This window comes from Gopherus evgoodei, chromosome 22 (assembly GCF_007399415.2).
Source record: "Gopherus evgoodei ecotype Sinaloan lineage chromosome 22, rGopEvg1_v1.p, whole genome shotgun sequence".
NCBI lineage: Eukaryota > Metazoa > Chordata > Testudines > Testudinidae > Gopherus > Gopherus evgoodei.
The window spans coordinates 6,379,959-6,519,106 of NC_044343.1; the positions used below are offsets into that span (position 1 = coordinate 6,379,959).

Consider the following 139,148-nt stretch of genomic DNA (forward strand, 5'->3'; position numbering starts at 1 on the left):
GATTTACAGGGAAAGCAAATAGCCCCCATAGACAAAACCACAAAGGGATTGGAGGGGAAAACTAATATTCAGTGAAATTACTGTGCCTCCTTTGAAAGAAATAGTAGTTTTCATTCCAATCCACCCTCTTTCTATATTGATTTAAACACCTGAAATGTCCTTAGGACAGCCGGTGCAATCTCAGATTTCTTTATTTTGTCCTGCCTGCAGTGTGCAGAGGCTGAAATTGATAAAACTTTCTTTAAATATCTTATATATTTCATGAAGGCTATTCCAGTTGTCCTTCGTTCACCCCTGACTTTCCCTTCCTCTCCTCCCCTCTGCCCCCAGGCTCCTTCCCTGGCTGGCTGGCTGGCTGTGGTTTTTGCCTTGGGGCTGGCTGCTGGGGTCGCTGCTGGTTGGTGGCAGGCTGCAGCTGCATTGTTTGTGACACACTCATACACATACACATACATACTGTATGTACGTGTATGTATGAATGTGTGTGTCACAAACAATGCAGCTACAGCCTGCCGTCGATTGCCCCGACCCCAGCAACTGGCCCCTACTATTGTATTTTAGTAGTATTGGAGATCCCCTCATCCAGGGGGCAGAAAAGAACTGCCCCTGCCATGGTCACACACAGCTCCCCGCACCCAACAACTGGGAGTGGAATTAACAAAGATGCCAGAAACTTCTTTTAACCCTGGGGGCTGAACCATCAGGGAACAACTGAGTTTAAACTGTTCTTTTGCAGGAGGCAGTCTCCCTGCTGCAAGGTAGAGGGAAGCCTCTGCAGCAGCTGCTGAGTGCCAGGCAGGAAGAAAGCACAGAGCCTAGACTAGCCTGGCTGGAGGAGGAGGAGGGAAGACACAGAGAAAAATGTGACAGTGAGTTTTCACTTTTTCAGGCTTATTCCAATTGTAAAGTTTTATTACAGACAGTACTGGTAGTAGTAATAGTAGCTTTATTTTCTCAATTTATGTCATGCAATGGGAGGGATCCATGAAGTACGTAGGAGAGGTGGGTGGGTTGCTTGGGATTGGACCATATGGGTAAGAAATGTAAATTACTTTCACCCCTGCCCAAACCCCAGGGCTCCCAGCTGCCTCTGCAGCTGGTAGCTCCGGGTTAATTTAAAGGGCCTGGCTCCTAGCTTCAGCCGAATCCCTGAGCCCTTTAAATCCTGATTTAAAAGCCCCAGGATTTAAAGGCCCCACCTCTTCTGATAGAGGCCACGCCTCTTCTGGTTGAGGCCCCTCCCCCTGTAAGTTACTTTCACCCCAGCCTCTGACTCCTATGGCCGCTGGCGCCCATCCACTCACATGACACTAGCGCTCACAGCCTGATGCTATGTGACAGCGCTGCGGTGTGCACGGGATCGGGGCCTTCGGAGTGTTCTTCGCCCACCACTCCGAGCACCGGCAAAGGCAGCACGGACCAGCAAATACAGTGCTGAACAGGAGTCCAGGGTTTCATGTCAGATCTGCTGCTGACCTGCGAGGTGAGTCGTCTCCTCTCTCTGTGCCTTGTTTCCCCCATCCTCCCTCTCTTGTGTATAAGTCTAAGCCTGCTGGGACAGACCCCGCCTCTCACTAGGTCCTGTACATACACAGGAGAGCAGTGATCTCAGTTGTGTCAGCCATAAGATGAAGGCCCACTCCTTTTACAGATGGGGAAACTGAGGCACAGAACAGGGCCATACACTGCCACACAACCAGTCAGGTACAGAACGCAGGTCCTTTGCGTCTGCCCGAGGGGGTAGAACAGAACACTCCCTCTCCCCTTTTATTTACTGCGGGCCCAGAGAACAGCAGCTGAGTCACGGTTTTAACCAACCTTCTTATTTCTTTATTTGAAAGGCACAGCTAGTAACATCCTCAATACAGCATTTTCAGTTCCTCTTCGTATAGGTTGAGTGATTAAACACAAAAAGCCAAACAAGATTTCTCTCTAAAGGACTATATACAAACACGAGATTCTTTTTTTTTTTTAATTCCATTTTGTTTTTTGTGTGTTTTTTTTTTTTAAAGAAAGACACGCTAGCGCAGTGAAATAGAAACAGAGAAAGCTGCAGTATCCTTTTCCAAACGGTGGGGGGCAGGGAAGCGGAGGGAGGTTCTAAGCTGGTCTGATTTCTCCCCTCCCCCCCACTCCTCCCTTCCTCCCACCATCTTAGACAGCCAGGTCCAATGCTGAGGAGGGCCAGCGGGTGGGGGGGCTCCAGCTAGAAGCGGAGAAGCAGCAGGAAGCGAGACGCCTGGCGCCTGAGGGCACTGGACTAGTATTGTGCTCCCAGGACTGGTTTAACAGGGATACATGCAGGACAGCAAGGTGCAGAACTGGCACTAGTGCAGGTGGGGGTGCCGAGACCGAACAGAGCCCGAACCAGTGAGACGCAATCGAAACCTACAGAGGGTGGGGCGTGGAGGGGCAGGGATGATGGGGATGGAGAACAGCTTTGTATCTTTAAACACGCACCGGGGCCGGGGAGAGGGGGAGTGGTACCACTGGGCTTGCATGCAGTACCCAGAGTCCAGACACAGCTGGGCCCATCTGTGCACCCCGGGGTCAGATCAACGTCCTGCAGGCCAAGAGCGGCCGACAGCAGCACTCGGCCCAGGCCAAGGGAGCTGGGGTCTGGTGGAGAGTGGAATTTAACAGCCCCGTGTTCATAGCGGTGGCGTTCATTGCTGCCCCGTTTCTATTCCGTTCTCAAGGGAGATGGATGCTTGGACACCCCTCCCCCCCCCACACACATCGTGGGCATGGGTGTGTGTGTGTGTGTGTGTGTGCGCGCGCAACCACATGGGTTGTGTGCCTTGTGGGCTGCCACCGTACAGACTACTGCAGTTCTGCGGAGTGTTGACCAGAGCGATACTGCATCTTTTACAGAACCCCTCTTCCCCCCCACCCCCCAACCCCTCACTTTAATCTGACTTCTCCCCGTCGTCATCTTGGTGGGTGTCCCCATCGTGACCGTTCTTGTCCTCCTTGGAGAGGTGAGCTTGGGAGCCCAGGGCGGACAGTGAGAGGAGCCCGGTGCCGGCGCTGACAGCTGGGAGGGAAGGGGGCTGGAGGCCCACGGGCAGTGGAGTCAGAGGGAGTGCCAGAGCCTGGAGCTGCGAGAGCTGGTGGGCTTGAAGCTGCTGCTGTAGAGAACGATGGACGGACAGACAGACAATGGGAGAGGGTCATGTGTCGTTTGGAAAGCGTGTGGCCCTCACTCCCACTAAGGGCCCCTCTCCCCTGGAGAAGCCGCTGCCTCTGGGTAACCCAGCTACAACAGGGCTTCATCATAGAACCTCAGGGTTGGAAGGGACCTCAGGAGGTATCCAGTCCAACCCCCTGCTCAAAGCAGGGCCAAAGGGCCATCTTGGCCAACAGCTGGGACTGAACCCACGACCTCCAGAACTAAAAGCAGAGGCTGCTCCAGCTCTGTAGGGCCCTGTCACTGACTTGCACCCCTCTGTGGATCAGGCACAGAGGGGGACCTGTTACCCCTCCCCCCTTCTCTCCATGAGTTACACTCATGCCTGGGCCACGTCCAGATCAGGCTACAGCTTCAGGCTCTGCCACGTTCCAGGAGCCAAACCTGGCGCCGCGCTAGCCCTGCCTCTGCCTAACGCTTTGACCCTGTGCGGGAGCAAGGCCGCTGGGCTGCAGCCAGGCTCCAACCCTGTTCCTGCGCTGCGTGGATGGAGCCAAGCCAGATGCTCCCATCCCCGGTGCTCGAACACAGCTCCGCTGCTGATGGCTGAGGCAGCTTAGAACATGGCCTGGCCCAACACAGCCCAGGTTGGTCTTTTCTCAGCCCTGTTATTACATGCATTGGCTTGGTCATATCCGCCTGTTGCCACTCATACACCCCAGCCTGGCCAGGGCATAGCTGCAACCAGCAGGCTTCAGCAGCGGTGAAATGCGCTGCAGAGGGCACATGTGTGCATGGAGTCTGTGTATGATTTGGTGAGCGAGGCTGGGGGGACATCGGAGGCGTGCTGCTGGCAACAAGGGTGTGCAAAGACCCTGCATTGGTTCGGGTGGGGAGGGAGGCAAAGGCCAAGGGGACGGAGCTCAGAGCCCCACCAGTCCCCCCTGTAGAAGAGCTAAAACATTCTCCACTCTGGCCACACCCTGCGGCATGCCAGGGCCTGTTTGCTTTAAAGAATTCAGGTGGGTATCACTTGGTTCCTGCGCCACGTTTAGCCAAAGGGATCTGAGCCTGGCATTCACGCTCCCCCTCCACCCCTTCCCCACGCTGCTCCCCTCCTCCCCACAGCCGCTCCTAACCGCGCATCACGTACGCGGATGATGGAATTCAGCTCTGGGGCGGTCACTTGCTTGGCTCGTTCAATGGCTCCCAAGACCTGCTGTTGGTGCTGGGGAGGGAGAAGAGGGGAAAAACAAGACACCCTTTAACTCATTTAAAATCACTGGGGGTTACTCAGCATGGCTGGGTCCAGCCCAGGCCAGTGACCCCTAGGTTCCCCCAGCAGGTTGCACTGCCAGGCAGGTTAGACTCATCCCGACCTGGGTTAATTCTTGTCCCAGGAGAGGCTCAGGTGAGGAGGGAGATTGCAGAAGGGCCTGATCCTGCAATGCTCCCTGTGTATGAATGGCAGGAGAGATGCTCCCCCGAGCATGCGCTGCAGGATGCATCCCCACTTACCGACACCGTTGGGGGTAGCAAGCCAAGAGATTCTGCTTGCAGGAGCTGAGCCGATTTCCTACCGGATGCCCCTGCTCCTCTCTGAGTTTACTCGTAGCTGCACAGGTGAACTCTGAACCAAGAAAAGGTGCCAGCTCGCCAGCCCTGGCGACGTACAGCCTTCACGGGAGGGAGAGCTCAGTGGTTTGAGCATTGAGCTGCTAAATCCAGGGTTGTGGGTTCAATCCTTGAGGGGGCCACTTAGGGATCAGGGGCAAAAATCAGTATTTGGTCCTGCTAGTGAAGGCAGGGGGCTCGACTCAATGACCTTTCAGAGTCCGTTCCAGTTCTAGGAGATAGGTACATCTCCAGTTATTACGTACAGAACACACAGCACTGGCAGGGCACCATTCCCCCCTTCTGCCCCACCAGGATGACCCAGACACTGACTCCGTTCAGTCCTCTGCCTGGCTGCCAGCAAGCAGCCCTCCGCCATGTGACACCCCTCCTCGCCCCCAGCACCAGATGAACTGCCCAGGGGAGGTATACAGCCGGAGAATGGGCAAACCAGAGACAAGGGGGGGCACTAACTGGCACCTCAATGGCCGGAGAGTAGAGAGAGCAGGTGAGCCTCCAGCCCTAGACGTAACAGTCCCTCCAGATCAAGGGGGAAAGAGACTGGCAAAGCTGGGAGCAGTAGAGGGGCAAAGGGAGGCCACTGCCGGCGCCGCATAGATGGCAGGCGGCTTTTGGGTTATCACAATGTTCCCACGAGGCCTCAGGGAGAGAAGTTGCCGATCAGTGGGCCGCCTTCCCCTCCCCCACCTTGAAACAGCTCCCCTCCCCATCCCCAATCACTTCAGCTGCATTTCCAAGGAACGCATGCACCATTCTGCAAGACTTTCCACCCCTACCCCTGCCGGCCCATCTCAACACAAACAGATCCAGCAGTCACAGACCAAACCCGAGTCTGTTGTCCAGCCTCCTACAGACCCGGGAGTAAGAGGGGCCCGTTAAATGGCATAAACACAACACAAAGAGTTAAAAACCAGAGGATCACCCACATGCTACGGAAAGGGAATCCAAGGGCAAAATGCTGCCACGAGGCACAGGCTTGTACTGGATCAGAAAGCTGCAAATGTCCTGCTTCTTGGTGAGAGAGTTCCAGGTTCTTGCTCCAGTACCGATGCTGTCCCTGGCGGGAACGGAGGAGCGGAGGGAACGGGAAGCTTCCCCAAGCCTGAATGCTTTAGCATTGGTTTCCCCCACAGAGCTACAAACCCAGTCATTATTATGGCTATTATTCACACTATGGGAGCACCTACGCATCCCAGCCCAAACCAGGGCCCTAGGGAGATAGGTGTGAGAGAATCTCTGTCCTTAGAAGTTCACAAGCTAAACAGGCAGGTGTTATCCCCTCTTCACCGATGGGGAACCGAGGCACCGAGAGGGAAGGCCCAAGAAGTCTGTAGAAGAGACAAGAACTGAGCCATGAGCTCCTGGATCCCAGTCCAGGGCCTTCACCGCAGGGCATTCCTCTCCACAACACAGCCACGAGCCTACACTTTTCCAACAGAGTTCTGCCTAGGCCAACGAACAGACTCCTAGGTTATGTTTCATAGCCAATGCAGAGCACCCACTCAAAGGCCCATGGATTGTTTCAGGCCTGTTACTGCCTTCGGGGAAACATCTTCTGACTAGCATAGTTAGGGGCATGGGGCTCTCCATATCCTCACCTTCCCACCACACATGGTGCCAGAGGTTGCCTCGGACTACTCATAAAAATGGCCATATTGGGTCAGATCAATGGTCCATCAAGCCCAGTAGCGTCTCTTCCGACAGTGGCCGGTGCCAGGTGCCTCAGAGGGAACTAACAGAATAGCACAATTATCGAGTGACCCATCTCATCATCCAGTCCCAGCTTCTGGCAGTTGGGAGGTTTAGGGACACCCAAATCATGGAGTTGTGTCCATGACCATCTCGGCGTTGATGGACCCATCCTCCATGAACTCATCTAGCTCCTTTTTGAACCCAGTTATTCTTTTGACCTTCACAACGTCCCCTGGCAATGAGTTCCACAGGTTGACTCTGCGTTATATGAAGCAGTACTTCCTTATGTTTGTTTTAAACCTGCTGCCTAGTCATTTCATTGGGTGACCCCTGGTTCTAGTGTTATGTGAAGGAGTAAACAACACTTCCCCATTCACGATTTTACAGACCTCTATTTTATGCCTTCTTAGTTGTCTCCACCGCCCCGACCTCAAACTCCCCTACCAGCATGTGGCTCGGTGGGTGGATCAATTTAAACCAAAACACTTTAAAAATCATCAATTTTAATCATGATTTAGATCAGCAAGCAGCACTCTTGATTATAATAATCCATTTTAATCTTGTTTTCCATCTGTACCTTCCAGTTATTTTCCTAAAGAAAGTGGATTCTTATTGGCTGGTAACAAGTTGATCTGCAACTAAATATAGCCTAAATTAGGTGCTTCTCTTTGCCACCCAGGAGGATATACTGTACCTATTCATGTGTATTTAAGCAATTCTATTATGTTAGAAGATGGTGAATGACTCATTTCTTATTTACTAGATGACTAATTTTTTAATTGTGGTGTGTCAAGTTCTTCCACTTGGATGGAAATACAAAATTTAAAATGTACAAAAACATTTTAAAAATTATTAAATAAAAATACATTAAATGGGCAGGATATGTGAGAAAAAATTAAGTTTAATCAAACCATGTTTTGCATTTAAAACTAACGGATTTATTAAACAAATGAAGTATTACCTGCAGTTAGTGAACTGAACTGATTGTTTCTGATCACCATGTCATTCAAGATATTAGAACTAGCAGATCTCATCCTTTCAGACCTCTTTTTTAGACACAGATTGGAAAATGATGAAGGGGAAATATGCTAGAGGTCTATAAAATTATGAATGGTGCGGAGAAAGTAAAGTGTCATTTATCCTTTCACACAACAAAAGCCAGGGGCAACCAATGAAATTAATTAGGTAGCAGACTCAAAATTAAGAAAAGGAAGTATTTCTTCACACAACACAGTCAACCTATGGAACTCATTGCCAGGGGATATTGTGAAGGCCAAAAGAATAACTGGGCTCAAAAAGGAACTAGGTAAGTTCCTGGAGGACAGATCTATCAATGGCTATTAGCCAAGATGGTCGGGGATGTAAAGCCATGTTCTGGGTGTCCTTAAACCTCTGATTGCCAGACGACGGGGGATGGATCACTTGGTAATGTCTCTATTCTGTTCATTCCCTCTAAAGCATCTGGCACTGGCCACTGTCAGAAGACGGGACCCTGGGCTTATGGACCACTGGTCTGACAGCCTGGGACCATTCTTATGTTCTCAACAAACATTCCTGCTTTTTCCAATTCCCAGTTGCAATTCTCAGTTTTGAACGAGCTAGTCACCAAACTGAGTACGTTGAAGAAACTAAAATGAAGACAATGCTCCCCCCGAACCTGCAGAAGATGCTACAGCCGTTAAAAGCAGAGCTAGCACTTCAACAAACCCTGGTTAAAGGTACTTCGCTGGTGCCAGTTACCAGTTCAGTGGTTTGACTTTAAGACTTCAGGTGCACACATGTACTGCTTAATACAATTTAAATTATTTTAACAAGACTAGAGTAAATTTAGGCCTTAACCACTTTTGTCACAATGTCAAATTTATTTAAATTAATTTAAATTAAATTTTGAATAAATTGTATTGAAATTTAAAAAAACAATTTTTTTGATTAAAGAAATGATGGATTTTTATCCATCCTGGATCCCTACTACAGCTGGAATCTGCCACCTGGAGGCCCCGTGCACTCCCCCTAAATCCCATTTCCAATGCAAGAAAGCACCACGGAAAAGGGGTCAGGATTTGCTCCAACTGGACACAGGTCCCTGTGCAGCACCAGGGCGAGTTTTACCCTTTACTTGGACCATGCAGCAGACTCCAGGCTGCTGCCGGAAGCAAGGGGCTGCTTAGAGGCCTCAGAGCCCCCATGAAAAGCAACAAGGAAGAAATACTGGTTAGTTTAAGCACTCAAATATTTTCTCCAGAAATCAAACACTCTCTGCCCTAGAATGTGACCTGGGCACATATTCTGAGTGACAGGCGGCTTAGAGAGCCATTGGGAGGGCCGGCACCAATGCTAGAAAAATTCAGAACAGGAACAGTGGCAGCTCTATTCAGAAAAGGTACTATTATAATTGGTCCATGGAGGGGGCAAGAGGAAGAAAAACAACTCCAAATATAATCTCCAGCAAGTAGATTCTTCTCAAGCTTGGCATAGCGCCAGGGTGAGAGCCCTGCCATCAGACAGAGAACGTGTAGCTGGGCCTAAGTTACTACAGAGCTCTGATCTGCAAGTTCCTTAAATTCTCCCCCAAAGGAGAACAAAGTAACCCCCCCCTCGGACCATCCCAATGACTAATTCCAACCACAATTCCATTCATTGGTGCATCCGACGAAGTGGGTATTCACCCACAAAAGCTTATGCTGTTAGTCTATAAGGTGCCATAGGACTCTTTGCCGCTTTTTCAGATCTAGACTAACATGGCTACCCCCTCTGATACCTGACACAATTCCATTGCGTGTCGCATCATTTTATGAGACTTGTATTGCAAAGGTAAACACTCCAAGACTGCTAAGTCAGAATCAAATTGAGGTGCCAGCTTCTCTCCCAATGTCCTCCTCCCTCTCCAATTAATGTCTCTCTCTCTCTCTCTCTCTCTTTTTTTTTTTAAAGATAGCAAGTATATTAATTAATGAAGCAAAGGAGCTAAAATATTAAGGAACAGCCACATGGAGGCTTTTTTTTTTTTTTTAATACACACTCCATCCTCCTAATTAGCTGCCAGCGTGCCTCAACCATAGTTCAGAGAAACAGCAATCATGGGAAATGCACTGAGAAAGAACAGAGACCACCTTTGTCTGTGGCTGCTCCACAAAGGACAGGATATTTTAGCCTTAACATGTAGGAGGGAGGAGAACACTCAAGTGCTATTTTAAATGTTTCAGGCCAGAGTTTCAGAAGAGTCAGCTCTAGGGCTGTCAATTAATCGCAGTTAACTCACGCAATTAACTTAAAAAAAATTAATCATGATTAATCGCGATTAACCGCACTGTTAAACAATAGAATACCAATTTAAATTTATTAAATATTGTGGATGTGTTTCTACATTTTCATATATTGTATTTTGTGTTGTAATTGAAATCAAAGTGTATATTATTTTTTATTACAAATATTTACACTGTAAAGATGATAAAAAGAAATACTATTTTTCAGTTCACCTCATACAAGCAGCGTAGTGCAATCTGTCGTGAAAGCACAACTTACAAACGTAGATATTTTTTGTTACATAAGTGCATTCAAAAACAAAACACTGTAAAACTTCAGATCCTACCAGTCCACTCAGTCCTGCTTTTTGTTCAGCCAATCGCTCAGACAAACAAGTTTGTTTCCGTTTACAGGAGATACTGCTCCCCTCTTTTTATTTACAATGTCACTAGAAAGTGAGAACAAGGATTTACAGGGCACTTTTGTCGCTGGTTTTGCAAGGTATTTACGTGCCAGATATGCTAAACATTCATATGCCCTTTCATGCTTCGGCCACCCTTCCAGAGGACATGCTTCCATGCGGACGACGTTTGTTAAAAAAATTACGTGTTAATTATATTTGTGACTAAACTCCTTGGGGAAGAATTGTATGTCCCCTGCTCTGTTTTACCTGCATTCTGCCATATATTTCATGTTATAGCAGTCTCGGCTGATGACCCAGCACATGTTCATTTTAAGAACACTTCCACTGCAGATTTGACAAAATGCAAAGAAGGTACCAATGTGAGATTTCTACAGATAGCTACAGCAGTCGACTCACACAAAGTTTAAGAATCTAAAGTACCTTCCAAAAATCTGAGAGGGACGAGCTGTGGAGCTTGCTTTCAGAAGTCTTAAAAGAGCAACACTCCAATGTGGGGAAACGACAGAATCCGAACCACCAAAAAAACAAATCAACCTTCTGCTGGTGGCATCTGAATCAGATAATGAAAATAAACATGCGTCGGTCTGCACTGCTTTGGATTGTTATCAAGCAGAACTTGTCATCGACATGGACGCATGTCCCCTGGCATGATAGATGAGGTGGGATCTGAGTTACTACAGAGAACTCTTTCCTGGGTGCCGGCTGGTGAGTCTTGCCCACATACTCAGGGTTTAACTGATCGCCACATTTGGGGTCGGAAAGGAATTTTCCTCCAGGGCAGATTGGCAGAGGCCCTGGAGGTTTTTTGCCTTCCTCTGCAGCACGGGGCATAGGTCACTTGCTGGAAGAGTCTCTGCACCTTGAGGTCTTCAAACCACGATTTGAGGACTTCAATAACTCAGACATAGGTTAGGGGTTTGTTACAGGAGTGAGTGGGTGAGATTCTGTGGCCTGCGTTGTGCAGGAGGTCAGACTAGATGATCATAATGGTCCCTTCTGACCTTAAAGTCTATGAGTCTATGATAGCTGAAGCATGAAGTGACATATGAATCTTTAGCGCATCTGTCACGTAAATGTCTTGTGATGCCAGCTACAACAGTGCCATGCAAATGCCTATTCTCACTTCCAGGTGACAATGTAAACAAGCAGGCAGCTTCATCTCCTGCAATGTAAACAAACTTGTTTGTCTGAGCGATTGGCGGAACAAGAAGTAGGACTGAGTGGACTTGCAGGCTCTAAAATGTTACATTGTTTTATTTTGAATGCAGTTTTGTGTGTACATAGTTATACATTTGTAAGTTCAATTTTCATGATAAAGAGATTGCACTACAGTATCTGTATTAGAGGAATTGAAAAATACTATTTCTTTTGTTTTTTTTACAGTGCAAATAGTTGCAATCAAAAATAAATATCCAGTGAGCACTGTACACTTTGTATTCTGTGTTGTAATTGAAATCAATACATTTGAAAATGTAGAAAACATCCAAAAATATTTAAAAGCATGGTATTCTATTATTGTTTAATTGCGCGATTACTCTTTTTTAACCGCTTGACAGCCCTAGTCAGCTCCCATAGAGGCCATTAAAGCAAGTGATCACATCTCCCAGATTTGGTGCAGAGCTCTTTGGAAACAACCTGGGCCTGATCAGGAGGGCTGAGCGCTTGAAAATACCCGACCCCACCTGCCCAATTCTGTGGGTGGCCCTACACTGCTCACTGAACTCAAGAGAGATCTGAAGGCACTTGGCAACTGGCAGGATCGGGCTCTTTTAAGCGGTGGTTTTAAAGCCCTCATCGCTAACGATTCAGTGTCAAAAGAGATGGGGAGTGGGGAAAAGGTTACCTCTTGAGACAGGTAGGGCAAGACTTGAGCGCAAATGCCGTTTAACCGCTTGACAATTTCAGCCTGAAATTAAAAAAAAAAAAAGTCAGACGAGACTGGCCCATTCCCTGCAGATTATCTGCCCTGATCAATATCCATCCACCTGAGCATCCCCCCTCCATATCTCGCTGACTCCTAGCAGAAGCCACCCAGACTCATTTAGAAGAAAAAAAAAAAATCCGCTCCAGATCCTTGCAAAAATAAATCCTGCTGATCACACTGAGCGAGTTTTCAATATTCTCCCTTCCCTCTCAGGGACTCAGATATGCATTTAATAAAGAAAGCAGGGGCCTATAGGAAGGAAATTTATTAGAAACCAGGCTGGGAAGTGCTGAATTATGTACGATGCTCAGATCTAGACAGACATTTGTTTCACTGCTGCTCTCGCTTCCAAGCGGGAGAGGCCGTGATGGAATTAGTTGTAGGTCTCCTTGGAATCATCTCACAACCTCCCCCTCCTTATTTATTTATTTATTTTTAATTCTAGAAATCTTGAGAGTTTGCACCAGGAACACTAGCAAGTGGGAGATGGGCCCAGGGAGAGACAAGGGCCGATTCTTAATAAGAAAGGCAAAAGAAAAAAAAATGGTAGCAGAGATCAGGTAAAATAACAGTCAGCTGGTTCCCATGGGGTTTACGGAAGAGCCTCTAAATGTTTTTTTTAATGCTCTTCTCCTGGGAAATGAGCAAATCTGTTCATAAAAGAAAAAAATTAAAAAAATCAAGACTGGATTCCAACTGAAGGGAGAGGAATACGGGGCCAGGTTGATGATGCAGACAGGCACCTACTGGGCTTTACAGAAGCCATGAAGCAGGCTGGGGACTGAACGTGAAAAACTAGAGAGGATTCAGAGAAGAGCCAGGAGGGAGATTAAAGGATTGGGAAACATGCCTGGTAGCGACAGACTCGAGGAACGTATCAAAGAGAAGTTTAAGGGGTGACTTGATCACAGCCAAAGCACTTGCACGGGAAAGAGACGTTTGATAAACATCGAGGGCTCTTCACACGCACAGACAGAGGTCTGACAAAGTCCAATGGCTGGAAGTTGAAGCTAGACAAATTCAGACTAGAAACAAGGTGCAGACAGAACCCAGTTTTCGGTTTTATTTAAATAGCAGTGGAATGAGGGAATCCATGTGTAAAAATAGAGACCTATATTGTCCAACAGGATTGGTGATTTTTTGAGTGTCCAACGTGACACAACAGAAGGGGCTGGGTATTTCCTTGGGGGCGGGGGCTCATTGCTTTTTGAAAATCAGGCCTCCAGAAAGCCCTGAAAACAGCTGCAGTATACAAACTGTGCCTCATATCCCACACTTGGGCCTGCCAAATTCTGTGGCATCTTCCACCCAGAGCAGGGGCTTCCCTTTAACTAGAAACATTTAGTCTGGATTGGTGCTGGGGCAGCACGGGTTTGAAGTTACCCAGAGGCCCACAGAAGAGACCTAATTTTACCATCCCCCACCCCAAGAGAGAGATTTAAGAGGTGCATAAAATCCACAACCTCCTTGATTCTCCCCATCAAAGAGACTCCCTGTCCACCCACACCTCACCCATCCCTGTGGCTGCCATACGACAGCAGACCACAAGAATTTTCTACGGCCCGGAAACAGTTAAACAAAAAACCATACAGCACAAGCCCTCGTGAATCACAGGCTAATTGTTTTCAAAGAATCTTTACAAGATTCTTCCTGCTTCCCCAGCCTTTTCAGTGGAACATGTGACAGGGAGGAAGCAGCAGCTGCTAAGGAGATCAGCAAGTCCAAACAAGATTTCAGGGAGGTTATGAACCAGGCACAGTTCTGTGTCGTACCGAGCATTCCAACAGCTCTTTGAAGGGGAGGCCGCTCAGCCTGGCACCACACCCTGCAGGGCCCCTACCTTTTATCTTTGCCTGTCTATGGGCCCCTGTGCCTCCTCAATCCCACAGAGACGTCCACCTCATTCTGGTACCCCACACCTCCTGCACTGGAATCTAACATCTGACAGGAGATGCAGCACGTTGAGTGTCCCTCCCGCCTCCCCTCTCCATCTGGACTCTAACCTGCAAACCATGGGCATTTATCAGGGCCGCCAAGAGCCTCATTGAAAAATTTTTTTCAGGCCCCCCAGGCTGATGAGGCCAGCGAACCAGGGGCCTGGACCCCCTTCCGGACCACCGGGCCCCAGTAACTTGTACCGGCTTCCCCCCCTCTCATCGACCCTGTCTGCCATGAACAGCAAGCAACAAGGCAAGTGTGCATCCATGCAGGGGAGCAGAAGGAAATGAATCCACTATGAAATCAGCTCAAATCTTACAGACTAGAGAAGCTTCATGGCTTTTTGATGACTCCCACAATGAAATTAAGCCAGCAGGGGTAGGGTGGGTGGGACAGGTCAGAGAGGTTTGGAGAAGAAACTAACTAACTTCTTAGAAAGTCCAACCTCCTCCCACCCCGTCCTAGCAGCTGCGGAAAGCGCCCAGAGAAGCTTGTCTCACCTGTTTGTGCATTTCGATATTGAGCCCGTAGGACATCTCGTAATACTGCAGGGGGAGAGGAAAGAGAAACAGCAACAACTCAGATTCCACATGCAACCAGCATCACAAACTATCAAAGCTTTTATAGGGAGCAGAGCAGCACTTTGTCAAGTCACTGAACAGTAGTGTCAGAGGAAGGTGCAAGAAACCCTGCAGGAAGCAGTTCCCGGAGAACTGGTCAGGAGGGGATGTTATTTCCCCATTAGAGGCTGGCTTACGCCCCAGAGCATGAGGGTTTCACATCCCTTTCTGCACTCCTGCGATGAAATCCTGGTTCCACTGGAAAAAACTTCCATCTATTTCAATGAGGCCAGCGCTGCATCTCTGGGGTGTCCTCATATTCGCTGAGTAGCACCGTTTGGCTCCCCTTATTGCTTCCTTCCGATTCATGTCAATGTTCATGGTGAGGATTTTCTTCTCTCGTTTTTAAAGCCAACCAGGGAATGGGAGCCCTCCCTAATTGCAATTTGAAGTTTCATGGAAGCAGCAGCCAACAAATTCAAAAATAAAACCCTTCTGTTAGCTACAATGGACAGAGGGCAAACAGCTGACTACAGGGGCCACGTGGGATTAAATGTAATGATTTACTTAAGTGGTCAGCTTTTGGGGGGGCAGGGACTGGTTTTTTGTTCACCTGGCACAAGGGGAGTTCTGGTCTCAGATTGGGGCTCCCAAGTACAACCCATAAATGGCAGCAATTCTCTCCCTTCCAGCTCCACCAATTGGCAGAAGGTGAGAATTGCTGGTACTCACCCACTCCTGAAAAGAATCTCATCCTTCCACATTGTCCCAAGCCCCCCTCCTCTACCACCTCAGGGGCTGGCATACGAAATCAAAACTTCCCCATCTCTGTCCAGAAAACCAGCTCTCGACACCCTCACCTCTCCGCACCAGAAATAACAATTTAAAAGAAGATACTAGCACCCCTATATATAACCCCCCCCCCATTTCTTGTCATTGCTGCTCACCTGCACAGCTATAGCTCACGTCAAAGAACTAAATTTCAATCAATGGATATTTTTCTATCAGCCACCTCCCCTATTCAGGTAACAACCAAGGCCTTGGATTGAGGCGGGGGGGGGGGGGGGGGCTTTTAAATCCGTAACTCCTCCTAGAAGAAATTCTGCATTCAGTCCTGCCTCTTGTCTCTCCATTCCAGGGCAGGTGCAGCAGCTGTCTGCCTGGCTCTGGTTCCTCTTTATGGACAGCACTGAGAGCCTTCCATTAACTCCTTGAAACAAGCATGTCGGCCCAAGCTTCATCACCAGCTGCAGACTCTGCACTTCCTGCCCCACCCCACCTGTGGCCAGGAGTTAAAGGTGCATGTTTAATAATACACTAGGGCAAATCCTCATCCAAAGATGGCACTACCGAGGGCTGAGTTTTGACCACATCTGGGAGAAGAACAGCAGAATAGCGTTTCCCGAATGCATTAAAATGGCAACATTCCCTGCCTGAGTCTCTGCTGTCCTTGCACCTTCACTCCCGCACCTATCGCTCCATGAGCAGCATTTCACACCCACTCTGCATTGGCCTGGATGACTGTACAAGGTAATGAAGGAACAAGTCGGGGATCTAACTGACATCCAGCAGCTGCGCTACAAGTCAGCGTTGTCTGGCGTTTGCATTACAAAACCCTGTTCTACAGCATTTTCAAGCGTTGCTATTTTCCAATACTCCGAGCTGAGGATAACACCGTTTCGCCCTTGCCTTCCAGCCAAGAAGCTCACAGCCCTTCACCATCACTAGCAAATCAAAACCATTACTTCCTATCAGGCTGGGTTGGGTAAGTGTCATCCCATTTTACTGGCACACTGAGGTTCGTAGCAGAGCCAGGAATCAAACCCTTGGATCTTGATGCCCAGGTCTGAGCTGGAACTGCTCGGCTCTGCTTCCTCTCAGCAGCTTGTCAGCTGGGGTTTTCCCAGCCCGCCTGTGATTTCACTATACTTCCATCTTCCTTAGCACATAACACCTCTGTTTCTTCACGGGCTGGCTGTCACCAAGTTCTTTGCCTGTCGCTTACAGAACAAAGACATCTCTTTCCCAGGACTGGCAGCTCCCCGCCATGTTTGATGATTCCCCTGCCAACACTGGCCCAAGATCCCTCAGGTCTCCCCCAAAATACCTCTGGGTCAGTTTTTAAATGACCCTCCTCACTGTGGCATCCGAGTGCCTGGAGACCATGTTCGGCTCCCTGCTGGAAAACAGCACACCACATGTGCGTTTCCCTTACTCTGTTGTCTTGTCTATTTTCTTCGTAAGCTCTCTGGGACATGCACTGTCTGTACAGCACCTGGCATAAAACCTTCTACTCTCCGCTGGCCCCACAATAATCCAATATGAGTATTTCCTTACAAATCCAGCCTTTTAACTTCTCCTCGATTTGGGGCCCGTCAAGTCTGTATTCCTAGTTCACTGGTTCTCAACCATTCCTATAACACATCTGCCCTAAATCTCCCTTCCCACCTCGCCAGAGACACCACCCTTACATGGCAACACCACAGAGGCAGGAAGGCTGTGACACCTGCTGGTCACCCACCAAGTGGATAAGCCATGTTCCAATTACTGTGATTGGGGCAAGGAGAGGGGAGTCATATACTGGGTAGATCTGAGGGCTAGTGTTCTGTTTAACTGCATCCTCCCACACCCCACTGGGCACGCCCCTCGCCTCCGCCCCATGCCCTCTGCTATTGGAGCAGAGCCTTACCATGACATAGTGACGTTGCATCTCTGATTTCTCGCTGGCCAGCTTGTCACATTCCAACTTCAAGCTGAAAGAGGGAAAAGAGACAGGGGCTCAGAGCACTTGGCTAGAGATCACAACGGCTTTTGTGGTGCTACGATTCTCGGCTCACGAACAGTTGTTTCCTGTATGTTTGCACAGCACCTAACACCATGAGGCCCCCAAACACGACAGCAATCGAGCAGTTATAAGGACAATTGTAAGCTCTTTGGGATACCGAGTGTCTTCGTGTTGCGCCTTTGTACAGTCCCGAGCACAAGGGGGTCCTGAGTCACCACTGGGGCTACCACAATACAGATAATTAAAGAGATACTCGACCAGCAGTAAACTGCCCAGTGACGAGAAGGGCTTCCACCGCATTACCCATTAGTCAAGCCTTTATTTTTCCGCAGAAACGGAGAACACTGGAAGGAAAGCGAGTTCTCCAATTGGTCCTTGGGTCCGCTCCCGCAGCCCTTACTTAGGTGAGCCAAGTCACAGGAGGCAGGAAGGATTGAGGCATGGTCTGGTTTCCAGATCCTGTCAGGAATTATCACATGGGCTGTCGGGACAGTATTACACATACTCTCCTGAAAGATTCTGGGTGCATTATGGGAAAGCAACAGTTACCTGCCTAGTTAATGAAGGCATTCAAAAAACAAAGCCAAACCTGCATCTTCTATTATTTAAGGTATTTAAATGTAATAAAGCAGGTGATTTCCACTGCTAGAATTTCAGCAAACATGTGCCATGGTTTTATATTTCAAACAAGGAACAGCTTTACCTTCACCTTCCCAGAACCTGTTTCTTTTTCAGCAGATTAGATCTCGCCAATGTCTCCCACTGAAAGACCTAAAGTCTAATGCAGCTGTATTTCTGGCACTTGCACAAACCATATATGGCACTGCTAAAGGCAGAGGTGTTCTGGGAAATCAGCCATTTCTGAATAGCGACGTCTGACCACCACAGACTTCTGGTGTGATACTCCTGGCACGAAGCTGCACACCTATTGTCCAGCAGAAGCCCGACTGGGATGCAAGGCACGTGGGAAAGTCATAGCAGTGCTAAATGAACAAGCGAACAGCCATGGAAAATCATAGCCATAAGGGCACAAAATGGACAGATCCTAAGGGCGTAGTGGATAATTAAAGAGGATACCGTCAGGTTGATTTAGGCCCCACATTTTAGGTGTTGTTACAATAAAAGCCAAATCTTAAGAAACGTTTCTTTGAAAAATTTGAAATTCTTAGATTTAAACATTCCCCTGCCACCACAGGCTAGTGCACAGGAGCCAGAATGCAAAACTGACTAGCAACTCCCAACCAGAGTGTAACCGGCTAGTCCACCATCGTCGTCATAGCTGAGCAAAGGACAAACCAACAGCACTGCTGCTCAAGGGACAAATTTAAAGCATTCAGCTTTAATTATCTATGGGGTTATAACACTGCATGATTCCCTCCCCCAACTTCGGTGCCATTTTAGCCATGGCCAATCCTTGCTCTAATGCGCTCAATTACATTTCAAGACTGGCCATTGGGAAGGAAGTCCTCTTCCAAAGCACATTGCTAGGGTCTCTTTCTCCTTCCTCTGGGATCGCCTGTTAGGATCAGTTCTATTTCCCTGGCAACAGCAGTGGTATACAGGGGGGAAAGCTATGAGGAACTGCTCTCGTTCTTCCAACCGTCTATCACCACAGAGCTATCTAACAAATCAGCTCTGAACAACACTTCCCCTCCCGTGGAGCCATTTTTTTTGAATTTTAAAGCTTCACACCAGAAGAGAACAAGTGACAGGCCCTTGGGATCCACCTGTGAAAGCATCATTTATCACCGCCACCTCTGCTTAGCTATCGTTATGGCTCGCTGGGAGGAGGGACGTCACCGAGACAACACGCACTTCGGCCTGGGCATTGAAAACCATCCCCGCTGGCTCCCAGCTGTCCTTCGGCAGCGAGAGCCGGACAGGGCGCGGAGGAGAGGGAGAACACCGGGCTGCTCGCCAGGCTGCGGCTCACCTATGATACTGAGCCTGCAGGAGCTGGAATTCGTCCTTAATCCGGTCGCAGGAATCGGAGGTTGTGAACTTCAGCTGCTGCGGCAGGTGAGATGAGCCCTTTAACGACACAGAACAGAGGGCCTGGCAATGTGGCAGGAGGGAAAGCAATGCCCCGACGAGCCTTCCCCTCTAGCACAGCTGCCCCCACGCCCCATGGATGAGGGTCAGCCCTGGGCAGTCACCCACTGCTTCCAGGCCCCTAGCAATGACGGCAACAACAGCCCCCTTCCTTAGCACTTTTGCTCCAAGGAGCTGGAAATAAGAGAGACCCCTATTACCTCCATCTCTCAGATGGGGAACGCAGGCCCAGAAAGGTGAAATGATTTGCACTAGGTCACGTAGCCCTGGCACTGACCTGCTGTCTACGGCACTTAGCAGAGGGCCAGATATCTGACCGCCTCCCAATCTTTAAAGTGTTCATCCTCACAGCACCCCTGTGATGGAGGGCAGGGCTCTTATCTCCATTTTACAGATGGGAAACTGAGGCACACACAGGCTAAGTGACTGGCCTAAGGAATGGAACCCAGGTCTCCCCAGTCCCAGGCAAGCATCCTAACTACTGCGCTCCCCTTTCACCGATTTGATCACTGCTCCCAGGGCCTTCGCCACAACGCCTCCTTTAATACCAGGAACCTGGGTGCCTCTTCAACTAGGAAACACCCCACTCGAGAAATCTGACACTGAATTTTATAAGGAGAATTGACCAAGGCAGAGGTGGGTTTACAACATCCTCCTCCCCCATCCCCGAAGGCAACATAAGAATGGCCATACTGGGTCAGACCAAAGGTCCATCCAGTCCAATATCCTGTCTGCCGACAGTGGCCAATGCCAGGTGCCCAGAGGGAGTGAACCTAACAGGTAATGATCAAGTGATCTCTCTCCTGCCATCCATCTCCATCCTCTGACAAACAGAGGCTAGGGACACTATTCCTTACCCATCCTGGCTAATAGCCATTACTGGACTTAACCTCCATGAATTTATCTAGTTCTCTTTTAAACCCTGTTATAGTCCTGGCCTTCACAACTTCCTCAGGCAAGGAGTTCCACAGGTTGACTGTGCGCTGCGTGAAGAAGAACTTCCTTTTATTTGTTTTAAACCTGCTGCCCATTAATTTCATTTGGTGGCCCCTAGTTCTCATATTATGGGAACAAGTAAATAACTTTTCTTTATTCACTTTCTCCACATCACTCTTGATTTTATAGACCTGTCATATCCCCTTTAGTCTCCTCTTTTCCAAGCTGAAAAGTCCTCGCCTCTTTAATCTCTCCTCAGATGAGACCCGTTCCAAACCCCTAATCATTTTAGTTGCCCATCTCTGAACTTTTTCTAATGCCAGTAGATCTTTTTAGAGGTGAGGAGACCACATCTGTACACAGTATTCAAGTGTGGGCGTACCATGGATTCATATAAGGGTAATAAGATATTCTCCATCTTATTCTCTATCCCCTTTAATGATTCCTAACATCCTGTTTGCTTTTCTGACTGCTGCTGCACACTGCGTGGACGTCTTCAGAGAACTATCCACGATGATGCCAAAATCTTTTTCCTGATTAGATGTAGCTAAATTAGCCCCCCCGGTCATGTTGTATGTATAGTTGGGGTTATTTTTTCCAACACTCCTATCCTACATGGCTCTAACTAGACGTGGGTATTAAAAAGTGGAGGAAGAACAAACATTTATTCTTTTCTGTCAGGATCATCATGGGCTCAAGCCCTCACTGCAGAAAGCGGGGAGGGGAAGGGAAATATTCCAGTGAGCACATCCCCCACCCCAAAAAAACAGAAGGAGCAACGCAACCAGCTTTCTGGAAAGGAAAAGAGCTTCTCAGGTAAATGTGCTTATTTACAAACACACCTCCACACATCACACACCCCCAATACCGCCTGCACCCCTCCCACCATCCTGTCCCAGCCAGCACCCCCAGCTCCTGCATCCCACCAGCTTGCCCCATCTAGCACTGAACCCCTCAACTTGTCGCAGCCAGCACCCCAAACTATTTACCACCCTTTCCACCAGCCTGCCCCAGCCAGCACCCAACCCCTAGACTGCTCCAGCCAGCACCCCCACATTCCAACTGGCACCCCCAAGCATGCAATCCCACAGCTGACTACAGCCAGTACCCCCAGCATTCAACCCCCCAACCTGTCCCACCCAGCACCCCCATATCCCTCCCAGCTTGCCCCACCACCCCACTGCACCCCAAAATATGCCAAAACAGCCCCTCCCCACAGCAACACCCCCTTTCCCTGCTGTCAGGGGCTAGGCCCCTCATGCACAATAGGGACAGTAGTGGCAGGTTCTCCCAGCTGCACTTCCTGGGCCAAGGGTACCACCAGCCACCACTTCCTCCCAGTGCCTTGCTGACCCCCCATGCCACCCCCACACTTTCACTTCCTAAGCCCCCTTCCTACACCCCCCTCCCCCCAGGGCCTCTTAGCCCCTAAACACGTACCCCCAGCATACCCTTCACTTCCCGCTCCTATGCATACCCCAGAGCCCCCCCAACAAACCCCCCATGCACACACACCTGTGCTCCAAGTCCCCCAGACATCCCCCCCACACCAGTGCGCCCAGCCCCCCCGCATACTCGAGTGCACCCCCCACGCATTCCCCGCCCCCCCTCGGATGCACCTCCCCCGCATTCCCCGCCCCCCACGCACACTCGAGTGCGCCCCCCCACGCATTCCCCGCCCCCCCGGATGCACCTCCCCCCGCATTCCCTGCCCCCTCCACTCACACTCGGGTGCATCCCCCCGCATTCCCCGGCCCCCCCACGCATTCCCCTGCCCCTCCCCGCACAATCGAGTGCGCCCCCCCCACGCATTCCCCCGCCCTTCCCCAGTCGGATGCACCCCCCCCGCATTCCCCGTCCCCCCACTCACACTCGGGTACACCCCCCCACGGATTCCCCGCCCCCCCTCACACTCGGGTGCGCCCCCCCACTCGGATGCACCCCCCCGCATTCCCGTCCCCCCCACTCACACTCGGGTACGCCCCCCCGCATTCCCCGCCCCCCCCACTCGGATGCACCCCCCCGCATTCCCGTCCCCCCCCACTCACACTCGAGTGCGCCCCCCCCGCATTCCCCGCCCCCCACTCGGATGCATCCCCCCTCACACTCAGGTGCACCCCCCCGCCCCTCCTGCACACTCGGATGCACCCCCCCGCATTCCCCGCCCCCCCTCACCGAGTGCCGGCTTTGCGGAAACATCATGTCAGGCTCGGGCTCGGCTCCGATGCAGGCGGCTCCGGCTGCTGCTGCGGCGGCGGCGGCTGCCTGGGCCGGGCCCCGCCTGCTCCGCCCGGGCACTGGGCGACCCGCCGCGCCGCGCCTTTGTCCCCCCTCGGCGCAGCGCCCAGCCAAGGCCGCGTCCCCCCGCCGCGCTGCGCTGCCCCGGCCCGGGGCTGCACGTCCCCTTCGCTGCGCCGGCGGCGGCGGCTCCTATTGTCTAATGGCGGCTGCGGGCTCCTGTCCTGCGGCTGATCAGCACCACCTGCTGCTGCTGTTCCCGCTGCTGCCGCATCGCCCGGCTGTGTGCGCGCCGCGCCGAGCCGCTCCTGGAGCCGAGTCACTGCCGCAGCTCGCCGGGCTGCGCTGCCGCTGCCTCTGCCCGCCGCTCGCACGCCGCAGACACCCCCTTGCGTCCGCCTCTGACGCTGCCTCCGCCAGCCCTTTGGGGGGTCGGTCCAGCCTCGCCTGCGCCGGGGGAGTCCGCTCCCGCCCCGCTGCCCAGCCTGGGGAGCAGCTCCTGCACCCGGGTCACATTTCCGTGCCCCCCGATTGCATAGGGGCAGTCCCGATGTTTGGGGCTTTTTTTGTATATGGGCTCCTCTTACCCCCCACCCCCTGTCCCGGGTTTTCACGCTTGCTGTCTGGTCACCCTATTGGGCTGTGTTCAGTGCAGCTCCCTGCTCTAATGCATATCCCCCTCCGCCCCCCAGGACTCTGTTTAATGCAGGCTGTAATTTACCCCGGGCCCCACAGGGGCCCTGTGAGCTCTGTCCCAGCGGTGATCTGGGTCTTCAGCGGCAAGAGGCAAGATGCAGTGACCGAAGGGCCCCCCGCCACCGGCATGCCCCACGAGCCCTGGCCCAGCGGTGGTCTGGGTCTTCGGCAGCAAGGGGCAAGATGCAGAGTGACCGAAGGGCCCCTCACCACCGGCATGCCCCACGAGCCCTGGCCCGGCGGCGGTCCAAGTCTTCGGCAGCATTTCGGCGGCAGGGGGCCCTTCAGTCGCTATGGGTCTTCGGCAGCATTTCGGCAGCGGGGGGCCCTTCAGTCGCTCCGGGTCTTAGGCGGCATTTTGGCGGCGGGGGGTCCTTCAGTTGCTCTGGATCTTCGGCGGCATTTTGGTGGGGGGGGGACCTTCAGTGCTGCCAAAGACGCAGAGCGACTGAAGGGCCCCGCTCCCCGCGGCTGAAATGTCGCCGAAGACCCGGACCGCCGCTGGGTGAGTACAAGCGCCGCAGCTCCCCTACTTTGCCCCAGGCCCCCTGAATCCTCTGGGCAGCCCTGGGCTGTAAGATCCTTGGGGCAGGGCCCCTCCTTCTGTTCCTTGTCTGGCCGTGGCCCAACACACTGGGGCTTGGGCCTCTGGGCCCTACTGAAACACAAATCAATCACCATCATCATCCTCTCTGTCGCTAGACTGTGTTTTCTTCACAGGCCGGGTCTCTTCTCCTGCGCTGTGCTGAATGCAACTCGCCTTTAAAATGTCTCCTTCCCTGCCCTGCAATGTGGGAGCTGGAGAAGTTACCTGAGAGTTCCCAAAGCCACTGACCGTTTCCTGGCAGTTAATTGAATTGGGTTTCTTCAGCCTGAACACAGCCAATTAAACCCAGCCATGCAGCAGGCCTTGGACATTACAGTCTCACCCCCTCAGCTATTACAATCTCTGGTATGGAGTGATAAAGGAAGTGTCACAGGAGCTTTCATTTCCATCGTTTAATGCCATGCCTGCAACCGGACGGCCCCTCTAGCAGTGCAGGATTCCCTGAACTGCAGCGTCAGCATTGGGTAGGCGCCCACACTGCTGCGGGACTTGGCCTATGGACGGAAGAGTCATATCAGCTGAGCTATTGTAACATGTTGTCTGCAGGGGCCTTGGTTTATGTCCTGGTGAGGAGTAACTCCAGAGCTGAAATCTGACATGGAGTCTAAGGCTAGGAATTTTCAGACCTGGGATTCCCGAATGGGCTGTAACAGTAGCCACGGAGCGAGTGGATCCTACTCCTGCCAGGTGAGGGGGACATAACCTTTTGTAAACCTGCCACCACAACTCCCCTGTGTCACGTCTTTATCACATGGTATCGAAGGGAATCTTTGCCTCAAACGAAGCTACCTGCATCCTGGAGATTAAAAGGGAGCCAGGGAGAGATCTGGAGCAGGGATACTGTTTGCAGGTGGCATGGCAGAGAAATCTGAAAGGGTGAAGTTCCCCACACTTTTTCCTGGAACAGGCCCCAAATATTGGTGAGCTAGGGTACAAGCTGGTGGTAGCACAAAGGGGACTTGAAATGGCAACATGCAGCCCTTCAAAAATTCTTGGAACACTGATCCATGCAAGAAAGTTAGCTGGGAAAAGCAGATTTTTCTTTGGTGCCAAATGAGACCATTGATCATTATGTTACAGACCTGTGTATTAAAGCTAAGCCATATGAATTGGACCAGTTAATAGATATACTGTATACTAATTAAAGACTAAATTACATAACTGATAGATAAATAGGTCAAAGCAAGGTTATTATGAGAATTGGATTTGACTTTGCAAAGGGCTGAATATTTTCAAGGCTGGTGAAAACTGCTTCTTGGTGTGTTAAAAAGCAGTGACAGAACTGAAGTGCAGCTAATTAAAAATGCATAAAGACAGAATACAAAGGTAAGTAAACAGCAGCGATTTATTGTTTGCAGTGAATGCGGAAGCAATCACAAGGCAGGAAGGTGTGCAGCCCAAGGGAGGCGGTGTCATACACACAAGAGCCGTTTTGCACAGGGTGTTGCTTTCAGCATAAACTGAAAAGATGTATAAAAACAAAATACGTTCATGGACAGACAGCGCTGAAGATGATCTTTGATGGACCCCTTGCAGAGCAAGCTGATACAACAGGTTGGTTCGTGATACTGGAAATAAATGAACAAAAAGTGAATGAATTCCAGAGTAGATGCGGGAGTTGAGTGCAACATAATCACACTGGGCAGATACAAAAATATTAGTGACCACCCAAAGTTAAAATAAATATATCTAAGCTTGCTTCATAAAGCAATCACATGATGAGCCCACAGGTCTAAGGTATCCCGGTTTATCAGCATAAGGACAGATTCCACTTCGGAGAGTTTGAAACATCGGACTGAGAAGAACCCAATGTGTTTGCACTGAAGAGCAGTTTGCAAATGCCCATATTTCAATGGGTTCACGACCTGAACAAGATGCAAGAGAGATGGGAGTGTCTGCTAAGGTATTTGAAGGGCTTAGATGCTTCAATGCATCATATTGATCAACTGACCCAAATACCTGTGCTATGTAAAGAGACAACATGGGGGAGGTAATATCTTTTAGTGGACCATCTTCTGTAGGTGGGAGAGAGACAAGCTTCTCAGCTTACACAAAGCTCTTCTTCAGGTCATGTCCTACATAAAGTCCAGTTAGCAGTGCCACTGAGCAATAAAGTAAAAACTCAACTTGGCCAGGCAATAAAATTAGATGTGATTGAGTGAACACACATTCCAACTGCTTAGGTTACTAGTATGGTCACCATAGTCAAACCAAGCAAGTTAAGGATTTGCATAGATTTGAATAAGGCCATCTTACATGAGAGCTGCCCCATGAGAACAGCTGCGGAAGTCATGTGTTACCGCTCAGTTATTTTTCTTTTAACTGAGCTGTTGCACATCACATTGAGTAATAATATGCCTAGCTTTTATATAGCACTTTCCACAAGTAGATCTCAAAGTGCTTGACAAAGGAGGTTACTATCACTAGCCCTTGTTTTACAGATGGGGAAACTGAGGCATAGCAAGGTGAGGTGACTTGCCCAGGGTCACCCAGCAGCAGAATCAGAAATAGAAGCCCCAGTCTTCTGAGTTCTAGGGGAGTGCTTTAGTCTTCGAGTCACACAGTTTGCAAATTGTGTGATTCCAGATACACAGATAACAAACGGGCTTACACTTCACAAGTGGGTCATTTTGGCAATTCTCTTTGATATACCAGTTTAAGGACCACAGGTCAAGCCATCACCATGTAGAGTCCAATCGGTCCGCAGGAAAGTCAATGCAATCAGCAAAGAACACAATTGCAATTTCAAAGGATCCAGGATAGAATAATGCAATGCACCACACAATGCTTTGGCTCTATATTCAAAGCTGGACATCTCCTAAAAGATACACTCAACTTCAACCACAAGCTGCTGGGCTAGATGCAGGAATCACTGAGTTAGGCTTGTGTGATTCTCGTTTACATGAATGCCCCTTTTACATGTAAAGTGAGTGAAAATGGAATTTGCTGCTCTGGTAATATGACGAGGGGCCTTAGCGGGAACATGAACCAGACCCTATGAATCGAAGATCATGAATAGAAATGTCCAAGTTTCACACAGCTCTAGTATCAACTTGGAGTATATTCTTGTGTGTGTGTATATATATATATACTGCCCTCTGAAAGAAAGTTAAATTTGTCCATCTGTGTGTCACTGCCCCTATACTGCAAGCAACTAAATGGACATTCCCCTTTAACTCTAGCCAGCCTGAGCTTTTAGGGCAGGAGGATTTGAATTCTCTCCCTACCATCGATCTGTAATTGTGAGTGCCCCTGATATGCTGCATAGTGACAGCCATAACACCCGAGTTGCTGTGGATTTATTATTAAATAGATGGGTGGGTTGGGGCCAGAGTCAACACTCTCCTACTTTGGGTTCCTCAGCCAAACTTTGCACTGGCCACAGTCCGGCTGGGCCAAAACCTCCAGATCCAAAACAATAGGGAAATTCTGATCTGTATATAAATTTTGGCCCAGATGCTGCAGTTACAGCTGTGCTTAACTTCATGCATGTCACTGGTCCCACTGAATTCAGTGCATGAAAACCTGGTCCCTTTGAAGTCAATGGGAGTTTTGCTACTTACCTTATTGGAACCAGGATTATACCCAATGGGGACTACGCATGTGTATAAGTGCTTGCAGGATTGGGTCCTTTGCATCCTGACTTTGACACAGGAATGCAAATGAATAATAATAATATATAAGATACAAAGTGTGTGTGTGGGGGGGAGAAATTTCCATCAATTTCATGCGCTGTCTTATGCATGTGTCTTGCAAATCAGTGCATTTTCTGATTGAAAATAAAATGCTAGCTGTCATGGCTCCAGCAACGTGGACCAGGCTGTTGTGGTATTTATTTTTAAAGAGAACAATGTAAATGCCTGAGTTATTGTGACAGCTACTGTGCGTTGTGCTGTAGCGTCTATGCCCTTAGGCCTATCCATATTAATGAACACTATGACAGCTTCATGTCAAGGATTATTAATAGAACTGTGAGTCTTTGCATCTCTGTAGACCTTTCATCCAAGGATTACAAAGTTCTTTCCAACCCCCTAAAGCCTCCCAACCCCCGCCCCCTTCCAGTTTGTGGTATTGTTACCCCCATTTCACAGATGGAGAAACTGAGGCACACAGAGTTTGGGCTCAGTACAGGAGTAACTGGATGAAATTCTAAGGCCTGAGTTATACAGGTCAGACTAGTTGATCTAATGGTCCCATCTGGCCTTAAAATCTATATGTTGCCCCAAATGAATCAGAAGCAGAGCTAGGCCTGGAATGCAGGGGACCTACCTTTCAGGCTTTACCACTTAACCAACAGACCATAGAGGGCTGGTGTGGAGTTATGTACAAGTAGCAAGGGACAGTTTAGTGGGGGCTTCTAGCACTGTATTGGATCGAGGAGGTGAACCTCTTTGGGGTACAGTCTGCCATTTATGATATGTGTGTATGGGCACCTAGTGCAATGGGGGACCAACCTGCTTGGCCTCTAGCTACTACAATATCAATGTTAAATCAGAATTATTAAGAAGGCTGCAAGTCCAGTGACTTTCTGGGACCTCCATGACATCTGCAATGGCCGATGAGGCTGGCCCGGGGCCCACCCAAGCAGCTCAGGCAGCCCGCAGGCCAGCCACACTGGCCACTGCTGGGGCAGTCTCGGACCACCGTGCCCCCCCACCTTCCCCAACAACAGCGGCAGTCCTGGGCCACTCTCTGACCCAGAGCACGAGCAGTGCCCCCGGGCCGCCCCCTGCCCCAGAGCACCTCTGGTGCCCTCGGAGCCCCCCACCTCCAGAGCACCCAGGATTTAGTCAAGGGTATATTATACAAGTCATGGACAGGTCACGGGCCGTGAATTTTTGTTTACTGCCCATGACCTGTCCATGACTTTTACTAAAAACACCCGTGACTAAATCTTAGCCTTAATTATTAAAACTTACTAATAAGTCAGGAAGTGCATTTTTTAAATAAAGTGAACCCGATTTTTTATTTATTTTTTTTTATTTATTTTTATTTATTTATTTTTTCCCTGTGGGCTTAGACTGACAGCTCTTGACCGTAATGTCCTCTTTGCTTTGCTTTTTTTTTTTTTGGTTTGTTTTTTTAATTATTATTATCTCTAGCATAGGTAGAGCATGAAGAGCAGCACAAGCTGGTGTTTCCTGGGTTTAGAATCCCTAACAGTGATCCTGATCATCTTCCAGGGGCAGCAAAGCCTCTATGTGTATTTATTCAGTTTAAGCCACTCCTTTTTTCACTTTCAGAAGAGCTCTGTCAGAGGGCATGACCCGCCCATTGCATCTCCTTCTGGTCAGACATGGAGCTGCAAGCACGCCCTGCCTCAGTTTCCTTCTCTGAGGCGGGTCCCCTCCCTTCCCTACACAGGTCGGGGAGGTGGTTCAGCCCTCCATCCAAGACATTAAACAAATTTAACCCCTTCTTCCAGAGCAATAAGAGCCCAAACAAAAGCTGCTTCCACTCTCTTGGGCTACTCTTCTGCCCACCTTCTGGGTTCAGGTCTCAGCACCGTATGGGGCACCTTGCTTTGTCACAGAATGTCAGCTCCCAGGCTGCTTTTCCTGGCATCCCCCGTGTAGTCTACCACTCACTGGAGTTCCTGTTTCCTGCAGAAGCAGCTTTAGAGCCTTCCATAGCAGCTGAGCTGAGCCCAGCCAAGCCAAGCCAAGCCAAGCCAAGCCCACTCCCTGTAGCTGAACTCCTATCTCCCAGTTCACTCAGTCCTTTTATGAGGCCAGGTGATCATCAGGCTATCACCTGACCCAATTAGTCCCACCCCCCTCAGGCTGGGAGGCAGCTAATTATAGTACAGGAAGGTCTGGCCCCCTTTCCCTTCAAAGGGGCTGGTCACCCTGTGACAAGCTCACATGTTGTTAGAATAACAATTCTTTTTCTTGTTAATTGTGCAACTGTTGACACGCATAGAGCAGTGGGGAAGGAGGGGCACATATTGTTGCAAGTTTAGAATTTAAAAAAAAGATTATTCTATCGTTATTTATCTTACAGTAGCGCTCAGGGGACCTAACCCAGATCAGGGCCCCATTGTGCAGGCCGCTGTCCATATGCACAATAAGGGATAGACACTGCCACACAATCTAAATAGGCAAGACTGACCAAGAAAGGATTATTATCCCCATTGTACAGATGAGGGAACTGAGGCAAAGAGAGGCTAAGTGACTTGAACAGGCTCCACCCACATTTTTTCATACCTGCGATTGGCTTATCTCCATCATCGTATATTTTACTATTTGAATTAGTGCCATCTACTGTTAGGCACAGGGAAAAATCATCCGACTGCACCAAGCTGGGGCTCCATTTTGTTCCTCTCGGGACAGGGGAGCTCCTTCCATCACTGCTTACTGGCATCATTATTTTGGGGGTGGGAGAGGTCCTAGGGGTGTGTACAGGGAGGCTGCTGTCTAGATTTTTCTTTCCATGTGGGACATTTTGTGTGTGTGTGTGTGGAGAGGTGTCTTTGAAATGAGACCTTAAGAACTGCGGTTGTTTTATGCAGACACTCATCCATCACTTTCTAAAAGAGCTGTGTGTAGCCTTCTGTATCCCTGGTTATGTTTTTTATTGGCTGAAGTCTCTACCCCAGAGGTGGCTGCATTTCAGTGAATATTGAGTGAAATGTGAGTATTATCTGTGAAATGCTTTGGTATCCTCTGAGATGAATATCTATTGAATCTAGCTATCTGTCATCATTTATTCTTTTGATTTTCTTCATTTCATCCTTTTCCCCCGTGTATTCTTGTTCACTTGTAAGTGGCTTTTTTTGTGTCTGTTTTAATTGTTTAAAGGTTAATGGTGTCTTGTCTGCATGAGATAAGGTGCTTAGGCAGGACAGTAATTGTTGCTAAGTAAAAACCTAAAACAAGTGAATAAATGTAGTTAACATCTGGGGTGATATTATGGTCTCATTGAAGTCAGGGGGAGTTTTGCCATCAGCTCAAACGTGGCCAAGATTTCACTTTTGGTTTACATACTACATTAAAAATAACAGTAACAAGATGTCAAGTATCAGAGGGGTAGCTGTGTTAGTCTGGATCTGTAAAAGCAGCAAAGCGTCCTGTGGCACCTTATAGACTAACAGATGTATTGGAGCATGAGCTTTCGTGGGTGAATACCCACTTTGTCGGTAACAAGATGAAATCACAAAAAGAGATAATGCTAAGGAACTATTCCAGCTGGGTGACCAGACAGCAAATGTGAAAAATCGGGACAGGGGGTGGGGGGTAATAGGAGCCTATATAAAAAAAGACCCCAAAATCAGGACTGTCACTATAAAATCAGGACATCTGATCACCCTAATTCCACCCCCGCCCCCCAAGTCACTAGAAAGATTCCCATTGACTTCAGTGCAACTACACCAGTTTGCACCAGCTGAGGTGGACCTGATCTGGAACATGCAGAGAGTCAAGGTGAAAACTACCCTCTGTGATTCCCAGACTGCCAAGCTTGGCTCTTCAATAGCTGATGAGATGCAGCCCCTACAGGCAAGCGTGGGTTAAGGAGAGAGTTCTAACCTTGACTGGATTTCCTGGCTGTTGTGGGTTTAAGTCGGCTCTTTAACCTTGACTGATCAAAGTAATGTTGTGTCTTTGTCTCCAGTATAACCCAAGCCCGTTGGTTTCATTGCCTCACTCTATGTTTCAGGCTATTTATTTGCAGCAGCTTTCTGTGGCTCGGTTCAAATGGGAAATGAAACATCATTTGGCTGGCTTTCATGTTTGTTAAAAATATTATCTGTAGGGGTGGGGGCTTTTCTTGCTTTCTCCAGTAAATGCAATAATTTATGGTATAATCTTGGCAAGGCTAAATTCAGGAGGATACAACTGCCTTGAGCCGGATGACACTCTAATTAGCTGGGTTACAAGCAGGCCAAGGTGCATGTGTTTAAAGAAGGATGAATTATAATATTGGCTTGAAAAGCTAGGTGGGCAGTCCTGGAGAGGGAAGTTCTCCGTTTATCAGCGCTGTAGGCAACGCCAGCCTGCATTTCTTGCACATCTGCCTGCTAACAAGCCTTGATCCTCACATGAAGTGGACCATTTGCAGGAAAGCAGGTCTCCATGGCTTATTCAGGTTCTCATTCAGGAACAGGCAGGGGCTTTAAGCACATGCTTAAAGGCTTTCCTGCCATAATCCTTGGCCTCTCCTCTGGGAGAACCAACAAGGGATTTATTAATTGATTGTTATTATATTTTACGATAGTGCTGTGAAGCCCCAATAGAGGAATAGGGTCCCGTTATGCTAGGCACTACACAAACACAATTACGCCAGTGTCAATCACAATTAGTGCCACACATGGTGGTTTTAGGACCTGGAATCCTATCCATTAGGAGCTAGACTGAGAATGACCAAACTTGCTGATTGGAAGGCCAGGAGGGAGTTGCATCGGAAGAAGTGGGTTTTTTACCCACGAAAGCTTATGCCCAAATAAATCTGTTAGTCTTTAAGATGCCACTGGACTCCTCGTTGTTTTTAAGGGAATATTATGACCATCTACTTCAGCCTCCTACCTAGCACAGGCCAGAGAGCGTCACACAAGTGATCCCTGCATCTTGGGGTCAGAACTACAGCAGATCTTTTAGGGGGTGTTTATACTGCAATTACGAGGTGCCACTGCAGAATATGTAGACAGACTCGAGCTAGCTTTAGACTCGATTAAAGCTAGTTTGGGTACATCTACACGAACGGCTGTCACAACCTGCAAGCGCAGTGTAGACACACCCTTTGGAACGTTCATTTTGCACAAGCCATCAAAGTGTGTAGTCCAAATGGCCCTGTGTTGTACTTATCCCAGCGACCTCCAGGTGCCGTGTCCTGTTCCCAGTCCAGCCCCCGATGAAGAGACATGCCAGCACGTCTCCCTCTTTGTTCCTAAAAGGAACATTCTAACAAAGCTGCCAAAAATAAATCTGTTTAATGAAGAGCCTTTGTAAATTATTCAGATATTATATCCCACTCGGGTGCTGGCTCGCAAAGAAAGGCTATAAAGAGCCGTTTTTCTCAGAAGTGCCAGTTGCAGGGTGAATGTCACATAGTCCCTGCAAGATCTTTGTTAGCTTGTGTCATAAACATACAGTTAAGGGTTAATTCCTCTTTTACCTGTGAAGGGTTAAGAAGCTCACATAACCTAGCTGACACCTGACCAGAAGGATCAATAAGGGGACAAAATACTTTAAAATCTGGAAGGGGGGGAAGTCTTTTGTCTGTGCTGGATGTGCTTTTGCCGAAGACAGAAAAAAAAGAAGCCATCCCACGCCTATAGGGTACTAAGTATTTAGAGAAGGAATGTATTAGATTACTTTAATTTTCTTGTTCTTAAGTTCTTTTCCAAATAAGAGGGAGGATAAATTTGGGTTCTTTGAGTAACTTTAAAGTATTGCCCAGAGAGAAACCGTCTGTGTTTTTAATCTGATTGTCTGCAAGATTATCTTTCATTCTAATCTTACAGAGGTTCTCCTTTCATCTTTTTTCATTAATTAAAATTCTTCTTTTAAGAACCTGATTAATTTTTCATTGTTTTAAGATCCAAGGGTTTGGATCTGTGTTCACCAGGACTAAGTGGTGAGTCTACCCAGGAAAAGGGGTGTAGGAGCTTGGGGGGAAATTATTCTCAAGCTCAGGAAAGGGGGGTTAGGGACATGGGAGATATTTGGGGAAAGGCAGAGTTCCAAGTGGCTCTCCCTAAATATTTGGTTAACTCACTGGGTGGTGGCAGCATACTGTTATCCTAAGCTGGTAAAAATAGGTTTGGGGGTCATTCATGCAGGTCCCCACATCTGTACTCTAAAGTTCAGAGTGGGGAGGGAACCTTGACAGCTTGGAAATTCTCAAGAATGTGAGCTCACCTCTTAGTTACCTTGAACAGAAATGAAAAGGCAGGGAAGGGGGCTAGGGAGAGAAATGCTGGCTCTCTGCACACACACTGCTCTCTGATGTGTGAGAGAGCTCTGCTAGGGGTGACCTGGGCCAGTGCTCAATTTGTAATGAAAGAGACGCTGGGACTCGAGCAATATTTTACTTTCATACCTGACATGGCAAGCCCAGAGGTGCCAGGGCTCTGAACGGCCAGGCCCAGAGGTGCTGGGGCTCTGAACTGCCAGGCCCAGAGGTGCCGGGACTAGGAATTGCCAGGCCCAGAGGTGCCGGGGCTCTGAACTGTCAAGCCCAGAGGTGCCAGGGCTCAGCCTTGGCAAGCCGTGGCACATATTAAGCACTGACCAAGTCCAGTCTCGGTAGTCCATTTAATCCTGGGCTTCTTTTCTGGTGGTTTGTGTGGTGTGTGGGTTGCCCACTGGGAACCATGCTGAGGCCCTTCAAACTCATTTTGGGTCAGCCACCAAGCAGCCATCAGCAGGGACAGATTGCCCTGGATTCGGAGCACTGATCTGGCTTTGAAAGAGTCCCTAATCCATTGCTGCCCCCAAGCAACCCCGCCTTCTCTTGACTGACTCTTTCCTCACCAGCTGGTTGTAAATCCCCCATGTGGGCCCAGCAGCCCTCCCTGTACCACACCGATCTCAGCGGATATTCCACAGGCCAGCACCTGTCTCCTCTCCCACCCACTCAGCCTTCCCAATGCATCCTCACCCGGCTGCAAGAGCCTGGCGAGAAGGTTACAACTCCCCCAGAGCTCTGCAACTAGACTCCAGTCCAGGCACCAAGCTCCGCAGAGCTGCTGCTGCTGGGGGCTTCCAGACACCCGCCGCTTTGGCTGGGACACCCCGGGTCCTTCTCACACAGCAGAAAAAGGCTCATGCGAAGTTGTGGGCTTTAATGGGACACCACATGGCTCAAAGTGTTTTGAAGCTGCAGGGTTAAATTCCGGTGGTTTGCTTCAGTCTCCCAGGACCATTTCTTTCTTTCTTTCTTTCTTTCTTTCTTTCTTTCTTTCTTTCTTGGAGGCAGTGATTTTCTAACACTGGCAGTGGACTTCACCCCAGGGAGGTCGGGGCAGCTCTTCGTGCACCGGGATCGATTTACCAGGATGGGGCTTGGATGTGGCTGGGATGAGTTTGATTCATTTATACTCACAGCCAAGATGGGGGTGATGCAGTTACAGCCTGGATTCAGAGGGCAGCATTCACCCCGTCCCTTCCTCCCTAGGTTCTGGAAAGCAGGGCGGTCCCTCAGCCTCCCCCCATCCCTTCGCCAGTGCTAGGGCTCAGCATACAGACTCATTCATAATTCCCCTCCTTCGGGGCCTCAGTCCCAGGGCAGACTCCCCTCGCTACCTGAAGTTAAATCCATACTGTGGCTGGACAACACGAGCTCGCTTTAATCTAGCCCAGTCGGGTACCGAAGCAGTGAGGCTGCAGCTCTGTGAACTGTACAAGCCCAGCTGGGCAGTCACAGCTCCAGGAGCTGTAATCACACCCCATGTGTACATACTCTCAGAATGCCCCTCCCCGTCCAACCTTGCCAAAGTCGCATGACCCCTACCTGGCTGCCCCCACGCTCTCAGGAGGGTATTTTGGAACTGACACAAGTTTGGCATCGGCCACCCACAATCATCCCTGACTGATGTTTCTATCTCAGAGGCTTCCTAATTCACAACAGCCGCATGCCCCAGCAGGTCAGAGCTGCTAGATTCTACCCAGCTCTGATTTGCTGTCCTGAGGCTGGTCGCTTGCCTTCTGTTTCCACATCCCGTAAGTTACCATTATGCAGCACCTCTCATCCCAGACTCATTACATACACGCAAGCACCACTGTAATGCAGCTGCTTCTGGGGAAGTGCTCTACAGACAGCACACTATGCAAAGGGGGCCACTGGGGAGGGGAGTAGATTTGGGGCTAAGCCACCAGGACAGAGATTGTACTAAAAGTGTCACTGGGAACATGGAAGCTCAAGCCATGCAGAGGGTTTTAAGGGCTTGTTGGAAAGAGCCACACAGAGCAAACTGCATGGAGCTGGCTTTATTTTCCTGGGCTAGGGCTGAATCAGCACTACCAGGATTTGAGTCCATGGCTGGAGGGATTCAAGGGCCGATGCACAGACGGATGAGCCAGCCAGCATTGCTGCATCAGCTGACAGGCCAAGTGCAGTGGGGAATTAATACAATATGGAGACAGCCCTGTCGCAGCATCACCAGAGCAGCATTTTCACCTGCCTGGGGCTGAGTTACTGGACCCTGGTGGGGGAAGCTGCAGCAACTCTCAAAACGCAGGAGCTGGTTTGCATTTCCTCCTCAGGTTAAGTATTTGGCAGAGCTCTGCTGGGTGATTCCCAGAGGAGCCAGAGACAACTCCAGCCCTGTGTTACCAGCTCTTGTGAGGTCACCTAATAATGCCCCACGCCTGGAATTGCATGACTAGGTGAGAATCTCAGCTTCTTTTTTTTAAAACATTCCTAGCCCTGGTGATGGGGGAGAAAAGCTTGGAAATGTGCCCCGAGTGCCCCGTAAGGACAATGACCAAGAACCCCTTGTTGATTTTGGGGGACCTGAGTTACACCTGGTCATGGCAACACTGCAAACCAGTCCTCCGGTTAACCCCCTCATGCCTGTGCAGCTGTTGGCACTACACTGCCTCCTCTTCCCATCCCTGTTCTCCTCCTGTTTGGGGGGGAGAAGTGTCCGCCCCATCCCCAGTGCCAATGACCCTACATTGTTTCTAGGGGTAACTCTTCCAGGTCAGCAGCGCTGCCCTCCTGAACGTAAGGTGCCACCCTCTGGCCCTGCTGCCCTGCAGGAAGTGAGAGGATGCTCAAAAACTACCTTCCCCATTTCTACCAAATACACCAGGCCTTGGACAAACATGCAGCCATAGCAATAGCCAAATCCTACCACCGAGCTCCTCCCATTCTAGCCCTACATCTGCAGTTCACCTTGCAGTGCAGTGAAAGCCTGGTTCAGGCAAGGGCTTGGTTTGTTCCTGCCTCTGCCACAGACTCCTTGGGTGACCCTGGCCAAGTCACTTCTCTGTGCTTCCGTTCCCCACCTGTACAATGGGGATAAATAACCCATTTAGACGGTTAGCACTTCAGGGCAGGGGCTGTCTCTCGTTGTTTAGATGTCCAGAACCTAGCACGATAGGGCCCCAATTCCAGTCGGGGTCTCCAGGTGCTGTCATATAACTATTAACAATAAGATGGAGCTATTTACTTCTAATTTAGAAGAGGCCAGGTCACAGGGGTTCTAGGCCCAGTGGTACCACTGATTCATTGGGAGCCCTTGGTCAAGTCATTTAAGCCCAGATCCTCAAAGGCACTGAGATGCCGGGATCTGTCAGAAATCAACGCCTTTGAGGATCTGGGCTTTAACCTCTTCGTGCCTCACTCCAGCCTCTGTAAAACTGGTCTCCCGGGGCTGTTGTGAGGTGAAATCCACTCACCAGTGTGAAGCAGCGTGAGAACCTTGGGCAGATGGGGCGAGGGACAGGACTGGTGTCTTCACCGTCTATTGCACTGCGGTGTTCCATTAGGATTCCATCTCAGCTGGCCCCTTCCAGTGAAATCACCTGTTCCCCCCTTACAGAGAGGCCAAGAAGGCTGGCTCACTTTGAACAAGAGGCAATGCTGCCACCTTATCCTTCTCCCTCATCGCTGGGATTATTGGCTTTTTATATTAAGCCCTCTCCAGATGGGATAACGAAATCAGCAATAAGGTTAGCAGAGGCTTGTCGGTCTGAGTACTGATTTATAAGCAGCCTGTCTATTGTCTCTCTCTCACTTGCGCACACCAGCTGATTTTTTTCCCTCCCCCCAGCCACACTTTTTATTAAAAATAAAATCTTTCCCCAGTATTGCAGGGAAGAAGGTGCCCCCCACAAAAGAATGCCCGACAGGATGCAAATCTGCTCAAAGAGAGAAGTAGAAATGGGCTTTCCACTAAGTTCTCTCTGCAGATATGACATTTGTCTCTTTACAGTGTTGCTGTGCGTGGTTGCGCAGCCACTGTGTTTCACCCCAGAAGTGGCTGCATTTTAGTGACGAGGGCAGTGCTTCATGGGTATGCAGAGTTGGTAAAATACTTTGGGGTAAAAGTTGCTTTAGAAATGTAAGTTTATTTGTATTGATTGTTGAATAGACTGTAACAAACAGCAAAGGCTGAAAGCCTTTTGTGTGGCACCTTTTACCAATCGGGCACAGGATGTTTTATATCTATTTCTGTCTGTCTATCTAACCAGCAGTCTGTCCAATGCACTTTTATTGAACCCATCCCCTTGGTATCTGGGCATCATATTCACAATTTCTAAAGCATTAATACGTTAAGAAGTTCACAAGAGCGACCTCCGCTGATTTGACGCCAAGGTTACAACAACAACAATGAAATAATAAAGTAGTGCTTACAATCACCAAGGTTTTTGAGCACCTAATTCCCTTTGGTGTCAATGAGAGTTAGGCACCTAAATACCATTGAGGAGGTGGACCTATGCAGCTCACAACGGCATCAAGGCTCCATTATACTAGTGGGAGTATGATTAAACAACACAAAACTGGTGCTTGCCCCAGAGCACTCACAATTTGGGATTTAGGCAATAGGCAGCAGGTGAACAGACCAATGGAGCAGAGAGAGGACAATGTACCAATATACAGACAGGTGCATAGACATAGATTGTCTCCACAGCTGCCTGCCATCCCAGATGGAAGTGATTTGGATGCACTCCGTTGAGGAAAGGCAGTGTGGCCTAGTGCATAGAGGACTGCCCCAGGAGATCGGCATTTCTACCCTGCGTCCTGCTGCTGACTGACTGTGTGACCATGGGAAAGTGGCTTTCCCCTGTTCATAGTTCTGTATCCGTTTTGTCTTGTCTAGTTAGATTGGAAGCTTTTGGGGCCAGGGACTCTCTCCCTCTCCGTTTGTACAGTGCTAGAGCAATCTCAGGAGGAACTGCCAGGCCCTAGTGTAATCCAGATAATAATGACAGCATAGGGGCATTTTTAAGGAGGTGTTGGTATTTATGAGGCCCATTAACCCTGCCAAGTGCTTCGCAAACATTAGCTAACCAGTCCTCTCCCTCAGAACCTCCCTAGGGGGTAAGTGTTATCTGCCCCTTTAGCAGATGGGAAACTGAGACACAAAGCAATTTGGTGCAGGTAACAGCGAGTTGGTGGAAGAGCCAGGAATGGAACCCAGAAGTCCTGATTCCCGCACCTCTGTGCTGCCCACTGGACCCCAATCCTCTTCCAGAGCTGGGAATAGAACCTAGGTATGCTGTCGCCACTGCCCTTGCTCTAACCAATAGCCCACACTCCCCTCCCAGAACTGGCAACAGCACTCCGGAGTCCTGACTCCTCAGCCCTGCTCGAACCAGGAGTTTAAACGAGAGCTGCACCCTGTTTGCTCAGCATGGCAACGAGGCCGCTCCCCCACCCGGTACAGAGTGCAGTTCACATTCTGGTTCAAAGTGACCCTGGTTTCCTTTCCTGTGCCCACCCTGGCCGGGGCCATCTGGAACTGAAGCCAGGCTGCAAACTGGTCCCAGGGTCTAGCAGCCACTGCCTCGTTCCTTATCAGCAGGGGGCGAAGAGCATCAGCACAGCCTACGGGAGCCTGCTCCACATGAGCAGATACCTCTGGGATCCTGGCCACGCCAGTGGGCTAGTCCTGTTACCATGTCCCACCCTTTAGAGGCTGGGGCTGTAATGCTGCTCAGAGCGCAGGCCTTGCAGCCAAGTGGTTTTTCCAATCGAGGCAGGGCATCCCCGGGGGGGAGGTGTCCGCCTTGGCAGCCCAGACACACAGGGAGAGATGGTCCTTATCCCAGAGAGCTCACAACAGGCAATGGGCAGGGAGGGGATCTGAGGCACCGAGAAAGGAAGACAAGAACAGAACCCTGCCGGGCTCCTGACGTAGTCCAAGGCCCCATGGGCGGTGGGTGAAATAGCTATTGGGGGAGGCTAGCCCTCGACCCCATTCCCTGTGCCTAAGGCCCTGCTCCTCCCCTGGAGCCCAGAGTGTACACACCCCGCGCAGGACAGGGGGCGCAGACTGGAGCATGACCCCAACTCCGGGCCTTGTGAGCACCGGCCCCAGCCTCAGCCATGGAAGAGCACGGGAAGTGGACTGGAAGCAGGCACAAGGGCGTCTGGGGGCACAGCATAGGCGGGGCCACGCCAGGCTGTTTGGGGAGGCACAGCCTTCCCCGGCCTATGCTACCCTCCACCCAGGCAGGGCACTATCTGCTAGGCCAGTGATTCCCAAACCTTCTGCTAAGGGGACCCACCAACTGCAGTTGGTCTTTTTTTTACGAGCCACCCATGTTCCAAACTCAGGAGGGGGGCGGGGAATCGTAGACCAGCGTCCTTCTCTGCTGCCACCTCCTCCCCACTGTGCCAGGGGGGCACCAAACTTGTGGAGCGGTGCCCTCCGCCCTGGCACTGCAACCCTCATCCCAGCCTGGTACGGAGCGGAGAACTCAGAAAAGACAACTCCTGTCTCACGGGGCTGGGCTCAGCAACCTGCTCTGGGCCTTGTGACCGAGCACCTGGGTGCATAGCACCACTCAGGTTTGGCCCAGCCACCCCTGTGCACCAGGTCACAACGTCCAGAGCAGGGAGCCTGGCCCAGCCTGACCCGAGACAGGAGCTGCTGCTGTGGGGGCGAGTGTGGGGTAGGCTTATTCTCCAACCCTTCCCCCCAGCCCTCCTGAGGCACAGAACCTTCCCTTGACCCATTTGGGAAACCCTGTGCTAGGCCACAAGATGTGGCTTTTCATTGCTTCCCTCCACTTACGCACAGACATGGGGGAAATCCTGCTCACCCGGGATCCTTCTCTGCAGGCTCTGGGGTGCGCTGCCTGGATTGCGGTAGGTTATTTCTGGAGTGTATTTGTGGGTGTCTCTACATGTTGTATACAGCATATGTGTTTATGTTGTTACTTCTGCCTCTGTGCCTGGGTGTACTGCCACAGGCGTGGTTATGCTGTCTGACCCGTGTGCGCACACATATACAGTATGGGAGTATAGACACATGCACAGACTCTTTTACATATGCACATGTGGTATGTAGCTATGGTGCATTTGTTCTATGTCTGTGTGCACATGCATCTTTCCGTGCGTACGTTTGTAAACAGCAGACAGGAAGGTGTAGGTTTCCAGTATGTGTGTGGTGGACGGACATACACGCCTGGGGCCAAACGCTCGACTGCCCTGCACTTGGGGCATTTACGCCCAAGCAAGCTGGGTTAAAGAGATGGCAAAATTACAATGGCAACTCTTTGCCCTGGCATGAAGACTGTACATAAGCTGGCAGGCAGTGGAGAATCTGACCTGCTGTGGATGTGCATACTGAAATGTACATGTGTGTTTGTGTATGTGCAAGGTGTGTGTGCAAGTGCACACTCACAGGGCCCAGGTTTTCCTTTTGCTCAAGCATCCAGCCAGCCCTCTTTTGCACACGCCTCCCAGCCATTGCATTAGTGGGATTCAGTTGGGGTGTCTATGGGAATAATTAGAGCAGGAAGGCTCAGAACCTACAGCTGCTGGGACACAATGCAGCAGAATAGGTTGGTTTCATTCCTTGTTAACGGGCCACAGGGAAGTGTCCTTGACAGCAAGAGATGGATCTGGAGAGCCTTTTAAGTGCTTCACTTTTGCTGGAGGAGGAGGGGCGAAGATTGTCACAAAAGGCGAATTCTCTGCAGCAACAGCAGCCCAGGCGAGGGCTGAAGAGAAAAGGAGAGACAAGGGGCCCTGTGTTAGGTTGTCCTGGAGCATGAGGTGTGATGGGACCATCTTGCTGCAGCTTATGAGACCGAGAGTTTCCTCTTTTGGCACTATAATAGGGTGACAGTCGCTGGGTTTGTTTTCAAATCAAGCCTGGAAAATATCATTCCAAAATGGAGGCTTTTTGAGAAATGACGCTGGAAAGCAGAATCCTAGGCATGTCATCCAACTGCTGTGGCACACTTGTGTTAGTGATCTAACACACGTGTGCACACGCATACATGCAGGCACTCACAATGCCACACTTGGTGATTACACACTTGTGGACACTTAGCAATCATACACTCACAACCACACACTCTCTGGGTGAGCACACGTGTGTACACTCTGTTAGTGATCATACACGCAACCACGTGTACACTCTTAGCGATCATACTCTCACAACCACACACTCTGTGGGTGATCACATGTGTACACTCTGCTACCAATCATACGCTCACAGCCATACTCTGTTAGCAGTCACACACACACGCATGTATACCCACACTCTCTGCCAGCGATCTTCCATGCACAAACCCACCTAACGGCCAGGGTTCGGAAGAAACTTTCCCTATAAATAGCTTAGTCCAATATTGTCTGTTATCTAGTTTCTCACACCTTCTGCTAAAGCATCTGATCCTGTCTGCTGTCAGAGACAAGGTATTGGACTAACTAGATGAATTGTTGATCTGATGCAGTGTGTGGCAGTTCCTGTGTTCCTTCTCTCTCTCTCTCTCACACACACACCTCCCCCTAAGGTGCTAAAACTCCACCAAAAGGAACCTGATTACAATAACAGAGAGTATAAAAAAATGCCTTGAGAAGCAATCCGGACACATTCCAGGCCAGAGAGTAAATGCAAAGCCACTCTCTCTCTCTCTCTCTCTCTATTTTTTTTGACACTCATCTAGCTCATGCACAAGCAACAGGATTAGGAGGCTGTCTCCAAACACAAACTGAAACGTCACGTTTCAGCAGCACTGCAGCTGGGCCATTTCAAGCAGTAGTTTCTACTGCATCCATTGGGAGGCAGTGTCTTCTCAGATCAGAACAGAGCAAGCCAGAAAGCAGCTGCTATTTGCACTACCGTATGTACAGTTCACAATACGTACCCTGGTTGGTTTGCTTTGCCCCTTACCTACAGTTCACCTGCTGGATTTATGCACCATCCTAACCCTAAAAATCCCTGTGGTTAGATACAAGGGACCAGATTCTTAGCTGGTGTAAATCAGTGTAGCTTCATTGACTTCAAGCTGAGGATCGGCCCAGGATGGGGCAATGGAAGGATGTATGTCTAACGGTTTGTGCAGGGACCTAGCAGTCAGGAGAGGGGGTGTGCAGCAGGCCTCTGTGGTTTTGCTTCACTGTGCTCCATGTGAGCGTTTCTTTGGGGTTTGGTCAATGGAGGTTGATTGCATTTTGTGACAATGCTGAGCAAAGTCACTAATTGTACAGTTGGGCCAAGGTTTGCACCAAACCAGGCCAGGATCGCTCCAAAGTTGAGACATTTTCCCTGGGGCTTGAGTTCCTAGCAAAACCCAGAGCAAAGTGTGATCATAGAATCTCAGGGTTGGAAGGGACCTCAGGAGGTCATCTAGTCCAACCCGCTGCTCAAAGCAGGACCAATCCCCAGACAGGTTTTTGCCCCAAATTGCCCCATCAAGGATTGAACTCACAACTCTGGGTTTAGCAGGCCAATGCTCAAACCACCCTCCCCTGGCTCTACAGCAGACTCACTGCGTGCCCATCGAGAAGTCACTTTGACTCAAACTTTGAAGAGTGGCTAATAATTTGGAGCGACTCAGATATTGGGTGCCCAACCTGTGACACCTTGAGCCTACATTTTGGACAGACTGAGCACCGGCACGGCCCTCCGTGCCCCAATTTCAGGTGGAGTGACCCTGCCAATCAACCAGCGTCTCAGACGGGCACGCAAAAGCTAAGGCATCCCCAAAGAGTGACAGTTTGAAAATTTGGGCCTTGGGAAGTGCCGAGGCCTGGCAATTCCCCCAGAAACCAACAAGAATTGCAGGAGCTCCATGCATCTTCAGAGAGGGTGCTCAGTGCCTCACTTTCCCACTGGTAAAGTGGGATGGATAATCCTGTAACAAACCCATGGCTACTCAGGACTCTGCATGTCTCCATCCATCCATCTTACGTATCTATATGCCCAATTAACATAGTATCTGAGCCCATCAAACATTTAACCTACAGTCACTGTTTTGTATTCCATAGCCAGTTACAACCTTATGGAAACAGGATTTAGATTACCGTGCTCCAAAATCACCCATCCCTCCCTCTGGAGTTAAAGGAAGATCTCCACTAGCTGTTAGCAGTACAGGACTCATGGCACACAGCTGACCAGTTTTAATACCGTCCAGTGGAAGGCAGCAGTACCACACACACACTAGCCAGTTCATTACAATGCTTTCCTATCCTACAGCCCTGTGGCAAAGCTTAATTAACGACTCATTAGTAAAATGCTCTCAGATCCGCAGGAGGAGGAGGAGGCTGCTAGAGGCAGTGGGCATTATTAGCATTTTGTTATAAACAAAACACCTTGTTGGTTGCAATAGAAACAAACAACCTGATAATTCCCCCCTCCCCTCTGCCTTCTGTCCTCTCACAAAGGAACTCAGAAATTGCACAGCACGGGGGGAGGGGAGCAAGGGGTTGTGCAGCCTTCACCTGGGAACACAAGGTATAAGATCAGCAGGAAAGAGCCTTCAGCAGAGAGCTGTTCACAGCTGGCACAGGCCCACTCTGCAGATCAGATCAGATCAGCCCCTCCCCTTCCCCCCTTTTCCTTTCCTGCTTTCCCACTTTTCCTTTATCACTGACGTGGAATAATTGGGACCCATTTGTCAGCATTTCCTTCCCCACCCCCCTTTGCACTGTACAGTGTTTGCTCTGCAGACTGATTAGAGGGTAATTATCACCTTGTTACCGGCTAAGGTGCAAGGAACATTTCTCACTCCTAGCAGAGAGATTTTACAGCCCAGACACCCTGATGAACCCGACACAAAAAAAGGTGGTTTCGCTGCGGCTGTCCATGCCTGGCACAGCCAGTGGGCCCCAAACAAAGACCCTTCCCTAGACACCAGTAGCACCTTTAAGGTGCTTCCCAGGAAATAAAGAGGCTCAAGAGATAAGACGGGTGGGAAGGCTCAATCTGTTGGAACCTTTGACCGCAGATATGCCGCCTGCCATGATTAATTCCCAGAAAGAGCCACTTAAACCGCGCTGCACATTAAACAGAGAAAATCCAGACAGGCCCGATCTTGGAATCAACTTGGTGGCGGGGGGGCGGGGGAGGCAGCGTGCTCTCATGCTGACTGAAGGAGGAGGCAGGACTCCTGGGTTCCATTCCCAGCTCTGCCACTCATTTAGGATTTGTAGGGTGGGCACCTGGCAGCCCGAGTCAGGGGTCAGTGCATGGTCCTGTACAAACACTGAACTGGGCCCTGCCCCAAACAGCTTCCAGCCCCAGAATGAGAGAGCAGGCAGGTGGAGACAGACAGATGGAGGAGCACAAAGGAAATGAGGGTTCAGTGGTTAGGATGCTGGACTGAGAGTCAGGAGACGCCGGGCTGTGGGCTCAGCATGCCAGCAGCCTCCCCATTGCTTTAGTAACTCCCATAGTAAAGGAGAGATTTAAGGAGGGATTCGAAAGAGGCTAAGGGGTTAGTCTGGTGTGTGTTTACAGGAGCTCCCCTGCTGATCGCAGTGTGGGAGAATGCTGGAGGGTGCCTGACAATTTCACAAGGCTGGGAATGGAGGCTGACATCCCGGGCTGAGCAGAGGCCGGAGTCAGCCTTGCTGAATGAGCAATAAACGATATGGTGGGGATGGGCCAAAAAGAGCCTTGCCAGTGAAGACAAAAACTTATTTCTGACATGATAGAGAATAGGAAGCCACTGGAGGGAGAAATGACCTTGGGCAAGCCATTTCTCCTGTCTGTGCCTCTATTGCTCCATCTGTATAATGGGGGTTATGACTCACAGATTGTCAGCAGGACCATTATGAGCAGCCAGCCTGAATTCCTCTATTACACAGGCCAGAGGATTTCACCCAGTAACTCCTGCATGGAGCTTATGGGTGGAACTAGAGCCCTAACGAGACCTACCACGCCGGATGGCTGGGAGGCTAATGTTTACAAAGTTCTCTGAGATCCTTGGGTGAAAAGCAAAGCATTAAGTCCACAATCCTCTCACTGCACCTCATCAGTTTAGCAGCTCTATCCATCAAGGAGGAACGAACATTTCTTCCTGACCTCAGCTAATGCTCCACTTAAGCCTTGAAGCATGAGAATGGATTGATTGTGCCTTAAGATTTTTATTTTCAATCCTAGCGTAAATTCCTTTATTTTGAAATCTACATGCCATGTGAGTGCAGTCTAATTATATGCTTTGAGATCCTTTGGGATGAAAGGAACGACATAAGTGTAAGACTGTTATTATTTATAATACTCCGACAACAGACACAAAGCGTAGGGTTTAAAGTTTTAATCCAACAATTGATGTTGAATTCTATCTGTCTCAGTGTATTTGATCTGAACACTTGCCTCTATTTTCAGAGAGCTGGAGCCTTCTTGTGACATTTTGCTATGATGCTGTAATCGAGAATCCTTTTAAAAAACGATTCCAAAACGTTTATTGTCGTTTGGTATCTATGGTAACACTGCATCATAACAATAAAGACACTTTGTACCTCCAGTGCTGAGATTTCAAACTCTTTGCAAATATTGATTAAGCCCCATGATACTGTTAGGTGGCATTTATTTTACAGAACGGGAAACTGAGGCACGGAGCAGGGAAGTGGCCTGCCCACCATTACACAGTCAGTCAGGCCTGATCTACACAGTTTTTGTGCTGACAGAACCATATCAGTTATAAAGGTGTCCTATACCAATATAGCTGATGCCCCTTCCCATATGGGAATATCTATACTAGTATACGGCACCTTTATGCTGATAGAACTGTGCCCAGGTGAAGAGGGTTGCATCACTTTAACTATCCCGGTATAGTTCATTCATTCATAGATTTAAGGCCGGAAGGGACCATTATATTATCTCATCTGACTTCCTGGATGACACAAGTCATGGCATTTCTCCCAGTACAGAGCCCAGTTTCTGGCCACTGGTTCTTCTGCTTTTCTCTGGCAAATTAATAAGTTCTTTAGTCCCTGGATTTTCGATCTTGGAAGGTATTTATGCACCACGATCCTGTCTCATATGGTACAACTTGTGTGTGTGGCCAAGCACTCAGTGGCAGAGTTGGGAATAGAACCCAGGAGTCCGGATGCCCCGGCCCCTACCCTCACTGCCATACGGGCGCAAACTCTGCAAGGTGGCACAAGCCTTTAATTTATACGGCTAGCAGTTCCCTCTGCCTGTGTGTCAATGCTTGCCTGGCCACGAGGGACCGGAAAAATGCTTGCCTGCCCATGTGCGCTAAATATTGCTGCAAATTGATTGGTGCACGCGTTTGAAATTGACGGCTCCATAGTCTGCTGCTATAAACGGCTTCTCAGGAAGGGCTGAGGGTTGAACTCGAGCGCAACATATGCCCTTTGAAAGTTGTAATTGTCGCCTATATATAGTCCTCCTTGGTATAGAACACCGTGTCAGGGATGGTGCCTTCTGGGCCCACAGAAATGCACAGAATGCTGGCAGAGGACAGGAGAAGAAAAACAACTCAGAGGGGAGGCCAGTGTAAAGGCAGAATGGCAAGGAAAAGGGCAGGAGAGTGGAGGCGACAGAGGAGAGAAGGGAATAGCTGGCAGTGCAGGTCAATCCAGATCAAAGGGGCCAGAGTGGAGCACAGAAACGCACCAGTCACTGAGCCATAAAATTTCCCCCATGCAGGGTATCAGGATTCCTGGGTTCTGTTCCCAGATACTGCCATCTAGCAGTATCATGGGGCTTAATCAATATAACTGATATCGTTATTTGCATTGGGCAAATCATTTCCCCTCTCAGTGCTACTTTGCGCTTGGAGTAGAAGGTGGGGAGCTGGGTTGCACAGGCCCAGGCCGGCCCTGAGAAAGCTCTGGTTCCTGCTCAGATGAGCTTTACCCTTATTTCAGAAAGTCCCAGGATGCCTGAGTGGAGCTGTCAACCAAGATCTTCAGCCCAGAACTCTAGGTTCTTTTAGATACCCTGAGTCCAGGCCACTGAAGATAAGGACGGAGACTTTGAACTTGACCCCTCTACTTGACTTCAAGCAGCCTCGGCTGTAACCGCTAGTGAGAGAACACATCTCCCCTTGACAGCTGGCTGAAATGTTCGGAATGAAGTGGTTTTGGTAAAAATGAATTAAATAAACCAACTTTTCTCAAAAGTGAAAATTTCCCACAAAAAAAAATCATTGATGTTGGTGGAATTTTTTTTTCTTTTCTTTTTTTTTTTCAAAAAGCTCCCCAAAAAAAAACCACCACCCCACCTCTTCCAAAAACAACACCAACCCTACAAAAACTTTTGAAGCAGTTATCCACATTTTCCATTGAACCGCCCTTTCAGTGCATGAAAAACATCAACAATATTTTCCATAAACACGTATGAGTTTTTTAAAAGACGTCTCCTTTCAAACACACTCCCATAAATACAGGATTTCATTTTTCCATTGCTTTTTCAGCCCCCTAGTTTCCCCTCTCCATCATGCAGTTCGGGTTTGTACCTCCTGCTCTAGAGAGGCGAGAGACTCTCTTTGGCTTATACGGAAATATTCCACGTCTGTAGCTGGGCTGAGCAAACCCAGCTCAGGATGGGGCAGGAGCAGCTTTTGGGCTGTCAACATCCACTTTGCATTAACATCCCTTCATGGGTCTCGCGTTTCTGCTGTGCTACGGGTGGGATGAAGGGACGTCCCTGAGGCTGCTGAAATGTCTCAGCGTGGCTCTCCGCCGGAGGCTGCTTCCATTGATCCCAAGCCCTGTCTCCTCCTGCTCTCTGGTTAGGCCTGATCACAGCCCACGGTAGCGTTTATAACAATTCCCCCGGAAGACTTGGCGTGACGGAGATGCTCAGACCCAGGAGTTGCAAAACAGCTGGGGCTGGAGCATCAGAAACACTCAGGAGGGGCTTTTCAAAACGTGTTATTTTAAATGGTAATGGGCGAGCAGCATGGTGCTTGGATCAAAGAGAAGAGAGATTTGCCCCTAGAACGACACTGTTGCATCCTGGTTCAAAGCGCAGCAGGCAGCGCAGCTGCTGTGAGGAATTCAAAAGTATCTTACCTCCAAGAGCCACGCCGTACGCTTTTGATGCGCTGTCCCGACTCCCTGCTGCCAGGTGAGTCAGTCACACTGATTAGGCTGATGACAGAGGCAGGCGCCTTGGGGCACAGCCCGAGGTATGTGTCCTGTGCAGCCTCGTAACCCGGGCCCAATGGCGTGTCGCTGCAGGGATTCTGCTGGCAAAGGCTGGCAGCCTTTGGTCTTGGAGTTCGAAGTTGTGTCACCAGCAAGTGTTCCCTGTCGTTACACATTGCAAAGGGTGCAGGCCATGCAGTTTCTTGGGCCCAAGCGTAACACTGGGATTATCCTGACGTTGCTCTCTGCCCTCCAGAGATGTGCACCTCCAGCCACGATGTGAGGAGACATGCCCCAAGAATGGCCAGCAAGCCACAGGAACTTAGGCCTAGATCCCCAAAGGTATTTAAGCGACTCCCACTGAACTCAAAATACCTTTGAGTACCTGGCCCTTAGGAATGGCCAGACTGGATCAAATCCAAGGTCCCTCTTGCCCAGTATCTGGTCTCTGGCAGTGGCCAGCACCAGATGCTTCGGAAGAAGGTGCAAAAACCATGTAGTGGGTAGTTACGGAAAAACCTGCCCTTCAGGGTAAAATCTACCATGCGAAGAGGGACCAGTTTCTTGTTAGCCCCATAAAAGCTACATACCCTGAAGGGGGCAAGCCCCAGGATCCCAGACAGGGTGTCCATGTCCCCTCAGAAGGAAGGCAGAGTGCAGAAATGAGGCTAAACCAGGCAGTAGTTCCCTGTTCACTCTCAAAGCCTCTGCAGCCTTTGCCATGGGGCCCTGGAGGATAGCCTGGCTCCCCGTATGTCTTACTTCTTTTTTTAAGCCCTGCTCTAAGCCGATTTGTATTTCTGGGCGCAACACAGTGCTGGAATCAAGCTGCCACTTTTGCACCTGAGGCTCCCATGAGCCACGTCTGGCTAACAGTTGCATCAACTAACAATTTGCAGCATCCCACCTCCCTACCGCTGATAGCCCCAGCAGGACGAGGCACAAGGTGGCTGCCTGATGCAGAGAGCATTGCCTAGTGCTCAGGACTCCTGGGTTCTCTTCCCAGCTAGCTCCCAGCCCTGCAACTGACTTCCACCTCTTGGTGCCTCCGCTTATCCTCTGGATGCAGGGCTAAGGATGCTGAGCTGCCTGGCAGGCTTGGTGGGTGTGCGCCAGCTCGCAGGTCAGCAGCCTTGTGAGACGAGAGGCCGGGGCAGCAGAAAGGCCATTTTATTTCCATTCCTAGAACGAGTTTCTCCCTGTGATGGACCCGAGAAGCCGCGCACTACAACACTGCCCTCTGCTGAAAACCAGCCAGTGCAGCAAGAGGGACCAGCAACCTCGGAGGCACAGCAGGGAGCTGAGGGAAACAGGAGAATTCTCCATGGGGAGCCCCAAGCCATGGACCTGCCTTTTCTCTCCCTCTCCTTCAGCTCCATCAAGCCCTTAGCAGCCTCCGGTACAGGGTCCAGAACACGTGCCTGCTTCCCTGCTCTGCTCTCCTAGCCCCCCCGCATTCCCGTTTATTATCCACTCTCTACCAGCCCCGCAATGGAGCTGCCCCCAAGAGCACTGCTTCACCCCCCTTCCTCCAGCCTGCATTCAAAGATTGGCTGAGTGGCACCTAAAGTGCCCTCCCCACAACACTCCCCCTGATCATAGTTTGCAGCAGTGTTACCTGGGTGCCTTGGAGACCTGGGGCCGGCCAGAGGCAGGAAGGTTCAGTGGTTAGAATGCTGGACTGAGAGTCAGGAGACTTTGTTCAAGTCCCAACTCTGCCGCTGACCGGCTGACAGACTTCAAGCAAGTCCCTTCCCCTGCCTGGGTACTTCTACATGGCAGCAAGTCTCATCCTCACCACCCCCCGCCCCAAGTTTCAAAGCCCAAGCTCCCAGCCCGAACAGGAATGTCCACATGGCTATTTTTAGCCCTGCAAACCCAAGTCTGCAGACCTGGGCTCTGAGACTCTCTGCGGCAGGGTTGTTTTGGGTTGGTTTTTTTTGCACTGTAGATGTACAGTCTGTGTCTCTTTCCCACCCTTGGTCTGCTTAGATTGTAAGCTCTTCAGGGCAGAGACGGACTCTTATTCCGTGTTCGTATAGTGCGACCCGGTCTTGAACGTCTGGGACCTTCAGGCACTACTGTAAAACAGTTAGCACAGGGTTCTTTTCTAGGCTGTCTGGAAAAAGGGATTTCACTTAAACGAAGACACTTAAAACAGACATTCAAGTTAGCTGCTGTAGTTCTGCCAGAAGGCTGAATTTTCCCCTGATAGGTTGCTCCTGGCAAGGGCTTTGTGATCTTAACATACCAGCTGCCTCTATTTTCTATTCCCCCTCCCTCTCTCACTTCGCAGGCCAACTCTCCTTTTATTCCTTACTCTCTCCTCCCTCCCTCTCCTTTCCTGCTCGTTCTGGCCTTTCTGAGTATTCCTTGTGGTCTTCTTTCCAGCTTTCAGTCTGTTTCCCCGTCCCGTCTAGCCAAAAGGGTGCTTCTGCTTATCAGACAAGACATTAAATGAAGGTCCAGGCTACTTGTGGCTTTTAATTATCCCGGGACGCTTTTTGGTAAGAGGTAACTCTGGCGTCCTGGCCGCATCCGAACTCAGATAATTATATTCTACCTCAGCTCCAATTCCCGGTTAGACACCGAGGAGTGAAAACACGCACTGCAATTCAAAATAGCTAGACAGGATTATAATTTCAACTGGCTCTTCCATCTTACTGAACAGATGTGTTGTTTAAAAGATAGTTTTAAAAAAGATATTGAGCATTCCTCAGTTATAGAGGCGTTTTCATCTGTAGATCTCAAAGCAAGTAACGCATAAGGCATATCTTTAATGTGCTCATTTGGCTCAGGGACGTATTTGCCCAAGCTACAAGTCAGTGGCCAAGCTATGGATAGGACGAAGGAGCCCTGACACCCAACCCTGTCCTGATTCAACAATCACTTAAGCAGCTGCTTAATTTTAAGAACATGCTTAAATCCCAGTGTGATGAAGTGGTTTGCGGAATTAGGGTTTCTGTGCCCAGATTACTAAATCACATCCACTCCTTGCTTAAGGAGGAAAATGTTTCCAGTCCTGTTGAAAGCAGCTGTAATGCACTGAAAGTCTGACCTTGGCTTTAAATGGTGAGACGTTCCCCATGCCAGTCTCGGGCAGACAGCTGCAGCAAGATACAAACAGCAAATTTCTAAAACATGGTGTTGTTAATTGTTTTCTGAGAGGCCAAAAAATGAGCTCGGCTCCTCTCCCGAGGAGCAGGAGACCCAATAGCCCTTCAGAGCAGAGAATACAAATCTAAACTGCTCAGACACACGAAGCAAGGGTCAAAAATGGAGGAGGGTTGAGAAAGGTGACAGCAGCCAGACTGCCCAGTTAGCCAGAAAGATTTGTCAACATCTTGATGGGCCCAGTGAAAGTGTGAGGGAGGATCTCTTACAAGGGCGTGGCAACAGCAAATCACTGGCCATCTTTGGGCCCTGGGCATAGGCATTCACTTTCTGTGAGGGAAGACAGATGCCGTGCTGGGCCTCCATGCTAATTAGCCACTAAGGATACAGGCTGTGATGACAACGGCTATTGCTCTGAAATTGCCTGCACGTTCGAGATCATGTTTATGCTCAGTACATTCTCATTTATTTGCAGGGGGTGCCCTTCACACAACACACTTGAGAAAGAGTCACCCCACAAACAAAACACTGGGAAATTACACTTGGAGCAAGCAGAACAGCCTTGAGGGGCCCGCAGTGCATGGGCTAACAGAGTTGGCAAGCAGAAGGTGGTATTTTTAGACAGCATCCAGCAGAAGGCAGCGAGGCCGAAGTGAAGGAGACGCATGGTTGGTGGCATCTGCTGATAGTGGCCGTTAGGGCCAACTGGGGGCAAGACAGGACCTTGAGATGGGAGAGAGAAAGTCGGATAAATTAAAGAGACCGGGAAGATGATTAGAAAAGAAGCCAGAAGGAAGATACGTTCTGGAGTGAAGCAAGGAAAGTGCAGAGGAAGGGTTGGAGAGTAGTTGTAGAGGATGAGGTGAGAGGGACATAGAAAACAGAGAAGACAAATAAATTGAAGGACAGCAGCCCTATTGTTATTTGTATTATATTGCTTAGCTGCCATAACTGAGATTGGCGTGCCATTGTATCACACTCCAAAACAGCTTATAATCAAACCAGACTAGACAGACTAAGAGTGGGAGGGGAAACTGAGGCACAGAGGTGGGTTATCGACTTGTTCAAGGTCCCACAGCAGATCAGGGAACAGAGTCTGGGTCTCCAGGCTCCTCGTTCTGTGCCCTACTGACGAGACCGTGCTGCACTAGGACAGCGATAGCAAAAGAGAAAGTGAGAGGAATATAATTGCTTGAAGAATGTATGCTTCTATTGTTTTAGCAGTTTATAGTCGAGCAGGAACCATTAAAGCAGATGCCTATCAGTGAGAGACAAGCAAACAGCTCCAAGAGGTCATAGGACAAGGGCAAATTTGAATTTTCCCCCCTTTTTTTACCAGGGGCTGTGGAAGTTCCTTTTGTGTTTGCTATCTCCTGAACTTTGGATTTCGGACCTGTGCATAGGAGATAATAGTAATTTTAATCAGTTTTAGAACTTACATCGCACTTCGCAACTGCAAAGCAATGTAGAAACATTAACTACATAGCCAAGTCTCCCAACACCCCTGGGAGAAAAAAATATTTCTCCTCTCCCCCATTTTACAGAGGGGGTGGAGATGCAACGAGGTTAAGTAACTTGCCCAAGGTCACAGAGGGAGGTGGGAGTAGAACTCAGGCCTTCCTGTCTTCTTGTCACGCCTTCAGCCCACGCTAAGGCCATGCAGTGAACTCCACATTGACTTCCAACAGCCAGGTGAAGTGCACAGGTCAAAAGCCAGCTCCAGAACATTTTCGCCACCCCCTGCCTGTGACCGGGAAGTCCCAGGGTATTTCTGCCCCGTGGAAGTGCTCCTGGCTGCAAAATCAGAACTGGGCACCAGACAGTGCTCTCACCTTGACTCATCCCACAGCCACACGACGGAGACTCTAGCGCCGTAGCTATGGCGGCAGAACTCCATTGTGTAGACACAGCCGTTCCTCCATTTTTCAAAATGGCGGTTTTCCCTTTCTGTAGGAACAGCATCTCCTCTAACCATGGTTGCTATAGTTACAGAAGCATTCTTCCACTGACATAGCCGGGTCTACACTGGGGGGTAGGTTAGCGTAGCCATATCAGTCGGGGGGGTGGGGGAGAGGTTGATTTTTCACACCCATGATCAACATAGCTACGTCAACCTAATTTTTGAGTGTCGACCAAGGCGTATTCTTCGCCTCTCTGGCCCGAGGTTTGTGATGATCTCCCTATGAACGGGGAAGAGAGAACGCTGGGGGAATGTCTACACTGCAGCTGGGAGTGAGCCTACTAAACACAATAGCGTGGGCATTGTAGCCTTTGGTAAGTCCCCCAGGTCCAAGCCTGCCCCACACACTGGCTCCACCAGAGCTACCACTAATGACGCAACAGCCCCATGGTTATTTTTAGCGTGGTAGCTTGAGCGGCACTAGCATGAGTCTGTCTGCTGGACTGCACAGTCCACTCTCAGCTGCAGCGTGGATGAACCAAGAAAGGCCATGGCAGCCGGGACCAGCAAGGAACCGTTGGAAACAGGGAGTTATGAGAATGGCCACTGGAAGCTAAGTCATGGTAATCGGAGTGGGACAGATATTGGAGGGGCAGTTGGAATGAGGCGCACCACGGAACTAGCCTGTCATGGGTACGACGGTTTGAACCAGAGACTAACAACAGTTGGAGCTGGGCATTTATAGAAGTGACAGCTCGGACAGAAGAGTAGAGGGTGACAACTGGAGCCAGGCAGTTTGGGGCTTGACAGTGGGAACTGGACAGATTTCGAAGCTAGGAAGATGTTCGAGGCTAGGCCTTCAGACAGTAATGGCTAGAACCAGGCAGTTAAGGGAATGATAATCAGAACTGGGAAGATACCAGAATTGGACCCTTTGTGGGAGCAACAGCTGGAAAAGGGTGTTTATTGTGCCTGGTTACACCAGAGAGTGACGGGAGCAGAATTTTACCCTGGGAACAGCACTTTGAATGGATGGAACTGAGCAAGAAGGGGAAGGACAATTAGATAAACAGCATGGGGGGCGGGGGGAGAGAACAATCCCAGCAGAACCAACCTTAGAGGAAAGAAACAAAGAACAGGCAGGAAAGAGAAATGAATAGGAAGTGGATAAAGTTCAGGAGAAGAGAAATGAAAGTGAGGAACAGAAATGACTATGGAAGGAGCAACAGAAGCATGCAAAAGATGCCTGGAGGAATGAAAGCAGAGGAAGAAAAACAGAGCAAGGAACCCCCCCACACACACCCCGAAAAGCTGAGTGGGCATCTATTTCTGTCTCACCACATGGAATGTGTGACAGGTTTGATTTTTCTATTTCATTAGTTATGGGGAGAGGAAAATAGGATTAAGCAGGAATAAGTCCCCTTATTAAAGTATTTATGCAAATCAATGGGGCTTGTGGGTCCCAGATGAAGTGGAATAAATGCCCAACCCTGGTTACAACAGGAGAGTGTAGCTTATAACAGTGTGTCGATCTTGTCAGGTCCTGGTCTCTCTCATTCCTAATTAATAAGTGTGGTAGGTGGGAGCTAGCTCACAGGGAGTATCACAGCATCTATCACAGTGGGGCGCACGTATGAGTGAAAGAGAAAAGGAAGATGGTGGAAACGAAAGGAAGTGGCTTGGAAGAAAAGGGGAGCAGTGCAAAAAGCGACTCGTGTGAAGAGTTCCCCCACCAGGAAGAGACAAAGAGGGTGCCAAGACTAGAGAAGAGATCAGACTAGACAGGAAGGGTCTTGAGAAAACCACAATAGGAAAATAGGGAGACAGAAGGGAAGGCAATTAGAGCCCAAGATCTAGAATAGCTCAAAGATTTCTGACTATGGGCGGGTAGGAGTCAAGGTTTAGGAGAGCAACAGTGAAATCAGAGATGTGGAGTCAAGAGGACTTTTCACCAGGAACACGCACTACAGTTTCGCATCCATTTATCAGTAACGTGACCTAATCATAAGGTGACAAGCAAGACTGGCAGAGAGCGATCAGAGATTGATAAAGAGAAGCAGTAGAGTGGGGGTCACCAGCTCAGGAGTGATCTTCAAGGTTGAAAGCTACCTATGAGATGTCTCTGTGGGACAGAGAAAAGTACCAAGGATGAAGGTGTAAGGGCTCTTTAAAGAAAGAAGGCAGCATGGGGGGAGATATCGACCCCTGAAGGAAGCATACTGGAGGCACTGCTTCCTTGGCTGGGACACTCCAAAAGTGCAGTGAGTGTCTAAATTGGATGCTTCCCTGAGATCAACTGGGGATAGCAGAGAGAAGGATCTGTAATCACAAGCAGGACATAGGTCAAATCTACCCCTTAACCTCTATCACTTGTGCAAGTTTGTGCAATGAGACAAACTCATGCATCTCACCCTTATAAAATCTGTGGCACGCTGGCACATCACAATGCAATGACAGTGCCTTGAAACACTATCCGACCACGGTCCAACTTTGTAACATCAGTCCCAAGAGTTACAGCGGGTACATCTATATTGTAAAAACAAACAAACAAAAATTGAAATAATAATAACCAAAAAACCTTGCATCAGTGCCCAGGGCTACAGACTTGGGTTTGCAGGGCTTCTGCTAAGGCACTAAAAATAGCCATGTAGATGTTCCCACACTGAGGCCCACTGCCCCACCGGCTTTCGGAGCCCAAGTAGGAATGTCTACAGTGTACAGCTATTTTTAGTGCCGTAGCGCGAGCCAGAGTCTGTAGACCTGGACTCTGAGACTCGCTGCTATGGGCTTGGTTTTTTTTCAGTCTAGACGTACCCTTAGAGTCTTATTAACATCTTCCAAACAAAATTTGCAGGACAAGACATCATCCATTAAAACTAGGACAATCTTGCAGGGAGGAAAGGAAAATGGAATGGGCAGTAGTGACCCTCTCTCCTTCTGACGAATGACAGTCTCTGTATTCAAGGAGATACTTTGGGGAACGGTATTCCCCAAGTCTCATGCCTGCTTATGGTAATGCCACCGCAGTCTTCTTTTCACGTGCCCAAAATATGTATGTAACCCCCTCCCCATCGCTTGAGTTGAATAATTTATGGAAGAGGAATGAACTATTGTAGGATGATCTACATATCTAGCTTTCTATGCACCCAAGAGGCTCTGAAGGTGTATCTTCTGCAGGACATTTTGTTGATCATATCTGCAAAGGCATAAACAAATGCTCTTCTGAAACCAAGGGATAAAACCCAAGGCACAGAGAGATATGAAATAAGAACAGGCCTGAGAGCCAGGAATTTCCAGCTCTGAGGCATCAGGGAAGTTACTTAAATTCTCCATGCCTCAGTTTTCCCCTCTGTAAATCAAGGGTAACAAAATGTTTACCTACCACACAGGGATGGGAGGGAAGACTTGTCAAAGTTCTGTAAGGATTACAGGCCCTGTATGTAATTACATTGTAATTCGCTGATATTTGTGTGAAGCAGAAGGTAAACCTCTGGTGCTACCAGAACTCAGTTTATCTCTGGCGGGGATGGTTAGCCAGGGAGTGGGTGGATTACTCTACCAAAGCCAAGGAAGTCTCCACAACCCTCCCTGCCCTTAGGCACGCATTCGCCACCCAACTCCCATCCCTCCATAACAAGCCATGTTTCTTGGGTTTGTCAGCCTGGGACCATCAACTGGAATGGACTGAAGCAGGTCCCTGAAACACACCCAACAAACGCCTCTCTCGCAGGAAGGGCAGGCTCTGAAGTCAGCCTACAAACGAATCTGCCACGCGCGAGGCCTGGCCATTCTGATAACTGCTGCTATCGTTTCCCTCCCATAGGGAAAGTCACACAGTCTTTCCAGAGGAGTTCAAAATAAAGGCGCGCTCCCCTTCCTCTGCCTGGCTGGGGTCAGCACTGCTCCCACACAGCTCCCCCATTTTCCTAGCGCTTCCCCCTAGGTGTCAGTCTACATTAACCCCTTCCTTCCCACAACCGTCTGATGGTACCTCTGGGATAGGTGCTTGGCCATCCCTCTGACTCCCCCCCCCCCCCCCCATATACCCCAGCTGGTGGAAGCAAATCCCAGCTCCCCCCCACATCTCCCATATACCCCAACTAGAAGGAAGCCCCCACCTTCCCTGCTCCCCCTTTGTCCTGCTCCTCCCCACAGCCCAGTTTGGCCAGCAGCGCCCCCCCATCCCCAGCTGTTCAGCTTCCTCCCACTCCCTCCCTCACCTAGCCTCCCCCTTTTCCCATAGTCCTCCACCATCCCACAATGCCCAGCAGCCCCACGCCCCGGCTCCTGAACGCGCGTCCAGCTCCCTCCTCCCTGCCTGCTCGGCCAACCAAACTTGCAACCTGCTCCCTCTGCGGGCCCCGCCTCAACCGTTACTAACCCCGCCCCTCCCGGCCAAGAAGAGCTTCCCATTGGTGGCGGAGGCAGTCAGTCAGGCCTTGTTTTCAGAGACAGCGGGGTAGGCTGTGCGCGCTTGTCGCTCGCTCGGCGGGGCTGAGGGGGAAGGCGGGAGCGGGTGGCGGCGGCGCAGCCGGGCGGAGGGGGGGGAGCGGTGCTAGGCCTGGCAGGAGGGGGCGCAGGGGTCCCGGGCTCGGGGGCGGGGGCGAGGCCGGGCCGGGCCGGCGGGGTCCCGGGCTGAGGAGGCCGGGCCGGGGGTCCCGGCAGCGGCGGAGCCATGACTCTGGAGTCCATGATGGCCTGTTGCCTGAGCGACGAGGTGAAGGAGTCGAAGCGCATCAACGCCGAGATCGAGAAGCAGCTGCGGAGGGACAAGCGCGACGCGCGCCGGGAGCTCAAGCTGCTGCTGCTGGGTGAGGAGCCCCCCGGGGCCGCCGCGCCAGGCCGCCCCGCGCCCTGGATCCTTTCCGTGCCCCCCACCCCGCCCTGGATCCCCCCTTCGCCCAGCCCGCTCCGGATCGCTTCCTCTTCTGGGTGCCCCGCTGGCCCCCACCCCTTAGCCCCCGCCCTGGTCCCCACAGCACCGCCCTGCTCTGGATCCCAGCCCGAGCCCCTTGTCTTCTCCCCCACAGCACCCGCCCTGCTCTGGCTCCCACCCCGAGCCCCTTTTCTTCTCCCCCACAGCACCGCCCTGCTCTGGATCCCACCCCTTAGCCCCCGCCCTGGTCCCCACAGCACCGCCCTGCTCTGGATCCCACCCCGAGCCCCTTTTCTTCTCCCACACAGCACCCGCCCTGCTCTGGATCCCACCCCGAGCCCCTTTTCTTCTCCCCCACAGCACCCGCCCTGCTCTGGATCCCACCCCTTAGCCCCCGCCCTGGTCCCCACAGCACCGCCCTGGTCCGGATCCCACCCCGAGCCCCTTGTCTTCTCCCCCACAGCACCGCCCTGCTCTGGATCCCACCCCTTAGCCCCCGCCCTGGTCCCCACAGCACCGCCCTGGTCCGGATCCCACCCCGAGCCCCTTTTCTTCTCCCCCACAGCACCCGCCCTGCTCTGGATCCCACCCCGAGCCCCTTTTCTTCTCCCCCACAGCACCCGCCCTGCTCTGGATCCCAGCCCGAGCCCCTTTTCTTCTCCCCCACAGCACCCGCCCTGCTCTGGATCCCAGCCCGAGCCCCTTGTCTTCTCCCCCACAGCACCCGCCCTGCTCTGGATCCCACCCCGAGCCCCTTGTCTTCACCCCCACAGCACCCGCCCTGCTCTGGATCCTCTCCTTCTCCTGCCCTGTGACCCCAGCACCTGCCTCTCTCTGGATCCCATTCTTTTCTCTCTTCCCCTCCTCCCCTGGATCTCCTCCCCTCTTCCCATCGTTCCCACCCTGAGTCTGGCTTTCACTCCCCTGCATCAGTTACCTTCTTCCCCAGTGATGATTGCTGTGAGCACATCCCTTGTGGCTATATGGGCAGCCCTCTGCATATGTTAAAATAGGAACTCTTCACACCCATCACATGGTTAAAAACTAGGTCCCTTTTAGGCACTACATGTATTTGTTGACAGTAATCGTGTTTATTACACTAGTCCCTGAGGCCCAACAAAGAATAGGGTCCTATTGTGCTAGTAGCCATCCTTCCTTCCTCTGTCTTAGGACCCACATGTTAACTTCTAGTCTAGTGACTCTCAGGAGGCACATCTATGCTGGCCAGACCCCCAGCTCTGCGCACCTTTTTCTACTTATCAGAGTTGACAACTGTCAGGCACTTTGCTGTTGTCCAAAATATAACTTGTGAGGAAAAACACTATAGGAAATTTTAAAAAGAAGGACATGGTAACTTCTAAACAGTTATCTTCCTTACTCATTCTAGATGTGGAGTAATTTTAATATTTAGTCAGGGGGCTGACTGGTTTGTTTGTTTTTTCTTTCATAGTGGATTTTGTGTTAAAATTGCTTTTGACCTAAGCAGAAACTTCAGCATTGAAATGACTCTTAGTCTTAAAAAAAATCCTGTTGGAGAACTCAGTTGGACCTACTGACTTATTTGTGCGTGAGAATTTTCATTACTCAAACTGGTGTAATTTATAAATTGTTGGCAGGCTTCTGGGTCTTTCATTAACATCTTTCCATGAAGGAGTCCTCTCTACCTAGTCTGGTGGTCTCTATGGTTTTCTCCCTCCTTTGTTAAATGGGGGAATTTATCCAACTACAGCTCTCAAGGTCCCTCGGTGCCATTCTTTTCCTCCCATTCTCTACTCCAGCAGGGCTCAGAGATGTCTAAACCAACCTGCAGGGAGAAATAAAGATAAGGCAAAGTAATTCTGAAGTCAAATGGAGTCATAAGAATGGTGCAGGATCAGTATTGGAACGGAAAATAGTCAGGACTAGCTCTAGGAATGGGGCCCTGCTATATTAGGATAAGGACATACCTGTTCAGATACCACACAGGTGGGATGAGTGTCATTTAAGTATATAAACAAAATTTTGTCTGTGTTCATATCTCCATCAGCATACTGAGGTGTCTCATAGTACCTCTGAGGTTCCGAGTGGATAGGGAATCAGTTCTTCTATATGGTTTTCGGAGAGATGCCATCATAAGTTTTCAAAAAGTAATAGATTACAGACTTTAAAGTTAGCAGGAAATGTAATGCTAGGGTGCAGCTAGCCCATAAGCTACTCTTAAACCATGAGGCCTATGAAAACACTAAGTTATTGCTGCTCTTTTATACATTCTGTCATGGGCTTTGTCATTTATTGTATCTGTTATTTCAAATCAAAATGGGAAGCGGGTCTGATTAAACAAGGCTGTTAATTTGGTATGTGTACTGAACTGGCATACCAGTCAGGATTTTTGACGATGTAAGGTGTCCAGTTCCAAATTCACATGTGGGTATGTCTGCATCAGCTTTCACAAGCTAAACGAGGCTGGGTCTGGCCAGGAATGACTGAATAGGAATATCTAGGTTGATGCATAGTAGTGTTACTGATTGAGTAAATGGCGCACTTTCTTCCTAGCCATTAATAGTACAGTATCCCAGTAGCATGTTAAAAGCATGTTGGAGGGGCTGCTCTCCAGGTGAAATGTAAAACCAGGTTTATGATCACTTGTCCATTTTCTTAAGGCTGAGTCTATACTAGGGAACTTTCCTTCCCCCAAATATAATTGGCTTTAAAAACCATTAATGTGAACCAGTTTTAAAACTGGTTGTACCATGATTACAGTAAGCTCTAGGAGGTCTGAACCATTCCTTAACTCAACTAGTTTTAAAACTGATTCATTTAAAAAAAAAACACACAAAAAAAAAACCCCTCAAGATGCCTGGACCCTGGTCTACAACTGGCTCCAACCTGTTTTAAAATCAGTTCAGCTAAACTTTTAAAAAACAAGTTAGGATTTGGGGGGAGACATCCATAGTTTAGACAAGGCCAAAGAATAACAGTGTTAGCCCTAATAACTGCATTCTGCCTCCTTATATTCCATTTTCACTTTCAACAGGATATGATACTCTTCACTGCCTCTCCTAAACGATTACGTAGTATTGTGCACTTTTAAGCTGCAGTCACATTAGCCCATAAAGGGGGTAGTCCTAGTGGTGGGTGAAGTTAATTTCCTCTGTGGTTCATAAAGTCATTCAGAATCCCTTGGTGTGTATGGTGCAGCATAAATGCAGATCATATTAGTTAGAGAGAGGCATTTTCTTGGTTAAGAATTTTGGGGAGGGCAGAATATATTTTAAGAGAGATCATATAAACAGTAGAGTATCAATAAGAATGTAGAGTAAGCGGAAGTAATTTCTTCCACACTGCTTTGCTGTCCAGTGTGGTGTCAGTCGGTTTATACTGAAGCCTGAATTAGAAATATTGAGTGAAAAATAAGTGCTGCTATGAGCTGGACTGCTAATAAATAGTGGTGTTTCAGTGCTTCAGTTACTGTCCACTGATACTGGGCATACATTAGTCTTTTTAATGAAGAAAATGATGTTATTTTTCTTGTGTAAAGTTACTTTGTCCCAGAAGAATATGAAAGTAAGCATTGGGTGCCATTGACCTAACACATGAGTTCGTTTTCAAATGCATTTGTCATCAGCAACACTTATTATAAACTATGTGGCTTTTATGGGTTGACTGAAGGAATGATGAGCTCAGATTATTCCCTTGTCTCAACATTATCATATAAAAAAGGTTATTACATTCTTATGAACACAGGAGACTATCCTCACTTGTGTTTTCGGTGTTCCATAACAGTCATGGTGTGTATATTGTTGAGGGACCGAAGCCAAGCCAGGAGGCGCGTATTTAGAAATGGAAGGTCAGGGGTTGTGCATTTGATCTCTTGTGTGCTAGAATAAGTGAACCTAAGTTAGTGATCTGGTGCTGAAGTTTGTATTACAGTTGCATCATCAAAGTGCTTTGAGACGCCTCTACTCTTTGTTGGTTACTGTGGTAAAAGCACGAGGAAGTGTTTCTCACCACAGTGTACTCAACCGCAAAAGATTTCACTTTCTGATTTGTTTTTTTTGTGTGTGTGTGTTGTAACTTTCTAGAGGAGACCAAGATAGCTAGTTAGTGGCAGTTACATAATTTATTTTAATGTTCAGTAAATGGAGACATTAAAAAGCCTAGCAAAATTTGCAGACTTCTTTTCTTGCTCTTTTTGGTTTGGTGTTTGTTGTTCTTTTTTCTGCTTGGGTATTTATTTGTTGCCCTGCAGAATAGACATAGGAACTTCAGAATCTACTCATAAGGCATTAATGTGCATTTGTGATAAATGAGCCTCTGTCTTTATACGTCGAACCCCCCTGATTTCTAGTTGGAGATCTGATGGTTCATGTTGCTGAAGCCAGGGATTTTCTATTCATTGTGTCCCTGAATCTGGAGAGTTGAGGGATTTGTCACCTTCCTAATATTTCTTAAGATGAGCGTGCACCTGGGTTCATTACCCTGGTGATCTAGTAATACACAAGTCAATATAATCAGCAAAGCTCCATATTGAGGCAACTTTTTGTTAAATGCACATCAACTGCAAATCTGAGAACTTCCACAAGAGCATTCTGTAGAATGAAAGTACTATTTCTGGAGATTGGACAGTGTACAGTTGCTCTGTGAAGGAATTAGCTGCAGACTGTGTAAGATGGCTATGGGGGGACAGTCTGTGGTCAATCCTTACAGCTGATCAGTAGCCTTATAAATGAATACATGCAGAAGAGGCCACTGGCGAAAACCCGTTCTCCCCCAATGCTAGTTGGGTCTTGATTGTGACAAGGCTGTGTGAAGCCTTTCTTTGTCCACCCTTTCTCCCTCACATTTACCCTGCAAGATAAGAAAGTTTTCACTTTGTCCCTTTCTCTCTTTATTTTCATCACTGGATTGTCACCTGATGCAGCTTACATCTTCCTAAGCCCCTAATGGCAGGAATGTTGATCTGCCCACCTGACTGTATGTACAGAATGCAGATTTTGAAAGAGTTAGGGATGTATGAAACATCCAACCAGTGCAAATCTACCTTGCCTTCACAAGCAGGTATTAAAACAGTGTAATGAGGGAGGCTTGTACTATGTGATGAGTGGTGTGTTGTCTGCATTGTACTTTGCCCAAGCAGCACTTGCAGCCAGGGCTGGTGCTACCATTTAGGCAGCCTAGGCAATCGCCTAGGATGCCAGAATAATTGGTAGGTGGCATTTTGCCGGAGGGGGCGGCAGGCAGCTCCGGTGGAGCTGCCACAGCGGTGCCTGCGGAGGGTCTGCTGGTCTGCGGCTCCGGTGGAGCTGCCGCAGTCGTGCCTGCGTATGGTCGGCTGCTCCTGCGGCTCCAGTCAACCGCCTGCAGGCATGACTGCGGCAGCTCCACCGGAGCCGCAGACCAGCAGACCCTCCGCAGGCACCGCTGTGGCAGCTCCACCGGAGCCGCGGGACCAGCGCGCGGGGCGGCGAAATTGCCGTCCGCCTAGGGCGCTTAAACCCCTAGCGCCGGTCCTGCTTGCAGCACAGCCTTTTTGGTTTCAGAGCACATTCTTGCCATCGCTTTCTTTTATTGGAGATATTAGCCATTAGTGCTTGGCTGTGTTGAAGCAACACTCACTTGAAGTCTAGTTAATTTTAAAGTCTATAGTTTAAGATATTGCACCTACCACAGAGTCTGCAGAGTCTTCAGAGTCTTCACTGCTGCTGTGCAAGAGACTTGCACAAATGGGGGAGACTGACTAGGCAAAGTATGTTGAATGCCACAGTGTAACAAACAGAAGAAACAAGGTAGACTCTCAAATCTGTGGGTTAAAGTAATCTTCAGTGTTACTTGGAACAATAGTAGGTAAAAGCTTTTAGGCAAAAGAGTAACTTTTCCTAAAACTTTAGCAGTCCTCTTGCCAAAATTAACATCAGCCACCTATCTGCTTGATACCAGTTGCATCCCTCTTACTTAGCCCCTAACTGATAAAGGATGACTTTGTCCATTTCAGCAGGGGTAGAGATTGTTAGTTCAGATGTTTGCGGCATCTCAACTGTGTCTGAACTCTTTATTTACTAATTCCTGCTGTTTGGCCTGCTGGTCTGTTTTTCTTTTAAAACTCTGCTCGGCAGTAGAGATTTGAGATTTCGTTTCCTTGTCCCCTTCACAAGTTGTTTCTCATCCTAACTTCTGAAGATAGTGATCACAAATTAATCCAAAAAGGATTACCGCTTCACATGATTGATTTTTTTTTTTTACTTATATATATATTTCACTCTGAGAGAATGGTTTCAGGCCACTGAGAAAAAAAATGTGGTACAGGTAGTTTTTTGATCCCTTCTTCCTTTCAGAGCTTCTCTTTCTAATATATCTTGTTTATATCTAGTAAGGAGATGTCTAGATTGGGTAGGGAAAGAGAGATTGTACTAAAATAATGAGAATTCTACTGGAGCTTTCATGATCTAACAGCCTTCCCCCACATCCTTTGGCACCCCAGTTTGTGTAACATACTGATTTAGGAATATATCAGGGAGTTTAGCTGGAGCTGTGATTATAGCATCAAGCTGAATTGTATGGTAATAGGTCAGGTGTGACTGACTGACATGGCTTTTTGAGGCAGGATATGTGGGAGTGGCTGTAATGTAAGATTTGGAGTGAATACCAGAATTGCTTTAAGCCTGTCAAAAAGAACAAGTGCTCTTTCCATCATGGTCAGTTAGGCTTATAGTTGCCGTCAGATGGGCCCACCAGGACCACTATATAGACTTCCAAAAAGGAACTGGAGAAGTAATAATCAGTGGAGTAGATCTACTTGGATACATTAATAGGTGCAGTGGAGTAGGATGCAATAATAGCTTTACTCCTTCTGTACTGAACCTCATTTGTGATCTCTATTGACTTTTTCCCTTTCTTTGGTCTCTTCATTTTCAGGCACTGGGGAAAGTGGGAAGAGCACATTTATCAAACAGATGAGGATAATTCATGGCTCAGGCTACTCTGAAGAGGACAAAAGGGGCTTCACAAAGCTGGTGTACCAAAACATCTTCACTGCCATGCAGTCCATGATCAGGGCCATGGAGACCCTGAAGATCCTATATAAGTATGAACAGAATAAGGTGAGCCAAATTGCAGAGTTCCAGCGAGCCATCGCTTCGTTGCTTGGTGGATTTGCTTCACCAGTTCATATTTGTCTGAGGGTTTTTTTTTTAGGGCACAGCTGTAGGCTCTTGCCCTGTATTTGTGCTGCCTTTGTACTATATCCACTACCTGTTCAAACTTCCTGGTAATTGGCCCCATATGGCAGTTGTATCCTCCACTGCTTCTGTGGTACTATGCCGCTCTGTGGCTTTATTAATAGGGATGTCAGTAGGGAGTGTAACAGTTTTCATTTGGCTAGACGTGTGTTCTACTTCTGTGAATTGTCCCACCTAAAAATTTCTAGGGGCAGGAACTGATCTGCACCCACCTCACAAAGACCAAAGCATTTTGAAGGTGCTGGGCCCTTCTCTGTATGACAGGTGTCATTACCGAATGCCAGAGAGTGCATAAGGGAGCTGTTGTAGATCCCAGAAGATTATGCTATTAGAGTGACACCTACTAACAGCTGCAGATGGAGATCTGTCAAATTTTCCTTTATTAACCTTTTTTTAAGGATTTGTAACTCAACACAAACATTTATTCTGGGATGAAGCTTGATTTACATGATTTTGGAAACTTTTGGGCTGGCTTTAAGGTGTATGAGTGCAGATGATTTTTAAGTGTGTAAGTGTCAAGAACTTAGATGTTAGTATGCTCTGCTGTCTCAACACTTAGTGGATTTATTTTTCAAAATGAAATTGTGAATAAGTTATACCAGGTGTATTGTAGTTGCTGTATTTTAACTTTTTAAATAGCCACGTAGGAACTGGGAGGCTTTAGGGGATTAGTAGTAGGGTGTGGCACCTTTCTTCTCTAGATCATTGGTCCAAATTGAGGCCTAGGTCAGTATAGACCTGAAGATATCACTGTTAAGTTAGGGGAGAGGGCTAGCCCAGTGGTTTGAGTATTGGCCTGCTAAACCCAGGGTTGTGAGTTCAATCCTTGAGGGGGCTACTTAGGGATCTGGAGCAAAATCAGTACTTTGTGCTGCTAGCGAAAGCAGGGGGCTGGACTCAATGACCTTTTGGGCTCCCTTCCAGCTCTGAGATATGGAGATATACTTATATTATTAAATGGAAAAAGAGTTGAAGGGCTCAGATGAGTTCTTAATGACCAGGTATCACATCTGCCTCTGCCTCTAACTGGCTGTCTTGTTTGCATTCTCAACAGAGGGGCCAAGGATTGAATGGTTCTTGAAGGCAGAACTCCCCTTTGGCCTTTAGAAAGAATCTGTCTGGGCCAATGCTGAGGCATGGGTGTGGTATGAGGGTGCTTGCATTACCCATGTTTTCTCTAGGGTGTGGTTAAAGGACTCTAGGGGCTATAATCTGTCACCTTCCACGAAGGCTTAATGTACATAGGAAAGCAAACTAGATTAAATTCTCTCTTTGAAGATAAGTATAGTGTGGGTGAACAGAAATTGCTTCTCATTGCATCCAGAAAACCCTTAGGAATTGCAGTGTTGGGGTGTGTGTAGTAGCTGTATTAATACAACAGGCTGCAGTGATGACTTCAGTCCAGCTGCACTTTGTGGTGTCAGTTTTGTTCAGATTATCTTTTTCCTCCTCCATAAAAAAGAAGCCTGGATTATAGCAGACTGCAGTAAGGTCTCCCACACTCTTAAAAATGTAGGCTAAAAGCAATTAAAGCCTTACAATGAAACACTAGGCAGCTACATTCTGGTAATAAAATTGACTGCACTCCCCAATCAGGCAGTTTGGGACTCCATGCTCTCAGATATGTGCTTCGATTTTGGTGTTTCTGAACAGTGGGTGACTTTTATGCTCTAGCACAACTTGGTAAGTTAAATTCAGAGAGTCTGACGTTTCTGTTAAGGATCATGTGATGCTTCCAGGAGCTTTTACAGATGTGGCCGATTCTGAGAATATACAATTTTCCTTTTAACCTGTTGGAGATCTAAGTACAAATTGAATGGATAATTTGTAGATGTCTAGTCTGCCCACTCCTGTCCTGTTGCAGGTGATGTAAGCAGCTTGACCAGCATCCACGATGTAGCATTCCTGGAGCCCTTGCAGGAGGATCTAGGTTTAATGTATGCTTACTTGTCTTTCACACTTCTATCCTCAGACCAATGCACTGCTGATTCGGGAAGTGGACGTAGAAAAAGTCTCAACCTTTGAGCAGCCATATGTAAGTGCAATAAAGACATTGTGGACTGACCCTGGAATCCAAGAGTGTTATGACAGGAGGCGAGAATATCAGCTCTCCGACTCAGCTAAGTAGTAAGTACATAAGCACTCTGATGCGCTGCTGGATATCATGGCCATGTTGGCTAAACAAAAGCTTCCAAAAACTTAGGTGGTGTCTACAGATGCCTGAATATGGTTATCACACCGCAAACTGGTGCTGCTGTCTTTCTTTTAGTTTTTGTAGACTATCCTCTTTCCTCCTATTACTTCACCCTATGATATAGGTGTACCTATCTGCTAATGATTTAGTCTGGTGGGGTAGTCTAGGCAATGTGGGTGTATGTTCTGGGTTTGAACTGTAAGCATATACCTCCCTGCCTCTTCAGTAACTCTAGTTCCAAACAACTGTTATCACCGTGCTTTTTTGATTCTGGTTTTGTGGCTTCATTTGTTACACACACAGAGCTCTGGTGGGAGCAGGGGATGGGATACGGTTTTAGTACTGGAATGTCTGGAAAATCCATACACTCTTGTAGCACCACCAGCTGCTTTCCACGAGTTCTGTTGGGTGATAAATGGAGCTGTTCACACCTCTGTCCCAGGATGCACAGGTGGCTATGCAGTGCCCACCCAGACCATCTCTGTACCCTGTTCCTGGTTCCTACACAGCAGAAATGCCACTTTCCCCTGTTGACTTAGTCTTATGGAGCCATGGGTTGGGAGTAGGGGGGCGGGGGAGGATCAGGATTTGACATTTGGAGCTGTTGCAGAATGTCTGAGCACATAGAGACTCTGGAAGATGGCAGTGCGTTGGGTCAGGTACAGATTTTTTTATAACCAGAAGGGCTAGGTAGTTCATTTTAAATTAAACTAAATTCCGCAGTAAACATTGGAAATGCCAAGAGCCATCCTATAACAAGGACTTTTTATGGCACTGATTTCCAGAGACCTAGGAGATGGTAACGGTTTCCTGATTCTGTTGCCTTCATGCGTTTCATTTGAAGCAACAGGTATGAGAAGAGCTGCTTATATCTGCTGCTTTGCACATGGCCTCCTCTCTTCCCTTGACTGAGATAGAAATTGAATGTTTGGCTGTAACTTTGTGAGATGTAACACGTGGCAGTTACTACGTCAGAAGAGATTCTAGGGACTTGCTGTCAATTGATAGGAGACAGTCATCGAAATGTACATGTGGAGAAACCTATTAAGCCTCCTTGGGATTCAGTGAAAGGTTGTTCCCTGAAGTATGACTTCCAGTACTTGGTCCTGTCCCATTTTAAATGATCCTAGTGATGCTGCTAGCAGTCAGATTTCTTTTGGTGTCCTTAACTTGTGTGTGGAGGGAGAGAGGAACTAATGGCTATAATATGTTGAAACCCCCATGAGTGTGAGCTACAGTCTAAGGTGTTTTTTGTTTGTTTGTTTGTTTCCTTCATATGCCCCTCACAGCTACCTTAGTGACGTGGATCGAATCGCAACCCCAGGATATCTACCAACCCAGCAAGATGTGCTACGGGTTAGAGTTCCTACAACCGGAATAATAGAATACCCCTTCGACCTAGAGAATATTATTTTCAGGTACTGGAGTGGTAGCACATGCTATACCTGCTCTCTCAAGTGGGACTGAACTGGGGGAGCACTACTCTTGGATCTTTAAACTACTGATCAGGAGTATCCATGTTCTTAGCTAGGGAGGATTTAAGTGTATGTTTGGGAAGGGGGGGATATTCTGTATGGTCTCTAAACATGGTATGATTAAGTTGATTAAGGGCATCTGAGTGAGAGGAGTTGAAATCAATGGCTTCTGGGAATTGAGGAGGGTGTTGGTTAAATGGAATAGTTTTGGTATAGACTTGCTGATTCTATCCAGAGAACCTGAAGTGAGTATACAGCTGGAATTGTGGCTCCTCCTGTGATGTGTTAACATGCTGGCATCTGATGAGTACATAACAGCTCACCAGCCCATTGGACAAACTGTTGGTAGCTTAATCCACCAAAGGAAAAACTAAGCCTTCTTCTGGCAACACTGGTTTGAAACATAACCCTTTGCAAGAAGTTCTTCTGTCTTCATGCATTGTTGAGGTTCTTTGATCCATATGTTTTTAACTCTGATGAGAGATCCTGCTTTGTCTGTACTGATTCTTTTGTGTGTGTTCTCCAGTGTGTCTTCCGAAGGCGCTCTCCTATGAATAGCGTGTGCCATCAGGATTTGACTGACTTCTGCATCATATGTTTATCTGTAGGTTTATCTGTGCCTTTATACAATCTCCAAATAGACAGTACATGCAGAGGCATGATAACATGTTTGCTACTTTGCAACAGGCATTCTCCTTTATTCTATCCAGATACTTATCTGATCCATGCTGTTATAGCTTCTAATGTAGATGGGGGAAGAGTGAAAAGTGGTAGAAAAAAAGACTAGAAACCTGGACTTGGGGTTCAGTTCTTAGCTTTGCCATACCCTGAGCAAGTCACTGTCTCTGATTTGTATTCCTCATCTGTGAAATGGGAATAACGCTCCATTGAGATATAGGGACTGGACTTGTTTGGCTTTGTGTTATAATTTTTTTTTTTTTTTTTTGGAGATCCATTTATAAAAGGTGCAATAGAAGTGAGATGCAGGTGTAATATAGTGATTCAAATACAGACCCAGTATCCTGATGGTTTTTCTTAGGCATATGGTGTGAATGTGTGGTTGACTGGGTTTTATGCTTTGCCTATGGATTAGCATAATTCCATTCAGCATGATGTCCTGGGGAAAGCCAAATAGTCAAAGGAAATCCTTAACCTCAAACTTTCTCTCACAATCAGAAGTTTTAATATGAAGCCTTAATATCAAAATGTAAATAGCTTTGGCTTTTGGTAGAACAGGATTTGAATGGATTTGCCATAGTTTCTTTTCAGTCTCCATAGTTCAGGGTGATGGATGAGCCTGGTTCCAGAAGCTCTGCTCAGTAAGTGAGGCCAGGATGCAAACAGGAATGAGGATGCTTATATTTACTGTCAAACGTGGAGGTGGCCATGGAATTAGCATTCAGAGAACTTCCTGTTACGCTGTGTGAGCACAACTGCTCATAGAGGACACATGTTACTGTATCCTGATGCCTGCTTCGCTTGGGGGGAGAAAGTTGTTTCTCTCGTTCATATCCTAGTGCTTTGGGTGCAGGGAGAGAAGCTCTTATTGATCTTTGACAGGCTATTGCTTTGATAGATTGTATGTCTTTCTCTTCCTTAGAATGGTGGATGTTGGGGGTCAGAGGTCAGAACGAAGGAAGTGGATCCATTGCTTTGAAAATGTGACCTCCATCATGTTTTTAGTAGCCCTTAGTGAATATGACCAAGTTCTAGTGGAGTCTGATAATGAGGTAAGCCTGAACAGGAGTAGGCCCTAATGATGAGAGGAAAGTGGGGAGGGTCTTTCTGATTTTCTTGGAGGTTGGTACTAAACTGCTTGGTGCCAAGAGAACTGGAACTTGAATTAGTAGTAACTGTTGTTTTTGGCCTTCAGCTTTTTCCACTACAAAGAGAGAACCTGGGGCTAAATGGGTCATGGCTCTTCTGGAAACAGGGTACAAGATTGTTTCTGCATTGTGCATTTCAAACTTTCTGATGTCAGTGGGAGTCCCACATCTTAGATTCTCTGCATCCCTGATGAAAAGCCCTCAAGATCTTGTACACGTTCCTTTTTTCCCTTCCGTGTTAAATTTCCCACCCTAGATACCTTGTATCATGGCAACCATCTTGCCAAATAATGGCTAGTCTCTTTGAGAACATCATTATAGTGCCTTGACCAGCTAGAAGAGCGGCTGTTAAGCAGCAGCAAGCACTCGATCTTGTGAGCCAACACATACCTTTGCTGGGAACAAATCTTCATGACCAGAAGTTGATCCCAGATCTACCACATGATAATGAAAGGCATTAAAATGACTTGGGCCAATAAGAGGGCACGTTGACTGGCAAGTAATTAAAACCAGCCAAATTAAATTCAAGTCAGTCACAGATGTTGCACTGGTTTCCTACGTACGCGCTCCACTGGACCAAAAGTGAAATGGGACAAAGGTTTCCACACAGGACATCTGCGATATCTGGGGTGATATGGATGGGTTCATGTTTCTAGGATCAGAGATGGCCAAGTTTTCACAAATGAAGGTTTTCGGTGTGTTGATGTAATTTATTTCTTGCATCAGAACCGGATGGAAGAGAGTAAAGCCCTTTTTCGGACCATTATCACCTACCCATGGTTCCAGAATTCTTCAGTCATCCTCTTCCTCAACAAGAAAGATTTGTTGGAAGACAAGATCCTGTACTCCCACCTTGTTGACTATTTCCCAGAGTTTGATGGTAAGTGATTTTTAAAGAGGATCTTTCAAACTAGAATGAACCTTCTAAATAAGGGGAGGGAGAAAACAACAACAAAATACTTCACCTGTGAGATTTTTAATTAGGTATTAATTCATATGTGAATGGGCTTCTGTTTGCTGCTTTCTTCTGTCTGATTTACAGTGAAATCATGCTATAAAAATGAATGTTACAGATTCAGGGCTGAATTTGTTGTAGAAATACTACATTGTGTAGAAATACTTTTTTAATAAAGAGCAAAAGTGGCAAGTAAATTTGAATATCTTGATCTGCGTGTAACTTGTCAATTCAGACAGAAAAAACAGCTGCAAGCTTTTCATAGATTAACAATTAAAGAAGCTGCCAAATGTCACTAGAAACATTGCTTTCCGTAGGTCTGTGCATGGATCTGAGTTGAGCTGCGATTATTTTGATTTCAGGGTATTAATTTCCGTACTTGAAATATACATACTGGTGTAGAACTTCTAGACCTGCAAGAATTTAGTGGTAGGAGAGATGGAAAACACCAGTTAGACCATCAAACCCCTGCTTCTGTCAGAGCAGGGTGCAGTCCCTTCACATAGGCTAATTTGTGGACTGGTCAGATCATCCAAGTCTTTTTGATGTTGGTGTTGAAAAGCGTCAGGCAGGGTAAAATCCCTGTCCATCTGCTATTCCCAACTTTGGGCGGATAATATCTTCATGATGCAGGGAAGCTCCCATTTGGGGTTAAGCTCTTCAGCATAAACAGTGTTTTCTGTAACCTCTGATCTGCATCCACTAAATTGGATGATGCCAACTCTATATGAGATTGAAGGTATATGGGGGACAGGAGAATAAAGTCAGACAAGTTTTTGTTTTTTTTGTGTTTTTTTTCCTAAGACGTCTCCTACCAACTCTTAGCCCTTTGAGACAGCTGAAAACTGCTGTCTGGGTAAAGGGAGAGCCATCTTTTTTTTTTTTTGGTTTGGGCCACAGCTCACTGGCGCAGTTGGAGAATCTTCTTTCCCCCTGAAGAAATTTCTTATCTGTTCAGTCTTCTAGGCAAGCTGCTTGCCTCATTATGGGCTTGTAACAAAACAGGTCCTAATTAGTCTTCTTTCCAGCCCTGGAGTCTTCTGCCCCCTGGTGTCAGGAAGTACTGACATCTCTGAAGTCTTTATTTGTGGTAAATATTAAGAGGTTCTCACACTATTCTGAAGATCATTGGTGGTCCATGGTGAATTTATGTCTTCAGCTGCTAAATCACAGTAGAAGGTAGCAGAAAAATATGTGAAATGCTTTCCTAATATTACTTTTCCATATAACCAATTGCTGTAGCTGCCAAAGGATGCTGTGTGATTTTTGAATGTGAGGTGGTCGATGATGCTCTCAAGGTGTGGGGCTATGCTATGGAAGCAATGTGAGAACACCAAGCACTTCAGATAGACACCTGGTGATGCTCTGTAGTCTAAGGAGCTACTAGTGACATAAAATGAACACTGACTGCAGCTGCAGTTCATAGCTCTATAAACTGGCTCGTCAAAGAGTAAATGCTACAGGTGGTGGTCTGAGGTTTGTTTCTTGATTGGAATCTGATTTTGTTAGGCATGCAGAAATAATGGGAACTAGATCTTGTGCTTCAGGGCATGAGATGATTACTGCAGAGGTCAGGAAGAAATCTACAATCCTCAAGATCTGCATTATTGTACAATTGACTAGGTATGTTACAGGAGAAATTCATTTACATCTACTATTTGCCATTTTAGTATAGTGGTCCAGGTGGACTGTTCTTCTGGCAGTCTATGTCATATTCTGTGTTTCACAGATCAGAGTCTAAAGCAGCCTCTCAAAGCTTGTCATAGCTTGATATTCTGAAGCTTAAAACGCACTTACTAGGATTTGACCAGTTAGTATTAGGCATAAGATGTTCCAGATTCCATGACCGAGGGAGCTACATTTCTTCTTCTCCCGTTTGGTCACATAACCTCCTACCCTTGGGGTGGGGGATGGAGAGAAAGCAAACTAGCAGTTCTGGGGTTTCAAACCAAGTAATGGGCTGTGCACAGTGTGGTTTACTGTTGCCTTTGTTTGCTGCAGGCCCGCAGAGAGATGCTCAGGCAGCCCGGGAGTTCATCCTCAAGATGTTTGTGGATTTAAACCCAGACAGCGACAAAATCATCTACTCTCACTTCACATGTGCCACAGACACGGAAAACATCCGATTTGTCTTTGCTGCCGTCAAGGACACCATCCTACAGCTCAACCTGAAGGAGTACAACCTGGTCTGACCTGCTCTGCCCCTTGCCCCCTTGGGGGGCCTCCTTGTGAAGAAAAGACGACAAAAGAAAAATTTAAAAATTACAGGAAAAAAAAATCTTAATTTTTAATGATGTAATGATTGCAAATTGTCTGATCTGTGGAGTGGCGAATTTGCTCAGTGTTATCCTGGAGTCTCATGTCTCTGTCCACAGAGTAGTTGATTTCATATTTTTAACAAATTGCTTTTATTTCACAGTTAACGGGGGGGGATACACCTCACTCTTCGGCACCTTGTTCACCTCTTAATTTTTGCCTAAGCCAAGGCAGCCTCATCTTGGGCTTCACTTTGTCACTTAGCCGCTTTTATTTCCCTTTTCATTCCCGTGGTCTATATAGAGATCTATAACTTTTCTGGCCAAGATTGTAAATTCACTGGACTGTGGGAGTGTGAAATGCTACTGGTCCCTTTGCCTTGTGCCATAGGGTGCCTCTGGTGTAATTATTAATCCTGCTTGCTTTTTGTTCCCAACCTGCCTTCCCCAAGGACACGCCCCATGGGTCACTGTGATGAAATGTTGGGGAGGAACAATTGCTCTCCATCTATAGCAAAAACCCCACAACAATAACAACAACAAAGCCATCACTTTTCCATTCTTTGTACCGTTTAGTCTGGGTTACTTTTTTTTTTTCTTATCAATTATAAAAGATATGGAGACTGTGATTATTATTATTATTTTTTTTAAATTATTGATGTTCTATACATAGTTTGCTACATATTGCTGTATTTTGTTCATGGACTTTCAATGATGGGAGCTCTTGGAGCAATAGCTGCTGAGCCTGGGGAGAAGTGCCTGACTGTATTATTATTATTATTATTATTTTTAAAAGTAGGCTCAATTTATGGAAAGAAACTTACACTCCACTCAGAGTGAAAGGCATCAAGTGAGCGACTTCTCTACGCAGCGAAGATCAGAAGCTCACTGCGTAATTTAAACACCAAATTTTTCCGATTGAAGACCTGAGGTGTCACATGCCACGCTTGGGTTCTCTTGCGTGCTGTGAACAGCAAGGAAATCCTCATCACGTTTTGTGCCAGCTGTGTGCATTTGTAATGGTGCTTCATTCCTGCCCAGCTCGCAAATTGCCTAGAAAGGACCAGAGCTGGGTGACACGGACTCTGGGGTGTGGGAAAGATTCTTACTGCTTGAAAAGATTGTGAAAAGTTTTAGGGGGAGTTCTATTACCATTTTTCTGTTTGTGCTCTCCCTGAGACAGATGCTGCTGTGGTTTTTCTGTAGAGGAGCATGGATTCTCTTTGGAGCACTTGCACAGATATTTGCTCCAGAGGTGCAGGGTGCTTGATAATTGAGAGTACAGCAGCCACTTTTGGATTGTATTGCTGAAGTGAGAATTCTGGGATGAGATGGACAGCAGGCTAGTACAGGGGAAGGCAGCTGGGTTTGTTGATACAGGTGTTACTCAGAATGGATTCTAGGTGCCAAATTGAATTCCACTCAGCTGAGGGCTTCAAGCCCTTCTGTCTCGTTTTATAAGCTTTCAGGTGAGTGAGTAAATGTACCAAAGCTCTGCTGCCTCTTGATCTGCCTAGTGGAAGACTGCAATGGCAAGGCAAGCAGTGAGTAAGAAACAGTGGCATCTGTCCCACCTATGGACATATGTGAAATACAGGCAACACTAATAGTTCTGTTACAATTCCAACGAGTAGCATTGGGTCCAAATTCTCTGGATAACCCAGACACAGCTTCAGTTGCTTGTAAGGCTAACAAAGGCGCTAATCTCCCAAGCTGCACGGTTGAAGGGTGTGTCCAATATTTTGTTGTCTCATTTGTAGACTGAGCACTACATCGGTGTTTTGCACAAAATGTAATGAAATTGAACTGCCCCAGATGCCTTTGATGTGTAACACTAAATCTGGAGTTCACACTACGTCCAGTTGTTCTGTTTTAGGGCTCCCTTGTGTTTTCCAAAACCGGAGAGGGAAGACTGCTGTATTTCACAGAGCACTACAGAAGAAATAGAGCTTTTGGAGATGCCTGGCCGTGTCAGAGACCTGGTATTGCAGTAATAGCCTTGGGACCAACAAGCAGAGAACCCGGGTCTGGCTGAGAGTAGGGCAGCAGCTGCTTGTAGAATCGCTACATTCCTGATCCTGCCTAATGTTCAGGAGAAACAAGGGAGGGATTCTCTCGTATGCCAGACAGCTTTGCACCAGTTTTACTGCTTTTTTTGTCTTTATCCCAAAAGGATCCTTTTTGTCGAAAGTGTTCTGTGAAGAGGATTTTATAATTGTCTTGGGTCTATTCTAAATGCCATTCTTCTGGAACATATGGTGTGCCAGTCCTGCTTCCCTGATTTCGTGAGTGGTTTGCACTGCATCCAATTACCGGCGGTGGACCTGGCGCTAAGAGATTCAGAATCTTGAAACAGATGTCCCAGAGGTTCCTTTCCAAGGTTAATGATGGTGGCACTTCCCACTTGAATCTGTGTGGGTATCATCCCTCTACCTGCCAAGAGAAGAGATGTTGACCTGGCACAGAAGGAAGGATCTTGCATCATCCATTGTGTAGAACAGAGTGAATTTGTTTAGCTGTGATGAATTCTGGAAGGATTTTGGACTTTAGTAAAGGTTGGAGCACATGCTGTTTACCCTCCTGCTCCGTTGCTTGGCATAGTTATTGGCCTAGTCACCAGTTGGGCTTGAGGGTAATTGGGTGGGGATATCACGTCAGGGCTGTCCCACAACATGTTTCTGAAATTTCATCTGTCCTAGAGAAGGAATAATTCAGAGCTGTGCACAGAATCCAGAGGTGTCTGGGTTGTAGCATAGAAAAGAAGGCAGGGGGATTAGCAGGCCCTGCATGGCGAGAGATGTCATCCTGTTTGCCGCTGCCTTGGATTGTGAAGCATTCTTGCAGAACCAGCTCTGCTTTGCATCTCTGGGGGCAGACTCCACAACAGATGCCTGCTCTAGTGAAAGTGCCAAATCGAAAACCAAACTTGCCTATCTCATCCTCTTCAGTGATAAGGCTGGTCAGGATTTCCCAGGAACGAGGGAGTGAAGCTCAGGACAGAAGTCTGAGATTCACGTGTAAAAATCCCGAATCTTAGGCTGAGGAAACAGCCTCTTGGCCAAGCTCAGTTCATAGCGCACTTTCTTTTGTCCTGAAGAAACAGGCCTACTCCGAGTCATCCTAAACTTTACAGTGGAGAGACCCATGGGGGGGAGGGAGGTTGGGAGAAGATCGTCCTGATTTTCCTTGCATTGGCGTCCAGTTTCATTGCATCATTCCATAAGGATCAATCATATGGTGAGCAACTGCCCCTCCCTGTTCCAGCCCTACTGCCTATTTCCCTTTCTCCTGGAATCGGATTCTTTGGTCTGATGCTGCTGCTTCCTAGTGATGTTGGCATTACCTTCAGCTACGGGGTTGTTTTTTTTTTCCACGTGTTTTATTACTTGGTAATTTTTTAAAATGTGCTTTCAGAGTGTGCTGACCATCGTATTGTACTATACAAACCCAGGTTGTTAGAGTCCAGCAGAGGTAAAGTCTGTAATGCAGCACCCAGTTTTAAAAGTATGGTTTGTGCCAATGCCCCTTCTTTAGTAGTGCCAGAGACTCTTTACAAGTGCCAATGTGGTGGAAATTATTTGGTTATACTTGTATATTATAGGATCCTGATTTAAACAATTTAAACATCCTATTTAAAAAGATGCTATATAAAATGCTGTTTTTAAACCTTGTCATTTGAAATGCATGTATTGTTGTGCGTGTTAGGGTGGGGGGAGGGAATGGGGGAGGGGAAAGGAGTTTCTGAATAAGCTGCCCAGTGCCAAGGTCCATTCAGGCTCCAGACTCTTCTTTTCCAGTCTAGGAGTGTGACGATTTCTTGGAACAGTCCTACTCTGGCTCCTGGGCACTGACCCTTATTACAGAAATACCTGATGGAAATTGATTTTCATATCTTTCTCCTGAAATAAATTCTCTGTTTGAAATTGGAATAAATTTTGTTCCTAAAACCTGTTCTGGTGATGTTTGTCTGCTACTCCCCTCCTCCCACCCCCAGTTGGCTGAGTAACTTTTTTCCAGCAGGTGGGAGCTGCCTCATGTGGGTGAAGGAGCCGCTTGAATGTTCTGACCTTCTGTAGCACCATTTATCTGCAGGAGACGTAGTTATCCCTATTTTACAGCTGGGGATGCTGTGGCACAACAGTAAAGTGACTTGCCAGGTGTGACAGAAGTCTTTGGAAATGTGAATAGAACCCCCAGTGCCCTAACTCTCCTCTCCCTGAACTATGAAACCATCCCTCAGGGAAAGAGGGAGTTACCTGTATTTTGGGATTTTAGTAATCTCCAGTAAGGGCTGGTCTACACTGAAACCTTGCATGGGTTTAGCTATATCTCTCAAGGGTGTGGATATTTCACACCCTTGAGAGAGGTCCTGCCAACCTGATCCCTGCTGTAGTCCACAGTCGTTAACAGAATTGTACAGGTGAAGCTTGCAGAGACAACAAGGCGTGGCATGCACTGCTCCATCGTGAACTAGTTCCTCATATAAACATGGAGGTGTGTGTGTGTATAGGTATATATATAATCTCACAGAGCTGGAAGGGACCTTGAAAGGTCATAGAGTCCAGCCCCCTCCCTTTGCTAGCAGGACCAGATCCCTAAGTGGTCCCCATAAGGACTGAACTCACAGCCCTGGATTTAGCAGGCCAATGCTCAAACCACTGAGCTATTCCTCCCCCCTTGTAATTTCATGGCCGCTTATTAACTGAAGAAGAGTGGTTATGGGCTTAGTTAAGCGTTATACAACCATGTCTTGGGCGTCAGACCCTAGGTGCCCTTGGCTTCGCACCTTGATGTTCTTGTCCGGTGTGTTTAGTGCAAAATGTTCTATCCATGTGGAGTGAAATGCATTTCCCAGGGTTCCCTGTCTGGGTCATGCTCTCTGCCTTTTTGCAGCCGGACTACTACAATCCACTAAATATAAACCAGACTTGATGCATGGATTTCTTGCTACTTGCTCTTGAGAGATGCAGTGGCCAAGGCTATTGAGTGTATTTCCTAGCTGCCCACCAGATGTCACTAGTAACACTCAGGCAGCTGCTTGGCTTCTGTACATAGAAATGTTGGTGAGCTCCTTGTTAGGAATCCACATGCACACTCACTCACTCACTGAGGTGGAGGTGTGAGGAGAGGAAATAGACAAGGGGTAGGTAACATAACTCATTTATACCATCAGGTACATGACCGTAGAGAAAGGGAGCTTTGTTTGGCCTTAACTTTCACTTTTGGCCTGAAAATGACGTGCACATTCAGTGGGAAAGCAAAATTACCCCGGTTATGTGGGGAGAAGCTTTTCTTTTAGACTGTTACTGCTCATGGTCACTATATTACACACTCTCTAGCACAGGGGCAGGTAAACTTTTTGGCATTGGGTTTCGGAAATTGTGTGGAGGGATGGTTAGGGGAGTCTGTGCCTCCCCAAACAGCCTAGGTGTGGCCTGGCCCCCACCCCTGATGGCCCCCCAGAATCCCTGCCCTATCCACCCCCTCTGCTGTCTGCCCACTGACTACTCCCAGACCCCCCGTCCCTAATTGCCCCCTGCCCCATCCAACCACCCCTTCTCCGACCACCCCCACAACACCCCACCCTCATTCTGTCCCCCCCTGTTTCCTGTAGTCTGACCACACCCCTGCCCTCTGTTCAACCCCCCTCCACCATTGCCTGCCCCCTTGCTACCCAAGAGCTTCCAATCTATCTGAGCTGGCTTACTGGTCTTTTCTGAATAATACCTCTTCACAGCCTGTTTAGAAATCTGGGTTTAACTCAGTTTTTGCTTTGCAGTTCTCTGTTTAAAACCTTTCATCGCAGTTCTTAAGAAACCTTAACAAACAAGAGTGCCCGTCTCAGCTGAGCGGCTCACTTGTTGCACCTAATGTGTTGCTAATTCAGCCTTCTTTAGGAAAGAGCTTTAGATACACATGATCTGGTTTAGAAAGACGTTTGGAAGAACATAAGCTACTACTGGCCAAAAGAGGGCAGCATGTGCTCACAAACTCTCCAGCCCAATCCTGCTCCCATTGGAGCCAAGGTTTAAAAAAAGGGTCCTAGTTGAAGTCAGTGAAAGCGGGATAGGGCCCAGCACTGACCACAACAAAAACCGCCAATAGCTTTGATTGCAGCCTATTTTCTTCCCACCAGGCTGGCTCACAAGGCTCTTTAAGGAGTTTGAAACGTGAAAAGCTTCAGGAGGTAGCCGTGTTAGTCTGTATCCACAAAAAAACAAGGAGTCCGGTGGCAATTTAAAGACTAACAGATTTATTTGGGCATAAGCTTTCGGTTAGTCTTTAAGGTGCCAGCAGACTCCTTTTTGTTTGTGTGAAAAGCTTGAGATTACTTTAGATGGTAAATGTCTTGAGGCAGGGATTATGTTTCCTTTCTGCATGCATACACTGCCTTGCACAGTTGGGTCCTGGGATCATAAAGGCTGTTCTTATGTGACAGGGAGATGAACATTAAACAAAAGTAAAATTTCAGATCAGACTCATTTTTATCACCTTGTAACTTGAAAAAGTCAATTGACAAATACTCTTCAAAACTTGAACTCCGAAGACAAAGGAGAATGTTTGTTTATTTTTTTCCTGTAATCTGGCAACTTTCAGATCAAGTGAATTTTCTAAACCCAAAATAACAGAGGGGTTAAAATGAAGGTTTAGAATGGAAGCTGGTTGCGGCCATGGGTCAGATTTACAAAGGTATTTAGACACCCAACTCCCTTAGCACCTTGTGGTCTTTTTCTGCATCTTTGTAAATCTGCCCCCTTTTCCTGTAATTGCCCTTCTATAATTCTAGTGTTTTCTAACAATCTACTTGTGTTGGATTTTCTCTGTTGTACATTTGACCATCTCCTCTCTCTACACACTGCTGACAGAATGCGTGTGTAGTAAAATTCAAGAATTAATAAGCTACGAAACCAAATGGCCAACAGCAGGACGATTCTTATGTCCGTCCTTTCATTTCTACAAAGACTCCTCTTACTCTGTCTTATGCCTACAATTCAGGTCAACCTAGCTACATCATTCAGGTCTGTGAACATTTTTTGCACCCTGTGCAATGTACTTAGATTGACCTAACACCTCCCACCCGCCCATGTCCCCTCCCCAGCCACAGCTACTTTAGCAGAAAAATTTTCCCACTAACCCGGCTACCACCTCTTACACTGACGGAAGGGATGTACCACCCCTGCAGGAAGCCTCCACCTGGCAGTGCTACAGCAGTACAGCTGTAGCATCGTAGTGTTTCCTCACCTGTCTGACTGCCTCCTCTGCCACTGGCCCGTCCACATTGCTTGGGCATGAATCATGCTTGATGAATCAGCAGTCCAGACACCCTGTCAGATTTCTGGCATCCCTGAAGTCCCAAACTTTAATCCTTTCCTTCTGGGGAGTTGTTTTTTCTCACGGATCACTGCAACTGTCAGTTATAGGCTGATGCGGTGCAGAGTAAAGAGGAGCTTTAATTGCGAGAGGCTGAATAAGAGAAACACTCGTGTGGATGCTTGTTTGAATCTTCACCAAAATTTTGGCCTGGAGATCTCATGATGACAAGTCCTTCAACAGAGAGTCCCAGTATGGATCTGATTTCTTCCCTTTTTAAAAAATTTTTATTTCCACTGGCATTGGAAATAGGACAGGCTTTCATAATGGATCTTCTCTCCAGTTCTCGGCAAATCCAGGATACTTAGTTGTGTACCTGGAAAAATAAAACCCAAATCGAGCTGGTTCTGTTCATGGATGTCCCCATTACAAACCTCCTGCGAACGATCGGCACTGAATGTTCAATCTTGTGCTGGAGCAGCTATTGGCTAATTGGTTCATGCAGCTGTAATCCTCTTCTCCCTTCTCTGGTTCAGTGTTGAAGAACCTCACTGGTGTGCAAGGGGGGACTGAAAGCTCCCACTCTGACTGCCGGTGCTTGTCTTGGGGTTATGTATAAGACAGACCTGTCAAACCAGCCCTGTTTACTGGCAGGAAGTTCCCACGCTTATTATCTGAACGTGTAACTTAAAGACTCTTGCATTTGTATTTTTTTGTTTCAAGTTTTCGACACAGTTTCTTGACTCGCTTCTCATTTAATTCCCCACCAAGCGTGTTTCACTTCCATTGTGAACAAACAGAACCCAAACTAGCCTTGCCCTCCCCAGGCGTGCATGAATCATCACGACTGATTTCATGGACTCTCGCTGCTAGCAGGAGCCAAGGGATGGCTGGTTTGTGGGCTGCTGGTACCATTCTTACTCAAATTAAGTGATACCTTACTCTGTCCCTAGTCCCATTGAGTCTATTAGAGATACTTGTAGGGTCAGATAGTTCTCAACATGTGTAAGGGTAACACAATTTGCCCCAAGTGCCTAGAGTGAGGGTCAGTGACTGGATTCCTAGTTCTGTTGCTGGTTCTGCCAGGGACTTCCTGTGAGATTTATAGGGAAGTCACTTAACCTCAATCACTTCAAACAGAGCAGCTGAGAGGTTCTGATTGCTGATGTTTTCGCAGCACTCTGAGATCCTTAGGTGCAAGGTGCTGTGCAATGCAAAGAATGATCTTCCTGCTCTATCAGCCAATGAGCGGGGATGGAACATGTGGTAGAAATTGAAAGACGACACAATGCAGAAGAGAATGCTCACCACATGGGCGGGGTGGCCTGTCGTTTGAAGAACTCAACGCTTTAGAGGTCTGAAATTCTGTTCCACTCCCCTCCTTGGGCAGGAGGATCTGTGATGCACACTGAGGAAGGAGAGAGCTGTTTGTGCATAGGGGATTTTTCCCCTCCCTGAGCTGTCTTATGTGAGCAGGGAGTGGGAATTTCAGTACTTCTCTGCGTTAGTCCAGACCTGTTGCCCAGGCCTGAGAAGGAGGGTGGGGTAGCTGGTGTGTTTCTCAGACTGGAAGGGTTTCTTATTCATCACTGTTCCTGACACAGAGAGTTCCCTTAAAGTTTAAGCAAGAGGCAACCTAAATATCTCTGTCTTGGAAACTGGATTTGTGTAAGGAAGGACGAGCCAAGGCAAGTTTCAGAGAGGCAGAATTTTGCCTTGAGAAGAATATTTTAATCGTCATGCTGGGGGAATTTTAAATCAAGATCATTTGAACGCTTCTTGGAAGAGAGATTCCACCCCCACCCCGTCCTTTCTGGTTTGCTTTGTTTTTCTTATGACATTTGAAACACCTGCTACAACGAGAGGTTCTGATTTCCCTTTGTCGCCAGAAACTGACCAGTAACTTCTGCAGAGCTGTAGAATGTTCTGATTTTCTGCGGGGAGGCGGGAAGGTGTAGAGATGCATCTTTGCCTGAAATGGCGGGACAAGAGGCATGCATGAATTGAATTAATGGCCAGGATGAGTAATCCCCGCACCAGAAACTTTTGCCACCACAGTTCTCAGACAAGCTGAGTGGCAGAGACCACAGCCACGGAGGTTGGAGCATGTGTGATTAAGTGCTCACCAAGCATTCCCGAGCCCAGTTTAAGAGGGCACTGTGGTAGGTACAGTCTGCCGTGCTCCCACCGGGATTCCTGTCTGTGGGGAGGCAGTGAGCAGTTATCCCTCTGTGCTATTGAGTGTGGCGTTTCTCTCTGCTTTCCCCATCGGGGTCAGATCTTTCCCACATCATGGCTTGGTGCTTCTGCTGTTGTCGGAAGTGCCCCTGTTTCCTGTCGGAAGAAGATAAAACTGCTGTTGTGTTAGATAAAGAAATCAACAAAATACTAAGAGACCAGAAAAAGCGAGACAGGCTGGAGCTGAAGTTACTTTTACTAGGTGAGTTACTCTGTGGCCCACTGGATGACTGGTGGAGAACACGGGGGAGGGGAGCAGAGCCATAAGGAGGCATTTATGCATTTTAGCCAAAGGGGAGGAAGGAAGATAGGTCTCCCCCAAATCTCTGTTGTCCAAAGGTTTCCATCACTCCTGCTCTCCAACCCTCATCAGGCCTGCATTGCAGAAACTGCTTTTGCTGCCATATGGGAGAGTTGTTTCAGATGAATACCGGGCTTGCTCCAAGAGGAGCATATGGCCTTCGCCAGTCCCTGCTGTTCAAGAAAGAGGATTTCAAACTGGAACAGATTCAGGGAAGGGCTATCAGGATGGTCAGGGGCCTGTCTTATGAGAGGAGACTAAGAGAGCTTGGCTCATTTAACCAGCAAAACAAAGGCTGAGCAGGGATCTGATTGGGGTGTGTGTGTGTGTGCAGGGATCTGATTGGTGTGTGTGTGTGTGTGTGTGTGTGTGTGTGTGTGTGTGTGTGAGAGAGAGAGAGAGAGAGAGAGGTATTTAAGCTAAAGGAGAATATTAGCAAAAGCACAAATGGGGTAAAATGGCCATGAATCAACATAGGCTGGAGATGAGGAGGTTTCTAACCATCAGGAGAGGAAGCTTCTGGAACAGCCTCCTGAGGGGAGCAGTGGGGGCAAACAATCTGACTAGCTTGAAGACAGAGCTCGATGAGTCTATGAATGAGATTCTGGGGTGACCTGGGATCAGCACGGGATTGGACTGGTGGCCAGGCGGCCCTTTCCAGCCTATGCAACCAGCCTTGGTCTCAGGTCCCATGTGTAATAGAACAGAGCTGGCTGGCGTTTCCCGCTGGTGTGCTCTTCAGCACCGGCGAAAGGAAGAATTGGCCTGACAGTTCCAGAATCTGAAGTCTCCAGGGCTGGCAGGAGAGCTCCGGCTTCAGAACCCCTGTAATCCTCATCCTCTTGGCTGAGGCTTTTCCACGTGCAAAAGAATTGGGAGGCTCTCCAGAAGGGAAATGCACTTCTCCTGCAGCCTCATGGAGAGACAGCAAAAGGATAGTTAAAATGGGGCGGGGGAGGACACATGATTTCCTTCTCCCCCTCCTTGATGCCACAGACCATTTCCTGTCGCAACCTCCCATGGTCAAACTGTGGGCTGTGAACTACCTGCCCCTTGACTCTAAATGGTGGGTGACCCTCAGGTTCCCCACCAGGTTCATGACTCCATCTCTCTGAGGAAGTCTAAGGTCTCTCTCCTGTCTGAGGTCAACAGGTGCTGGGGAAAGCGGGAAGAGCACTTTCATCAAACAGCTGCGGATAATCCATGGGGCGGGCTATTCAGAAGAGGATCGCAAAGGCTTTGCCAAGCTGGTGTATCAGAACGTCTTTGCCTCCATGCAAGCCATGATCGGAGCCATGGAGACTCTGCAGATCCCTTATGCCCAGCCAGAGAATGTGGTAAGTGCAGAGGGAGGGAGGTTGGGCAAGACAGGGAGACCCTTGCCAGCAGTTGCCCTGGATGGGGAGTTGAGGCAGCCGGATGCCCCAAGCCAGACGCACTTCCTGGGTGTAAACCGACAGAGCACCATTGCAGATAATGAAGCGGTGCTGGTTGACATCAGCTGAGGATCTGAGCCCCACCTGCCTGGAAGGCTGGAGCCTACTAGAATGCAGCAACACCCGCCTCTTTGTCCAGGAAGGAGCCCAACCAGACCACACAGGAGAGCCAAGGGCAGTCGGTGAAAAGCAAAGGGAGGTGTCACAACAGGCCAGCATGTTCCAGAGCTGGTCTGTCACGAGCTGGAGGTTGAGCGAGTGGCCCCTGTGCGCTCCATGGCAGGAGCGATGGCTCCCTGTCCAGGGAAGAGAAGCGCACGCTCCCCCCAAGGCCGAGGAGACTAGTAAGGAATTTTCCTGCTTCCTGACTTCCAGTGTGACCCAGAGCAGGTCACTTGGCTGCCCTGTGCCTCAGTTTCCCCTCTGTGAAATGGGAATAGCAGCACTGCCCTCCCTCCCAGGGGGCCAGTGAGGATACATGCATTAGGGACTGGAAGATGCTCAGATCCTACAGTAATGCGGGCTCTGTGCCTGGATGGAAAACCGAACCCTAGGTTACGTGGCTAGGGCTAGACAGCGAATCAGAAGGCCCTGACTAGAACCCAGGAGTCTTAGCCCCTTGTCTCATGCTCAGTGCACTAGGCCATGCTCACTCTCTTACTATAACCCCCGGCCTGTGCTGTTCTGATTTGTCCTTGCAGGGAAGGGAGAGAATTTTCATCAGGAAGTTTCCAAGAAGGCAGCTGCTCCCCCTTTATGTAACTCCCACCCTTCTCCTGCTTCTAGGAAAACGCCAAGCTGGTCATGGGGGTGAATGCTTCGAAGGTGGCGGCCTTGAACAGGCCGTATGCAAACGTCATTGAAAGCCTATGGAGGGACGCGGGCATCCAGACCTGCTACGAGAGACGGCGGGAGTATCACTTACTGGACTCGGCCCTGTAGTGAGTCACCCTCGCAGGCCGTAACGTGGGCATGAGGCCACGGCTGCCCCCTGCTGGGTGGCACATCAAGCAGCTTTCCCAGGGTTTCCATTTGCCTAGCGGTCGAGGTTTCTGGGACATAAAAGGGTTTGCTGGGAGAGGCAGTGTGACCCGCTGCATAGGGCACTGACCTGGGTTATTCTCAGCCTTGAGAAAGTTACTTCTCCTCTCTATGCCTGTCTCCTCTTCCACCTGTCCTGTCTCTTTTAGCCTGTAAGAGAGTCAGGGCAGAGGCTGCCTCTTACGATGTATATGTACAGCACCTTGCACAGCAGTATCTTAGTATCTGCTGGCCGCTCTGGATGCTGCAGTAATACACACAATAAACTCCATTATATTTGAATGGGTATTTTAAGTTTTCCTTTAAATATTTAAACACGTTTTTGGTTATGTGCTTGGTCCAGGGCCTGAAGTAGCAATGAATCATAAGTCTTCTGAGTCCAGCCAGATGCAGAAACCTCCCAGGTGTCTTCCACCTGAAATTTTAGGGAGCTTCTCTGAACTGATGTTCTCTGGGGTTTGCCCATCAGTGATAAATGGCTCCAGGAGGCTCCACTCAGCCTGTTATGCCTTAATAGGAAGGGTAATGGTTGTGTGGTTCGAGCACAGGCCTGGGAGTCAGGACTCGGGAGTTCTCTTCCTTGCATTGCCTCTCTTCACGTCTGGCTTAGCTTCCCCTCCCATCTGTGGAAACAGGGACATTATGACTGGCTTACTATAGGGCTGTGGGGTCTGTAAAGTGCTTTGAGATCCTCTCGGATGAGGTGCCAAAGGGACTGACTTCCTCCTAGTTTCATGGCTGTTTTGCAGTTTTCTGTCCAGCCTGGAGCGTATCGCAGAGGACAGTTACATCCCCACAGCTCAGGATGTCCTGAGGAGCCGCATGCCGACGACCGGCATCAGTGAATACTGCTTCTCGATGCAGGAGATGATCTTAAGGTGAAGCTACTGCAAAGCAGTCAGATGTGCATGGGATTCCCTGCCTTGTCTTTGCTGCTGTTCCTGCACAGATCCAATACAGGCCACATTCTCTATATGCGAGTGAGGTGTCATATAAGCAGCTACGTTAGGAGCTCCTGATTGCAATCAGGCTGGGTGGTAACAGAACCTGATACCTGCTGGGGTCTTTGTCCTAAGCTATCTCTAGTCTGGTTTCCTCACAGTCATATCTCCTACCCCCTCCAGTTTCAGGCAGGTGAATCCCACCCCGGGTGTTGCTGTGTGCTGTGGAGTTGCTATCCTCCACCCCAGAGCAGGCTGCTTGCCGGTGGTGCTGCACTCATCGTTGGCACACCTTCTGGGTCAAAGGGAGTCCTGTAAATGCTGCATCCTACGGGTAAATCCCTCTCCTAGGCAGCTCCACCCCAGCAGCGTGACAGACGCCAGCTAACACTCCTGTCCTCCCGGCTCCCTGTAGGATTGTGGATGTGGGTGGGCAGAAGTCGGAGCGCAGGAAGTGGATACACTGTTTCGAAAACGTTATTGCCCTGATCTACCTGGCTTCCCTCAGCGAGTACGACCAGTGCCTGGAGGAGAATAGCGAGGAGGTAAGGAGTCCTGAGGAGATGTGCCAGGGTGCAGGGCGAACCTTTCCTGCCACAAGACCTGGGTGTATATATCTCACTAGCAAGCATGTCTGGAGGGACTCCTGTCATAACCTAGAGCGCTCTTTACTTAGATGTCTGGCTCAAGGGACTGCCTCCCTCCCTGCATCTGGGCTGCTGTGTTCCTTGTCTGAGTCCTCTTTGACTCACACAGGGCATTCTGGGAGTGAAGGGGGCTGATGGGTGTTGTCTTTGTCTCCCACCCCCGGATGCAGAATCGGATGAGGGAGAGCCTGGCACTGTTCAGAACCATCCTGGAGCTGCCCTGGTTCCAGAGCGCCTCCGTGATCCTCTTCCTAAACAAAACCGACCTCCTGGAGGACAAGATCACCCACTCGGACCTAGCTGCTTACTTCCCCAGCTTCCCAGGTAACTCCCGCCAAACCCTGCTGCGTGAAGACCGACCCTTGGGGGCTCTCCGGAAGCAGAACCCATGCCTGTAGAGAGCAGCTCTGGAGCAGATCCTCCCCGCAGTCTGTTACGGAAAGAGCCACAAGTGAACATCTCCCCAGTGGTCCTCCTGCACTCCGACCATCGCAGAAAATGCTCCCTGCACCATCATTCCATTCTCTGCTTTGTTACTGGGTAACTTGCTTTTTTGGTATGCAGAGAAATGGGGCTGGAATGACCCTGTGTGTATTCTCTGCCCTTGCTCTGGTCCAGAATAGCCCAGGCCCCCGTGGGTAACACGTAAACGTCTCTCACTAACTCTGTGTGTGTGAGGGGGAGTGTTTCCCAGTCAGGGACGGCTCTGTAAGCTCTCTGGGGCACAGGCTGTTGTCTTTTTGCTATTTATTGGCATAACAACCAGCACAATGGGATGCTGCTCTCTGAGCGGCTTTGCCCGGCACTGGCTTAAAATGAATAATCAAGGTTTTGTTGCCCCGTTCACAGTCACTTGTGCAGAGGAAGCCGTGACTGCCACTACCGTGACTTCCTGTTCTACCCTGTGTGCCGGAGCCAGCCGGGCTTTCCGTGGCAAAGCCCTGCTGAGGTCTCTTCTTGTTCCACGACAGGACCCAAGCGAGATGCAGAGGCGGCGAAAAAGTTCATTCTGGAGATGTACGTGGACACCTACAAGCGATGCTCCGCGGTCCCCCGCGACGCAGGGCAGAGACCCTCTGAGACGGCCTCCAAATCCAGGTGCCTCTACCGCCACTACACCTGTGCCACGGATACGCAGAACATCCGCAAGGTCTTCAGGGACGTCAGGGATGTGATCTTGGTTGGCTATTTGGACGACTTCAACCTGCTGTGAGATGAAGGGCTTAGGCCAGGTTCGTGCCTGGCAGTGACATTACAGTGCTTGGCGTGGCCAGTGCACAAGGGGACGAATCAGCTGGGGGTCGGGACAGCGGACGTTGGCTGCTGCTGCTCGTAAAACGCACTTGGAATGTGCCCCTGATGCTGTGTTTGGACAGGCGCCAGCCTGGTGCTGGGAGCATGTGAGGGGAACAGTCTCACTAATACCGCCTCGGCTCAGAGGTCTGTGGAGCTGCTTTTCTCACTGCATCCTGCCAGAATCCCTGCAGGGCTGCCTGCAGAGTGTCAACTCAGGCCTTTCTCTAGGGGTCAGTTTTACCCCTTTCTGCGGGAGATGGGCCCAAAGCCCAGCACTGACTGGGGATTGGCTCCTGTGATGGCCTGTAGCTTCTTCAAGGGCTATTTTCGCCATCCCTTCATGCTAGTGGAGGGGCTGCTTCTTGCCGGGACGCTGGGCCCAGCTTTGTTTTTGTTGTCGAGGTGTTTTTACATGTGGATTTAGCCCTAGGAATAGGAGCTGGATTGAGAGTCCTGGAGACCAAACTTCCCTGTTTATCCACAGGCCCGGGCAGCCTTCCCCAGCACTGCCCAGCCAAAGTCCTGTCCCTCTGACCTTCAGGGTCACCTGTAAAGATGAGAAGGGAGTTTGACCACCATGGCTCATTCAGTCATTGGCCTCCTCTGCTTTCCTGCAGGGCAAATAGGTAGTGACTCCAGCTCAGCGGGTGAAGAGAAGGCACAGCTGCTGGTTGGACTCTGTTGGGGAGCTGCCGTGTGTGTGTTGTGGAATCCTTCCAGTTCCCCGGGAGTCTCTAGCCTAGGAAGGCATCATGGGGGACAGCACCTCGTGTTCTGATGCTCAGAGGAAGGCGTGAGCTGTGACGTGAGCGAGTGTCTCTTCTGGTGGGAGGACAACCACTTCCCGGAGGAGGAGTGGGAACTTCTCCAGAGGGAGCTGGAGCCGGTGTCCGGGTCCACCATGTGCATCTCCCCAGACAGGAGACCCAGCGTGAGCCTCTGAGCATGGACATTCAGCCAGAGCGGAGGGGTGAATTGAATAGGGACTGTTGTGAAGGCCAATTTATGAAGCAATCTTTATGGGTTAGGGGAAAATTATGTTAACACCCAATCAATTCTCTTATAGTTGTCTGCAATTCTCTTCCTTCTGGTATCTGCAAACCACACTACAGCACCTCCTTAAAGAGCCTTCTAGTTCAACGGTTCTTCAAGGTTTATACTGGTGACCCCTTTCAGACAGCAAGCCTCTGAGTGCGACCCCCCCCCATAAATTAAAAGCACATTTTTTTATATTAAACACTATTATAAATGCTAGAGGCAAAAGTGGGGTTTGGAGGTGGATGCTGACAGCTCGCAACCCCACCACGTAATAATCTCGCGACCTCTGGCGGGGACACGACCCCCAGTTTGAGAACTCCTGTCTGGTTCATGTTTGCACTGATATGGACTTTCTGCTGAAATGTGAAATAAAGAGGAGCTGACTTTATCTGACGCTTTAACTCCTTTGCATGTATTCTGGTACAAATTGTTATGCCTCTCTGGAGCAGGTTTCCTAGGTTCTGTTCCAGACTCTGCCACTGACTTGCTGTGTGACCGTGGGCAAGTCATGTTGTTGGTCTGGGCCTCAGTTTCCCCATTTGCAAAATGATGGGGACATATAATGATACTTCTCTCTCACGGAGGAGCTGTTGGGTTTAATGTCTTGCTGGAGTGTAGGTGCTTTTATATATGACAATTGATGACTGTAGTTAAAAATGTGATGGCTTAACTCTAACGGTGAGGACATTTAACCATCGGACCAAACTCCCCAGGAAAGTGGTGGATTCTTTATCCCTGGATGTCTGCAGATCAAGACTGGGTGCCTTCCTGAAAGATAATTCTTTAGTCCAACACACATCTGGCTCAATACAGGGGTACTGGGTGAAACTCTGTGGTGGGGAGGGTATGCAGGAGGTCTGACTAAATGATCTTCTTATAGTTTATTCTGGTCTTAAAGTTTATGAATCAGCTAGTTGGTGGATCATGTTGAGATAAATTTATTTTGGTGGTTTCTTAGTGCCCCGACTAAGTGCCGTGAAGTGATCTGTGATTGAAAAGAGGCCGCTTGGCCTAGTAGGTAAATACTGAACTGCGGTTCAAGAAACCAGAGTTCTGTTCCTGTTTTTGCCTCTGGCCTTCTGGATGAACCTGGTCAAGTTATGGCACTGTGTGTGCCTCAGTTTCCCCATCTGTACAGTGGGGATAATGGTACATACCTCCTTTGTAAAGTGCTTTCAAATCTTCTGTTGAAAAGTGCTAGATAAGAGCTAGGGGTTCCCAAATGCTAATATAACTGGGGATCAGAGAGTTTGATTCCTGGGCGTATGCCTCCCCCTCCTAGTTGTGGAACTTAATTACAGCCTTGGACCTCTTACACAGCTAGTCAGGAATTGATTTCATGGCACATGTTTACTAGATTTTTCCAGTCCCTTTAATGGGGACACCTGGGAGACTGTATATTGAATAACAGGGACAACTGGAAAATGCCTTTCCATTGCTTTTCCGACTTGGAGTTAAAAGTGCCAGAGCTGTTGATTCATTTTCAAAAATGGCCCCACTGACTTTTGGTTCTTGGATTTGGGGAATGGCCAGCTGTGGGGATCCCTGGGCTGAGCAGCTGCTGCTCCCCTGAGAGTTGAGTGACCAGCCTGCTTGAAAACCAGGCCCAACGTGTCTTAATCTGGGCACCGAAAATGAGAAGCCAGTTTGGAAGAACCTTCAGCAAGGGCGCAGATGAACCCAGGCGTGTTTTTTTGTGGTGGTGTCCGTTTGCACTTGCTAGTGTGGAAACCCCGGCTTCTTCTATCAGGGGTATTTGGTTAACTGGGCAGGGACAGTCCTTTGTCAGCAGAGCCGCCCTTGCTCTAAATTCTACACTGTCAGCCTGGCATAGTGACCAGCTGGAGCCTGGAGCATCATTGTTCAGGTAATAAGTGAGGCACTGAATCACTGATGCAACGAGAGGTGTTCTGAGGACAAAAAAAGCATATAAGGGCGTCCAGGCTCCATTGGCATCAATAGAGTCCTGAGTGGATACAAAATTTTTATCCGCATCCAATCTGCAAAAATGATCTGCGGATGTCTGCAGATTTGCAGGGCTCCAGACGTCAATAGCAAAACTCCCATTGAATTCAATAGGGAAGGGGTTTCACCCCAAGTGTGTGGTCCCAAACTCTGTGGGGATGTCTCTCTGACACAGAAGAAGGCTGATCTTGTGGGGAAAGCCCTGGACTGGCACTTGAGCTGGGTTCATTCTCTAGTTCTGTCACATACTCCCCCTTTCACATTGGATCAACCCTTTGACATCCGTAACATTCCTTAGGTAAGTTCTTAGGGGAAGACACCTCTAACTCCTGGCTTTGGCCAGAAGAGGTCAGGTTACTGTTTTCTCAGCATCACCGATGTCCTCGCTGCTGAATGAGGAGATAAAACCAGAATCCCTGACCTGGAAAGCTCAAGTTCTGCTTGGGGTTTGAGGAACAGGAGGAGACACAGATTGTGGGCAGAGCTGGTGCAAGGATGTTTCGTGCCCCAGGCGAAACTTCCACCTTGTGCCCTCCCAAAACCCCGAGCCCCCGCCCTGAGGTGCCCCTCCCGTGGCAGCTCCTCCCCTCTGCCCAGAGGTGCCCCCCCGGGACAGCTCCCCATCCCCTACCCTCCGCCCTGAGGCACCCCCCCTGCCCAGCTCACCCCTGCTCCGCCTCCACCCTGAGCACAACTTCTCCCGTCTCCCAGGCTTGTGGTGCCTAAGCTGATTGGTGCTGTAAGCCTGGGAAGCGGGAGAAGTGAAGCGGCCACGGCGTGCTCGGGGAGGAGGCGGAGCAGGGGGGAGCTGCCGCGGGGAGTTCCTCTGCGTGCCGCCCCTCCCCGCCTTACTTGCTGCAGGTGGCCCTCCCTGTGCTTCCCTGCCCCAGCTCCCTCTATCTGAAATGCCGGCGGCGACCGAGGCAGCCAAAGATCCGGCTGCTGCCGAAGAAAATGCTGCCCCCCCAAATCCTAACGCCCTAGGCGACCATCTAGGTCGCCTACATGGTTGCACCGGCCCTGATTGTGGGGGCAGGAGGGAGGGGATTAGGGTTTTCCTGAGCCAGGGCTTGTCTACCCTGGACCTGTTTTGCTGGTCTAGCTAAGCTGGCAGAGCTCCCCTAGTGTAGATGCCGTGTTATGCTGGTGAAGAGTCTGCCACGGTAGACACACTTCCTCTTTGACATTAGCTGGGTCACCAGAAGCATTCGGCTGCTGGCAAAGTTACATCTACACCATTTTGCCAGCCTCGCTGCCCGTTGGCCGTGCCATTCTTTTCATGCTCTTAGCCCATTTACCGCTGCCGGCAAAATTTTGTCGTGCAGACTAAGCCCCAAACTGTCTAGCTGGAAATGAGACTCCCAGTGATTCACGGTTCTGGAAATAACCCCTCATTCGCACGTTCTCAGAGCGATGTCCGGAAATGGTCAGGCAATGAGACTCGTAGCAGAGAAGGACTCTGAAATGCAGCAGAGAGTGTATTTTTCACGCTCGGGACAATCCGGCAACACAGCGACGAGGCAGGAATGAAGCAGCGATCAGAGCAGGGGTTATGCGTGGGTGCAGGCGTTAATCCTGGCTCGCTGGGGAGGGGCACAAGATCCTGCCAGAATTGGGAGCGTCGGCCCAACTTCAGAAATGTGCATGAAGGCGGCAGTTAGACTCCCTTACCCCCACCGGTCTGGTTCTCTATGCTAATATTCCCCACACCCGACATATATTGCAACTACCCAAGCCCCTGGTGTTCGTTTAACCTTTTGTCATGTAGATCTGCTCAGAGCTGGCTTACATGAGGGGAGGCCCTATAGTCTCCCATGCCCTGCACCTTGTGGGATCATTGACACCAGCCTAGAGTAGGAACAAAACAATGGCAGGCAGGATGGCTCAGTGGTAAAATCACTGGCCTAGCACTTGAGAGACCTGGGGTCAAGTCCTTGCTCCAGCTGTGTGACCTTGGGCAAAACTTTTAACCTCTCTGTCCTCAGGTCCCCTTCCGTACAATGGGGATGATACGAAGAGTGCGAGGCACTTGGATGCCATAGTCATGAGGGCCAAAGTATCTTAGACAGCAGGTGCTGGACAAGGGAGAATCAGGCCCCTGGGTTAAGAATGCTGATGGCCCCGGGCAACCATGTCTACCTTAGCGCTCCCAATATTGATGCCACGGATGGAATCAGCAATGGTTCAGGACAAAATGCTCATCTAGGCACTTTGTCTCCCTTAACCCAGTTGGCACCACCTTCCCAGTGGGGTGTAAGCTGCAGCCTTAGCATTGTACGGAGATGTTTGTACGTCCAGAGCAGAGTTTCCCAAACTTTTTTTTGCCACGGAAAACTTTTTAGCCTATTACGGAACACTTATAATATTATTTTGTAGTCGTTTGGTTTTCACGTAAAAAAATTGCGTTATTTATGCTCAAATATATTTTATTTTATTAAACAAAGCAAAAATACAAATTTAAAATGACTTGAACTAATAATTCCTAAGGGGAAAGCATGTATAAAGAAGTACACAAATCAAGGGCAAGCGTTTTTCACGGAACACCTAGTCCCATCGTGTGGAACACAGTTTGGGAAACACTGGTCTAGAGGGATTTTTTTTTTTTGTGACAAGGACAGGGGGGGCTCTCCATCGGCACCACTTCTTGTCTTAGCCCTAACTTGCCACTCAGAGCCCCAGAAAAGAGCAGGGAAAAAGCCACCGAATGCAGCACAAGGAAATGCCTAACTTTCAAAGGTAGCCGATGATGCAGGAGAAGGTTCAGCCTCTTCTTCTCCTGTTTGTTACTTCATGGTTTTCTTAATCCAGGAAAGGTGGAAGGCAATGCTAGTGTAAAAACCAGGAGGGTGGTCGAAGTTATAGGAGAAGATTCCTTCTGCTGTCCTATTGCAGACTAGAGGGTCACCATCATCCCCCTGAGAAACACAAGGAAGATGTGCACAAACATTCACTCTATATTTTCCATTCAAAAAACCACTACATTTAAAAGGAACAGGATAGCTGCAAAGGCTAGGACATGCCAAACTTAAGGTAGCCTCTATCACCTTAACTCTGTCCTCTAGCATGTGCATGCTTCAACACAAGCTGACATTTTGGGCCCCATTGAAATCAACAGCAAAGCTCCCATTGATGGGGTCAAGAATTCACCTCTAGTCAGTGACGTGATCATATACTCCTGGGTTGGCTGTTGCGTGTGAACAGTAATATGGCAAAACACAAAATCTCCAGTGGTTTCTTTGACTGTGTCGATGACAACTTCTTGCTTCAAAAGTTAGAGGAATTAACCCAGGGGGCAGCTGTTTTAAACTTGATTCTGACTAATGGAGGAATTAGTTGCAAATCTAAAGGTGGAAGGTGTGACGAACTGGGAAAGTTCTTAATGTTTTCTCTGACTACTGTATTGGTGCCTCAGTGTCCCCATGGCAGTTTTTAAGTATCTGGCAAAGCCAAGGGCCAGTGCACCTAAATGCCTGACACTCTGTCTCCTAGCAACTGATGGCCTGGGCCCCTCCTCTGCAAAGGTGCCAGCTGAAGGTGTTGGAGACAAAGGGATCAGGTGACCTCCTGGCCCGGGAAAGGAGCTGAGCAGAGAGGAGGGGCTGGGAGGGGTTGTTAGTCTGGAGCTGGCTGGGGTCAAGGGTGGAGGGCAAACCTGGGGATCTGGCTCACTACCCCCCAGAATGGACCCAGCCGAGGGGTCCGGTTCGCTGTATCTACAAGCTCTGTTTTAGACCCTGTTCCTGTCATCGAATAAACCTCTGTTTTACTGGCTGGCTGAGAGTCACGTCTGACTGCAAAGTGGGGGTGCAGAACCCGGTGGCTTCCCCAGGACCCCGCTGGGGTGGACTCGCTGTGGGAAGCGCACGGAGGGGCAGAGGATGCTGAATGCTCCAAGGAGAGACCCAGGAGGTGAAGACGTGTGAGCTTCTTGCCCTGAACAAGTCTGCTCCAAGGGAGAGGAGGCTCCCCAAAGTCCTGACTGGCTTGGTGGGGAGCAGTTCCAGAGCATCGCCCGGTGACTCCGTGACAACTGGTGGCAGAGGTGGGATGTACTGCACCCCGTGAATGGCGCTGCTTGCAGTAAGTGACTGGGGAGCAGTAAAACAAAGGAGGGATAATGAGGACCAGGCGTGCTGAAGGCTCAGAGAGGGACGGTTTCAGGGGGCGGTTAACCTCTGGGAGTGTGTGACCAGCGAGAAGGACTGTTGGAGTAACGGGGTCTCCCTGAGGACTGCAGCGAGCAGTCTCAGGGGCGGAGGAGCTTGCCGCTCGACCCTGGGAGAGAGAAGGATTTTTGCAGTAGCAGGGTTCCCCGGGGGATTGCAGGCGCAGTCCCAGGGGCGGAGGAGTCTGCAGCTCGACCCTGGCAAAGAGCTGGTGATCACGAGAAGGGCTGGCACCCCAGGGGTTCTTCCTGGAAACCATGGGGGAGCCAAGAGCACACAGGCCTGTGAGTCCAGAGCCACTTGGGAACGGTGAAGTGATGGCCTATCACCATCTCCTTGAGAAGGACATTGTGATCCTGTGCACAAAGAGAGGGTTACGCGTGGGGAAATTCACCAAGGCACAGTTAATCGTGCAGTTGGAAGAGAAGCACCGCTCTGAGGAGCAGATTCCTGGCCCAGATGGGGCTACAAGAGGATCTGAGAGCAGCTGGAGCATCAGCCAGGCATCCCCGGGAGTCTGGTCCCCAATCAGATGAGGGTCTTCACGATTGGGTTCCCCATCAGGAGATTGGAGACGGATGGGATGGGAGCAGAGCCCGAGAGAGCGAGAGGACTGTGAGAGAAAGCAAGAGCCTGAGGAAAAGCTGCAGGAGAAGCAGCAGCAGCGTGGATTGGTGATGGTGGAGCAGAGAGACATAGGGGGCTGCCCAGGGGTCAGTGGGGAAACACGCCTGCAGGGGCGAGACCCTGGGACAGAGAGAACTGTGGTGGTGCAGCCCCAGATGCTGAGGGACTGTGGGACCTGGGTGAAGTTCCCTGGGGTGAGGCCCCTCGGCCTGCCTATGGCCCAGATCCCTGTGCAGACCCAGAAGGGGTCGGGCTGGCTGGTAGTTGGGGTTCTCCAGGATATCGGCTGGGAGGCCCTGTTGGGGGGTGACTGTCTCCCCATGGGACAGGATCCAGGCCCCGCTCCTGTAACGGCCGAGGGTTTGAATTCAAATCCAGGGAACCAATTGGCTAGGATGGAAATGGTCAGTGAAAATACAAATAACCTGGCTGGCAGGGGGGAGGGGCTGCTGGGCTCAGGATACCTGCCTACCTACAACCAGCCCCCTGGGGCTGAGTGGGAGGGAGAGATGCTCCCCGCCCCCCTGCACACCGGAGACGGGGCTCACGCTGGCTCTGATGCTGGGACCAGAGCAGAGAGCTCGCTGCCTGCCCCCACTGGGACAGCAAGGGCAGCGCTGAGCACGGGGGGAGCTGAGACCCCAGCTGAGTGCAGGGACACCCAGGCAGGGCAGGTCCGCTGCCAAACAGGTTTGCCTGGTCCAGACGTGCTGCTGGGAAGTGATTACACAGCAGGGAGGGAGCTACCAGGGACAGGGATCAGGGGGGCTGTAACCCCAGGCCCAGCCAGCGAGAGGGAGCAGGTCCCACTCCCTTCCCCAGCAGCTGAATCCCAGACTGAGCTGCAGAGGGATCCCTCCTTGGAGAAGCTGAGAGAACTTGCTGGCCACAGCGCTGCAAACCCCCTTGGGGAAGGCTGCAGGGACAGAGTCCTGCAGGAGGAGGGATTCCTGTACCAGGAATGGGCTCCCCAAGGGGAAGTAGAACTGGGGGGAATCGGGAGACAGCTGGTGGTGCCCCAGGAATCCACAGGGTTCTTCCCTTTCGAGCTGCTGGATGGGAGGAGAGTGAGGGGACCCCTGAACCTGAAGAGGGAGGATTGGATGAAGAAGGGGGAAGATCCCTGGGGGGATCTCTTCCCTGAGGTGGGAGACAATCTCCCCATCAGGTGTTCCCCGTTCAGAGTCACTGGGAAAGCAGCCCAGAACCTGGAGAGAGAGGTCAGGGACATGCTGGCTTTAGATGGGATCCAGCCGTTTTACAGCCCATGGGCCTCACCCGTGGGGCTGATCCCCAAGCAAGACAGGATGATCTGGTTTTATGGGGGCCATCAGAAGCTTAAAGCCATCACAGTGTCCGATGCCGACCCCATGCCTAGGCCTGGGGAGATTCTAGACAAGCTGAGAGGGATGGAGAACTTGGCCCTGGCAGACACTGATAACATGTGCATCTTTAGCCAGACCTGGGAGGAACAGGTGTCCCAGGTGAAGAGGGGGCTGGGCTGCCTCAAGGAGGTGGGACTGATGGTAAAAGCTGAAAAGTGCAAGGGGGGACGGCAGAGGTGTTGTGTCTGGGCCACAAAGTGGGAAGCGGCTGCCCAAGCCCAGAGCTGGCAAAGGCCAAGATGGGGGCTCTTAACCAAGGGAGCCCGAATCACAGACCAGAGTGCTGGAAAAAGACCCAATCCCAGCTTGAAGCCCAGGGGTACTGGGGTGGCAAAGGGCGTGGGCTGCATAAACCTTCCCACATGCGGCCTGCAAGTGCCATCAAGCACACCCGACCTAAGGGAGGGCGTAAGACTGGACTGTCCTGGTGTAACTCACACCAAGGGATGGGAGAGATGCGGGGGCATCCATGGGAACCTTGGTGGGTTCGAACTTCCCCAGGTCACTGGCTGAAGTGACCTCGCTCAGTTCGGTCTCGAAGGGGGGAGAGATGTGACGAACTGGGAAAGTTCTTAATGTTTTCTCTGAATACTGTATTGGTGCCTCAGTGTCCCCATGGCAGTTCTTAAGTATCTGGCAAAGCCAAGGGCCAGTGCACCTAAATGCCTGACACTCTGTCTCCTAGCAACTGATGGCCTGGGCCCCTCCTCTGCAAAGGTGCCAGCTGAAGGTGTTGGAGACAAAGGGATCAGGTGACCTCCTGGCCCGGGAAAGGAGCTGAGCAGAGAGGAGGGGCTGGGAGGGGTTGTTAGTCTGGAGCTGGCTGGGGTCAAGGGTGGAGGGCAGACCTGGGGGTCTGGCTCACTACCCCCCAGAATGGACCCAGCCGAGGGGTCCGGTTCGCTGTATCTACAAGCTCTGTTTTAGACCCTGTTCCTGTCATCGAATAAACCTCTGTTTTACTGGCTGGCTGAGAGTCACGTCTGACTGCAAAGTGGGGGTGCAGAACCCGGTGGCTTCCCCAGGACCCCGCTGGGGTGGACTCACTGTGGGAAGCGCACGGAGGGGCAGAGGATGCTGAATGCTCCAAGGAGAGACCCAGGAGGTGAAGCTGTGTGAGCTTCTTGCCCTGAACAAGTCTGCTCCAAGGGAAAGGAGGCTCCCCAAAGTCCTGACTGGCTTGGTGGGGAGGAGTTCCAGAGCATCGCCCGGTGACTCTGTGACAGAAGGTGACTTAGATGAAAGTAGTCATGAAATGATAGGTTTCATGATTCTAAGGACAAGGAACTAGAGCATAGAATAGCAGGGTTGGAAGGGACTTCAGGTGGTCATCTAGTCCAATCCCCTGCTCAAAGCAGGGCAAATCCCCAACCAAATCCCCAAATGGCCCCCTCAAGGATTGAGCTCACAACCCTGGATTTAACAGGCCACTGCTCAAACCACTGAGCTATCCCTCCCCTAATAAGGGCAGGGGCCTTCAAAAAAGCAGACTTTAACAAACTCAGAGAACTGGTAAGGAGGCTCCCCCAGGAAGAAAATCTGGGGTGAGGGCGGGGAAAGGAGTCCATGAAAGCTGGCATTTTGTCAGCGAGATAATATTAAAGGCATAACAAAAAACTATCCCAATGCAAAAGGAAAGCTAGGAAGAATAAAAGGCTGCATCAGGAGATCCGAATGACCTGAAAATCAAAAAGGGATCCTACGAACAGTGGAAACATGGACAAATTACTAAGCATGAGAATGGAAGAAAAACGCAAGCTTGTAGGGATAAAATCAGAAAGGCTGAGGCTCAGAATGAGTTACACTTGGGGCAAGGGTCATAAGAGGCAATAAGAATTAATGAAATTATATGAGGAGCAAGAGAAAGATGACAGTAAGTGTAGGCCCACTGCTTAGTAAGGAAGGAGAGCTAATAACAGACAACACCAAGAAGGTCCAGGTGTATAATGCCTACTGTGACAGACCCAGGCCAATAGGGTACTGCAGAGTAGTTGAAGATATACTGGCCACTGGATAAGCAGTTTTCTGTTCCCTGAGTGACCAGGGCAGGGGCTGCTCCAGGCTACGGTGGACATATGACTCCAATTAGCCTGCAAAGAGTCAGTTGAAGCCGTTAGGCTAATGAGAACAACTGGCTCCAATTAACCTGCAAAGGTCACACCACACACAGTCAACCTGTGGAACTCCTTGCCTGAGGAGGTTGTAAAGGCCAGGACTATAACAGGGTTTAAAAGAGAACTGGATAAATGCATGGAGCTTAAGTCCACTAATGGCTATTAGCCAGGATGGGTAAGGAATGGGGTCCCTAGCCTCTGTTTGTTAGACGGTGGAGATGGATGGCAGGAGAGAGATCACTTGATCATTGCCTGTTAGGTTCACTCCCTCTGGGGCACCTGGCATTGGCCACTGTCGGTAGACAGGATACTGGGCTGGATGGACCTTTGGTCTGACCTAGTAAAGCCATTCTTATGTTCTTGTGAGTCAGGTGCGGCTGTTAAGCTAATGTGAACACCTGACTCTAATTAAGGCCGCTCTGATTCTATCAAAGGGCTCACTCCAGTCAGGCAGAGGAGAGGAAGTGCGGCTGAAGGGCTGGGTAATGAAGACACCCTCAAGCCACTGGAAAGGGAGCCCTAGGGTAAGGGTGAAGAAGGCATTGAGAGAGAGAAGTGGGGGAGCTGTGGGGAAGTGGCCCAGGAAAATGTAGCAACTCTGGCAGTGAAAGATCGGCTGCCAACAGCTGCTGCCATTAAAGTCCCTGGGTCGGAACCCAGAGTAGAGGGCGGGCCTGGGTTCCCCCCAGCTCACCACTGCAGAAACACCTCCTGGGAGGGGAAGTCAGGCCCCTGCCAGGACAGGAGGCTAAACTGTTCAGGAATAAGCCTGTAGGGACAACAGAGACTGGGAGTTTTCTCACCACCCTCCTTGCTGGCTTCTGATGAAACGAGCTCAGCAGGCTGTGACCCTGGCCCTAGAGGGAGAAGGGCTACGTGGGGAGTCACAGTGAGCCACTGAGGCTGGTGTAATCCACCAGGAAGCATGGGATCCACTGACACAAGGTCAGCACCCTGCTGCACTACTTTGCTTCAGTCTCCATAAAAAAGGTTAACTGTGGCCAGATACTTAGCACAATTAATATTAACAACAAGGGGGAAGCCAGAAAACGGAAAGACCAGGTTAAAAAATATTTAGATTAGTTAGATGTATTAAAGTTGGCAGGGCCTGACAAAATTCACCATTGGGTTCTGTAGAGGGGTGGTCACCCACTCCTGCCTTGAAAGGCTTCAAACAGCCCTGGAAGAGGGTTGGGGCAGGGGGAAAGCTAGGCTGATTGGCAGAGCAGCCACAGCTGGGTCATGCCCCAATCAGCCACAGCTGGCCTGTATAAAAAGGCTGTGAGCCAGAGGCACAGAAAGAGTCTCTCTCCAGGCTGGGAGAGAGCAGGGCCTGGCTGCCTAGCAGAAAGGGTGCTAGGAGTGATGCAGGGCTGGGGAAAGCCAGGAGAGCTCCTGGCTGGCGACTTCCCAGGCTGCAAGGCCTGGTTTAAGGCCTGGAGGTACTGGATTGCAGGGAAAGGCAGCAGCTCAAAACGTCCCTTGACGAGATGTCTGGCTTATACAGACTACAGTCAGCCCCAATGAAAGGGGGCTTGGTGATGACTGGCAGTAGCCCAGGCTGAGGCAAGGTGGGGATTAGAGGGTTGGGGGTTCCCCATAGTGGGGAGACCCTGAGACTGAGGGGTATTGCCAGGGGGCAGCACCCCAGATAACGGGGCACCGGGTCTGGGAGGGACAGGGGGGCCAAGCGGCAGCGGGACACCGACCTGCAGAGGGCGCTCCGGAGGCTGGCAGAACTAATTTCCGAGACAGCCAGCAGGAGATGCTGCAGGGGTGAGTCCCAAATCGTTACAGGTTCTTAAGGAACTAGTTGAAGCAATTATCTTCGAAAACTTATAGCAGGCGGGTGAGGTCCCAGAGGACTGGAGAAGAGCAAACACAGTACCTCTCTTCAAAAAGGGGGAACAAAGAGGACCTGGGGAATTATAGACCAGTCAGCCTAACTTCGATACCAGGAAAGACACTAGAGAACAAACTATTAAACAATTAGTTTGTAAGCAGTTAAATTGTAAGAATTATCGACCATGAATTTGTAAAAAAGAAATCACGTCAAACCAACCAAATTTCCTTCTTTGATGAAATTACTGGCCTAGTGGATGGGGGGAAGCAGTGGAGGTGAGATCTTGATTTTTAGTAAGGCTTTTGACACAGTTCCACGTGATGTTCTTATAAACAAACTAGTATCTTAGTGGGGTCTTCAAGAGTTTCATTAATGACTTGGAGTGGAGAGGATGTTTATAAAATTTGCAGATGACACCAAGCTGGGAGGGCTTGCAACACTTTGGAGAACATTAGAATTCAAAATAATCTTGATAAATTGGAGAACTGGTTTGAAGTCAACACGATTCAACGTAATAAAAACAAAGAACTTCACTCAGGAAGTAGAAATCAATGGCATAACTGCAAAATGGGGAATAACTGGCTAGGTGGCTTTACTGCTGAAAGGGACCTGGGGGTTATGGTGGATCACAAACTGAATATGAGCCAGTTAGGAGGTAACTGTCCCAGTTTACTTGGCAGATGAGGTCTCAGCTAGAGTGCAGTGTCCAGTTCTGGGTGCCACACGTTAGGACAGACATGGACAAACTGGAGATTCAAGAGGAAAGCAACAAAAGTGATAAAAGGTTTAGAAGATTTGATCTACGAGGAAAGGTTGAAACAGCTGGGCATGGTTAGTCTTGGGAAATGAAGACTGGGGTAGGCGTGGGGGGGACATAAGTCTTCAAATGTGTTGATGGTTGTTATACAGAGGACTGTGATCAATTGTTCTCCAAGTCCACTGAAGATAGGACAAGAAGTCATGGGTTTATTACTGCAACACATGAGATTTAGATTATATATTAGGAAAAGCTTTCAGCTCTAAGGATGGCTAAGTACTGGAATTGATTGCAAAGGGAGGCTGTGGAATCCCTGGCATTGGGGGTGTTTAAGAACAGGTGGGACAAACACTCGTCAGGAATGGTCTGCATTTACTGGGCCCTGCCTCAATGCAGGAGCTGGATAGATGATCTCTTGAGGTCCTTCCAGCCCTGCTTTTCTATGATTCCCCCTGGGGTCATCTTTGCTTCCACCTGCGCAAAGTAGCTACCCACAGGAACAGGAGTGTCTTTGGCTCACTCAGTACAAGCGCAAGTGACCCCATGAGGGTCAAGTCCAGGAGGAACCAGGCTCAGGATACAACACAGGCCTGGCGGCAAATTTCTGGAGTGCCTTTTCAGCTAACATTGGCAGGGCCAGGAAGAAACGGAGAGGGACCTACAGAAGAAGACATTACAGAGAGACAGAGGAGGAAAACAGAAGTTGGTAGGAGAAACAAAACAACCAAGACAAAGGGAGAGGCACCTGTCCTGGCCAGAATGTTGTTTTAAACTAGCGATAGTAACCCAGATCGTTTACAGATCAAGACCTTCCAAGGTTGGGCTACGGCCATGTACCTCTTGGTAGCCCTTTGACAGGCCTTCCTCCCCTGCCATCCACCCCTAGACGTGGCTGCTACTGACCTGGCTGCAGTCCTTCACCCCGTGTTTGCTGGCTGCACAGATGATGCCATTAATTATCCCGGGGTTAAAAACGTGGCATTCCTTTGGTGGCTGGATGGTGACGTTGGTCTCAAATAGCTTGTCGGTGGCATTTCCCATGTCGATACGGCCCCATCCAGCTGTGCTGCACTGGCTCCACGGGGCAACCTTTCCTCTGGCCTTGGGCAGGCCAATGGCATGGACGTATTTATTTACTTTGGCTGTCCCCTTCAGCTGGGGTAGGGGAGATCCAGAAATGCATTAATGGTTTTAAATATCGCCCAACAGAGGTGCTGTCACCTGCACGTTTCTAAGGGAGCAGAACGCCGTGCTGCCTCTGCTGCTTCTCCCCTATCCATTGCATCAAACCAAACTACTTTCCAGGCACCTCCTGGCCTGTTCCCACCCAATGCCCTATCCTTGCTCGTGCGATCAAGAGCTTGACTCCTGTCCCCGACTGCCCATGAGACTGGCCTCCATTGCCCATTTGTTATGCTCTTAGATAAGCCCCTTTGTGCTCTCTTTCCCCTGCTGCCCCTCTCGCGTGGGAGGAGCTCCCCATAAACATCCCCAAAGCCACCCCGTTTCCCTTCCAACACCTCCTCAAACTCTCCTTTGGCATGGTGCTGACACAAACCTTGACAATCAGTAGGCAGCTGCCTGATCACTGGCCAGCGTGCTGCCCGATTAAATACCATCTCCTTTGTTTCCTTGTACTCCCCCATCCATCTGCCTCTTGTTTTAGACTAAGATCTTTGGGGCAGGGTCCAGTTTTTTGTTCTGTTTTTGAACAGGGCCTAGCGCAACTGGATCGTGGTCCGTGTCTTGGGCTGCTAGGTATTACTACAATACAAATCTTCATCCAAGTCATGCTCTACAGGGCGGGGTCTGTGCCCTGCATCTCAGCAGCAGCAGGGCTGCCCAGAGTGGGGGCAAGTGGGGCAATTTGCTCCGGGGCCCACGGGGGCCCAGCGAGCCCAGACCTGGCGGCAGTCCAGGTCTTTGGCAGCATTTCAGCGGTCGGGGGGGGGGCCCTTCAGTGCTGCTGAAGAAAGGGAATGACTGAAGGACCCCTCGCTGCTGAAATACCACCGAAGACCCGGACCACCGCTGGGTGAGTACAAGTGCCACAGTTCCCCCGCTTTATCCCAGGTCCCCTGAATCCTCTGGGCGGCCCTGAGTGGCCAAACCCAGATGATGGACCTTAACTGCCCCCCCAATCCAACCTCTGGGGAAAGGGCAGAGTCAGCTCTGCACATTGTCTTCATCTCCCCTCTGGCATAAATTACCCCTGACCACAGCCAAGTGCCAAACCTCCCATGGTGCCCAGAGGTATGAACTTGGAAGTGAATATTAGCTCAATAAATCTGTTACCTTCAGCAAAAGGATGTCATTGACTTTAGGATGTTCTTGGTAGTCGGGGTGCGGGTGATAGCTCTGAACTGCGAATGTTTGCTGGGAGTTCTCTTGCTTATGGATATTGTGAGCTCCTAAGATGACTGTCAAGTTCCTGAAATCGGCAAAAGCAAATCAATTGTTAATCCCTTTTCCTTTTCTGGCCTGGTGTGTAGCGGGCAGCTGGTCCTGGCACCCATCCATTAGCTGCCTAGAAAAGATGCTGCAGCCATAAACCAAAGGAAACCTATTACTCAGCCTAGGGATTTGTAGATAATGAACATCTGTGAGCTGATTGCTGATTAAAGTGAGCACATGTTCTCCTTACGCTGCCAGAGTAACCAGTGGGTCCTTAATACACTTGAGAATCGGGCCTGTGTCTGGGAGTTTGGGGAACTTTGGGCATCAGGACTCCTGGGTTCTACTCCCAACTCTGCTGCTGACTCACTGTGTGGCTTGGGACACATCACAGCCCCTCTGTGCCTTAGTTTCCCTGGCTTTAAAATGAGAGTTGAGGGTATTCATCTGAGGGTTAATTAGCATTTGTAAAACCCTTGAATGCTGATGTAATTAAACTGTGCTGTGTTTGTCAGCAGCAACAGAGGCGAGTCATCGAGCGGGGTCTGTTTCCATTGGAGTCCTGGAGGGATCGATTCTTGGCCCTACACTATTTAATATCAATGACCTGGAAGACACCATAAAATGATCACGGATAAAGCTTGCAGATGGCACACAAATTAAAGGTGTTGTAAAGGACCAGGAGGGACAGGCGGCCGATTCAGAGCAATCTAGGTTGGCTGGTAAACTGGGTGCAAGCAATCAATGTGGTTTTTAATATGGCTAAATGTGTCCATCTTGGAACAAAGACTGTCGGCCATACTTCCAGGATGGGGGAGCTCTATCCTGGGACGCAGGGACTCTGAAAAAGACTATGTTGGAGAGTGCAGATAATCAGCTGAACAGGAGCTCCCAGTCAATCTGTGCCCGACCGCATGATGCATAAACAGGGGATTCTCGAATAGGGAGTACAGGGGTTATACTACCTCTGACTTTGGCACTGGTGCAGCCGCTGCTGGAATCCTCTATTCAGTTCTTGTGCCCATAATTGAAGAAGGGTGTTGATAAATTGGAAAGGGTTCAGAGAAGAGCCACAGGAATGGTTAAAAGATCGGAAAACCTGCCTGAGAATGATTGACTCAAGCAGCTCCATCTATTTAGCTTAGCCAAGAGAAGGTTAAGGGGTGACGATCACAGTTTATCAGTATCTATACAGGGAACAAATATTTAATAATGGACTCTTCAGTCTAGCCGGGAAAGGTCCAACACAGTCCAGTGGCTGGAAGGCAAAGCTAGACACATTCGGACTGGAAATAAGGAATATTGTTTTCACAGTGAGTATTTAACCACTGGAACAATTTACCTAGTGTGGGGGTGAGGGTGGATTCTCCTTCACAGACGAGTTTTAAATCTGCTTCAAACAGATCTGCTCCAGGGGTTATTTTGGGGCAGTTCTCGGGCCTGTGCCATACAGGAGCTCAGATTAGATGATCACAGTGGTCCCTTCTGGCCTTAGGAACTATGAATCAATAGTTATAAATACTTTAATAATTCTGGAGTTAAGCACTTTAAAGTGTTTTCAGATAAAACCTCCCACCCTGGGCCCTGGCCTGGTGATCTCCCACTGGAGAGAATATCCCTGCAACTCCCAGCTCTTTCAATCAAAGTGGGACACCTCCCGCTCCAGGTGCACTCTGCTCTTAGTGGGAAGGAATTAGGGGAGGGCAGAAATGAGTTGCAAGTTTTTGGAGGATGATGCTCTGCAGTAGAGCTGAGCAAAATGTGGACAGAAGGTTTCAGTTTGGTTTGGTTTTGTGTTTTCTTTTTCCCCTGAACAAGGTTGATTTGATGACATTGAAAGATTTTTGTGAATTTGTGTCTGTTTCAGTGAAAAATTAAAAAAAAAAAATCAGATATACCTCTCTCAAAGAACTGGAAGGGACTCTGAAGGGTCATTAAGTAGAGTTGAGTCTAGTCCCCTGCCTTCACTAGCAGGACCAAGTACTGATTTTGCCTCAGATCCCTAAGTGGCCCCCTCAAGGATTGAGCTCACAAACCCCAGGTTTAGCAGGCTAATGCCTAAACCACTGAGCTATCCCTCCCCCCTCTAATTGTTTTGACCAACAAAAGTCTGAAAAAGTCAGTGCTCTTCAGTTCAAAAATGTCAAAGTACTTTTTTTTAATGGGGGGATGTCAAAATGACTTTTAGAGCTTTCTTTCAATTTTATCACAAAATGCAAACACCTGAAAATACCTGTCACTGAAAATTTCTTAAAAAATCATTCAGGTTGACCCAAAAAGATTATTTTCAGTGTGTTTGGAATGGCTACTGAACCAAAAAATCCGTTCTATGGTTCTAGATACAAGGTGGGGGAGGTAATATCTCTTATTGGTGAAGAGCTCTGAGTAAACTCTAAAGCTTGTCTCTCTCGCCAACAGACAGTCCAATAAAAGATATTACTTCCCCCACCTTGTCTGTCTAATACCCTGGGTCCACTACAGTACCCCACCAGTGCATACATTGTTTGGTTTATCTGCTGTACATGTGAGGTTTAAACCGGAGAGAGAGGTATTTATTATTTGTACTGTGGGAGTGCCTGGCACCCCCTGTCATTGATCAGGAGCCCCTTGCCTCAGGTGCTGTACAAATACAGAAGAAAATCTTACCCCTTGCAGTGAGCAGCCGTCATCACCCAGCGTGGGTTTACCAGAAATCCCCCACAGAAAGTAAAGTTGGTCCTCTTCAGATAGGCCATGTAGGGTCTGGAGTGGGGCATGGCTTCATGCCCCCCCACAATCTCACTCCATGAAGCTCCTGAAAGAGAAAGATGCTCCTGGTGATGTGACTGGTCGATTCTCTCCTCACCTGGTGCATGGACCCCTGGTTGTTGTCCAACCCCCTGGCTTTCTCTACTAACCAGCATGGGTGGAAGTAGGGGACAGCAGAGTAAGCAGGATTAAGAGGTTGCAGGGCTGGCTCATCTTGGAGTTCTCAGCTTCGCCAATCCCCTTCCAGCCTGGGTTGCAATTAGGGTCTCCAGCAACTCCCTGCCTGGTTTTATAGCCTGAGACCCGTGAGCTTCAGCACCTAGGAAACCACAGGGTTTGGGCTCATCTGACTAATCAACGTAGAATCAGTTTGCTCATGCACAGCCCTGGAGCACTAGCTACAAAGTGCATCTCTCAGCAGCATGGTTATTGTGGTCAGGGTAAAACTCACCCCCTACGGAGCCAGCACAGGCCTTGTCTCAGTCAGATCCCACCCAGGACCTCTTCTGAAGGTTAAAGTGGCACCTTCTGCACAAGGCATTTTAGCTTTGAGTTGTAGGTTCCCAGGAGTGGAATCAATTTCATTGAAAATAATTCTTTGCCGCCCTCATGTAGCAACTTCTTCCAAGTTATTTACAGTGGTGCCAGGTCACAGTTCAGGGCAGTTGCACCTGGACTCCCGCTCTGGGCTCCAGGTAGGACACCCATGTTCAGGTCTTCGCCTCTTTTGGGTGGGAAACACATGTCTCTCTCCCTTCTGACCAGGGTATTTCTAGGCTGCACAGTTCCCTGCCTTCACTGTGTTATTTCAGGCAGAAGGCAAGCTATCTAAGCAGACCTGCTTTGCCTCTGCCCTCAAAGCCACTACACCGTGTCATTGCAGCAGTTAGAAGCTAGTCACCAGCTAGGCCTTTCTAAGCAAGCTGAGTTTATTCTTAAGATAAAAGTACTGCAGGGAAAACCTACCCCAAACCATAAAAGAACCTACATGCATGCTAATAGGCTGACCAGAGATTCCCCCTGCTCCCCCAACACGGACTCTGGCAGGAGCCATCCTCCCAAACCTCACCCGGGGGCTTTCCTGTGGATTCAAGTTCATCACACCCTTTGCTCAGAATGACAACCCACTGTCATTAGGCCAAAGTCCTTCCAGTCGTTCCCTTAGGAGTAGGGCCCTCCAGGGACCAGGCGTCCTGTCCATTTAAGGTCAGGCTTGACAAAGCCCTGGCTGGGATGATTTAATTGGGGATTGGTCCTGCTTTCAGCAGGGGGTGAGACTAGATGATCTCCTGAGGTCCCTTCCGACCTATGATTTTCTGGATCAGGGAGGAGGCCCTGAGTCAGTTTAAATTCAGGTTATTTATCCCAACCTCTTTTCTTTATCTGCTAGTCTCCAGAGAATCCACCTTGAAGAGACCAGGAATCAGTGTCAGCTGACAATGGGTCCCCTCCCCAGGGTGATGCTTCCCAGGGCTGGTAACCAGAGGAATTCCAGGAGGCCCTGAGTCAGTTTAAACTCAGGTTATTTATCCCAACCTTTTTTCTTTATCTGCTAGTCTCCAGAGAATCCACCTTGAAGAGACCAGGAATCGGTGTCAGTTGACAATGGGTCCCCTCCCCAGGGTGATGCTTCCCAGGGCTGGTAACCAGAGGAATTCCATCAGCATACCCCCTCCTCCGAGAGGTGGTACATACAATCTCACAATCACACACGGACAATTGCATTTTTAATACAGTGGACAGCTCAAGGAGCTCAGTCTGTTTAATTTAACAAAGAGAAGTTGAAGGGTGACTTGATCCCAGTCTGTAAGTATGGAAATCGGAGCAAATAGTTAATAATGGGCTCTTCATTCTAGCAGAGAAAAGTAGAACTTGATCCAGTGGCTGGAAGTTGAAGCTAGAGAAATTCAGCCCGGAAATAAGATGCACATTTTTAATGATGAGACTAATTAACCATTGGAACGATTTAATTCAGTATGGTGTGTCCAGGATATTGCAGGAAATTACTGTCTGTCACAGCCAGCTCTTGTGATTTGATAACGAGTCTTGCAATATTTAGGATTATTCATAAAGCCCCAGCTTCTGGAGTCACATGATTATGTGAAAATCTCAGCTCTTGCGGGGGGAGAGGGAAGTAAGTTTCTAGCCCTTATTGTTGAGGAGAAAAGATGGAAAATGTGACAAGAGTGTGATCTAAAGTCTCAGAATCCAGGCAGTAAAGAACCTAAAATGTATTAATTAAAAACAACAAACACATGATTTTTAATTCAATCTTGTGAATAGTTTTTGGAGCCTGGCTCATCATTTCTGATGTTTGGCTGTTGTTTGTCAGTGTAACTTATTTGTCTTACATGCGAAAACCAGAAAGACAATCCTGAATGATTTCCTTACCAGCATTGTTCCCCACTGCATTTGTATAGCCTCTCAAACCATCCATGCGACATCTGTGTTAGGGGGGTTAAAATCTTAAAAGCAACTTTCCCTGCTCCCCTTCAAAGCTTTCCGTACCAAACCTCCCTCCTTTATCAACCTACTTTCATTAGGAGTTCTGGAGACAGAGTGGGTTTGATCACGTTCGTACTAGTGAAGCCAAGGGACCTATACTGATCAACACCATCTGGAGATCTTCTTGCCTGCCGATTTGCTGATGATTGTGATGGAGGATGGGCGATCTGGGCGGAGCCTGAGAGTCTTAAACGTTGGGGTTTGGAGATAACGTTATCAGCGATGGTTGTGATAAAGTTGTCACGTCTACATGTTGATAGCATCCTTTCCACGGTCACAGATTTTTTTCCATGGTGTCTCGTTGTTTTTGCTGATACAGACTAACACAGCTACCCCTCTGAAATCTGCCATTTAGATTGTTATTGGAAGCCACGAGCCTTCTCTCCACTTTTATGTTTGACTGACAGCTTTAAACCCAGCTAGAACAGATGAGTTTCAATCTGTGGCCCATGAGTGTTTCTAACTCCCATGTGGTAAATAGTGAGATGCTCAGATGAGGGGGTAACGGGGTCCAGATCACACCCTAAGTTCCTAGTCCACTATCTTGTCTCTGTCTTGTCTCTAACAGTGGCTAGAACCAGCTGCTTCTGAATAAAGCATAAGAAACCCAGTTATTAGATAAATTACCCCAGGGAAGCTTCTTCCTATCCCCCGTGGTTAGCGTTGGGCTAGAAACTTTTTTATGAAATGAAGGCTGAGAAAGGAAAACACCAAGAGGTCGTGATAGGCAATGAAATCATGCGAGTTAGTAATGCTGGATGCGCTCAGCACTGGCCCGACTCTGCTCCGACACTGGGAGTTTTCCTCCTCTCGAGATCTATCTAGCAGCGATCAGTGACAGACCCAGGACCACAAGAAAAGTGCAAGGAGGCAGCGGGCCGAATGTGAGAGGGTATGTGTCTAAACTGAACGGCAAAGCTAAACAGGTGGGTTATGCATTCCCAGCAATAAGGACCAAGGACACCTACAGGCCATGCCCCTCCCATTTGCAGAGTTCCCACTAAACAGGAGATATTAAAGGCTGCGCAGTCCAGAATCAGAAAACCACATGGGTCTTTTTCAGTTCTGCTGGGGCACTTCCCTCTGTGGCCTGGGAAGTCAAAAGAGGACTGGTCTCCTCTGGGCTGACTTGCTCATTTACACCCAGGCAACCTTCTGAAATCAAAGGCCCTGCCCCATTGCAACTGGAGCAGAATTTGGCCCCTTGTGTTTGTCTGGAGAATGATCAGAAACCCACTGAAGCAAGATGTCGTGAAATAGGAGACTGACACGCTGTGACATGCAGATTGGCGTTTATTTTTCAAGCTTGTTACATGCCCAGCATCGCAGCAAGCGATAGAGAAGGAATGGAGCAGTGACCAGGGCGAAGGAGGTGTGAGAATATAGGGTTGGGGAGTCTCCTCCCTCTTAGAGGAACTGGCAAGGATTCAGATTCCTGCTGCTGCATTCTTTGCTTTGCTTCTGCTCTGACAATGTGGCACCAGCTGAAAATGCCAGGGAGAGAAACTCCCTTGTAAACCCAAGTGAAGCCCAACCTCAGCCTGGACTGAGCCGGGGAAACAAATCAGGGGACGCCCAGGAGGGAGCGGGCATGGGTCAGAGCTTTCCCCTCCAGGTGATCCAAAACCACCTCCTTGGGCCGATTTCAACTCACTTCAGTGCACCCTGCTCTAGAATCATCCCTGATTCTGCTCTGATGGTCTTAGCACCGTCCCGGAGACTGGACAGCTGTGCCCTATTCACGTCAACAGGGGCAGAAGGAATCCTGAAGCCCCTCAGAACAGCAAAGCTGCTGCTTCTTCAGGGGACCAGTCAAGAGAATATTAACTTGGGGCTGAAAACTTGACATTCCTCTCCTGAGCCAACAGAACCCAGGTGACAAGGGAACTGCTGGGCCTGCAGGCCTTCAGATCTACAGTAACCAGGCCATAGAGGCACCTAGAGAGAGTCTTGTCCGCTATGGTTTCAGACAACACCCCAAAGGGAGAAAAGGCTGGAGGATGCAACATAAGGGAAAGCAGCATGGGTCTCAAAGGCAGAAGATGCTGGAGGAGAAGCTGGAGCATCTCCTTCTCTGGTCCTCTAGCCCATAATCTTTTTGATCCACGGAAGGTAGTTAGCAATGCGGGTGTAGACACCAGGAGGGGCGCTGTAGCCAAAGGAGACAATTCCCTGCGCCACTCCGTTGCAGATCATAGGCCCCCCAGAATCCCCCTGCCAAACAGAGAAGAGGAGACACTTCAGAGGCCCTCTGGTTATGGGGCCAACTTAATCCCTAGTGTAACTTGATGGACTTCTATACTCTTACCCCCAGGGTCAACCCATTAAGCCGGCTGTTCTGCACAAACCCAATGCAGTCGCCCCATGTCACAGGCACTGCAATCACTGGGAGTAACTGCGCCTCATGGCTGATGTTCCCGAGTGAGCATTACTGGAGCAGTGACGCTGCAGCAGTGTAGGCCGTACAAACCCATCCAGAACCCTGGGTAAGCACTCCCAGGTCTGGCCCATGCTGCCGTGCTTCACTGCTGTGGCACCCAAGTCCGCTAAATTAAAGCCAGCTCGGCCATGTGTACACAAGTGGTGCTTGCCCCCTGTGACCGCGACAGGCACACGCTGTCTGGGCTAATAATGGAGTTTTCATCTCGCGCCAGTTCCAAACAGCAGCAAGGAAAAAACTGGTCTTGGAAAACGGAGGGAAGTTTCCAAAGGGAGAGGTGTTTTGAATCGAAAAATCAAAATGTTCTGTTCTGAAAAGGTCAAACCAACGTGTTTCAATTTTGTTCAGAAATTGGGAAAGGGGGAAAGGGAGGGAGTTGGTTTTTTTTTATTTACCGAAACCATTGGGTGAATTGAACACAACTTGGTGCAATGTTTTGGTTGACCTAAATCTGCATGTTTTTGCAAAAAGAAAAGGGGGGAGGAGGTTGAAAAATGTTAACCAGCTCTGGTGCAGATGACACTCACTAAGGAACCCATCGCTGCCAAGCTGTGTGCTTCCACAGGCCTCCGGGCTCAGCAGCAAACCCTCCTTCAGGAGCTGAATGCAGGGCTTCTGTCAGCCTGGGTAGCAAGAAACCACAGAGGGGGAACCCTTATGGGAGACACATGAGCTGGCAGGAGATTTGCATCCATGAGTGTCCCTCCTCTTGGAGAGGCACCTAAGTAGCTTGCCTGGTGCCCACACTTCCCCATGCCACCCGTTTGCCGGTGTTTCCAGCACTGACCTGGCTGGCGTCCTTGAGCTGGTGGAAGCTGCCGGCGCAGAGCATGCCATCGTTGAGGTGGGGGTAGACGTTGAGGCATTTCCTGCGGCTGTAGATGGTGATGTTAGTCTCAAAGAGCCTGGTAGTGTTCTTCTCTTTGTCAATGAGGCCCCATCCTGCTATACTGCACTTGGTGTCGGTGGGGATGTCGCTGCTGCTCTTGGGCAGCGGGATGACCTGGACGTATTTATTCAGCTTGGCCTTCGCTGTCAGCTGGGTGGAAGGAAGTGGAGGAGTATTAAGCCCCAAGAACTAGTCAATGGAGTCTGGAGGCAGGGGTCATGCTGTGAGAATGGCTCAGGAAGATGTCCAGTGGCCCTACCTGGCCAGGTGATGGGAGAGGCTGAGCATCCTCAGAGCCAGTGCTCAGCAACCTACAGCAATGGGCCCTGAGCAGTCTAGGGGACAGGAGGGAGGCAATACTGGAGAACATGCAGCTTGCAGGGGATGTGGGACAGTGCAGTTGACACTGGGTGATCTATTCTGAGAGGGGCTGAGTGCTTCTGGCCCTCAGGGAACTCCAGGAAGGGTGAGGCTGCAGGATCTGCCCATGGTTTCCTTTCTCTGGCTGGACATCTTGAAATAATAAAGCCCAGTTTGCAAAGTGAGCTTTGACTTCTTCCCATACAGCATAAGGCATAAAATTCTCTCTGTTCTCAGCCATCCGCACTTAGCCCTTCACCCCCCAAAGCAGCTGCCAGGGGGACCTCCCCTGCTGCAGACAAGTCACTTACCTTGAGCAGCATTATGTCATTAATTAGGGAGATATCGTTGTATTCAGGGTGTTTGTAGTAGGTTTCAACCCCCAGCACCTGCTGAGACTCCTCTGGCTCATGGATATTGTGAGCTCCCAGGATCACAGTGATATCCCTGAAACTAGGAGGAGGCAGCATGGGTCACTTTCCCGGACACAGCCCCTCTCCCCTTCCCCGAGCAACGGGGGCGAGGGTGCAGAGACAACTGGCTTCACACAGACGGGCAGATGACTCCTGCTTTAAAATTTATTCCGTCAACCAGCCTGAGAAGGACAAACCTGGCGACAGTACCTACCCCATGCAGTGAGCGGCGGTCATCAGCCAGTCCGGGGCCACCAGAAAACCCCCACACCGGAAATCACTGGAAAACTTCAGAGCTGCCATGTAGGGTCTGGAGTGGGGCTTAGCTTCATGCCCCCCAACAATCTGACTCCGCAAAGCACCTGAAAGACACACAGACTCCCGAGTGGGAGAAGAGGGGATGGCTCCTTCCTCAACTGGTGCATGGACCCTGGAGAGTCACCCTAGCCCATGGCTTCCTCTACTCACCAGCATGGGTCGAGGGGTAGGACAGCAGGGAAAGCAGGAGCAGGAGACATTGGGGCCTCTCCATCTCTGAGTTCACAGCTCCTTGGATCTTCTTCTAGGATCGACACCAACCTGAGCCTCCTGCTGCCCTGTGGCTGGTTTTATAGCCTCAGGCCAACGAAACTCGGAAACCAGGAAACCACATGTGCTGGGCTGATCTAAATGATCCAGGCACAATCAGATCCTTGTGCGACTATCTGCTACTTCCTCTCCACTTGCCTCTGGTCACTCGCTTCAGATACTCGGAAGCTGGCCCAAGTTGACAGCTTCTGGGGGCATGAAGGACAATGCGTCTCTTTGTTCCTAGCAGGGCAGGCCAGTCAGCAGGACCTGTGGGAGAGTAGTGGCTGTATTAACAGGCCTTGTTTAAAATAAACACAAACCTGGCTCCATAAAGCACCTTCCCAGCGTGATGTTGCCGTCTATGTGCTTTTATACAAATATGCTAATGAGGGAATCTAATGTAACTGGAATATGCTTCATGCAAACGGTCTCTTGTAAGGTATCATTACAAAGCTTATAATCTACTGAGTGTGGTCTTCCTAGTTCTATAAATGTATCACTCTTGTATCTAAAACTAGAAATATGAAATATAACCCTGCGGGCCTATTGTCATTATCCAAAGTGTTGGCAATTAATGGTGGTTGGGAATCTTGATGGCTCCCAACAACCAGGACAATTGACTGGCTGGCTCTGTTTGCAGGCAGGCCTTCCTGTGAGTCAGGCTGGGAGGAATGAGGGCTTGGGGTCTTACAGCGATGTGATCGTGTCACCTGAACTGGAATCCATCTTTAACCTGGCGCTTTTTCTGTAAGGAGGGATGGGAACCCAGAGGGACAAAGGATTCCCACCTTATACCAAAGTTATATAAGTGGGTGGAACAGAACAAAGGGAGGAGAGGAGCCATCATAAAGAATGCCCTAGCTACCACCTAGCTGGAACAAGAGCTGTACCAGGGGAAAGGATTGTGCCCAGACAGTGCCGCCCAGAGGATTCAGGGGGCCTGGGCAAAGCAATTTCACAGGTCTCTTCCATTTAAAAAAAAGTTGCAATACTATATTCTCGTGAGGGCCCCTGCGGGGCCTGGGGCAAATTGCCCCACTTGCCCCCTCACCCCAGGCAGCCCTGTGCCCAGACTAGGAAGGCATCCAGTCTGGGAAAGAAATGTATTGAAACAGCTCTGAGGGTGAGATCTTCTCTGTATTCAGTTGTATTACTGTATTAGACTTAGATTTGCGCTTTTTATTTTATTTTACTTGGTAATTTACTTTGTTCTGTCTGTTACTACCTGGAACCACTTAAATCCTACTTTCTGTATTTAATAAAATCACTTTTTACTTATTAATTAACCCAGAATATGTATTAACACCTGTAGGGAGGCAAACAGCTGTGCATCTCTCTCTATCAATGTTATAGAGGGCAAACAATCTTTGAGTTTACCCTGTATAAGCTTTATACAGAGTAGATCGGATTTATTTGGTTTTAGACCCCATTGAGAGTTGGGCATCTGAGTGTTAAAAGCAGGAACACTTCTGTGAACTGCTTTCAGTTAAGCCTGCAGCTGTTAGGGGATGTGATTCAGACCTGGGTCTGGGTTTGCAGCAGGCTAGCGGGTCTGGCTCACACCAGGCAGGGCACTGAAGTCCTGAGCTGCCAGGGCAGGAAGCCAGGGGCAGAAGTAGTCTTGGCACATCAGTTGGCAGCTCCCAAGGTGGGGTTTCTGTGATCCAATCCGCCACACCCAGGGTCTCAGCGCTAATGCCCCAGCATGCACTGTGATCATGATAAACACCCCCCCATACATCATGGGGTTTGCCTGCGGGGCATGGAAAGCATGAGGCCTTACAGGCTCTACCCGGTGTGAGACAAGGAAGACAACATTTGCAAACTGCCCAGTGACTGGGTGCAGGAGTAACACCCACCACTCCCGGGGTCATGTGGTGCCTGATCCACTGGTGATATGAATTTGTTCCAGTCCCAGCTGCAGAGCTGTGACTTTCTAGCTTGAGCTATAGCCAAGCTGGTGCTTTTAGCTATGGAGGCCGGTGGTGGCTGTCACCCAGTCAGCAGGGGATCTTTGGGAGCTAGCAGTGGACAGATGGAAATGTGCTCTGTAGAACATGGATAGATTGGAGTGGAGTGGCCTCGGCCCTTCTGTACTACTCCTATCTTACGTCTATAGCACATCTCACAGGCACAGATCAAGGCACTTAAAAAGGCAGGCCAGGATCATTACCACCATCTTACAGATGGAGAAACTGAGGCACGGGAAGCCGATGTTACTTCCCCAAGGTCACCCTGGGATGATGCAGTGCTGGTGTCAGCAGAGATTACATATGGGTGTAAGTAAAGGCTATGCGCTCGGAACAGCCCTCTGCAGTGAGCAGGAGTCGTTCCCAAGTGCTAGGCCGGCCGTGTCCTCTATTCCCAGGAGCAGGGAATTAAAACTGAGCTGAATATGGGCCGAGAGAAGGGGTTAAGTGTGAGTCTCAATCCCCTGTCAGCCCCCCTTTGCCAGATGTTGGGTCTTCAGCTCACGTCATGCCAGAGCAGCTTGTGTCTTTAGCACGGTAGGTGCCCTGTTCGAGCCTAACGTGTCGCCCAAGAGGGTGGTGGTCACTGTTGTAACCCATTTGGAACTCATCGTGGGTGCAGCACTGGCTTGGGACTCAGGAGACCCTGATTCTGTTCCTGGCTCTGCCACTGATGTGGCTGGGTGACTCTGGGGAAGTCACAGCCCCTCTCTGTGCCTCAGTTTCCTCATCTGTGCAATGGGGATAATAATATTTACCTCCTTTGTAAAGCACTTGGAGATTTAGGGCTAGACAAGAGCTAGGAGGTGGTATTATTATTATTAAGCCCTGTGACTGAGTAGTTTAAATTGTTCCCTTGCGTGTGTCTACTAGTTTCATCTCCCATCAGGTAGCCAAGTCCTTAAGGAATTTCTCATGCTCCCCCCTACTCTGGGTTAATCTCACTTGTTCTGTGGCAACAGCCAGTGTGACCATCTCATTATTAACCCTCTGGTGCAGGCTGTCAATAACCGATTTAGACTGCACCGCTGCGAAATCCTAAGTCATGGAAAACCCCGCTCCTCTCCTCTCCCTCTGAGAATGATCTGTTAGTGTCCTGGACCCTGCGTGATGGCTGGAGCCAGAAATAGCCGTAACCATTGACATAAAGAGCATGCGAAGGCATCGGGTGGTGTGGGAGAGGACCTGTATCTCCACTCAAGTGGAGACATGATGATGGGTTCTGTGCCTCCCTGGAGATAACGATCAAGAACGCCAGCCGGCTGATAGCATCCTTTCCGCTGTCATACATTTTTCCATTGGGCAGAAGGTGCTAACGGCGGGTCAGTCTGTAACCGAAAACCATACAGGCCTTTGCCATTTCACCGGGGGTGGATATTTATCTCTCTACAGAGAGGCCACGCAAAGCCTGTGCACCACTTGGCTCCGATGCTACAGTAACAAGTGCAACATTGGGAGGGAAGAGACTTGAGGCCTCGCTTAGGCTGAGATTTTCGGTGGAGACGCCGTAAAGGGGGGCCTGATTTTCAGCAGGTGACTGCTCGGCAGGCTGGGAAAATCAGGCTCTTCCAACTGGGTTCCCAAAGTCATTAATCTTTGGAAATCTTGGCCTTAATGACCTGAGGTTGATGGCGACAGTGGGACATGGAGGAAGAGAAGATGCTTCTCCCCTCTGTGCTCCACCAAACCATCCCAGGCATCTGCCCAAGAAGAGCAGGAATCAGAAGCAGGAACTAGCAGAAGAGACACTGTTACCTCTTCCCCATTGCAAACACTTTCAGCAGGAGGACAGTTAGCTGGTGCTGCTTGGTGCCTGGTCTGCAGGGGCTTGATTCAGCCCATACCCACAGATCACAACAGGAACTGGATCAGACCCTAGGTAAGAAGAGGACTCATGTCTTAGCAGAAGGAGAAGTTGTCTGCTCTAGGTTCAGTGTCAGACCATTTGAGGGAAGGGTCTCTTTAATTATCCCTTTGTGCTGGATTCTCAGTGGGGGTCGCTGGGGCCATAGGCGCATTTGACATCAGCTGAGTGTCTGGCTCTGGGACTCGGTTTTGTGACCCTTTGCCAGGATAGTCAGGGAGGCAACCCTGCCCCCTGGGGGGTTACTAAACCTCTGATTGCCAGAAGCTGGGACTGGCGACTGGGGATGTAATTCAGTAACTGCCCTATCCTGCTCATTCTCTCCGAAGCCTCTAGCGGTGGCCGCTCTCAGAGACAGGATACGGGGCTACCTGGGTCATTGGTCTGACCCAGTCTGGCCATTCGTCCATCCACAGGTAAAAACAGAATCCTGGACCCCGCTGCTAGAGAGTCTCATGTCCCGCAGGGGACCAGTCAGGGGACTCTTAGCTCAGAGCATTTAAATCTTTAAAGAGCACATTTAGCATATCTCTTGGCAAGCTAACGATGTCCCCACTAATCTCTGCTCACATCAGGATGTGTTTGTCCCCAGGAAGAAGAGCCTCTTCCTCTAATGATGATATTTAAGATCTGAGAGCCCATTAGCGCCCCGCCCTCGGGAGGAATTAGGGGCCTTATTTTATCCCTGTAGCTTTATACAATGCCCCTAAGGGATGGACGGACGCTCAGTGGCCTGTGGTTTTACAGCCGAAGTGGAGGTTACTGGATCTGACCCATCCTGTTCCTAAGCCTAGATCCCTAGGGGAACACAGATTGCCAGGGCAGGGTTTAGGCAGGGTCTGGGCTTCAGACCCAGAGAGTTTCCTCCTCCCACAAAACAGGGAACAGCCAGAGGTGGAGCAGCGGGTAGAGGATGCTGGGATTTGATGTGGGAAGATCAGAGACTCAGGAACTGGAGGGTGACCAGCAGAGCCCATCTGTAGGGACTAGGAGGAAGAGGTGGGTGGGGCTCCATGGGATCACTCTGTCCAGGGGGCTTTATACTTTCAGTGGGCTGGAAATGTCAGGGGCTGGAGGCGACTGTGAGTCCAAATCCGGCCTGGAACAGGATGGCTTGCCCATGGACTGGACAGCCTGAGGCTGAGCCTGGAGCCCACCTGAGAGTAGGGTGACCAGGCAGCAAGTATGAAAAATCAGGATGGGGTTGGGGGGTAATAGGAGCCTATATAAGACAAAGCCCCAGGTATTGGGACTGTCCCTATAAAATCGGGACATCTGGTCACCCTGCCTGAGCAGAATCGGGGCCTCCTCTATAAAAAGCAGCGGAAAGCAGGGGGTGGTTGCTGAAGGAGTGAAGTTGAGACTGGCGGGAATGGCGACAGCGCTGGGAGAACGTTCTCCAGGCCAGGGAGCGACTCTGCCCAGGAAGCAGGGGAAAGATGGGGAAGGCCTGTGGCGAAGGCCAAACTCCAGACAGGAGGTACTGGGACTGGGCTCAGCTGAACCCGGGGTCCAGGCTGTGTGGGTTTGTGTTGGATTTGTGGAGGAGAGAGACTGGGGCTAAGGCCTGAAGGGTTCTTAGAGGGGCCCTGAAGAGGAGGGATGGCCAGTGAGGCAGAGTGCTGTAGAGTGGCCTCTGGCCAGGAGGAGGTGCTCGCGAGGCAGTAAACAGTCAGGTTACTACCAGTCCCATGGGTGACCACGGAAATCTTAATAGGAAGCAGAGTTAAGATTCAATCCTTCGCTACAGCAATGCCTGCTTGTCCAGTCCTGGGCTGGCCTCCCCCCCGATCCCACCCCACACCTGTCCTCAGACTCTGCTCCTGGGCTGCCTACATGCAAAGCTGTGCTCATGCACCTCAGTCCTGACCCACAACCCCCTTCCTGCTCTGCTCCTGTGACAACTGGGGTGGGGGGAATCTCTCTGTTCACAATGTCTGGATTCTGGTGGATGCCATGAACTTGTTCTGGAATTGCTGCAGTGGGGAATGCCTCTGGGTGCATGTGGAACCCACCAGCAGCTGCAGCAGATACCTCCTGGGCAAGGGACAAGGCAGAGTCATTAACCTTCAGATCTGTGCTCTGAGCAGACAATGGTCTAATGTGCTAAGGGGTTGCCAAATCTCTCTGGTGAAGTGGAGAGTGAAAAAATCAAAGTTGGTAGCAGCTAGAGGATCATATTTTGCTGGGTGCTGTCTGAACTTGCAGTGAGAGAGGTGCCCTGCCCCACTCAATTTACAGTCTGAATAGACAAAGGGTGGGAAGGGAAACTGAGGCATGGAGGGAAGTCAAGTGACTTCACCAAAGCCACACAGCAGGTGCATGCCCGAGCCAGGGATAAAACCCAGAGCGCCTGGACCCTAGACTAGTGTCTTACCTACTAGAACACTGTGCCTCTGGCTGGCATCTTCTGCGTCAGTTGGCAGGAGAAACTCTAACCACAGAGAGGTGTGCCTCATCTAAAGACACAAACAACTCTGTCGGGTTTTTCAGCTGCAGACACAGCCCTTCCGTTGGGGGGGCAGGAAGTGCTTCACCTTCACCTTATGTGCATCTCAGGACTTTGTTTACCCCAAGCTCTCCAGGCCCACTTCCTGCTGTTAGAACTGATTCTTCTGTGTTGATCAGTTTAGAGTTTGTCACCAACAGTTAAAACCTGCATCCTGCCAGTGGAGTGTGAATCAGCTATCTCTGTGGGGTTACGGCCGTTTCCACCGGCTGAGACTCTATCTCGGCGTATTGAGAGTTGAGGCCTGTTGTGTTAAGTGTGATGGAATAAGGGGGCCCAGAGAGTCCAGTGTGTTAACGTGACCCTGTCACTGTACTACAGTAAAGCGTTAAACAAGGCTCGAGGTCAGAGACCTCGGTCTGCTTAGCTCCATGGCAGCACAATTCATGCTAAAGTTTGCAAACATCTTGAGCGGGCTACAGAAAAGAAAAAGCAGCAGCACATGACATAAAGCCGTTTTTGGAAGGGAAACAGAGCGATTATACAGACCTAACTTAGCCCAAACCTACCAGAGGCCCCTTTTCAGAGAGAGGACGTTGGTTAGTGTCTCTTATTTTTGTCAGCCAACCTTTCTTGGGGGACATGGAGGGAGGAAAGGGTTTTTGGGCTGTGATGGATGGTCACTCTCCCTGCTTTGGACAAACAGACGCAAGAGGGAGAAGAGGCAGGGGCGTAAAAGTGGGGAAAATGCAGCTTTTGTGGCCATTCTATGAGTCTCTCATGGCAGCTCTTCTCTGGGCTCTGGCTCAATGTCTGATCCCTCTCCCCTGCTGGTGGTTCTCCAGCTGGGCAGAGCTGGATGGACCAGCTCATCTTGCTGCTGGGCTGGTGTGGCACAGCTGGTCTTGGAGTCCGAGGACAAGCCGAGAGAGGGAGAGATGACAGGAGGCAAATAGTGGGTGGGGGATGGAAAGGAACCCACAAGGGACGGGGAGAGAGAGCGGGTTGTATGTGTCTCAGGCTGGAGTCTCCGCAGGTGCAGGGTTGAAACTCAGCACTGTTGTGCTGAGCTCCGGGTGTCCTTGTGTTCTGGACAGTGTATGTAGAATCCCCTTTCAGTGCCGCTGCAGGTCCCGGGAGGGCCAGGGAATGTAGAGTAGGGAAGGCTAATAAATATGTACAGGGCAGTAGGTACATGGGGGGAATGGGAGGCGGTCAGGGTTTGGCTGATCTGAGCCCTCTGGCTATAAATGAGACCTAGTGTATTCTCTTCTCTTTCTGGTTTCAGAGTGGGAGCCGTGTTAGTCTGTATCAGCAAAAAGAACGAGGAGCCCTTGTGGCACCTGGGAGACGAACATATTTATTTGGGCGTAAGCTTTCCTGGGCTAGAACCCACTTCGTCAGATGCATGGAGTGAAAAATACGGTAAGCAGCTATCCCTTTTCCAACAATGAGCAGAAACAAACTTCAGAATAAGGCAGGAGACTTTATGAAATGCAAAAGCTCATTTATTGACTTGCTTGTTACACTCGAGCGCTGCCGGGGCACAGAAGGAATGGGGCAGCGGGGGGCATCTCAAATTGGGGTGAGAAGTGGGAATCTTGTGAATTTTTGCAAACTGATCATCTGCAGTTAAAAAAAATCAGATCTGGTCAGCTGAAAGTATTTGGTTAATTTCAAAACATTTCAAATTTGATTTCAACCCTTTCTTTTTTAAATGGTACCTTTCCTTTCATTTCAGTTGATTAAAATTTCAAAATGAAAAGTGGCATCATCCCCACACCCGAAACAATCCACCTAGAAAATGTCAAAATAGTCAGTTTTTGCAATCTAGAAAAAAAAATCCTAATATCTTCTATCGGAACAGTCCTCAAAGCTAGCCCTTAGCTACAGCCAGTTTGGGTTTTGATGAGTCAGCATTTCCCCAAAAAAGCCTTCAAATTGGGTGCCTGAAGCCCGTCACAATCCATGTGCTTTGGAACACTCCCCAGCATTGTGGGATTCACGTGTGTTCTGAACCAGGAGGGGGCTGCTTGGCTGAGGAAAACTTTGTTCCGATCCATTTGGGCCAAATCTGAGTTCCTTGCCATGTTTTCACTCCCTCCTCACCGAGGCTAACCTGGGAGGTTTGGGTGTAAAAATTTGGCGAGGGACTCAGGATTAAGCCTTGTATGTTCTTCCTGGGGGGTGGTTCTGGTCCACTAATGACATTTAAATGTAAAGAAACGGGCAGCCCAAAAGGAGGAGTTGGGTGGGCCCTGCGTTGTTATCCCTACAGTTCCAGGTAACACCTGGGGGAGAGAGAAAAGCCAGTGACTTGCAGCATGCAGATGCCGGAGAAGCTGTAGCATCTTTCTCTCCGGTCACTGCCCCATAGTCTTTCGAATCCAGGGCAGGTAGTGGGCGATGCGAGTGTACACCGAGGGAGGGAACTGGAAACCGTAGGAGACGATCCCCTGGGCCACCCCGTTGCAGACCAAAGGGCCACCGGAGTCCCCCTGAGGAAGACACAGGGAAATAGGGGTCAGTGGAATGTAGACACTGTGGAAGCGCATTGTGGGCTAGCGGGAGCGAATGCAGGGGTTAGAGCCACTGATGGCTGAGTTCCATCCTGGCTCCACCACCCTGTCACCCCAAGTGAGTGGCTTAAGGTCTCTGGCTTTGTGTCTGCTAGGGAACATCTTACAGGCTTTCAGGGGTGTGCACAGGGGGGGGTGGGCTGCTGGTGAGGGGGGAAGAGCCAGTTCCCCTGGCTGCAGGGGGCACAGAAAATGTCCCTTCAAACCAGCCACGTTTTTATTCCTATGCACGCCCCTGCAGGCTATCCAGCAATGGTGTGGCTACAGCAGCTAGCCCTGCAAGCTCTAGGAGCCAAGGTAATAAATACCCCCCTTCCCCGCCGCCCCCTCCAGCATGTGTTCTATTCTACAGCTTGCCTCGTTGCTGAAAAACGAGGACATTTCTGAGTGTCTCCATGGCTCATGGGTACAGTGGGCCATTAAGGCAGCTGGGGAGGTCCCTTCTCACCCGCCAACCTCAGGGCAGCGTGGCTGGGGGAGAGGGGAAGGGATGCAGAGACGTACGCGGTTGACGTCACTGAGCTTGTGGTAGCTGGCTGCGCAGACCATGCTGTCGGTGAGCTCTGGGTAGAACAGGAGACATTTCCTCCGGCTCAGGGCGGTGGCGTTGGTCTCAAAGAGCTTGTAAGTTGCTACCTCTTGGTCAATGAGGCCCCATCCCGACACAATGCACTTGGTGTCCGCAGGGAGATCGCTGCTGCTCTTGGGCAGAGGGATCACCTGGACGTATTTATTCAGTTGGGCTTTGTGTCTCAGCTGTTATGGGAGGGGAGCAAACACATTAGGCCCTGCAGGAGATGAAGAGGAAGGTTTGGGGGGGTTGTTTTTCCAGGTGCTTGCTCATTAGGAATCCACCTTGGGGCATGGTGTAGAAATGGGGGTAATATCAGGTTTGAGGTTGAGCCCCAAAGCTAGACATGTCATGGCCATCACCTTCTGACGTTGGCACACCCACATCCTTGGGTTGTGTGATGCCAGCCCAGGGATGGAGAGTGGCCAGCGGTGCTTTCCTTGGCCAGCCTCTTCCCTAGAAGGCCCATGCTCATCCTCTGGGAACAGCCTCTCCTGGGATTGCGTCATGGCGCGATGATGTCACTCCTGTGCGACCGCAACAGGTCAATCGGCGTTTGAGTCTGCAGACCCCAAACCCATAACCCACTGGTGAGTGTGTCCCGTGGTCACCTCTGTGCCAATCCACAGAGGATGTGAGTAATGCTACCTGCACTACAGAACTGTCGCTCTGGTTGCAGCAGCCCATGAGGTTTGCTCTGGAGAATCCTGGTTCAGTCCCTGCTGTGGCAGTTGAGAAGACGGCTGCCACGTACGGACAAAGCCCAGAGAGGTGGATCTAAATACCAGAGGCACTCTGCAGCATATATAACCTACAAACCCTAAGAGTATGTCTACACCGTGATAAAATATCCATGGCACTCGGGGCCTGGGTCAGCTGGCTCCAGTGCAGGGCTAAAAATTATAGTGTAGAGGTTCCTGCATGGCCTGGCTCCCAGGCTCAGAGGCAACTTTTAGCCCTGCAGCCTGAGTCAGCTGACCCGGACCAGCCGTGGCCATGCCACAGATCTCTTACTGCAGTGTAGATGTAGCCTTAACCAGCGGCTGGTGCAGGGATTCGCTCTCCATTGGGGAGTCCTGTTACCTTTAGGAGAAGGATGTCATTGTATGGCACATAATTGGCGTTGTATTCTGGGTGCGGATGGTAGCTTTCAACGGCAAACATCTGCTGGGAGGCCTCCGGGATGTGGTAATTGTGAGCTCCCAGGATGACACTGATGTCCCTTCAAATGACAGTAAATATCACACATCAGGCCCACTCAAGTCAGCGTCTCTGCCTCGGAGAGGAGGGGAGGGGCCGTATTTCACATTCAAACAGCACCTTGCATTCGAAGCGCCTTTCGTGTAGGCAGCGTGGGCTAGTGGGCGGGGCAGCGTGCTGTGCTGCAGGAGAGAGCACGCTAATTCCTGGCCACTGATCTGCTGTGTAACCTTGGGCCAATCACTTCCCCTCCCGTCCCTTCGTCTGGTTAGACGTCAAGCTCTCCAGGGGGCAGGGGCCGCTTCTCATTCTGTGTTTGTACTAGGGTGACCAGACAGCAAATGTGAAAAATTGGGATGGGGGTAATAGGAGCTTATATAAGAAAAAGACCCCAAAATCGGGACTGTCCCTATAAAATCAGGACATCTGGTCACCCTAGTTTGTACAGCCACTGGCACAGCTGGGCCTTGGTCTCCATTTGGGCCTCGAGCATCCAGGAAGAAGTGGGGCCAGTTGTCGGGAGGAATGGCCAATGAACAAGAGGGCGTGGCAGCTGGAGGGATGCCCTGACTGGGAATGGGGACGTTTTGAGAGAGGATCTGGGGTACTCACTGTGGGACTGGCTGAGAATCAGGGCTCTGAACAGGAGGGGATGTCTCATGGGAGCCCAGTGCCGGACTGCTCCCTGCCGGGGTGTCGGTTGTTGGTCCCAGCCTTGGCTCTCGCAAGGGAGGTGCAAAGCTGGGGGCTCAGTAGGGGAGGGACATTCCAGGAGTTTGCTCTAAGAATGTCCTTGTGGTATCTTGCGACGCCTGACCCTGTGAGGTGCTGAGCTCTCTCTCCTCCCATGGGAGGAACTCAGCACCTGCAGGATGAGACACTAATACGCCTCCCCATCACCTGCCCCTGGTGCGGTCTCTTACTCCTGTGCATAGCGGCGTAAAGCGCTCCCAGGGCAGAGTGGCAGTGACTTGCATTCTACACCCGCTTTGCCCCGGTGTGAATGGCCAGCCTCACTGCAGGGCCATGAAGAATCAGGACCTAGCAGCAGTTTAATTAAATCGATTTAGTGAAACCAGCGCAGACCTGTGGGTGGACACTTCAGTCTTTGATTTCACTTAAACATAAACCTACTCCTGATTCACTTACCCAGCCTGACTTCAGCTGAGTTTAAAGTGAAATCAGTGTCTCCCCACAGCCTTTCCAACCAGTGTGGCCTAGTGGCTAGAGCACTGGACTGGGGCTCAGGGCACCTTGGTTCTAGTCCCAGCTCCACCACTGGCCTATTGGGTGAACCTGAGCGAGTCACTTCACCTCCTGGTGCCTCAGTTTCCCCCATCTGTAAACAGGGGATAATGACATTAACTTCCTTTGTTGAGATTCACCTGTGCAAAGTGCTATGTAAGAGCTAGGGATTATTATAATGAAATCAGCTTAAAATCACACCTTAAGATGCAACTCTCTGGCCAACTCAGCCCCGAGTCTGCTGGACCCTTTCAGAGTGAGTTAGGCTCTTTAATGAATTTCCCAACACTCTGACATTTGTCTTCCAACCAGAAGCCGTCCATGCGTTTGTAGGGAAGGGATGGGGCTTACCCCATGCAGTGAGCAGCGGTCATCACCCAGTCTGGGGCCACCAGAAACCCCCCGCAGTAGAAATGACTGGAAACCTTCAGGGCTGCCATGTAGGGTCTGGAGTGAGGCTTGGCTTCATGCCCCCCGACAATCTGACTCCTCAAAGCACCTGAAAGACACGCAGACACCTGATCAGGAGGAGATGGGACGGCTCCTTCCTCACCTGGTGCATGACCCTGGATGGTAACCCTAGCCCGCGACTTCCTCTACTCACCAGCATGGGTCGAGGGGTAGGACAGCAGGGAGAGCAGGAGCAGGAGGCGCTGGGGACGCTCCATCTGTGAGTTCACAGCACCTCATCCAGGCTTGGCGCCAACCTGAGCCTCCTGCTGTCCCATGGCTGGTTTTATAGCTTCAGCCCAAGGAAGCTCAGAAACCAGAAAACCATCTGAGCTGGGCTGGTCTAAACAACCCACGCAGATCTGCCTCTCCCCTCACCTCCTGCCTAACTGCTGACCAGCACGTGCTGCCATCTCGTGCAAACTCCCCATTTCCCGTTCTCGTCCTCCCCTCCACCCGGGGGGCATGCCTGGCTGCACTGAGACCTACACAGTCATTTCTTCACCCCTATTGATATCTCAAGAGAAAAATGATTAACGCACATCCAACCAATGCTGCTTGGGCTATTAGAACTGGGGATCTTCTGCATGTAAAGCAGGTGCCACAACCACTTGAGTTAAAGGGTAAGTTGCCTTTATTGTCAGCAGCATCAGATTCATATATGGAGCAGACAATAGAGGTGGCTGAAGACCCATCCTGTGAGAGTAAGGGCTATATACACAGGGCAATACAAAGGCCTTTCCGAAGCTTGGAACCAGTGGGATTTTTCTGTGAAACGTGCCCCGACTGGAACAAGGACGGACAGGTCGCAGGGGAGAATGCAGTCAAAGACTCAGACTGCAGGTGAAACTTGACCAAGGGTTCATGTGACTTGTGTCTTTCCACACACGTTTTTGTGGGAGAGCCTGAAGGAGCCTGATACTTGCCCCAGGCTCTCGTGAGCAGATGCCCGGTTATCGAGGCATCGGCAGCAGATTGTGAGATTGGCTTGAGGGGAAAGGACAAAAACTGAAACAGAGCGATAAGGAGGAGCCCTGAGATAACACTCAGGATGTGTTTGCAGAGATAGGCTCTCGGAGCATCACAACGTGATGAGGACGAAAATGCTGCTCCCACCCAGGCCGATGCAACAGGAGATGCTGACAGCGGCTTGTGACCGTTACCCGTCACTGCATGTGTCAATTCCATATGACTCGCCGTTGGGCCGGTGGATTTTTTGCTTCTCAGAAGAGCAGTTTCTCCATCACATGAAGCCAGACGTGAGCTGTGCTGCAAACGAAGTGGCGCGGATCGCTGTGCGAAGCCAGGTGGGAGCTCAGGCTGGGATTCTCAAAGGAGACTGACTAGAGGCCCAACTCCTGTTGAATTTCAGTGGGGCCTGGACCCCTAATTCCCTTTTGCCCCCTTGAAAATCTCAGCCATGTTCAATAAATTACCTGGCTTACTGGGAAGCAGATTGTGCTGCTGGGGATGCACGGGTAAATCTGGTGACTGACAGCAGAATCTTGCCCTGAGAGGGGATCGGACACAATTCTTAGCAGACACAAAACAATACCAGGAAAAAGAGAGGCCAGGCTGAGGCTGTTTTTTTCAAAAGCGGACCCCAAAGGCCTTTCCGTTGTCCCATAGCCAAGGGACTATGGTTATCATTTTTATTGGTATTACAATAATGCCTTAAGTCCCTGGCCCTACTGTGCTTGGTGCTGTACATACACATAGCAAGAGGCTGTCCCTGCCCCAGAGAACATACTGTCAAAACAAAGAGTGGGAGGGGAAACTGAGGCACAGAGAGGGAGCGATGACATGCCCAAGGTCACCCAGCAAATCAGAGATGGGAATAGAGTGCTGGTCTCCTGACTCATAGCCCATTGTCCGCACCACTAGGCCACACGGCTTCCCAGGCGCAGGCCTGCCAGTAGCAATTCCGGGCCCCAGGCCAGAATAGTCAGTGGGCCCCCGCGCACGCAGAAGCCACGCCTGCACAGACACGGGCCACCTGACATTTGGGTGGTGATGCACCTGCGCTGGCTGGTGCCCAGTGAGCTGCTGGCTGTGCTGCTGGTGCCCCCCTCCCGCTTCTCCGAGGCCCCAGGCCCTGCTCCCTCATTCCCCCACCCCCATTGCTCGCTCTCCCCTACCCTAACTCACTTTCACCAAGCTGGGGTAGGGGGTTGGGGTGCAGGCTCTGGAAGGGATTTTAGGTGGGGGAGGAGGTGAGGGGTTGGGCTCTGGGAAGGAGTTTGGGTGTGAGAGGGGGTGAGGTATCGGGCTCTGGGAGGGAGTTTGGGTGCAGGAGGGAGTGAGGGGTGCAGGCTCTGGGAGGGAGTTTGGGTGCGGGAGGAGGTGAGGGGTGCAGGCTCTTCGAGGGAGTTTGGGTACGGGAGGGGGTGAGGGGTGCAGGCTCTGGGAGGGAGTTTGGGTGTGGGAGGGGGTGAGGGGTGCAGGCTCTGGGAGGGAGTTTGGGTGCGGGAGGGGGTGAGGGGTGCAGGCTCTGGGAAGGAGTTTGGGTGCGGGAGGGGGTGAGGGGTGCAGGCTCTGGGAGGGAGTTTGGGTGTGGGAAGGGGTGAGGGGTGCAGGCTCTGGGAGGGAGTTTGGGTGCGGGAGGGGGTGAGGGGTGCAGGCTCTGGGAGGGAGTTTGGGTGTGGGAGGGGGTGAGGGGTGCAGGCTCTGGGAGGGAGTTTGGGTGCGGGAGGGGGTGAGGGGTGCAGGCTCTGGGAGGGCATTTGGGTGCAGGAGGGGGTGCAGGCTCTAGGCTGGGGCAGGGAGTTGGGGTGAATAGGGAATCTGGGGGTCAGCGCATACCTCGGGCAGCTCCCAAAAGTGACTGGCAAACCCCTCCAGCAGCAGCTCTTAGGTGGGGGCTCCTGGAGTCTCCAGGCCCTGCTGCCCGCAGGCACTGCCCCTGCAGCTCTCATTGGCCACAGTTCGCAGCCAATGGGAACTGCAGAGTCGGCACTTGGGGTGGGGGCAGAGCACGAAGACCCCCTGTCGCCCCCAGGGGCTGCAGGGAAGAACCAGCCACTTCTGGGAGCGGCGCAGAGTGAGGGTGGGCAGGAAACCTGCTTTAGCCCCCCTGTGCTGGTGGCACCTGGAGTCCTCTGGGTCTTTTTAAATCACCCAGGCCCCTGGGCAACTCCCCCCTTTGCCCTCCCCTGTCAGCAGGCCTGGTGCCCGCTGACATGGGGAAGCTTGCCCTGCCACTGTGGGTAGACGGAGGGCTCCGTTCCCCAGGATAGGCAGATGCCACAGGGATGAGCGACTTTCTAAAGGCTCAGCCAGCCAGTGGAATATGTCTGCTGATGATGGACAGATAGTTAGATTTGTATGTTCATAGATCCATAGATTTTTTTTTTTTGAGATCAGAAGAGACCATCCAATCTGATCTCCAGCACAACGTAGGCCATAGGACTTCCCTGAATTAACTTGTGTTTCAAGTGCAACAACTGAATGTGTGGCTGAACTAGGGCAGATCTTTTAGAAAAACATCCAGCCATGATTTTAAAATGTCCTTTCATGGAGAATCCATCACAGCCCTTGGTAAGTTCTTCCAAAGGTTAATTACCCACGCTAGTAAAAACTGGCACCTTATTTCTAGTCTGAATTTTTCTAGCTTCTGTTTCTAGCCACTGGATCTTATTAACCCTCTGCAGGCTAGACCCAAGAGCCCACGACTATGAAATTTCTGGTCCACATGCAGGTATTTATAGATGGCTCAAGTCATCCCTTAAACTTCTCTTTGATTACTAAATAGATTGATCTCCCGCTACAAGGCCTGGGTTCCAGTTCTTTAATCATTCTCCTGAATCTTTGCAGAACCATCTTCAGTTGATCAACATCCATCTTGAATTCTGGCCACTGGAACTGGACACAGTATTCCAGCAGCGATCGCACCGGTGCCAAATACTAAGGTAATAACCTCTCTACAAATACGTGATATTCCCTTGTTATGCACCCAAGGATTGCATTAGCCCTTTTGGCCACTGGGTCGCACTGGGGGCTCATATTCAGCTGAGTAGTTACCGGGACTCCCACATCTTTTTGAGTCCCTGCTTCTCAGGACAGAGTCCTCCATCCTGTAAGCGTAGGTGATGGTCTTTGTTCCTAAGTGTATGTTCTTAGCTTTGGCCATATCAAAACACGCGGTTCTTGCCTGCGCTCCTGCTTACAGAGTGATTCAGATTGTCTGTGTCAGTGATTTCCCACTCCCTCAATCTCTGCAACACACATAAACTTGATTAGTCACCGTTGTATGTTTTCTGCCAGGTCATTGACAAAAGTATTAAATAGCAGAGGGGCAAGAACTGTTCCCCGAGGGATCCCACTAGAAATTGACCCACAACGATTCCCTGTTTGGGGATCCGTCAGGAGCCAGACTGTAATCCGTGTAACGTTGATGACTGAATGACAGATAGATAATGTGTCCGTCGATTGTAGACAGATCCAATCCAGCACTTTTCATGAGCATCTTTACTACCGCCCTTCCCACCCCCAATTTTTAAAACTATACATTTTTACGACACCGTTTCCTTGGTGAGGTTCTATTCTCAGTTGTCTCATCAGCTTCTCCTTGCTCAGGGAGGTAGGCGGGAACGGCACCTCCTAGTGCCAAAAGCGGGATTTACTTGCAAGCTTGCGGGAGGCAGAAGCTGCTAAGTAGGAACACAGGAGCCCCTGGTTGGTTTCGATGTGAGGGGGTTTCCCTTCTCAGAGGTGCAGGGGGCCAGGTGGCACAGCTGTGAGTCCGTAACTGAGAAGAATGCGATGCAAATCAGCCCGTACTGAGCAAGCTGCGTGAGAAGGACCCAGCTGAGTTCAGTCCATTTGCCTGCAGAAAGCCCCAGTGGGAGCGAATGGGTCCCTGATGGGACAGCCCCTTGCACACACCCTTGTAATGCTTGGGACTCCTCTCCCGTCAGGCGTGTCCTGTTGGAGTGGGAGTGGGTTTCCTGGGCCTGCCTGCAGGCTCAGGGCCTTGGCAGGAAAGGTGCCAGCAGAGTCAGTCTGGGCACAAAGCCGGGTTAGATATGCCTCTCTGTCTTAAGGGAGGGCTGTGATTTTGCTGAGGCCAGTGGTACCTGCCAGGGGCAGAAGGTGGCCCCCATCCTTTCAGCATGTGGCCTGCACCTCCACCCCAGCAGCATGGAGGCACAGCAATTGCCATCTTCATTCTCCTGCCCACCTGCTGGTGCCAGCGGGACTCTGTGGCTCTCAGCACCGGGACCACTCGGCCACTGGGCGTGTTGACTGTAAGCAAGGTGCTTGGGCAGTGCCTGACCCTCAGCACAAGACCAATAGTCTTATTTGTGACCAGCGACCTCCGCTTTACGATCAGGGCACCTGGGTCCTGGTTCTCTTCTAGCTCAGGGGACCCCAAGGCAGACCCCCGCCCCTGCCCCATGCCGCTTACTACTTGTGACAACCTGATCCCGCAGGCATTACTCTGGCAGAACTCCTCTGACATGGGGAGAGACACCCACCCCCTCCTGGTGCCGGGACATTGCTGCCTTTCAGCCCATGCTGAGAACCTCACTCTTCCCTGGATCATGCAGACACTGGAGCTGCCCCGCCCCACTGCCCAGTCCGAATCTAGCACTAGTACAAAATGGGGTGAACTCCTGAACTGCCCTGCCCCATGCTTGGGCTTCAGCTCCACCTCCTGGCTGTCTTGTCCACACAGGGACTGGTGAGAGGGTGGAGGTAGGTGCATTGTGAGGGTGGGGTGGGAATGGGAAGTCTGCAGGGTGGCATGAGGGTGATGCGGGTGCCCAGGAGCAGGGAGAAGGGAGTGCAGAGAACCGGACAGGGCCCTGCCCCTGTAACTTTGCACTGGGCCCTGCAGAAGCCGCCGCCATCCCTGCAGCATGGGGAGCTTTGTATTCTCCTCTTGCGCCCCAGATGTCTCCTGCCGTGGGTGCATCTCCGCCAACAGCCTTTGCCCCTTGGTCCATTGCTCGCAGGCAAAAGCAGCCCTTGCTGCCTGGTGGGAGATGCTGCTGTTCTTCCCCTGGAGTCTGGAGATCAGCTACCCCCCTCGCCCCCTGGCATGTCGTCAAGAGCTCCAGGAACATGAGCATCAGGGGAGACCAGGGAGGCCGCTTCTGCCTTGTAGCTGAACTTGAAGGTGCCCTCGATCGTTTCAAACTTCCTCCACCCACCTCTCAGCTGTGTTGGGTGGGTCCATCCTGCAAAAAATGTGGTTAGTTTAAGGCGTGTTGCAACTTCCCCTTTTCTTTCTTCTGCTAGGTACAAATGCCACTTACCCTGCACGAGCAGCCCTCATTGCTACCTCTGCCAGGGCCTCCTGCTGACAGACCAGTGCAGGATCCAGGCTAGGCAGCAGAGCCTCCGGCCCCTTCCTGACAGGTGAGTCCAGCCAGAGCTTAATGGGGACAGTGGATGGTGAGAGGTGGGGGGTTGTTCCTGATCCAGACATTCCTTGGCTTTGAAAGCAGGTCAGTCATTAATACCAGCTTTGCAATGTGGCCAGGACTCCTGGGTTCTACTCTTGGCTCTGCCCCTGGCTCCCTGTGGGACCTCGGGCAAGCCACAGCCCCTTTCTGTTCCTCAGTTTCTCTGCCTGTCAAATGGAGATGATGTGACTTATCTTCATAAGGTGCTTTCAGATCCTCAGATGGAAGGGACAATGTCAGGGCTAAGTAGGTGACCAGACAGCAAGTGTGAAAAATCGAGACGGGGGTGGGGAGTAATAGGTGACTATATAAGAAAAAGCCCCAAATATTGGGACTGTCCCTATAAAATTGGGACATCTGGTCAACCTAGTGCCAAGTATTAATATAAGGTTTTTCAGCAGACTCTGGGCTCAGTCCTAGCCCGAGACCTGCAGATGCCCATGGCTAGTTCAGCCTTCAAAGGGCTCTGCACCTCCACGTGTCTGTGCACAAAGAAGCATGTTGCGCCAAGCGCCCCCAGAAGCGAGCTAATGTACCTGAAGGCTGGGCCGGAGACTGGAGGGCCTCTCCTTAAGAGATGCAAGGAGGGTGCCCGGGCACTGGTGGCCGAGGGAGGCTGGAGATTAAGGAACAAGCTTGCCTTGCAAGGCCAGGCTTTGGGAATACTTTCACAGCAACGCTGAGATCCCAAAGTAGAGGCCTTTGTGTAGGCACAGGAATGGCACTGCCCCCTTGCCTCCTTGGCTAAGGAGCTTCCAGCCAGCCCGGAGCGACCCCATCCAATCAGTTAGCTCAAGTCGCCATCAAACCAGCTGTAGAAGCAGAAAAGCCGGGTTATTGCTACATTCATGTTCCATCCGCCCGTGGTCCCATTTACCAATGAACCAGCGGAGATTAGCCCAGCCCTCACTGCTGAGAAATGATTTCAGCTGAACTGGGCAGGGGTGATGCCTTCACTCACAACAGGAAACCCTCCTGAACAACAGGAAGCTTTCACTATAATGCCCTCACAATTGTGAGCATTTCAAAACATCTCATGTTTATTCTCTTGCAGAATCCTGGGCTGCCGGACGGAGGCACCGGCTGTGACCTCTGCTCCATCAGCTGGCTTGTCTTTGTGCTGTCTCTAGCTCTGGGCTTTGCTCTTCCTCAAGGCTTGCTGGTTCCTCAGAAGATGCTCGCCCCAGGGCTAAGCCGGTCAGTAGATCCCTCTCTCCCTCCTCTCCTAACTGACATCCCCGAGGCAAGGGTTAGTCTGCTGTACAGCGTGGACTCCTGTCTGCAGCTGGCAGCCAGGCAGAACATCAACCTCATCCTGCAGCACTACAATTACACGGGGAAGCTGGGCAGACGACGGCCCCAGGAGGACAGGATGGGCCTCCTCAAGGTGGCCTTCATCACCATTAGCTGCCTCATCATAGTGGAGAACCTGCTGGTGCTGATAGCCATCGTGAGGAGCCTGCGTGCCCGCCGGTGGGTCTACTGCTGCATCGCCAGCATCACAGTGAGCGACCTGCTGGCCGGGGTGGCCTATATCTTCAACATCTGCCTGTCGGGCAGCAGGACCTTTCAGCTGAGGCTGGAGCTGTGGTTCTTCCGGGAGGGCATCCTCTTCATCGCGCTGGCCGCCTCCACCTTCAGCCTGCTGGTGACGGCCGTCGAGCGCTACAGCACCATGGTGAGACCCATTGCTGAGAACGAGGACAGCAAGACCTTACGCCTGCGCATTCTCATCATCTCCTGCTGGGCCTTGGCCATCCTCATTGGGATGCTGCCCCTGCTGGGCTGGAACTGCCTGTGTGACTTCCCCAGCTGCTCCACCCTCCTGCCCCTCTACTCCAAGAACTACGTCCTCTTCTGCGTGGTCATGTTCAGTATGATTCTGCTGGGCATCATCGGCCTCTATGCCTCCATCTACCACCTGGTCCGGGCCAACTCCCAGCAGACCATCACCCGCCACAGCCGCAATAGGTCCCTGCGGCTGCTCAAGACCGTCCTGATGATCCTGGGGGCTTTCATTCTCTGCTGGAGCCCGCTCTTCGCCTTGCTGCTCCTTGACGTCTTCTGCGAGTCCCAGACCTGCAAGCCCCTGCAGGGCATGGACTGGGCCTTGGCCCTGGCATTGCTCAACTCAGCCATCAACCCCCTCATCTACTCCTTCCGCAGCCTGGAGGTACGCCGGGCCGTGCTGTGCTTCGTCTGCTGCTGCTGCATCCGCCTCGGGCTCCATGGGCCCGGGGACTGCTTGCTCATGGCAGATATCAACTCGGGATCCTCGACCGAAAGCTCCCTGCGGACTCGCGAGAGCTTCCGCCGCTCTGTGGCGCTCAACGCCCGGGCTCGGCCTAGGGAGCCTCTCTCCAGCAACTCCAGCATGATGAGCAACCTTCCCAGTAAGTGAGGGGATGGCAGCAGGCTCCAGGAGGGGTTCTGCCCATGGGGACTTGCCCTCATGGCCAGGACTGGCTGTCAGGAGTAAGGTCCAGCAGCTGCTCCTGCTCGGGCTCCTGATAGCCTCATGGGAACAGGTGGCCCTGATTGACTGAAGAAGCTAGCAAGCTTGCTCTTAAGCCCAGAAGCAGCAGCAGAAATTATGATGGCTGCTGAAAACATTTCCCACAGCTTTTGCCCTGCCTGCCCTCCCTCCAGATAACCTGGTTCTGACCCTCGGCTCTGATTCCTGGCTGCTGAATCTGATTCCGATCCTGGGCTTTGACTCCAGCTGTGACCCTTGGGTCTGGCCTCTGACTCCAGCTGCTCTAACCACTAGGCATGGCCACCCATATATCCTGGTCCCTGACACTGGGCACTTGCTTTGAGAAGGGGGGGGCATAAAAGAGAACTGGATGTCGGTGCATCCGGTGCCAGAAGGAATATGACACCCCTAAGACTTGAGTTCAGCACAGCCTAAGGTTGAGCAGGGAAGTAAGCTCAGGGCTGCTGTATGTGACTGAGGCAAAGTCATTCCTCTTCCAATGCGTGTCTCAGCAAGTACTGGCCAGGCTATTGTTTCAGTGTGTCTGGGGTGTGCATGGAGTTCTGGGCTGGACGCTGCGTCTGGGTGTAGGCTGTGCCCACGGTTATGGGGTGGGCACTGCTCCAGGCTTTGGTGCACAAAGTGCAGCCCCAGGGCTGAGGGGCAGCTTGCTTGCTCGCAGACTGTGGCGAGTGGCGACTCTCCCTCCCTGCGATGCAGTTGATGAACCGTGGGCGTTCGACCCCTGGGGAGCGAAGCCATCCAGCGATTCCCATCCCTGGCTTGCCAGGCCGATGCAGCCCCGCAGCGAGAGCCCAGCCGACCTGGCAGGGCGTTTGAATGAAATGGATCAGCTGCTTAGGTGCAGCCAGTGAATCGGCGAGTGGGACAGGGTTAACCACCTCTAGTGGGGGCATAGCTGCAACCACTGGCCTGACTCCATTCCTGTGGGCCTGGTGCTGTGCCAGGGCATATGGTGAATGTGTCACAGCCCTGGCAGCAGTGGCTTACAGGCCTGCTGTGCCTCTGGCCCATGGCATAGGGCCCGTCTGCAATTAGGGGCCTGACAGTGTTGCAGGCTGGATGGGCTGCCCGCCACGCTGGATGGCACCGATTCAGGGGGTGGGTGCAGCTGTCACTTGAAAGGTCCAGCTCGGGGCGGGCCCCTTTCGGGAGGTCGGGCACTCTTCCAGCACATCGACCAGCCTGGCACCGCTCAGCTATCCCTGTGGCGAAGGGCTAGCCCTGGTCAGGGCGGAGGAGCTGGCTCTGGGTGCAGAACTGCGCCGGCCGGGCAGGGCACTTACTCCCCGGGACTTCCATGGGCTTTGGGTCGGGCACTTAGGGACACAGCTCCATTTCCCCTTCCTCTCCAACCTGGTATGGAAATGACAGCGAGTGCAACGCTGCATCTTATCTTTTGCAAACAAGGTTTTGCAACAGGCAACTTACACCATTGCACCAAGGGACTGGGTGTGTGTGTGTGTGAATCTGTGCCCCAAACCCTGCGATACATTGTGTAGGGCAAGAATTCCCAGAAAAGAGAGAGGCATTTATGGGCCCAGTCCTGAGGACTTTACTCAACCCCCCTGAAGTCAATAGGAATTTGCCTGAAAGAAGCAATACAAGATTTTCTCAGGTATGAATTTAATCTCCCAATAGGCCAGTCCCCAACCTACAGAGGGGAAACTGAGGCCCCAGGGTCAAAGCTGGGGATTGAACCCTGGAGTCCTGACTCCTACTCCCAGGTATGAGCCTTATAACAGTGAGGAAGCTGGAGATTGCATTAGCCTCCCGGCTGCCTTGGTGTCTTGACTGGCCCATTGAAAGTGGCATACTGGTGCTCCCTCCTCTAAGCCTGTGGGCGTCTC

The 139,148-nt window shown here is 49.9% G+C and overlaps 7 protein-coding genes and 1 long non-coding RNA gene across 11 annotated transcripts in view; 3 read left to right on the forward strand and 5 right to left on the reverse strand.

Annotated features, from left to right (window-relative positions):
- Nucleotides 1–1,807: 1,807 nt before the first annotated feature.
- Nucleotides 1,808–22,612, reverse strand: TLE5 (TLE family member 5, transcriptional modulator). Of its 2 annotated transcripts, none has more exons than XM_030540860.1 (7): nt 22,495–22,612; nt 19,265–19,362; nt 17,236–17,299; nt 14,487–14,531; nt 11,968–12,030; nt 4,284–4,358; nt 1,808–3,128 (listed from the first exon to the last, which is right to left on the reverse strand). In XM_030540860.1, exons 1-7 carry the CDS (start codon nt 22,519–22,521, stop codon nt 2,910–2,912), a joined length of 591 nt encoding a protein of 196 aa, XP_030396720.1. In that variant the 5' UTR covers nt 22,522–22,612; the 3' UTR covers nt 1,808–2,909. The 2 variants fall into 2 exon arrangements, with proteins under 2 accessions (XP_030396720.1, XP_030396719.1); XM_030540859.1 differs by having other exon boundaries at nt 1,808–3,131; nt 22,495–22,610.
- A 35,841-nt stretch (nt 22,613–58,453) lies between these two features.
- On the forward strand, nt 58,454–76,974 carry GNA11 (G protein subunit alpha 11). Its single transcript, XM_030540285.1, has 7 exons — nt 58,454–58,654; nt 65,611–65,795; nt 67,906–68,060; nt 69,417–69,545; nt 71,203–71,332; nt 72,155–72,308; nt 74,385–76,974. Exons 1-7 carry the CDS (start codon nt 58,519–58,521, stop codon nt 74,573–74,575), a joined length of 1,080 nt encoding a protein of 359 aa, XP_030396145.1. The 5' UTR covers nt 58,454–58,518; the 3' UTR covers nt 74,576–76,974.
- On the reverse strand, nt 59,787–82,592 carry LOC115638561. The gene is made up of 2 exons (XR_003997477.1): nt 81,881–82,592; nt 59,787–60,523 (listed from the first exon to the last, which is right to left on the reverse strand). It is a non-coding gene; the product is annotated as an uncharacterized LOC115638561 (long non-coding RNA).
- A 539-nt stretch (nt 82,593–83,131) lies between these two features.
- On the forward strand, nt 83,132–91,078 carry GNA15 (G protein subunit alpha 15). Of its 3 annotated transcripts, none has more exons than XM_030540575.1 (8): nt 83,132–84,389; nt 85,641–85,825; nt 86,711–86,865; nt 87,715–87,843; nt 88,322–88,451; nt 88,724–88,877; nt 89,525–89,785; nt 90,467–91,078. In XM_030540575.1, exons 1-7 carry the CDS (start codon nt 84,242–84,244, stop codon nt 89,764–89,766), a joined length of 1,143 nt encoding a protein of 380 aa, XP_030396435.1. In that variant the 5' UTR covers nt 83,132–84,241; the 3' UTR covers nt 89,767–89,785; nt 90,467–91,078. The 3 variants fall into 3 exon arrangements, with proteins under 3 accessions (XP_030396435.1, XP_030396436.1, XP_030396437.1); XM_030540576.1 differs by having other exon boundaries at nt 89,525–89,767; XM_030540577.1 differs by lacking the exon at nt 90,467–91,078 and having other exon boundaries at nt 83,132–84,111; nt 84,228–84,389; nt 89,525–89,766.
- Nucleotides 91,079–94,312: 3,234 nt separating this feature from the next.
- Nucleotides 94,313–109,278, reverse strand: LOC115638727 (granzyme B(G,H)-like). The gene is made up of 5 exons (XM_030540677.1): nt 109,036–109,278; nt 108,785–108,932; nt 106,040–106,175; nt 104,648–104,899; nt 94,313–95,767 (listed from the first exon to the last, which is right to left on the reverse strand). The coding sequence occupies exons 1-5, from the start codon at nt 109,097–109,099 to the stop codon at nt 95,636–95,638; spliced, it is 732 nt and encodes a 243-aa protein (XP_030396537.1). The 5' UTR covers nt 109,100–109,278; the 3' UTR covers nt 94,313–95,635.
- A 3,388-nt stretch (nt 109,279–112,666) lies between these two features.
- On the reverse strand, nt 112,667–118,966 carry LOC115638673 (mast cell protease 1A-like). Its single transcript, XM_030540551.1, has 6 exons — nt 118,952–118,966; nt 115,962–116,072; nt 115,708–115,855; nt 115,392–115,527; nt 114,619–114,870; nt 112,667–113,605 (listed from the first exon to the last, which is right to left on the reverse strand). Exons 2-6 carry the CDS (start codon nt 116,023–116,025, stop codon nt 113,474–113,476), a joined length of 732 nt encoding a protein of 243 aa, XP_030396411.1. The 5' UTR covers nt 116,026–116,072; nt 118,952–118,966; the 3' UTR covers nt 112,667–113,473.
- Nucleotides 118,967–123,829: 4,863 nt separating this feature from the next.
- LOC115638723 (mast cell protease 1A-like) lies at nt 123,830–128,679 on the reverse strand. The gene is made up of 5 exons (XM_030540654.1): nt 128,546–128,679; nt 128,293–128,440; nt 126,580–126,718; nt 125,430–125,681; nt 123,830–124,844 (listed from the first exon to the last, which is right to left on the reverse strand). Exons 1-5 carry the CDS (start codon nt 128,607–128,609, stop codon nt 124,710–124,712), a joined length of 738 nt encoding a protein of 245 aa, XP_030396514.1. The 5' UTR covers nt 128,610–128,679; the 3' UTR covers nt 123,830–124,709.
- Nucleotides 128,680–132,283: 3,604 nt separating this feature from the next.
- S1PR4 (sphingosine-1-phosphate receptor 4) overlaps nt 132,284–139,148 on the forward strand; it is a 7,892-nt gene continuing 1,027 nt past the window's right edge. Inside the window, exons 1-3 of the mRNA XM_030540547.1 lie at nt 132,284–132,299; nt 134,635–134,754; nt 135,856–139,148. The exon at nt 135,856–139,148 is cut by the window's right edge and continues 1,027 nt beyond it. Coding sequence (XP_030396407.1) covers nt 135,976–137,202 — 1,227 coding nt within the window. The 5' untranslated portion in view covers nt 132,284–132,299; nt 134,635–134,754; nt 135,856–135,975 and the 3' untranslated portion in view covers nt 137,203–139,148. The remainder of the gene's footprint in view (nt 132,300–134,634; nt 134,755–135,855) is intronic.

What these genes read in the sequence shown, in the direction of transcription:
- TLE5 (XM_030540859.1), bottom strand. Translation starts at nt 22,521, where the DNA reads ATGATGTTTCCGCAAAGCCGGCACTCG. An exon ending in TGCCCTACCTGTCTCAAGAG is followed by an intron (nt 4,359 to 11,967) that starts GTAACCTTTTCC and finishes CTCCCTCCCCAG; the next exon opens with CACCAACAGCAGGTCTTGGG. An exon ending in AGCTGAATTCCATCATCCGC is followed by an intron (nt 3,132 to 4,283) that starts GTACGTGATGCG and finishes CGTTCTCTACAG; the next exon opens with CAGCAGCTTCAAGCCCACCA.
- GNA11 (XM_030540285.1), top strand. Translation starts at nt 58,519, where the DNA reads ATGACTCTGGAGTCCATGATGGCCTGTTGCCTGAGCGACGAGGTGAAG. An exon ending in CTCTCCGACTCAGCTAAGTA is followed by an intron (nt 68,061 to 69,416) that starts GTAAGTACATAA and finishes TGCCCCTCACAG; the next exon opens with CTACCTTAGTGACGTGGATC. An exon ending in TAGTGGAGTCTGATAATGAG is followed by an intron (nt 71,333 to 72,154) that starts GTAAGCCTGAAC and finishes TTCTTGCATCAG; the next exon opens with AACCGGATGGAAGAGAGTAA.
- GNA15 (XM_030540575.1), top strand. Translation starts at nt 84,242, where the DNA reads ATGGCTTGGTGCTTCTGCTGTTGTCGGAAGTGCCCCTGTTTCCTGTCG. An exon ending in ATGCCCAGCCAGAGAATGTG is followed by an intron (nt 85,826 to 86,710) that starts GTAAGTGCAGAG and finishes TCCTGCTTCTAG; the next exon opens with GAAAACGCCAAGCTGGTCAT. An exon ending in TTACTTCCCCAGCTTCCCAG is followed by an intron (nt 88,878 to 89,524) that starts GTAACTCCCGCC and finishes GTTCCACGACAG; the next exon opens with GACCCAAGCGAGATGCAGAG.
- LOC115638727 (XM_030540677.1), bottom strand. Translation starts at nt 109,099, where the DNA reads ATGAGCCAGCCCTGCAACCTCTTAATCCTGCTTACTCTGCTGTCCCCT. An exon ending in CCCTACTTCCACCCATGCTG is followed by an intron (nt 108,933 to 109,035) that starts GTTAGTAGAGAA and finishes TTTCTCTTTCAG; the next exon opens with GAGCTTCATGGAGTGAGATT. An exon ending in ATGACATCCTTTTGCTGAAG is followed by an intron (nt 104,900 to 106,039) that starts GTAACAGATTTA and finishes CCCCTACCCCAG; the next exon opens with CTGAAGGGGACAGCCAAAGT.
- LOC115638673 (XM_030540551.1), bottom strand. Translation starts at nt 116,025, where the DNA reads ATGGAGAGGCCCCAATGTCTCCTGCTCCTGCTTTCCCTGCTGTCCTAC. An exon ending in ACCGCCGCTCACTGCATGGG is followed by an intron (nt 115,528 to 115,707) that starts GTAGGTACTGTC and finishes TCCTAGTTTCAG; the next exon opens with GGATATCACTGTGATCCTGG. An exon ending in ATGACATAATGCTGCTCAAG is followed by an intron (nt 114,871 to 115,391) that starts GTAAGTGACTTG and finishes CCTTCCACCCAG; the next exon opens with CTGACAGCGAAGGCCAAGCT.
- LOC115638723 (XM_030540654.1), bottom strand. Translation starts at nt 128,609, where the DNA reads ATGGAGCGTCCCCAGCGCCTCCTGCTCCTGCTCTCCCTGCTGTCCTAC. An exon ending in ACCGCTGCTCACTGCATGGG is followed by an intron (nt 126,719 to 128,292) that starts GTAAGCCCCATC and finishes TGTCATTTGAAG; the next exon opens with GGACATCAGTGTCATCCTGG. An exon ending in AGCTCAGTGACGTCAACCGC is followed by an intron (nt 124,845 to 125,429) that starts GTACGTCTCTGC and finishes TGTCTTCCTCAG; the next exon opens with GGGGACTCCGGTGGCCCTTT.